The following is a 121896-nucleotide window of genomic DNA, read 5'->3' on the forward strand; positions in this document are numbered from 1 at the left end:
CAGACAGACGGATGCTGCTGGCGGATTTAAAGGGGCCGTGCAGTGATCCTCATGGGGTGAGTGGGCTTTTTGCTTTGTTCAGAGGGTTCAAGAAAGAAGGCAAGATGAAGAATGGCTCTGTTCAAGGGGCATAAAGACATGCAGTGTCATGTCGTCACACTGACAATGATGCCTTCAGTGCAGCATGTAGTAGTAATTCATGGAGGAACATATTCATGCATTTGCACGTGCAAAACCTCCTTTTGTGAGAGAAAAGTGAGTTTGTGGAAAACTAAAAAAGGCCAATCCTAAACTTTCCGTTTTATCTTTTAAAATGAGAAGCATTTAAATTACATACTTGTTTGTTTCTTGTCCAATCTGGGAATAGGCTCCAGGCTGCGAAGGATAAGCAGGCTGATGAGTGTGCATCATCCCGCGCTGGCTGTGCTGTCGTCCCTTCAGCGGTTACTGCAACAGCTGCTTCAGCAAAGTTGTGATGATTGTTTAGGTGTAAGTCAGCCTGACACCAAATAGTCATCAGTGCTGAGCTGACGTCCACGCGCAGTCGCCCTGCTGGACGCTGCCGATGTCGTCGGCTCGTCATAATGTTTGATTTGATGACTTATTTGCGCTCCTGCTCACCACCTCCAAACCAACACGGCAAAGTTTAAACACTATATTCATCTACCGTTTTCATACAGCCAGGAGATTTGACAAGACAATCCATCAATCCATCCTCCATCCACCCATCTATTCTCTTCTGCTTTTCTGCTTTGTGGGTCACAGGAGTTTCTGGAGCATATCACAGCTTGCTATAGGAGAGAGGTAGGGTCGCCATCGCATCGCGGGGCCACATAGAGACGGACAACCATTCACTCACACACAAATAAACTACGGGCAATTTGGAATAATCAATTCACCTGAATTGAATGTTATTGGAGGCGGGAGGGAACCGGAGAAAACCCAGGCGGACACGGGGATAACGTACAAATTCCACACAGACAGGATTCGAACCCGGTACCTTCTTGCTAACCACAGCACTAACCACTGCACCACCATGCAGCTCAAAACAATTATCAAAAATTCAAATAATTACACAAAGTGTTAATGTGACATGTAAAGGTACTACTGACTAGTATGTTTAGTGATCAAAATATCCCAAACTAATTTTATTCATATTAATATTAAAGAAATTTTTAGTTGGCAGAATTCTGTTCAGGGTGTTTTGATACTTTCTTAAGATGTAGAAGTGTAAACAAAGATGGCAAAATGTTGTGAGATGCACAGGTGCATCTTGCTTCAGATTATTAATGCATTTCTTAATTTATATGATAGATGCAACACACACTGTTTACCTCAGCATTCTTTTCAACTCGTATCCGATTTCCTGCAACCTGGCAGATGCAAATCACTATCATCAACTTCCACTTTTGAGAAAAATGCACAGCGCTTAACTTGTGTGCGATGCGAGGGCATTAGTGCCAGACATGGGTTGATGTGAGGGCATTAGTGCCAGACGTGGGTTGATGTGAGGGCATTAGTGGCAGACGTGGGCCGTTTCATGCCTAACAGCACTACCTATTTGCCCATTGCCCCTCATCTGAAGCTTATCTTCTGTTTGCTATGTAATTCACTCTTTATGCAGGATGTATTTAAGCAGCATTTGTCATGCTGACAAACATACCTGTGTTCATTTGCACTTTACAGAGAGCCATGGCCGCCAACAAGGTACATATACTCTGTAACTGATACAAGTAAAAGATTTACTTCATTTAACCTCTTGCCTACAGTTGACTCTACTAAAACACACACGCACACACACACACACACACACAATCCTGTGTTCGTCACATGTGGGGACATAACATTAACAGCAATTTCCTGGAGACGTAACTTTTACATAATTACTACTTTCTACTCTCTCTTAACTAAGCTGTGAACAAGCCTGATCATTGAGTGATTTATGGCGCCCATGGGGGGGGGTCCTCATAATGCCAGTAATACAAGTAGACACACACAAAAACACACATAACTAAAGGTGTCAGAAATTATCACAAGCACCGCCCATGAACCCAATGAAGCCAATAGGGAACAGATGTGTGGGCGAGCAAAGGGCTGCTCTTATCTTGCTATTTATTTAGCAGAGATACCTGCAGATCTGCTTTCTGACTGGTCCGATGACAACAGGCAGAGAGACTCTGGAGCGAGGAGGAGAGAGCTCGACAGGCAGAGGATCAGGCGGGACCGTAGTCGCTGCTCGTGAGTATTCATTCCTGACTGAACTGGGTTCCGACCATTTACATTTCTACACAATGTCCACTGATGCATTTAAAGAAGGCTTTTTTTTTCACCTGAAAAAGTGTGTGAATATTATTACAATACATTATATATGTCAGGTAGAATTTAGAAATTAGATTAGAAATTAGAAATTCTTGTAGGGCATTACATTTATAAACGTTATTATTTTTGACAGTGCAAAATAATTTACATCACATGATAAAAGAAGGGGGGGTGGGGTTACAGAATGCAAATCTTTAATCAGTTCAATCAATTGTTTTTCGTGCTGATCTGAGTTGACGTCATTTAATCCTCAACAGAGGGCCGCACAAAGAACCGGGTTAGTGAGTTTTTAAGGTCACCGTGGTGGCTCTCTTTTAAAATCACCACGGTAACCTGTCATTATTCCTTTACATACATACTCCGAGCAAAAGGATATACTATGAAAGCACCGCTGTTTAAGAGTGTTATCAGTCAAAATGATATGATTACGGCGGAGCAGTGCAAACTATGTTATGCTGTTGAAGTTGTAGCACCATTTAATCCATACATAAAAAGAGTGACGAAGGCACAGAGACTATATTGTAGAGGATAGTTTACACAAAATATAAGCTGTAGATCATAATCATTTCACACATCCATCATCATGAGACATTGCTAGAATGGGTTATTATATACTGTAACATTGAGTTTCCGGTTAATGTGGGGATCTCTCAGGTAAAAAACAGATTTAGAAAACATATAGATTTGTTATACCGTAGTTCCTTTAAATGTACAGTTCCATGAAAGGCTCAGTTACTGTCCTATAATCTAAAACTGACTAGATGTTCTTCATCCTCTTGATTTACCCGTCTGTAAAAGCTGCTAACACTTCAGGAAGTAGGAACATACCGGTGTTGCTACGGTGGCGGAAGCTGATAACGTGTCATTTAAAGTGTTTTATGCTGGTGCTGAAAGCAAATAACCCTTTTAGAAAGGTTGACCACAATTCATTCATGAGCATCAGGGATGTCATGGAGGTCGACTGTAAGAGAATTGAGATAATAGATAGCACGGAAATATTATTACAGGATACAAAACTGAGGTAGTTTAGCTCAAGAAGAAGAAGGGTCAGGGTCATGTATCATCGTGACGCTGGAATCAGCTAAAGCTGTTTGATTTATGCGTTTCATAGTAATCCATTCAACATACATTCTGTATGTTCCCATATGCAGAGTCTCATCACTATTCTTGACAAATTTAGCATTATTTTTATTTTTTATTTTCCAGTTCCAAGATTGATTCCGTGAGGAGGGTCGTCATGGGCTTTCTTGATGATCCTAAATGAACGTTTTCTTTCACTCCTCTCCCTCTTGCATGCTTTTATAAGTGACATTTTCCTTACTTGGCCTCAATCTACGTATCAGACCACAACACTCCAACAGCCAATCAGGCGGCTGCACAGTGAAGAGTGTCAAACCATTAAACAGCAGTTCAGGTCAAAAGCTGACTCAGATATGAAATGAAAGAGAGAAATATCTGAAGCATTTAGTGAATAATATTTTCTATGATTGGGCATCTGCCTTTGTCTTGCACATCAAGCTGCACATCATTACACGTCTCTCAGAAGAGGACCGAAGCTGACATTAGCACTGTTGCTACAAAGTAAGAGTAATAAGCAAATTCCCAGAATTCTTTGCCTCAACAAAAATATGTCAAGTGACCTACAGTAACGAGAAGACCCGTCGTCTTATCTACTGCCTGAAGCAATCTCACTGACTCCTCTCTTCATTTTCCCTTGCCGATTATCTGCAGGCGCGCAAAAGACCGCATCACCTGAGCCACGCCCGTCTTACTCCTTAAGACGATGGAGGAGGCTGCCAACGTCATGGAAACCGCAGCAAACGCGCTCCCTCTCTTGGAACGGCGGGTTCGCCAGCGACAGCCCGCAGTTTCAGTCCTCAAATCCAGGCTGAAGCGAGGCGTGACCTGCTCTGCGCCCAGAATCCAGTCCACCCTGACGGGGTTCTTCCCTGTGGTGCGCTGGCTGCCTAAATACAAGCTCAGAGAGTATATCTGCGGGGATGTGATGTCAGGAATGATTGTTGGCATCATCTTGATACCGCAGGCCATCGCATACTGCTTGCTAGCGGGAGTGGAGCCCATCTACGGGTTATACACCTCATTTTACGCCAACATTATCTATTTCCTCATGGGGACGTCCAGACACGTTTCTGTGGGGATCTTCAGCCTCATGAGCCTCATGGTTGGGCAGGTAATTACATGCTGATCGTGCAGTTTGAAAGGCCGTGGAATAAAAATATAAATAATTAGATCAATCGTTTTTCTTTGGTGTGAGTTCATGAACAGATTTGACTTTTCTGCAGGTGGTATTCAAGGAGTTGTTCCAGGCAGGGTTTGATCTCAATGAGGACTCTTCGTCATACGGCCCTGATGTGTTCAATGCCTCACTGGGTTCAAACCTCACTGCTGGTAAAGTCCACACTGTGGAGTTAATGGGTCTGCAGTGTGGGAAGGAATGCTACGCCATCAGCGTCGCTTCGGCCCTTACGTTCCTGGCTGGGATCTATCAGGTAATGAAATGCATTCATCCATCCTTCAAGCAGGTCACAGATGTAGCCGGTGCCTATCTCAGCGGGTACACCCTGGATGTGTCGCCAGCACATTGCGAGGCCACACATAGACACACACACACATACACACATACACACTCACACCTACGGTCAGTTTAGAGTATAGATTGCATGTTTTGGGAGCTGGGAGGAAGCCTTAGAACCTGCAGAAGATCCACGCGGACACGGGGAGAACATAGAAACTCTGAACCCACTACCTTCTTGCTGTTGTATTGTTTTTCTTCCTCTGCATAAATACGGTCACAATCAAATATATCATTTAAGTTTTGCAATATTTAATTAAATAAGAGATTAAAACGTTGAATTCTCATCCATCTGCACCCTGGCCCCTCCTCTTCCTCCTCTGCTCCGCCTCCTGCCAGGTCTTGATGGCCGTGTTCCGGCTGGGCTTCGTCTCGGTGTACCTCTCGGCTCCCATGCTGGATGGATTTGCGACTGGAGCCTCTTTCACCATCCTGACTGTCCAAGCTAAATACTTGCTGGGTCTAAAAATCCCTCGTCACCAGGGCTACGGCACAGTTCCTGTCACCTGGATAAACATCTTCGCCAACATCCATAAGGCCAACCCCTGTGACCTCATCACGAGCGCCATCTGCATCTGTGTGTTAGGTGAGGTGAACTATTCTGCCTCTGATTTAATGTCTGACACTGAGGAAGGCATCCAAGTACTGTTTGTACATGTATGATTAAACTCTGATGACGTTTGTTTCTGTAATATAGACTACATTCAACGAGTAATCATAATGATTTATAATATCTACCGCTGTAAATGTAAAATATGACAATAACGTAGAGTTGTTTGTTATAGTGGCAGGGAAAGAGATCCAGGAGCGCTACAAGGACCGTCTAAAGATTCCTCTGCCCACTGAGCTGGTAGTTGTTGCCGGGGCTACGCTGGCCAGTCATTTTGGGGAACTTAACAGGCGTTACAGCTCCAGTGTCTCTGGTCACATCCCCACAGGGTTCATTCCTCCCCAGGTGCCCAGCTTGGATCTGATACCACGGTTGGCGCTGGATGCCATTCCTCTGGCAGTTATTAGGTAATGTGGAACATATTTATCCATCCATCCATCTTCTTCCGCTTTGCGGGTCACAGGAGTTACTGGAAGCTATCCCAGCTGGCTGCACGGGTTAGGGTTAGGGTTAGAGGTGGGGGGGTACACCTCGGATGCGTCGTCGGCGCATCGCGGGGCCACACAGAGACAGACAACCATTCACGCACACACTCGCACACCGCGGACAATTTTGAGTAATCAATTCACCTAAATTACATGTTTTTCGAGGAAGCCGGAAAACCCAGAGAAAACCACGGGGAGAACATACAAACTCCACACAGATAGGATTCTTACCCGGTTCCTTCTTGCTGTGAGGCGACAGCGCTAACCACTACGCCAATGTGCCTCACGCATTAAATCCATTTTACACACAAAAGAAGTGATCATGCCTCTGAAAGGTCGTGCCATCCCGTCAATCACGTCTGTGGGATGCATACGAGGGTGTGCAGAAAGAAGAACAGTCTCTGTCTCTTAATATTTAGGGACAGACAAAAAATAGACAATTTCTTTAAATATTCCAAATGATCCAACCATATAATTATTATTATTTATTTTTTTGTCTCATAGCTTTGCCTTCACGGTGTCACTGTCTGAGATGTTTGCCAAGAAAAATGGCTACACGGTTCGTCCGAACCAGGAGATGCTGGCCATCGGCTTCTGTAACATCATCCCATCCTTCTTCCACTGTTTCACTACCAGTGCAGCTTTGGCCAAAACCATGGTTAGGGACTCAACAGGCTGCCAGACGCAGGTGAAGTTTAGGATTTTGTAGTGACTGGGTCATCGCTCGGATGGATTATTTCTTTGAACCATTAGTAGGATATTTTCCTCAAGAGGCATTCTTGAATTTTCTCTGGCTATAGATACTTTGTTTTAGGCTTTATGCAGTGGACATATGAGGCCTTCACAAGCATTCTGTACTTACAAAGCCTTTTAAAATGTTCTCACCACCGGTATTTGCATGGAAATTATGAAAGTACAAATAGGTTTGTGCTTCTGTGAAGTCTGTAAATAGTTTTTAGGAATATACCTGAAGTATTGGGGCCATGTATAAAACTTGTGTATTAGTCTCAAATATCTTTTATTTTCTTTCTAAGTCTCAGTGTCTCTCCATTCTCCTTCTCTTCCATCAGGTATCAAGTGTGATCAGTGCCCTGGTTGTCCTTCTTGTCCTCCTCTTCTTTGCACCTTTGTTCTACCACCTCCAGAAATGTGTCCTTGCCTGCATCATCATTGTGAGTCTTCGGGGGGCTCTGAGGAAGTTCAAGGATGTCCCGGCCAAGTGGCGCACCAGCCAGAATGATGCCGTAGTGTGGCTGGTCGCTATGTCAGCCACGGCCCTGATCAGTGTGGAGATGGGACTCTTGGTGGGAATAGTTTTTTCCATGGCCTGCATCATCTTTCAGACCCAGAACCCGCGGGTGAGTGAAGCTGATGCAAACTACTCAAGTTTTACAATGAGAAAAAGAAAAAGAAATTATTTACGAAGGTTGAATCTGAAGACTTCGTTTGCTCTACTCCCCATAACTCTTTTATTCTGATGTATGATTTTTAGGTCTCTCTCCTGGGCCGGGCCAAAGACACGGCTCTTTATGAGGACATGGAGGAGTACAATAACCTCGTGCCACCCCCCCGTGTTAAGGTCTTCCGCTTCCAGTCTCCTCTGTACTACGCCAATAAGGACTCGTTCCTAAAGTCCCTCTACAAATCCGTTGGAGTTGAACCTTTCTTGGAGATGACCAAGAGGAAAAAGGCAGAAAAGAAGGCCAAACAAATGTCCTTGAAACAGACCAAGGCCAATGGGGATAAAAACAATGGGGAGGTTGTCATAAGACTTGTTGAAAGAAAATTGGACTTTGACACCATAGTCTTTGATTGTTCTGCCATCCCCTTCATAGACTCAACGGGCACGGCCACATTTAAAGTGCTGGTCAAGGACTATGAACAGATCAACGTAGGGGTGCTACTTGCCCACTGCAACACCTCTGTCATTGATACCCTGCGAAAGGGGCAATTCTTTGGGGTAAATGATATCGAAATGAGCCACCTGCTGTTTCATACAGTTCACAGTGCAGTTCTTCACGCAAACAGCAGTTTTGCAGCAGCGGAAAGTCGGCCAGAAGACTCTGAGGTTTAGAGTAGCTGGAAGGAGACGGGACGGAGGAAACACTGCTGCTTCCATTTCAGCATCTCCTTTCCTCAGGAAGCCTGAAAGTGGACTTGGGTATGTAATCCAACATTTATACTGCAATACTGCAACAAGTAGTTTCAATGTGGCCTTGGAGGAAGCCTTGTGAGAAGCGTGAGGATACCAACAGGATCCTGTTGGGTAACTCTTAAGTAATCTAATGAATGAATGTTGAAACAACTGCGCCACTTCAATCATTATATGCCCAAAGAAAATTCCAAAATGCAGTCGCACTGTTGGAAAGATAAAAAGTATAAATAACGAAAATATGAACATTTTCATTTGTTACAGCCTGTTTCAAAACAGGCTGTAATGGTTTGTTGACTCTGTTGTTATATTTGTTTCCCTTTTAATTTCTGCTTAATTATTGTATGATTCTTCTTAAATTACTTTCATTAGAAACGTTTTTGTCTGGATGGACTGGAGCTACTGGTGGAGCTACTTCACAGATTCATCATGCCGGTTTCTTTCATTTACTTTGCAGCTGTACTTTTTCATCTATCCGTGTCCTGAATAATTTCCTGGCTGGACACAGGTAGCAAAAGGAAAGGGAATTGGCAGCAGGAAAGACAAAGATCAAATTTAAGGATTTTGTACTCGAATGAAAATCAGAAATAAGTCACTGATTCTGTGTCTGAATGGTTTTTCTGTTTTTCTTACCTCAGAATGTGGTCAAATGAACAAAACGCTAACTTGCATTCAATCTGTACTTGCAAGACTGTTTAGTGCTTTATGTTGATTATTTTAAATGCTTTCTATTTTGCAGGTTTATATGCATGTTAGAGGTCACAAGCAACTTCCAGGTTAGTTTATATTCAGTTACTGATTAATGTTTCTTGTTGTGTCACTGCAAAGCAACTTTAGTTTTATATCACCCCAAGCCATCGGCCAATGTCCATCGTGTCCTTACCCCAAGAGGCCAGAGTTCAGGCGTGAAGATCACTATCAGTGTTATTTTTGCTGATGCACCGACTCTCACCCTGGAACACAAAATGATTTATAGACCAGTTAATCTCTTCTTGACTCAAAAAAGAAGCAAGCGCTCATGCCAGATTAGGAAACTAGGGTATTAGCACTCCAATAATATAATCTGTGAACGTAACTCAGACCTCCTCTCAGGTTCTGGACGAAAACAAGGTTATTGTGAAATGTATATTTTTAAAGGGACGTAATGGCAGCGGGTGATGCCTCATATTTCATCAAAATGGTTCACTACCCCATGTTTCAAAAATTAAAGGATTTCTATAACTTGCATAATTAGAGAAGATTTAGCCTTTGTTAAAACTGTGTATTTGTTGAGGTTGTATTCATCCTGTTTTCGTGTTCATGTGAGCATGATCATCTCCATGTATCGATTTAACTCAGAACCTGATTGGTGGTGACGTCACATTGTGAGAAAAGTCTCTTTGACTTTTGTATTTCAGTGGACATTCAACACTACACAAGCTGCCTTATTGTTCAACACTTGAATAAACAGATATGTTTTTAGTGAAGCGCCTTTTTAATTGTGTCTGAATTCTTGCTGTTAATGACACATGTTTATTATACAAGGGAATGTCTGTCCATTCATCTTCTTGAAGGCGAGATAACAGCAATCGTCTCATCTTCAGCTACATATCCGGATCTTTCTGTATCAGAGCCGACAGGCGTGTGCAGCAACTCTAATGACAGGCTGGCTAACAGATCCAGCGGCTACCTTTAATATTTTTGTCTTCCTGCAGCTGCTGAATCAAGTAAGGCTTGTGTTGACTGGCCGAGAACAGAACCACATGTAACCGGATGATTGGGGTTAATTGGGCAGGCAGGTGTGGGAGGGAACACCTGTGGCCCGTTTACCACTGATTGGGGGGGCGGCGTATATAGGTGCTTCCCCTCCCTCGTTCCGGTGTCCTCATTTTGTGTTTTCCCCGTCTCGAAGGCAGGTTGGCCGTACAGACTGTCACTGCCGTGTCTCTCCTTTTCTTTTGTTAGTTTTGTTTTTAGAGTGTAAATAAATGTTTTGAATTCCTAATGCCGTGCTGGTCATCACGGTGAGCGGGCCTGTCCTGTTGGCGACCGTCGATTAGCCCCGTATTCACCAAGTCACATTTTGGCGTTGTCGGCTTTGGCAACAATCGTTTGGCCCCATTTGCCCAACGTCACACACAGAATAACTTTATATGAATTAAAATGAAATCCCATAAATGAGTCCCAACATCCATCCCAAATTATACAGTGTCAGCTTCAGTTGAGCCCTTCCTTATTGTAAGGAATAATTACACACGTACTCAACTTTGTTGCTTCTGAAATGTCCTTTTAACCCCAGCAAAAATTAAATTCAAGCAAACTGCAAGTGTTTTATGAGACATACATATTTATTACTGGATGAGGTGATCCAGAGATGGTATATCATTGTCTAACACTTTATTATCATCAGTAGTAAGTCTCGATTACAGCACTGCTAACAGGCAGGAATAATAATAAAAAAAAAAGATAATTACATTTTTGTGGAGACTGGCAGCACTTGTGCAGTAAAGTTATACGCAGGATTTGAGGATGGATGATGTGTACATATTTGATTTTGACCGGGTGAGCCATGAGGAACTTTGTGTTGAACAAGCGTGCTGAGATGAATCACTTGATCAACAAGAAAAGCAGCCACTCTGCTCGATTCTCCTGGATAGTAAACTTGAGTAGGCAGAAATGCTGCCCTTTAGTGCTCACATATATGAACAGCAGAAGATAAGTACCGGTACATGAAATAGATCTTCCATCTGCTCTGAACAAGCTTAAGAAATAACTGCATAATTACAACAATTATGAACTTCGTGCGGAGTAATTCAGAGAAGAAAAAAGAACGATCGCTTATTTTGCAGCCTTCTTTATTCATTCAAAATATTTAAAAAATATATTTTCACATAGGCACTGAAATAAATATTGTACATCTTGTAGGTCGTTGGTAGTGCTTTATCATATAAATACTCAAGATACCACAAAGACGCGAGGAAAGCAAACACAAGAGTTCATTCTTTAAAGATCAGGCAATATTGGATGGTTCAGCTCATTTTCAAAGACAAAAACATGCATTCAAAAAAGGCAAAATATAGAGAGCATCTGTCCACAATCCACAATACATGCAGTAAACCTCAAAGAAAACAGTTTGTAATGTCATTATTCAACCGTCTGCGTCTGTGAAATCTATCCCTTCACCTTCAGTCCATTACATTCATCCGAGAGCATGTTGTTGTTGTGACTGGGATGAACCTCATATAAACACACGATTGTTTAATTATACTTGAGCAATGAAAAGAAGAAGCTGATCGAGGAAGATATTGATCAACGGTGTTTCTCCGGGATCAAGCCGAACACGATCGTCTTTCCCAGTGCAGCTCTCGCACACGCTCGCCTTGATCGCCATGAACACACACAAAAAAGACACAAATCCGGCACATGCACTGCAGCCGGAATGGTGCTTTCACATTTCTTCAGCTTGATTGTTCAGACTCTTTATTTGTTCTCAAGTTGTAACTACCCGAGTTGTTTCTCCCACATTTCAAATTAGCCCCCCCCCCCAACTATTACATAGTCTAATTTTACAGGCGCTGAAATACAGAACAACATTTCAGACAAAAAAACAAACATTGTAACGTCAGTCTGTTTTGCTTGATTCCAAACACTCTTTTTTACAGTTTTAATACTATAACAAAAAACATTCTCCGTTATGTAACGTGATCACAGATTTAACGCGTGAAAACCGGATTCTGTTTTAAAAAAAACCTGCTTGAATTCCTGTTTCCTGCATTGACCTTAATAGTGGTTCGTAGCTTTTCATAGAGATTTATCGAGATAGAGAATTTGAGATTTATGGTGGTTCTCAAATACTCGTAGCTGCTAAATACTGCTAAGTGACAGTTGACTTGGAGGATACTGGATGTTTCCAGCTGGCAAATGTACAAGTAATGTGCAGCTCACTGAAGGCTAACTGCTAGTATCGGTAGCTAAACGCGTAGGCAGCAACTTTATTAGCATTCGGAGAGACCCGACATCTATGAACAATCAGAAGTCTGCAGCCGATGGCCTTCCTGTGGTTTGATCACTTAGCTGCTGCTCCGGGTTGGGCAGGCCTCGCTGTGTCTGAACTGCATGATGTGCACGGCCGTCTGGTGCCACCAGTAAAACATCACCACCACCAGTACGTGCCACACCTGGTGACTGGCGCCCAAGTAATTCATCTGCCCTGTGAGAGGAGAGGGTGGATATCGATAGGCGTTCTTCACGAGGCGGGACGACGAACATGAAGAACAAGAGGGAAGATTTTCATTCGCATATAATCACAGTATATGACGGAAAGGAATCCAGCAAGGCTCCTGACACGGGATGTTTCTTCAAATTCAAAACTTCAAACTAGAACCAGCCTACATGAAAATGTCGCCAAGATGATTCTGATCTGCATTATTATTCAGATATAGTTTAAATTGCAGCAAAGCGCTGAAGCTTAAAGACAAACCGGCCTCGGCCTGCTGCTAAACAAACCCTGGCGACTTTGTTACCTTGCTGCGTAAAACAGCGACTTCAGTTACTGATTTCTTGTGGCTGGTTTAGCACCAAACGTCCGCACGGACAAAGAAGAAAGACTCACCAGGGAAACAGCGTTCGGGGATTTTGGTGACGTAGAAGAGGAAGGCAGACCCAGCAATCAGGTACATCACTATGAGACGAGGCAGGAAGATCTGCAGGGACAAAAAGAAAAGGTCCGTAGCAGCCACCATTACGCAGCCAGAAGAACATCATGAATAAAGCAGCAAAACAAAAGTCTCACGTTGTGAGTTTACAGAAGCTGCATTTCCTCACCTGGATGATTTGGGAGGTGTACCCTCCATTCAGCCAGACCCAGTGACAAGCAGGGATCACGCTGATGCCAGTCACGCCACAGAAGATGGTTATCCGTATGCATCGCCAGCCGTTGCTGAGGTAGCGTGGGTGGATCTGAGTGCAGAAGACGGCCAGGATCAGAGACAGAACCGTCAGCAGGTAGACCTGCTGCCAAAACTGCAATCAACAGATACAGTGGAGTCAGAGATGGAAGCGCCTTTGGGAATCTTAAGGGGGGGGGGGGGGGTCTTATCTGCGTCGCGAGACAAACAGCGTCACCTCGAGTCTTCACACTTACCGTATCACAGTAGAACGCGTAGAAGATCCCCGGCACGTAGCACCCCAGGATGCCGACAGAGATTCCTGCGTAGTCCAACGCGAGCCAGCGACGAGACGTCCGCTCTGATCGGTGGCAGGAGAAGAGGTGGTAGCCCGCAGAACACAGCATGCACACCTGGGACACAGACACGGGCTCCTCAGAAGCATTCAGACTCGGACCTGCATTAGCATCACTGTAGTTCTCTACAAACACACTGTGCCCCCCCCCCCACCCACCTTCACATCTACACAACGGCTGGTCGGAAATGTGAACTTACATGAATCAACTTTGTTCAACCTTTCAAATACGGTATTCTGTAACACAGGACACTCGTAAGATGTTTATCTAACACAAACGCTGATGTTAAATGTAGTTACAGCTAGAGAGCAGGAAAATAGACTTTAAGATCTAATCAAGATCAAATTCTGGAGGAGAGACCAAATCCTGAATCACAGCAACGCCCTTGTTTGAGCAGCGTCTTCATTTAGGTTAGGTTAGGTATTTTATTTATTTCAGGCAATGACATAAGCAAACAAAACAAAACAAAACAAACAGTGCCACATCGCACGGGCCACATTTAAACAATAAATAATATGTCACAGTAACTTGCCAACCCAGCCAAGCGAATCTTACCTGGAAGCAGAAGAGTCCGATAGCGTAGATGACGTAGTCCTCTCTGTTAGCCCCAGCGGCTGGTAGGCTGGTGGAGAGGTCACTGAACGCCAGAGAGAGGAAGAGCAAGAAGCCCAGAAGATGGCTCCAGATATTCACCGTCTCATTGGACAGCATAAAAATACTGCAGCAGAAAACAGACCAAAGATGTACTCGTGTAAATAAACAAGCGTGTCGAAATGTGCTTTAACGTGATGTAACGCAATGTTAAGCCTGAATAATCAGGATTGATTGATTCTCCTACCTCCTCAGGCAGAGTTGGGAGGGCAGGTGAGCCCTGTAGCCGTCGGTGATGTAGGGGTTCTCCCTGAGGAAGAGGGGGATTTGTTCGTAGGTGTACAGCCTTATCCTCTGGGGTATCAGCACTGGCCAGTGCTGGAGGCCGCCCAGCTCCATGTAGTGGGCCGTCCTCAGCAGCTTCTGGGGCATCTTCAGCATCGCCTTGGGGGGGGGGCCCTCGCTGCTCCCTTTGGTGCAAGACAAAGTGGGGATGTAAAGGCTGCAACAGATCCAGAGACCACCGGGAATGGTAACTGGACCCGTTTCAACGCAGCTCGGACCCATGAGGTCACCGGTAAATCTCGTTTTGATGAATGTCAAAGGCCTGAAAACCGAAGACGAAGTCTGTCTGCCATTGTCTATGAACAGAGGATGCGTATAGCTAGCGTTAAGGGACGGCGGCTCCATCTTTACACTGATTAGTTCATCATCTTAAACTGATCCTCACCGCGATGTTACGCGTTTCATCATTCGGCGAGATATTAAATAGTTTGTAGACATACCGGCACCTTCTATCTCTTTGTCAGACCGCTTTATTATTTTTATCTAGACCAGCTAACAATGCTAACCTTCGCTGATGAACTGAATGGGGGGAAAAACAATAACAAGCTAACCTTCAGTCCCAGTCAGGCATCAAATGACGGCTTTTATCCAGCTCAGCCATATCGACTTATCGCACCTGCTACCGGGCTAGCAATGCGCTAAGAATAAATAAATAAATCACATTTTATTGTTTAAAAAAAGACACATTTCCATTCCGAAACCGCAAAAAGCAGAAGAGCGGCCGGTTTCTTCTTTTGTGTGTTTGGTAGTAAAAGATGTCACGGCGCGGCACTACCGCCACCAGCTGGTCAAAGGGAAGCACTACACCCAGAAACCATTTACAGAGCTGATCTTGTCAATTAAATATTATTAGAAGCAGAAACGTTTTATTGCCAAATACATATTTACACAATCAATGAATTTGCCTTGTTTCTCTATTACTTGTATGAACGATGCCATAAATGTAAACACTGGTATAAAACACCTTCAAAACAAAAGATGATTTACCACGAAGGATTTAAAAAAAATAATGTACAGTGGTTTGAGGAATTGTAATTTTTTTTAAATATATCTGTAAAAATGCATGTTCTGTTTGGGACAGTTTCTCTTTATGATCAAAGGTTCTGGCTGTAACCAGCTATACCCTCCACTGATAATGGATCTGCCAGATTTCTGTAACCATAAAACTCAAACGAATCCTTTGAGGCTTCTCAGAAGAAGTTCTGCAAAACGATGTGAATGTTTTCCTGCGGTGTAAATCTGTGCTAAACGTAAATGTCAGTCACTGGGAGGAAACAGGAATACACAAACCTCCTGTGTTAGCTCTCTGAAGGGACAAACTAAAGTCATTGTGTGTTTTTGTGTGTGTGTAGATTTATATAAAGCTTACAAACTATATGTGATGAAGTTCTGCTCCCCCCCTCCTAAACCTCTCAGGGGGGGGAACGCTTAGATTTGTTAGGTAATAACGGGAAAATAATTTTTGAGTCAGGATAAATTTTTTTTGGTCATTTTATTTTAAGTTGTGATTATAGTTCAGGAGAGACATTTTCCATTTGACACCAGAGAAGCCCGTTCTCCTGCTTTAGCCAGAGCTTTCTGGTGTTTACAAGTTGACATGTTTCGGAGGTTAAAGAAGTCATTTTGGAACACGCGCTTTGAAGAATCTTCTGTACCACTTCTTCTTCTTCTGTGGCTTCTGTTCCAGGACGGGGCTCTGGAGATCTTCCATGTTGGTTTTGTCTGTGTGCTCCAGCTCTTCATTTTCTGAATGAGGCCCCTGCTCCTTCACACAGTTCTCCTTGTTCTCCTGCAGAAGATCAGCTTCATTGCAGGCTGAGGATCTCTCCTTCTCCTTGAGGTTAAGCTCGGGTGTGGCGGCCACCTCTTTCTCCTGCAGGTCCTCCTGCTCCTTCCCCGGCTGAACGCTTGTCTCTTGGAGAGGAGACGACGTCTGCTCCTGGAGAGGAGACGACTCCACTTGCTGACTTCTGGATGCCTCCATCTCTTGTATCAGGGAGTTCCTCTCCTCCTGGAGTTGCTGCCACAGATGATGCGATGCCATCAGATCAGCTTTTAAGGCATCAATCTCTGCGCTGGATGCCTGACGTTGGGCTTGATGTTCGGCCTTCATTCTTTCCAGAACTGCAACCCACTCATTGTGCCTCTTCCAGTAAGCGGTGTGCAGATAGTGAAGGGCTGCCCTGTCGTGATGCAGCTGCTGCTCCAGCAGCTCCTTATATGAATGCACCTCCGCCAGCTGGTTCCTGAGGTCATCGCAGTCGGACGATGGAGCATTCTGCTGCATCTCACAGAGGGCTGTGACCTGATCCTCCAGAAACTGGACTTGATCCGTTTGGCTGGCCTGTTTAGCTTCAGCCAGCTCGGCTTTGAGGCGCCGAATCTCTTTTTTCTGGAGCTCCTTCTCCGTGCTCCATGGGTGGCAATCTTTTTTTACCTGAAGCTTCTCGAGGAAACACGCCAGCAGCTTCTTGTTCAGTTGGATGCTGTAGCTCCCCACAAGTTTACTCTCGGAGAGAATCACAGAGTCGTCGCGCAGCTCACGTCGAAGAAGTTTCTCGGTGACTTGCATCGTCTTCCTATGTCTCAACCCGAGGAAGAACAACAGCATCTCCTCCGTCATCTCAACCTTGACCCTGTCCATCAGAGGGGACATTTGGGAACTGCGTTCAGTCATCATCTCTGTCAGAAGCTTCCACTCTCAGCAAATGTCTGGACCTCATACTAGGGCTGAATTTATAGCGTACATGAAAGGAATGTCACAACTGCCTTCATGGCTTTGATCTTGCCACCTTCAAAGCACACACACACACACACACCTGAGTGTGTGTGTGATCTCTTTTCACTTTTCTGGATATCGTAACATGCTTTTGCTGCGAACTTCCTTGAAATATTCTGATGCCTGAATTTGTCCCACTTCCAAAGTTTCACTCTTGTCTCCATCGCTTCCTGTCTTTTTCTCATATACTGTAATATGCGCCGGTCGCTCATCCAAGTTTTTCACTACAATAGTGTCGAAGTATGATATTCAGTATCTTCCTGACTGCCTGTTATTACATACACACTGTGTGCGTGTGTGCGCTTGCCTGCATTTGTGCGTGTTATCTTCTCGAGGGTGTCTCTATATGTCACCGTTTGGGCACCTCTCATTATCATTCAGTAGAGCGACTGTTAAACTGCCATCGGCTCCTATAATGCAGCGGTGCTGAATGTTTCATGGGCTGTAACTTTATTTGATATTTATAATAAAAGGATATATAGTCTGTTTCATGTCGGACAGTAAATATCTGCATTGTCTGGTGAAGTTTATGCCCTCTGTTGGGTCTAAAACTCTTTTAATGCCACATTTGACTGGACTATTTCTTGTTTTACAATAAATATATACAGTACAGTATATATATTCTGTCCCTCAGTGGTTAATTTGTTTGCAGAGCGGGTGCAGTTATTTATTTTCCCACAAGAGGTCAATGTTGTCCAGTTTCTGGGCTCTTCGCTCGTTGTTTATACGCTGCACTGCCCCTAGTGGCGACTAACCGTCGGCAGCAGGGAACGTTATAAGACACGTTACACACCTCTCTCTGTACATCGTTGGGAAAGCTTTATCCATCATAATCTGTAGGTTTCACAAGTGCATTCGTTTTGATGTGTTATTCTACTTTTATGTAACTTTTAGTAAGTTTTATGGCAAGAGAAAGTAAAACGTTTTTGTAATAGTTTGCTTATTACCAAGCCAGGGTGGGTTGTTAAATAGCTCTTACATTCTCTATATTGAATTAACATCTCAAACACTCAAAAAAGAGCAGGTTTAAGTTCGCCAGAACCTTTTAAGTCCACCCCTCTTGCTTTTGGTAACAGCTCACCCTTGTTACAGTATAAATTCTTGTTCCTTTCATAAATTAGACTTGCGACTACACCCTAAACAATTTCATGTGTTGCAGTTTTAAAGGAGGAATTGACTGAGGGCCTGTGCACTCTGGTATGAAGAAACATACAAACTCTCATCTGAAGTTGATAAAGAGCATCTGGGGATCGCGCCTCTCGTTCCCAAGTCCCTTCAGTTGGAAGGAAACGAGACCAAGTCCTACATGCGGCATGAAGACAAACGAGGTTCTGTGAATTTAGGCATTCACCTGCAGGTTCCTTTCATTTCCACTTCAACCTTTAAGGTTGAGAAAAGAGTTTAAGTCCACATTGTCTTACACAGTTGTAAAAGCTAATAAGATTGATCAGCCTTTGCAAGACAACTGGTGAAAATGGCGCGTCTCGATCAGGTTTTTGCTCATCTTTCACCAAACTTCTGTAATTCATTGATTCATTCTTCTTTTATCCCCACTTGTAGTTTTTATAAACATACATGTTGTTTACATGTACAAGAAAAAGGAGTACAAACAGTAAAAAGTGGAGGGAACATGCAACAAGGGTGTTTGTCTTCAAGAAAAGTGCTCCACCCAAAGTGGAGACCAGCAATGACATAATCCATAACATTGAAACGTGTAATCTCCGTCTGGCGCTTAACCTGAGACCGAGGAGCTGCCAGTTGTCGACTCATCGTCTTTGGTATGTTACGTTTTGATTTGTTCAATGTTCTGACTTCATCATACTTGAAAGTTAAAATGATGGGAAGCAGTCAGTCCAATGTATCCAAGCCAACACGCCGCTATAATGTTTGTATTGATCATGTAGATTACCAATACGGTTTGGGTCATGAGCGTGTCCCAAAGGACACGGTCTGATGTCGACAAGACACGCTTGGAAGAATCACAATCAGTGTTTTATCACAAGTCCACTCTTCCGTCTGTTGTCTTTGTTTGTCTGCCGAGGCAAAGGAGCCGAGCTCACGTTTGTGAAGTCACATTTTGGATCAGACTCATGCAAGGCAGCAAATCACTCCGACATACTGAGGGCATTGTGTTAGAATGTTCACTGCTTTCCATCTGTAATAAATGTACAGAAACATGAGGTTTGAGGGGGTTTGAGGGGGGGGGGAGGGGACACAAAACAGCAGAGATGCAGTACAGTATTGTGAAAGTGACTTTTGATTTAGTGAGATACGTAAAATTGCAGATGCTTGGTTGATTTGCTTATTGATTGTAAATAAAACTGTCATGAAACACTTTTCAAATTCTAAAGTGGAGGAAAAAATATATGTAAAGCATTTAAGAGAAGAGACGTCTCCTTTATTTCCAACGTGAATATTGTCCACGATGTTTATATTAATGTTAATATTATATTAATATATTAATGACTCATCAGTCTGACATTCTTTGTCACTTGTCGTGCCAGCTGTTGAATTGAAGGTCAAATCAGACACAATAGCTACAAGGAAGTGTGATGCTGCTTTCAAAATAAAAGCATAAGAAAACCAAAGGAATGAATTTGCCCACTCTGTTTCATTTTAATAAATACAATATTTGATGTACATTGTACATGTATTTTAATCTATGTAAACCTGAAAATATAGGCATTGATATACAGTATATATACATGTTTTATTATGTAACTTAATTTACATAAAACCCAATCAAATAAAATCTATAAAAGACACCTTATTGATCCAGAAAGAAACTGGCAGTCTTGAAATAAATTATATATAGAACATTATATTCAAATCTATTGTGTCCAAACTGCATAAATAGCTGTCCTAATTTCATATTTCAAACGGTGGGTGTCTTTCCATTGCGTGCAAGTGGACTGATAAACGTCAAATGATCATATTTATTTACTTATTATATTATATATGATAATAACAATGAATTGTAGAGTACTTACTTCTCTACGTCTTCAATTAATGTCAAGTTACCATTACATAATAAAAAGTAGCCCATATAAGAACAAAGGAAGTATAATAATGGATGATTGATTATTGTTTTGATTGACTCTATTGACATTAGTACCAGCGCAGTAATATCAGTATCGATCTCTAGTTTAGATTGAAGGCATCTGAGGGATGCTGCGTTCCGTTGTGACCGTTTGTGCAGCAGCTGTTTATTTCGGTGCTGTCAGATCCCCGCATGCGGCGGACCTCCGCCCCGCAGACGAGCGGCGTGTGATCGGCCTGATGCTGCGCGCCGGTGAAGGAGCTGACCCGCAGCTGCTGATATGAAACGCACGGATTATGGATCGGATATCGATCTGTTGTGCAATCTTACTTTTTCTCCGAGTTTGTGTGAATTCGACTTTGCGCGACGGCGACGACGCGTCCTGTGATGGAGCGTTTGATATCTACTTCGTCTTGGACCGGTGAGTGAATGCGGTGCCAACAAGGACGCGCTCCCTTTATTTAATATTCGGGACTCTGTTCTTTCCAAGTATGGCTGCGTTTAGTTGTTCATGTCTCTCTTCTGCTTCGACCTATTCTATCCAGAAAGTTCCCTTAAATAGAGCGTGTGTGTAAATGTGAACAAAGTCCTGAAAAAACAAACAAACAATCAAACAAACCTGTTCTGTATTTATTTACCCTCATATCTAGAAGATACATCTGGATCTATCTCAGGATAACATAAGAGATAAAAAAAAAAAAAAATAGATATTTCTACAAAATGTGTACATTTCTATTTGGAAATCATGTGTATTCTTTGCAAAGTATTTGCATGAATTTCATCAAAAATTCACACAAAAAAATGTCAATGATTAAATTTAGCCCGACAGCTTAATGAATGGGGTTTGTGTATCGGTACTCTAGATACTCCATTTTTGTTCCTGCAGGTCAGGCAGCGTGTCCGGACAATGGCATGAGATCTATGGATTTGTGGAGCAGCTCACCAACAGGTTTGTCAGGTAAATAAAGCATCTGGGTAGTTTTAAATGATACAAGGGCCACATTTTGTTTCATGTCCTCATGAATTTCGGGGGTATCAATACTATAAATTACACTTTAAAATATAAAAAGCTATGGATGATTCAAAACCTTATCGAGAGTGTAACAGTAAAAAGGACAGTCATATAGAATGTGAACTAGAGCAATAGAAATTAAACCAAAGGGGAAAAAAAGACTATTATATACTTAAAAAAGTCTTTAAATCACAGTACAAATAATAGTCAGGAATAGAAAAGTGGGGCATGTCTATTATGGGCTGCAGACAGCATGGAAAGCCACCGACTGTTTCAGAAGCCCTCTGGTAATTGGGTGTGTGTGAACGTGTGATATCTTTGGGTTTAATAGTGTGTTACTAAATATAACAGCAAAACACTCAGCCAGATGTTGAAGTTGTTGCCCCCCCCCCCCCCCCCCTTCATGGTGGGGGAGAAGCGCCATTGGAAGTGTTATGATGCTTTTTGTTGAATGAAGTTTGAAACCCACTCTTTCAAAGACACAAAATATACTTTTGGCTGTTGTGAGGACTTCTACAGCCAGAGCTGTCCTGCACGTGTTTGTGTTTCAGTCCCAGGATGAGGGTGTCCTACATCGTCTTCTCGGGCAGGGCCGTGGTAATTCTGCCTCTAACCGGAGACAGGTACCGTCGTCACATGCAAAACATTCCCTTCTTTCACTTTACTTAACCGTCTCCCCACGCCTTGGCCCCCCCCCCCACTGGAAAACAACACCATGCAACATAATTAAATCAGCTTTGTGGTCTTGCCTTGCAGGTCTGAGATAGATGAGGGACTGAAGAAGCTGAACCAAATCAAACCTGCCGGTGAAACGTACATGCACGAAGGCATGAAAGCGGTGGGTTTCGGCTCCACCCCCCCCTCACTCTGAACTTCACACATGAGCTGTGATTGTAGGACATTTTTTTAAAGACCTATTCTTAAACATTCAAACAACCTGTGTATGAGATGCTCTCATTTATTTCAAGCAGCACCACTGAGATCAGTGTGAAGTTTCTTTTTATTTTCACGGTTAAAAATGTCCCCTGAGTCCATTAAACCTTTTTTTTTTCAGGTCTCTGATCAGATGAAGGCACAAACCTCCCCGTCATCCACCATCATCATCGTTCTGACTGACGGCAAACTGGAGATCTACCCTTATGAGCTGAGTGTACAGGAGGTATACCCCCCCCCCACACACACACACACACCTACTGCTATCAGTGACAATAATGTGATGAGAAGCAGGATGAAGAATGATCAGCATCCCACCTCCTTTTCTCCGTTCCTTTCCCAGCTCTCAGTTTCTGATTTTCTTTACCGCATGTTGATTTTGGCATCAAGATGTCACCACTTGAAAAAAGTAAAAGCACGTGTCTCACTTGAAACTTTTTATTGTGATATAAATTAGAAGCAAAGAAGAACTGTGATGATAAACTACAAGGGATGGGACGTGGCCGACCTGGCCTGTTATTCAGGGCCTCGTTTCAGTGGAAGCAGCGCTTGAATCGGGACTTTGTGTTGTGTTTCCCAGGCTGACAAGGCCAGAGGGTTCGGAGCCAGAGTGTACTGTGTCGGGGTCATGGACTTTGACCACAAACAGGTAGAACAGCTCTCTCTCTCTCTCTCTCTCTTTACTTTCCCTCACTGGCCTGTGAGAAAGAACCTTTCTGTGGCTGATAAAGCTTGTTGTGTGAAAGCGAAGCTTGTGTCTGTGTGAGCGTGTCGTGGTCAGTCCTCAGCCGGAAGCTGCTCTCGGCCCGGATTGATCACCTTGATCTCATTGTTTAGTCAGTTTTCAAACAGAACCTCCTAAAGACAAAATAACAGGAAGCTGCCAGGGATTTGGTATTTATTTATTTATTAATGGACTGTGTTGCAATTTGAATGTAAAAAAAACAACAATATGATTTGTTTCCTCTCATTTCCTGGGAGAGATTTGACTCCGTCCTTTTCATGTACTACGTTATTGAAAAGCGATGACAAAACTGCATTTGTCCGCAAAGCTGCTTTTCGTGCCAAACAGAAATGACCGCAAAAGTCTTTTACTGACATTATTATTTGAGAATCTTTGTGCGATGTTTGCATCAACACGGCGATGTACGAGCTCTCATCCAATCAACATCAAGTCAAGTTCATTTGAATAAAATATACATTGTGCTAATTAAAACTGTAAACATAATATAACTAGAAAACGACAATCAGAGATTGCAGACCCTCGCCTCCCAAAGACTCTTCGATCTTGTGAGACAGTAAACAGGGCTTCCGGATCAGAGGGGCCAAACCTGCTCTAGCTTGCTGCTCCGGAATGTACTACAAGACTCCTTCTGGACTCTTTTTCCCATCATGCCATTCGTGTCCCTCCCTCTTAAAGTGGCAGTTTACAGCAGAGGCACAATTCCAGATGTAAAAATAATTCTAGAATCTGGATCCAGATCCGGATCAACCATTCTCGGGGAGGACCGAGCCACGGACAGAACCTTGCTTGTGTAAAATTTTCAAGTCGATTGGGTTCCTAGTTTTTGATTTATGCGCTCGGACAGACAAACAGACAAACAGACAAACATACAAACGGACCCAATTGCAATACCCTCGCCTCCTCTTCGGCGAGGGTAATAACAATATGAATAGATACATGAATAAATCCTCTGTGCTGTCCCTGATCACAACATGACATCGTGACTGCATTTATCTACATAATAATTATTGATATCAGAACCATTTAAAAGCATGAAATGAGCAGGGGAGGCTTCAGCAGTCAGCGGATGCGTGCGGTCTGCTGGAGGAGACAGTGATTGCATTACTCTATAACGAGATGATGCTGGATAAGCTTCCTGTTCTCCCATCCAGAGCTGTTTGCCTGCCTAAACTGAAGCGCTGACCTGGAACCAGCAGAGAAACTGAAATAGGAGTTAGACTGTGATCGATAAATGACTTTCATTTCCCAGCTTGCTGAAATTGCTGATGGCACAGACCAAGTCTTTCCGGTGCTGTCGGGGTTCCACGCCCTCAAAGACATCGTCGGCTCGGTGAGGTCCCGTCACACATTTCAAGTCACAGAGCCTGCCGGTCAGCTGCGTGAGAACACACTCACCACCTGAGCTGTTGTCTGCGCTTGTGCACAGATCCTGAAGCAGTCCTGCAAAGACTTCTTCACAATAGAGCCATCGAGTGTTTGTGTAAATGGTGAGTTAGTCAGGATCTGGATCTAGTCCGATAGTAGTAAAGCGTCAAAGGGGTATTACAATGAATAATGCAGTGGAAAAACAATTCCAGGTAGTCGTCGACTTACAACCTGTGCGACTCGCTGACTGCTCGCTGACCGCACTAAGCTGCTTTATTTCCGAGGAAATGGTCTTTTTCCACTCCGATATTTTCCGTATCATGACGCAGCATAATACACTTACAGTAATTTAACATGGGGCGATTTATGACCGAGTCGTTATATGACAAAACCCTCAGAACCAAATGTCTCCCTAAGTCAACGACCCCCCCTTTACAGGTGCTGTATTATTATTTTTTTAGCCGAACTAGCTAAAGTAGTAGATTGGATTGAAATGCACTTGGCTTTCTGTTTGTCACTAAAACTAAATGCAGCTTTGTGACCAAGAAATGTGTCTGATGTTTCCCAGAGTCTTTCAATGTGGTGCTGAAGGGCAGCGGCTTCAGCGGATCCAGGAGGACAGAAAACATCATCTGCTTCCTGACTGTCAATCAGAAGACATATGGTCAGTACCGAGATCCCACCTGAGACACACACACACACGCACACACACACCAGTCAGCAGAAACACAACTGACTGTTTGATGCTAATGCTAAGGATGCATCTGTTTTGCCCTCATTATGTCCATGGGGTCACATAAGGTCACAGTTTGTCTCAGAGTGACTTCATTTATGAAGTCAAATGTGATACTGTGTGCTGCAACTGGAAGTCAGAGTCGTGACACTGGCAGCTTTTCATTTTCTTCCTCTGCAGAACAAAGGCCTCCATTATGTGGCGAGGAGAGCGATCTGTCTCTCATCTCATTAGTCCTTTAAAAAAAGGGAGCGGGTGTCCCTGAGAGGACACGAATGTGCAACTGTCCCACTGACTTCCTCGTCTTTCCAGCCATTCTGCTAGAACGTCCCTGATTCTTTCTTCTACTGCTCCATTGTTTCTAAGTTTTATTTGAAAATTTCTTAAGAAGGACTGATGCCCCCCCCCCCAAAAAAAAAAAATCAGATCATTTATTTCAAAATGTGAAAAGAACTCGGAGGACGCAGACCTCCGCCAAGCAGCTCACTCCCCTCAATAATTGGATTTACATCATCCACATGTTGATCTGGATCATCATCAGAAGCTTCTAAATTGTTCTTGGTGTCTTTATACACCAACCATGAAAAGTAAAAGTGAATCAGAGTTGATGTGTATTTTTAAAAGAATTTTTGATCCATAAATGGGTTTTAAAGTTAAAATGTAATATATATTTTTCCTGACCTCATTCTGGGTCAGATCCAGAAGACATTTTTCATGATAGTGCATATCAGACCCCTTTATGACTGTAATTTTTGTTGAGTGAATTGAATGCATATTTTATAAGATTTATTTAAAAAAAAAATGAAAAGCCTCCATTATGGGAAAAGATGGATTATTATTATTTTTTCTTTTTCCAGATGGGCAATTGGATTGCTCTCAAAATTTAATGGAATCTAGGTTATGCAAAGATTCATATTCAAAAACTTTTTAATTAACATCCATCCAGCAATTTTTTTGCAATCCTGCGAATAAACAAATGGAGGTAATAATGGTTTCTGCTTGGAGCAAGCAAAGCAAAGCGCTGTTTATTCTTAAAAATATTTCAACACTTTCTCCTGTTTAAGATTACACGGTGCAATGCTCGGACTACATGCCTCTCTGTAATTCATTTCCCTCCGTCGTTTCTGCTGAGTACACAAAGAAACATTTACTGTTTGATGCGTTTACTGAATCACGTGTGACTCCGTCCGGTGTTTATCGGCAGAAAAGGTCTCAAAGTGTCCATGTCTCTGTTTCTCCTTAGACCAGAGGCCAATAGTAGTAAAAGACGGCCATCTGCTTTGCCCAGCTCCTGTGCTGCAAGAGGTCGGCCAGTAAGTCAGGACGCACACACACACACACACGTATATAACGCGGTGGGGGGGAAATCAGCAAGCATTATATTAAAAGGATGTATGCACAGTTCCTATAAAATAGAAACCCTTTGATGGGGGTGACTGGTAGAGTGTGTGTGTGTGTGTGTGTGTGATGGTGCAGCATTCCGTCGTAGCTACTGACGCAACAAACAGAAACAGGACTTTGTTCATCCGCAGCTGACAAACCAGACGCGTGTTTGAACACTAAAAATAGTGAGCGACTCCCTCCTGCCAGTCACATGGGAGCGCCCTGCCCCTTCTGTCCTTGTTTTTCTCCATCGAGTTTCCTTGTTGTGCAAAAACTCCAGAGATTTAATGATCAAGGCTGCGAGTTTGTTGAAAAGGCCGCTCCGTGCCACAGCAAGGCTTTTTCCTCTCGCTGTTTACTAAACACTGACATAAGAAGGGCATTTCTGAAAAGCAATTTGGGACTAGAATATTTTAAAGCGTCAGCACTTGGGCATTTGTTTGGCGCCCAGGAGAGCGAGAGTCGAACCTGAGGCGTGTGTGGTAACGTTTCACGAAGCTGGTGATCACAACGCTTGTTTTCAGTCATCTGGAAGGAATTCTACCTTTAAGTAAAATAAAACGGTTACTTTATATCTGCTGATGTTTCGACATTCCTGCTTTTATTTGATCGGAACGCACGACTCTCGAGATTCTTCACGTGTGGAACAGAGAGAATAACCAGAGTGTGTTTGCAGCTCAAAGTCTCGGATGAGCTGAAGCCAAACGGACCAAAATATCTCTCTGGCATTTAGAGTGTGAGCCAACGCTGATTTATCTTCACTTCCAACAGCTCTCTCTCTCTCTCTCTCTCTCTCTAACTCTATCTGTTGCCCTTTCCATCACACCTCACCTTCTCTGTAAGGACAAAGATGCAGCAATCTTACTTGAGTTTAATTTTGGATCTGAAAAAGGTTTTTACTGCAAACTATTAATAAGGCAAACAAGAAATGATAAAATAAACAAAATATGTACGGCAAAGACTCCCTTTTTCAACAAGGTAATTTCTTGGAACTGGAAGGTCACGAGGAAAACTGATAAGGTTACCAAGGAGCATGATCCCGAGGCAGGGATTCTCAAACTCGGCAGTTGATTGGCCCAAAAATAACAATTGGAGATAAACTTTAGTTTAAGCCAACGTCTGTGTTGTTTTCCACAATTCCTGTTACTTCACTCTAAAAGTCCCTTATTTAATCAGAGATTATTTTTTTTTAATCTTCTTCTTCAAAATGCTTTCAATCAGAACTTTGAACACGTCAGAATGAGAGAGAGAGATGGATATATTTATATATAGTCATTATATTTAGTAAATAGCCTCATAAATGTAACAAGTCCAAAAGTGGTGCTACAATCTTTAGCTGCCATAACAACGTGCAAAGCGGGTTGCAACCAATCATAGCAGTTCATTGTATTCACCGACGCCCGTGCTGCTGTGGCGCGGCAGCGAGACAGGCCGGATTGTGTGTCGACACTGTAAACACAGTTTCACAGGCATTCACTGCTTCACTATTATTACAGCGAATATCAAATGCAGCTGCTGAAAGGTGTGCGGGAGCCGCGTCTTCCTCCGCTGAGGAGATTGGTTTTCGTGATTCTGTCAAATCATTGCAGGTCAGTTGAAGTGCTGGTGAGCCTCAACAATGGGCAGTCCTACATCTCCAGTCCCGTCACCATCTCGGCTACGACATGTGTGGGTAGACTCATGTCGTGAACGAGTGGGCAGAAGGTGTGTGGTGTCATTTGTGTAGCTGAGCAGCCTGTGTTTACTGCAGGCCGATGGGACCTGGGTGTTCTGGTTGCTGCTGGCTCTGTTGCTGCTACTGGCTTTGGCTTTGCTCTGGTGGTTCTGGCCTCTCTGCTGCACTGTGGTGAGTTTAATGTCTGTGGGACAAACCGTAATTCGACAGCGTTGTTGCCCACAGGGGAGGATTTGTTTATTATGCATTAAATGCTCTTTCCTCCAGGTGATCAGAGACCCACCTCCCTCCCGCCCACCTCCCCCACCTCCTCCCATTGTGAGTAGATTTTTAAATGAAATGATATTGAGCATTTGAACTTTGGTGCATGAGACCAGCGCCTACTGGCTGTTATTTGCACCGCACCACTTGAGCATTGACCTCTGCTCTCAGTAGAGGTCAATGCTCCAAAAACGTGTCCCAGGGCATTAGGAATCCTCTTCAGCACGCATTGGCGGTTGCTGATTGCCTCGCCTCCAAACAGAATGGCACTTTGTGTCAGCTCTGTTGGGAGGTTTTTGTTTCCCCTTTGTATAGCTGTGAATTTGCAGAGTTTGGAATGTTACTTCAGTTTATTTTTGCTGTTTTCAAGGACCCAGAGGAAGACCCTCTGCCCAGACACAGGTGGCCCACAGTGGATGCTTCCTATTATGGAGGCAGAGGTCCTGGAGGAATCAAACGCATGGAGGTAAATAGAAATACAGAAGAAAAAAACAGTATTGTGTAAAGTATCGTTGTTTTACACCCCGATGACAAAGGACATTTCATGATGTAACAAACACACAAAGCAGTGTGACGTTAACTCATGGTTTGGGTGGTTCGTAGGTGCGCTGGGGCCAGAAAGGCTGCACGGAGGAGGGGGCACGTCTCGAGAAAACCAAAGATGCTGTTGTTACCATGCCGGAGGAAGTGGAGGAGCCAATCGTACCACGACCCCCATCCCGACCTCCCCCGGTCTACAACCCCCCGTCACAATCCAAATGGTACACTCCTATTAAGGTGAGAAAATCCTCATTGCTGTTCACTTTGCCTTTGGTTCAATGCGTGAAGCTGTCCACTCCTGAGCAGGTTTGCGTATTAATCGGTATTTTAATGCTTAAATGTTCTTCCCTGTGTGTATTTTGTGTATTGGATTAACCTATAGGGGCGTTTTGATGCATTGCTGGCATTACTGAGGAGACAGTACGACAGAGTGGCAATCATGAGACCGACATCTCAAGACCAGGTAGGAAACATCTGCAATAATCCCCCCTAAAAAAACACTCCTGCTATACAACAGGATGATCACAGCGAGCCTAGCAAAGCATGGCTAACGTGAAGACCAGCAGACAAGTGTCCTGGTTAGATATTGTAGGGGTGAGGAGGGAATGTGGACAGGCAGAAAAGAGAGCCATCTACTGGACAAAAGGAGAATCGGACCGAATTTGCTTCAGGATGTTCATGGAAGACGGGCCAAAGGTTGACTGATCCTGCTGCTTATACAAGTTAGATATTTTCATAGTTATTTTTTTCGTCTGTCTGCAATCACCAAGGAATAAAAGATTGTACCTTCTTCTCACTGGATAATGTGAATAGGAAATGGGTCCTGCCACTCCTCTTAGCAGTAATTTAACTATAAAGAAAATAATACGGCCCAAAGTACCTCCTGAAATCATTTACCAGCCAGACTAATGACAGTCGCATCCATTCAGCATGAACGTCCTTGAAGCCTTTCTGTAACTAAGTCACAATGATGGAGCCGAGTTGTACTTAAAGGGCAATTTTGCATAAATTCATCAATACCTAATATTTCATTGGCCCAAAGTGTTTTAAGGAAAGATGTTTATAACGATACAAAATATCAACATAGACACATTAGCTTGATGTTTTAGCAGATAATAGATTAACACATTGCCTGAATTGTCTTATGTATTTTCTTTTGTCTCCAGGGCCGGTGCATTAACTTCACCAGAGTTCAGAGTCGCTGACGCTGGAATACGAGGATCAACGCTTTTCATTTTGTTCCACAGTTTTTCCGAAGGTAACCGTTGAGGCTGAATGTGCTTTGTAAATAAATGTTGAGCTATTTTGGGGGTTTTGTCATTGCACCGATGGGTGTCTAACCTGTTAATGGTTTGTCTTTGTGCTCTTTCAAAGCCAAACCAGAGAAAAGAATATTCAGTTATGCCGTTTATTTGAAAGAAAAAATATAAATCTCTTTTCACAAAGACCTTCAGTACAAGTACGTCGACACAAATGATACACAAAATAGTTTGAAAATAGCATATATGGGAAAACATTTACTTAGCAGGTCACACCACGCTCACGAGACGACACCACAGATGAGATGAGGAGTGAGATGAAGATCCTGTTTGTGTTGCAGCTGTACATTTATACGTCAGTTTGCTATGCATTCACTCCCAGAAAATGTTTTTATCAAACACAAACTGTGTAAGAATATAGCTTGCCGATGCAGAGCGAGCCAACCAGCAACAAGCTCGAGGTGAAACTTCAGAAAAAGCACATAAAGAAGGAACATTTTTACCTTCTGATGCAAAAATACGACTTAATACTGAATAAAAAAACAAACACCTTGACGAGTCACCGAACCCAATAATGCGATACTCAAAACCCACTCAAGTGCATTTGATTCAACTTGCATGATTAGCACAATTTTTGCATCACAAATCTCAGTAAAGATGTTCAGAACAGCATGACTGATAAAAGCATCGTCTAAAACGATGTGTTCCGGATGCACTGAGCTGTATTTAAGCGACCAAAAAGCCTCAAATGACCAGGAAATAGATGGAAAATGTGCAAACAGAGCAAATGGATTGGATGTAGAGCATTTGCTGTAAAGATGTAGAACTCATGCACTTAACAAAAACATCAATGCAGACGGAGCTTCGGACCGCAGCTGTCCACGATAGCCACCGCTTCTCCTCTCTCGGTGGTTTCTGACCGAACCCATTAGAAAGGCAGTGCTAATGTTGCAACATGATCAATCAGGTGCACATAGTGTCTCTTTTGGAGACAGAACCAGCCCTTCGTATCTCTTGGTGCAAGTCCTTCTATAACGTGATGCCGTTGCCGCCACGACGGAGCTCCACCGGAGGTAAACACGCCGTCCATGAGTGTTCGGCAGCCCAGTGAAATCCTCTAAGTGCCTGGGACGAAGCTGACGTTGATCCAAATGAGCAGTCCAAGCTGTGGTGAGGTTCAAATATCCCCCCATTAAGGCTTAGCTTAGGCTGAGGGCTGTGATAATAGCTCCAGCGCTGAGGTCCTTTGGCACAGGCCGAATCTCATTAAGGATTGTTGCGCTTTTATCTGATTTATGAATCATTCATTGTCCTTGAGCGCTCGAAGCCCACGCATTCTGATTCGTTCTTCTGTTCATCTGTGAGAATATCAGCCCAGATGCGCTTTCTGGCCTTAAAATGGTGTAATTAAGAGTCTAAATACGTGTCGGTGAGATAACGTTGAGGGAGTTGTAGCTGCAGACACCCAATTCATTTACAGTCTGAACGGGAGGTTGCAGATCGGTCTCCCTTAGGAGCGATTCTCTCGGTGCAGGAGGGAAGATCTGGAAAAATCAAAACATAGGGAGTCTTCACTTATTTATTCTGAACTACAGCTGAGGTGGATTGTTGTTCATGCGTGCGCCTACCTAAGAGACCTTCGGCTGTCTTTCTCCATGTTGTTCTCGGGACCTTCGCTCTCATACGAGGCCAGATGCAGCTCTGCAGGCAAACAGAACGGGAAACCTGAATTTCATTTGCTCTCTCATTTGTGTGCGGCACTTGTGCCATTCATATGCATGACTGTATTAGACGATCAAATACAGACCATCTTCACTGAAGACAGGCGTGGTAACGAGGTACTGGAGAATGCGGCGGTCTCTGTCAAAAGGACAAATCACCTGGCGCCAAACCAGGAACTCGCTCACCTGCTTCGCGAGCTCCCACAGTTTCTGTGGAGACACGGCACGAACAGATTTTATGACAACAGCCTAATTAGATGTGCCAATAAGCAAAAAGACTAACAGAGAATGAGTAAATTAGAGGGACATGGGGGAGACGTAATACTCTCTATGACCACATGGGGGGTTGGGCGGGTCAGTACAGTCTCTTTTCATAGCTTCATCTGCTGCGGTTTAAGTGATGCGACGACACAGTCGATTCATTCAAACACAGAATCTGTCATTTTAAAATAAATCTCTTCAGCCGAGGACCGACCTCAAAGTTGATGTGTCCGTTGGACAGCCTGCTGGCGCACCCTTCATTCAGGAAGTAGATGTCCTTAATGAGGAGGCTGAAGAAAGGAATCACAATCTGGAGGAAAGACATTTGATTCAATTCATGGCCTGTATCCGAGACGGCTGCAAGAGGGCTGTGCGCTCGCTCACCTTCTCCTGGCTGCTGTGTGCCGTCTCTGACCTCTGGGTGGCGCCCCGGAGCGCCGTGCGGTAGTTGCTGAAGTTACTGGACGGGTCCATCTGATGCTGAGAGACAATCACGCAGAGCAGACATGCGTCAAACATCAACGCGCGCGGGTCAATTGCAGCGTAGAATCTAACAGCTTTTAGGGGGACAGAAATGGAGATGGTCATCGCGACTCTCTCCGGATCACCCCCTTCTACCTACGTTGCACATATTAAGTGTCTTGGTAATTTATTGTCATTTATTGTCATTCATTGTCATTTTGCATCTGTTGTGTAAAATTAGTTTTATTTTTCGAATGTTATTTTGCATTAATTGAGTAAAATTGAGTAATTTAATATTGGTTTTATTTTTATTTGTATTACGAAAATTGTATTGTTAAATGTCGATGATTTATGTACTAAGGACTTTCAACGGAAACAAGACCGCAAGGGCTTTTTTGAAATGCTCTTCTTAGACAGGATGTTTGACTGTACTTGTACTGTAATACATGCTACTGTGTGACTGTACTTGTACCCTAACATTCTATCTAATAAATATATTCATCATCATCATCATCACAGGAAGTGCTGCAGACTGCAGTTTTCTCACCTCTAGAATTTCAAACTTGTCAGTGTTGACTTTGCTCCAGGTTTTCTTCAGCCTGGCGACCGGACTCATGTTCATCCCAGCTGAAATACACAGAAGTTATTATTATCAGATCTACGATAAAGAGCAGGAGATGCTGCTTAGGCCCTCCAATGTCTCTGTTTATACTTCCTTAAGCATGAGCTTAAACGCGAGCTTAAGTGTGATTTATTCACGTCATTCAGCTTACTGGCTATTAAATGAAGAAACCTGAATGAAAATTGAACTACATCTGCTTTAAAAAGTAATGGATGAACTGGTTAAACTATATGTTGTAAGCAGAATCAAAAACATTTAGCCAGCGGAGTTCTTTTTCTATGACACGTTTAAGAACAGTGGGAAATGTGAGCTGCTTTAATGTCTGCTTGACGAAAAGTGGATTTCCTTGATACTCACTGATGATGGCCATGAGGGAGTTGAAGTTGCCAATGTTGAAACACTCCTGAGCCACATCAATGAAGAACTCTATGATCCGCGCTCGGTGCTTCTTCTTCACGGGCTGTAATGACAGAACACAACAGGAAGTAAATGAAAGGATCTTTAATCACTTGAATGCATGCCAGATTTGTACTTGATTTACTTTAGTAAACACATAGTTCAAGCAGAAACCGAGTACTGTTCATGCTTGCAGGATATTTCTGGATGTCCTTGACAATGCGCTGCTTTATTTTCATTTGAAACTTTGAACGGTGAAACTAAAACCTGCCAGTGAACAAAGGCCCTGCTGTGTGCAAATAGTTCCGGGTTCCTGAATTGCCCTTTTATTAGTTCTTTAAACACAACGTACCATACAGATCTCAGTGGCCACCAGGTAGCTCAGTCTGTTGAACCAGTTGACGTAGGCCTCCAGGTTACTGGTTTTACGCTTCCGGAAAAACCCCTAAAAAAATCAAATGGGGGGTGGCGGTCAGAACACATGCAAGTCTGAATGAAAAGGACATTTAGAGCGTTTGTGACACTTTTTCATCAGATTTCTGTCTGTATTTTAACTGCTTTAATGGAAAAAGTGTCAAATGCACACAGAGGAAGCAAGAACTGAATCCAACTTCAGTTTTATTTTGAGCTTTGCTGTGATGATGTAATCCCAGAGATGCACGGCCCCATTAAAACGTTTACACAACACCTGCAGCCCACTCCACTCCGGTTTTACCCCCCCCCCCCACACACACACACACACACTTCAGGATCCTTTACACTGACTCAACCGCTCTTTTACACAAAGCGGATCTTATATAATTGCCGCAGCTCCTGCGAGGGCAAAGATACAGCGCGGCCTCACGGAGCGGCTGAATGCTTTCTCTCAACAGGGATGATTTCATACGGTCCTTTAAGATGAGTCACAGGACCCCCGGGGGGGGGGGGGGGGGGGGTAGCTCTTCAGAGAAACAGAACAGAGCTACACAGATTCTACCAGGGATGTTTCATGTGGTTTCTAAAGCTAAAGCTAAATAGCTGAAACGAAAAGAAGAGTCCACAAATCACACTGGAAATAGACCCAAAGTAAAGACATGACATCAAAACGATGACGTCCTGCATGTCCGAAAAGACTCTAAAGTTCTTACCTTATGGTTCTCCAACGGATCCTTCATGGCAAACGTCTGGATGAACTCTTCAGGACCGATGAAACTCAATCTGTCCTGAAAGCAGAAAAGACAGACAAAACTATGAGGACAACGAAAGGGAGATCAATAAAATAAAGGGTCTTGAACCAAAGAACCAACGAACGAGAATAAAAAACAGCAAAGGTATGACAACAAGACTGGAGGCGATGATGGAAGCGGTTTCGGAAGGAGCGCTCCAACGGCAATAAAGTTTTACTGCAAAAGAAAAAACTGGCAGCTCGATAACAAACTAAAAATAATTTCTCTTTATGTAAAACTATGCTATAAATAACGCTTCTTTAAGCACTCCCAAAACCAAGTTACAGCAAAACATGCAAACGGGTTTATAGCTAAACAATAAAAAGAGCGACAATCGTAAAGAAGAACAGATTCGCACTTTAACGTTTTCATTAAACCCCTAAAACAGACATTTTTAACAGCAGCTTTTACACCATCAAACATTTTAACCTCCCTAAAACCAGCAACAGGCGGCTGCACGTGTGACATATTAAGGCTCAACGCCTCACCAGCTCAATGTGTGTGAGCTGCTGTGCTAGGATGAACGGGTCGTCGCACGCGCTCATGACATCACTTCGCTGACCAGAGGCCTGCTTGGTTTTCAGGGAGGCGGGCCGCTCCATCGCCGCGGTGCTGAGCGCGGCGACCGCCTCCTCGTACTGGCCGAGAGCAGAGAGGCGTTTGATGAGCCGCTGAGTCATCTGCTGCATGGCTCGCCAGGAGAACTGGAAACACGACATTTAGATTCCTCTCATTAACCATCTCAGATCTACAGACGCACCTTCACTCGGGTTTTAAAATAGGAACCTCACCTCATCCCCCCGGGCCACATGGTGCGTCATGTCCTTGAGACAGCGCATCATCCTCTCGTCCCTGAAGTCATACGGAAACGTCTCCGTCCACTCTGTCAGCAGCTGCACCAGTTTAGGCGCCACCTCACGGAAACGGATCTGGAGAAGCACGATTGTAGCGTTGATTTATAACGTCTGCACTGAGACGAAAACCCGTCAGAACCTTTTCGTGTCCCAATCAGCACGAGAGAAGTGGAAGCGGTTTCCCTTCCAACGCGGTCTGTGTTTTCAGAACGAAAACTGAAACTATTCCCTCAAACGTTCCAGAGGTCGACGTGTGTCTTCAAAGCCAATAAAAAAAAAAAATCTCCAGACATTTTTAATTTATATTGCATGAAATAATTCAGTTAATTAACACAACTGTGGACATACTGTACCGTTCCCTCTCCTATAAATACCAGTCATGATCTGAATTTTCTTTTTTATTAATTCTTAAAAATTCTATTTAAACATGTTCCAGACAATAATATTGTTACGGTGTTAAATAAATCCTCCTTGTTGTTCAACTGTTTCTCATTCCTGATATTCCCAGACACGTCCTGATTATCATTAACTGCTTTTCCTAATATCAGCCAATGAAAACCTGCGTCACTCAACCGCTAATGGAGATGACCAATCATTCCTGTGTGTTTGCATACGGTCTTGCGGTCTTACCTTATCCAGCAGGACGTCTCCAGACCGCTGCTGCTCCACACACAGGTGGCAAACCGTGGTCATGAGCTCAAACGGGTGCAGGAAGAGGCGGGAACTCAGCAGGAAGGTGAACACGTATGACCTCTGAGAGGGCGGAGAGAGAACTTGCATAACGCTGCCGAACATTAACGACACGTTTAATGTAGATTATTGCTGCTTACATCGGGGTAATAGTCGACTGTGGGAACCAGGTGCTGGATCAATGCCTCGAGAGAAGCGGAAACCAAGCTGTTGTCATGGTAACACATCTCCCCATAGCTAGCGGTGATGGTGTGTCCATAAAATCGGCCTTTGGCTGTAACAGAATTGTTACGACATGACGGCTCGCTGCTGCTGCTGCTGCTGCTGTGGCGGAGCGCCCGTCCGGGACAGGAAGTGGAGTGCTGGCGTGGGCTGTGCGGCTGCGGCGTGGAGTACGGGTTCTCCGACACCGTGCAGCTGCTGTGGCGGTGATGCTCCTTCGCAGTCGCAGATGAGACGGAGGAGCTGCGGCAGGAGCTCTGAGGCTGCGGGACGTCGTAGGGGTTTTCTGTGGGGGAGTAGCAGTCATGGTAGATGTCCTCCTTCACGGGCTTGGGGCCGGGGCCGGCGCCGGCGCCGTTGCGGTACGGGCTGTGAGGTTGAGGACGGTTGTTGTTGTTGGTGTACGAGTTGAACTTTCCAGCATACGGGGTTGTGGGAGGCATGATGAGCTGCAGAAAAGAGACAAGGAAGTCGGTCGTACGGATCAAATGGAAATTGATTGATTGGATCCTTTTTATTGAATCATGATAAAGTTATTTCACCGCAGATATGAAAATAAACTAAATTACATAATGAAGGCTTGTCGATCAATCAAAACCGGCCTCTTGTCCTGTTTATTACAGAATGTACAGTTGTTTTATCTAAGAGATAAGAAGTCTTTATTTGCTGGGGACGCACGCCCAATGCTCTCTTTTCCCTCTACGTCCTGCCATATTAAAAAATGCCCGATCAATAAATAAATAAACTCTTGGGACGCACGATAACTGATCATTGCTATTGTTCGTGTTCCTATTTGAGAAATGAAAGGTATGGAAAGCCAAAATAAGTGCAGACAACTTTATATATGTCTCCATTCACCATGAATCAGTTCCTTCCAGACACAAAGCTGACGTGTTTATATCCCTTTATTCTCCATCCAAAATGTATTTCATTTATCCAGCAGTTAGCTGAGCTTAGCTGTCTGAATCAATATGTCAGTCGCTGATCTTTATAATGTGGCTGTGGACTGAGTGAAACAAACAGACGACTTCAGATCGCCTCCTCCCTCCCTGGGAATATAACTTTAGCTACGCTCAGATGTTGTGAAAATATCAGTTTGAGTAACTTGATCTCGCAAAGCAAAGACTTAAGACGTGTCTGCAAAAGTAATTATACTTAATGGCATAATTTCACCCCTCCTCTGGTTTGACTTTGAACTGTTGAAAGATAGCTCCTTGTGTAATTCACTTTCCCTAAAATGTTATTTGATGGTTTAGCAATAAATAAGCTTTGAAGCAGAGGTTTCTTTGTTCCTGCTTTATGTTTTCACATTCCTCAAACTAATTTCTGGCACCAAGGCTGCGGAAAAAAAAAAATTCTATATTGTTGTAATGTTGTAGATGTTTTGATTGAAGGAAGGTAAGCTGATCCCAGATCACCGCTGAGGCGCGCTCTAACTCGGGAGCCATCTTTATCCTGCTCTAAGGAAGCACATGGCAGCGTAAATCACACATAACCCACGCGGTTACATCGACACGGGCACAAAGACACAACCCTGCGGGACTCCAGCAGTCTTTTGTTTGTCCGTCGCAGTGCCGACGGAGGTGTGTCTGCCTGAGCCAACATCTTACACACACACACACACACATGCACACACCCTTGTCCACCGTGGCGCCTAGCCCCATGCCGATATAATCCAAACACACACATGTCACACATAAACAAACCACAGCGCCTGGACGGTTGCCAGTGTCGGCCGGTCCAGTGCCAGCCCCTCTCCTGAACGCCGTGATCTGTGCCTGCTGTTTTCCTTCTAACTCGGTTAAAGGATTACGGTAGCTTTACCTTCCTAAAGTTACTAAGTGTAATCTGGGACAGCGTGGCTCTGTGCTCGAGTTGAGGTAGGAATCTAGAGCGAGGTAAAATAATCCTGAAAGGTTCCCAAACTCAAATGGAAACAGGTCAAAAATGCAAAACTAAAGTCGCTTTTTCCCAGACTGCCTTCCTCCCAAAGTTAACTCCTCGGATTCGTCTGCGGCTTCCGTGCTGCAGCGCTGAAATGATAGGTTGGACACTCCACGGTCGATTTAATGATGATGTTGGGAGTGTAATTTCAGATTGGAAGCATTGTTGAAATTCTCTTGTTTGTAAACGTTCATAATTGCAGCCTTACGGAAGGGCTTTGGTATGATAATAAAAACAGAAACGTACAGCTCTGGAAGAACGTTGCACTGCAAAAACCCACTAATATGCAGTTTCATGAACGCACGGTTTGTTTCTCCACTTAGGAAGAAGCGTATTCCCCCTTTAACTGGCATCGCTTGTGAGAACAGACCAATGGCTCCAATCCTGGTTCATCAACATGTTAAAAATGCAGGCAAAATGTAAACTTTTCCAATTTTCCAAAGTGGTTAAAAGAGTCAATATCAAAATGATTTGTGTGGACGGACGGACGGACGGCTTCTGACTGCATGAAAACGGAAACGAGTTTCATTAAAGCTGCTGCTGGTCCTCGTCCATCAGGCCGGGACCCTCCGTCTTTTCCTTTTTTGTTTGTTCCAATCTTTCAACCTTTGGACATTTTTTCTAAATCGCATAATGCGGGTTTAAAAAGCTGCACCCAGCTCTGTTGAGGCCAGTTATAACAACTGGGGGCGGGGGGGGGGGGGGGGGTGTAATGCGAGGGAGGTCTTCAACAATAGATGTATTATCTATCCTGTCATGGATTTAACAGCCTCAGTAAGACCCCCCAGGAAGAGATCACAGCAGATTGGACACACACACACACACACAGCAGCTTTCACACACTCGGCTTCCACCGCTGGTCCGACTGACGCCCTTGCCTCTGTGGGGCCGGGATCCTTTTCACATCACTCAAACCAGGAAAGCGCTCGTCTGAGCTGTGAAGTATTGTTACGCCTCGACAGGCCTCGTCTGAAGCGCCGAGTGGAGCCAAAGTAAAGGAGCGCATTGAAGCTCGCGTATTGACACAGTCAGATAAAGCTGCACGCGATACCAGGGCTTCAAGGTCAAGCACTCATTTAGTGGAAGGAATATATGCACAGCACAGAGCAGGCTGCAAAGCATAGCCATAGGAGCATGGCTTGTCTTGTCCAAGCACTCTGCAGACCAACTCGCTCGGTCCAGATTGTAGGTCTTCAAGACCGAGTTACAGAAACAGCGATGAGACAAACTAGTAGGAAGACGAGAATTCATATTTGCAAACTCAAAAAGGAGGACAAGCGGCCCAGAAATGAACCCAATATTTGTGTCTATTGAATGTTGACGTTGGAGCGACAGCATCTCAAGTCAATGTAAAGAAATCTGAAGCGGTCCAAACAACCGATTCATCCGCCATGATCGGATTAGGTCATCAATTCCACTGAAACGCCATCAGCGGTGTAAAGTTCACTGTGTAGCTTGACGCAAGTTGAAAACACGGTGAGAGAGAAACGCCCAGAAAGCGGAGCGGTAAAATAATTAACCATGCAAAGCTCGCCTTGTCCAACTTTGCACTTTGACAGTAATTAGGTGTCGTACTTAAGGGAGTGTGAACGAAGGGTGTTAGTCAGAGAGGAGACGCTCCATCAGCCCCCCCCGCCCCCCCCCCTGCAATAAAAGAGGTTGAAAGTCCAGGCCGCGCTCACGGCGCTTACTATCGGTTGTGTCAAAGCCGCACAATAAAACGCTTTGTGGACAAGAGTCCAATCTAAACATCCTGTGGGAAGACGTCACCACATATCACACGAAAGAACAAGGACAGCCAGAGGACAGATTCGTTAGTTAGATCATTAGTTAGATCATTAGTTAGTTGGTTAGATCATTAGTTAGATGGTTAGATTATTAGTTTGCTAGTTAGATCGGTAGGTAGAGCATTAGTTAGTTGGTTAGATCATTAGTTCACTAGTTAGATCATTAGTTAGTTGGTTAGATCATTAGTTAGTTAGATTATTAGTTCGCTAGTTAGATCATTAGTTAAAGCATTAGTTGGTTGGTTAGATTATTAGTTCGCTAGTTAGATCATTAGTTAAAGCATTAGTTGGTTGGTTAGATTATTAGTTCGCTAGTTAGATCATTAGTTAGAGCATTAGTTAGTTGGTTAGAGCATTAGTTAGTTGGTTAGAACATTAGTTAGTTGGTTAGATCATTAGTTCGTTGGTTAGATTATTAGTTCGTTTTTTTGACATGACAAGCTCATGCAGGCCAAAACGATGATCTGTGACTCTTCAGGTAACGAAGGTGATGTGAACTCACAGTTGTCACGAAATGGCAGCTACCTGCAGCATCACCTTACAATGATCACTGCCGAACGTCTTTCTCGTCCTTCGGTTGGATCGTCAGCAGGATTATGAAGAAGAAGAAAAAAGGTGCTGAGCGGATTTCAAGCGAGACAGACGTGCAGGATTGTTTCGACCTTGGTCCGGCGCCATTCTAGTTCATTACCGGGAAATGTTGGGGCTTCACAAGCAGGAACGAGGAAACAAATCTGCCTCGAACTAAAACAACGCATCGCCATTTAGACTGTTCGGGTTATTTTTCAAGGAAGTTCCAGAGCATGAAACTTGAGTTAGTTTCCCTTCAAACTATATTCTTTGGCTCATGAGACTGGAAATCTAAACAATTTAGGGAAATGGACCATTTTATCAAGCAAATGTTTTCTCAATGGACATTTCTGTCGCTTCCTCTACAAGTTCTGTTTCCATTCACACAAGCAGCGGGTCTGGATGGGATTCCCATGTCCAGGCAGAAGGACCTGCGTGAACTAGATCAGATAGAGAGGCAAGCGGAGCCGCGCTCGGACTGGCCGAGGAGATTACAGAACGTCACCGAAACACTCCGGGTCCTGTTCTTCATCTTTCTGTTCTCACACCGCATTCGAGCACGAGTTTGTGTGTGTAGCCTGCACACACACACACACACACACACACACATGCACAAGCGTTGCCTCAGTCACCCACACACACCTGTCCCCTGTATGAGCTGATAGGCTAGTACGGCATTAACCCAGAGTCAGAAAGGATAGAGACACATTATCTCTCTCACACTCACACTCACACTCACACGCACACACACACACACACACACACACACACACACCACTGCCTCTCCACGCAGCAGGATTATTTTAAAGTTGAGCAACAATTGGATTTAATCTGCCTAATGTCGCTTCAGAAAACCATTCGTTGCTAATCCCTTTTATTCTGGGCTGTTTCAGGTAATCTTGCAAAGTAAAGCAGATTTGTGGCGTTCATTTCAGCAGATTGGGACTCCGTTGTTTTTTACATATAGAATAATGTGGGGAATGAAGCCCTTTGAAGTATGCTTGGCCAGAAGAACACACTTTCTCTCAGTCTTTTTTGTTTTCTCTACGGGACACACACACACACACACACACACACACACAATCTGTTAGTCTCTCTCCAAACCACAGTGCCTGGTCCACATTATGTGCTCCTGTCTGAGTCATAACACAGTAAAAGTAAAAGCCCTGCTGAGTAACCCCCCCCCCCCCCACCGAACCATCAGCCTATTAATAAACTCACATGGGTGAGAAACAAAAACAACAACAACAACAACAAATGCATCCAGGAGGAGGAACATAGGAGCTGGGACGGATACTGTTAACCTTGTTTTAATCTAACAGTGTGTTTTAGCTTAACATGGATTTACGAGAATAATACATTTAATTAATTTACATTATAGTAATTACCAGCAGCCTATAAGAATTAGTTGGTATTAAAAAAAAAGGAGTGACATAACGCCTTTGAATAAATAACTTTGTGTAGATGAAGCCTCATTGCATAAAGAATAAAGTTTAAATTAAAAAATAAAATAAACGCTCCATCTACAACTTACCTCTTTAGGGATGCAGCTCAATGCCAGAAAGTAATTTCTCTCACCGACCGAAGCTCTTGGGAAAGAAACGAAGCTATTCCGAACTATTTGTATTCTCCGCTCCGGTTGGAGACGCGCACGGACACCGGGACAGGTCTTTTACGCGCCGCGTCCCCTTTTCATTGTGTCTCTGCTCCAGATAAGTCCATTTGAGCGAGCAGCAAAGTAACGAGACTCAAAAGATAGGCGTATTCAAATGACTTCCACGGAGCCGGCAAAACTGGCCAATCGCTGCACGGGGGCGGGAACCTCCTGGGGGGGGTGAGGACCAATCGCAACGAATGTGTCAAGGAATCGAAATCTTTGGAGATTCTGATTGGCTGGCATGTCGCTGAGCTCCGCCCGTTCAGCCGCAGTGAAAAGCAGCGAGTGTTTTTGTTGGAGCGCTGAAGTATGGAAGGTGTAAGGTTTCCTGAGGAATGTGAGCGTGTGTGCGGCTCAGAAATCAACAGTTTGTAAAAGTATGCTTGTGAGCTGCGTACGCTTTCCTTGGTGGCGACAACGTTGTATTCTATTCTAACCAAATACAAATTGGATGGATGAAATGTTTAAATTCCCTCCAATATAATTAATTATTATCCGTGAACATTTTGTTGCTTCAAAGCTTAAATTGATAATTAATTAGCATAGTGGCTTGGAACAAACTTAAAAAACATCCTAAATGTTTTATATAAGCCTTAAATGTATTTCATTTTCCTGCATAAGGTTGCTATAGACATGTTAAAAACAATTTTACAGACATGCATTTGCATTTCAGATACATGTTTTTCCTCATTTGACCATTTATGTGTTATATAATAAAGTTAAAGATACATGGACGTAGTGAGGGAGGACCTGAGAGTGGCTGGTGTTGGGGAGGACGATGCAAAGGACAGGGTGAAGTGGAGAAAGTTGATTTGCTGTGGCGACCCGCTCACGGGACAAGCCGGAAGAAGAAGAATGAAAGGTTTCCATTAAGTACTGAGGAAAATATCCAACTTTTTGTAGCTGCTATATGCTCCACTATAGTCACCAGTGTGTTACTCACGTTTTTTCTGGCTCTTATGCAACAGGACCAAAGAGCATTTAGCGGGATTTTCTCAGCTTTTAGGCTTAAATCAAGTGCCTGTTGCCATTGAAACTAACTTTGGAGCAGTGCCCCCCCCTCCTTCCAGAAAATGTCATATTGAATGGAGGACCATAAGACAAAAACCTTTCAAAAGAGTGATCCTGTGCTTTTAATTTCTGTTGAAGGATCCTTGACATGAATTAGTTTTGGAGCCACGAGATAGCTAAACGAATGAACTGGAAATGAATGCGCCATCAAGCTGGGGAGAGGGTGACTACTCCCACTGGGGGGGGGGGGGGGGGGCTTCTTCAAGAGGTGTCTTTTCATGTGTGATGGATGATTATGAATATAAAACATTGCAAAATTGAATTCCAAACTGAAAAGGCAGCAGGGAAAATCAGAAAAAGAAGCGGACGACCCGTCTTATTGCTGGGGGTGAATGGGGATCCATAACAAATGCTGACTGTCAATCATTTCAAGACACTGCTAATTGATATCAACACATATTTGCTTTCTATCTCAGTTATGGCACAAATTGTGCAACTGAAGTTGAGTTATTTTCATCTGCTAGTGCAGCTCAAAGCAGGATTAACTGATTAAAGCGTTTGTGGCGGCGTCCAAATCTCTTTTATAAAGTGTTTATTGTGCAACATTCCTCTTATGCACCGTGTTTGTGAGTGGAACATGCTTTCAAAGCACATTCGTATTTCTATCAGACTGCTCAGGTAATTACTTTAGCCAGGCCCACAAGCTCATATGTGTATAAATGTATGTTGCTCAACCATTTAATTCTACCTGTCTGAGTAAATCTATAAACAGTTATTGACTCCCAGCTGTTTGTGTGCACTACTCAACATAGTATTAAAGGCAACATGGTCATTTCCAGGATTATCTTTTTCTTCTTCTTCTTTTTTTGCATGAATTAACTCCTGCAAGCCCAAACGGTTGGAGAAATTGCGCAACACTTAACATTTAAGTGATCCTTAAATTGATGACAATAATCTATGATAATGAGGAGATGATCGAAATTTAGATTTTCGTGTGACAGTAGGAATACGCCTAAAAAAAAGAATCCCTCGTGAGATGCGAGTCTGTTTATCTTTTTAGGCACCGGCAGGATTAAATATTCAGAGTCAACATTGTACTTGAACTTTGTGAATAGTACACAACGGCACTCATCTCTTTATCCACATGTGAAGAATATACTCTAAATATATATACTGTGCTTTTTCAAACTGTCTAATTTTGTCTGAATTGTGATAATTAAAGCGAGGTGGAGTTCGTATCATGCCCACCCCCTCAACTCCCACCGCACTGCTACCACTCAGCTCAGAACAGTTCAGTCCTTTTCACTGTGTCAACATCAAATTATAAAAACGCATCATTATGTACACACAATACCGGCAGGACCTGAAGATGTGGGCGGCGTGTTTCTTTTTTTTCGTTTTCACATCACTGACGCCTCTTGTGTTCTGACACATCAGCGTTTGAGCGAGAATAGCTGATCTCTGAGTCTTTCAAGCTGCAAGGTTCTACTCATTTCAATAACACAACTCCTACACAAGCCGCACAAGTGCACAGCCCCGAAGCTGGCTCATGCGTGGATCACAAATGTGTGCAACACAAAGTACGCCCATGCATGCACACCCACACTTGCACACGCATCTCCTTCCGGTGCCACTTGGCCGTGGTGATGCTCCGGCGGCGGGCGACGGCCCTCATGAGATTTGGCTCTTTTTTTTATTTTTAAATGGTTGCAGGAATATTTCCTGTCTGAGTGGCTTTTGGAGTTAAGTATGTCAATGTAAGTTACTCGTATTTGTTGTATGGACATTTAACTCAATTCGTATCGCTATCATAATTTGAATGCTTGTCACATGTTCTCTTCATAATATCACCTGTGATTAGTGAATAATTTTGAATATTTCAACTTACATCAAACACAGTAACCTCTTTGGAAGAGCCAGGAATTAAAATGGTTCCAGAACCATAACAAAGCCAAGAATTCACTGTTATTTTAATATGGTTTAAATGACCTAATGGTCTGATAACAAGACTAATAATAAGTATATTATCACATTGATATCATTATTAGATTACAGTAGAAGTTATTCACAAAAAGCTCAATGTCAGTAATGGTGGATTTTTCTGGATCTAGATCCATAGTCTTTGAAGATACAACAAATCCGTTTTCCCACTACTAATTCCACAGTGTCTTGGTAAAGGCCAGCTAAAAGAGAGCCTCCTTGGCCGAGGTAATAATGTAGTAGCCGGAGGGGGACATCAAACCGAGGTCACATGCTTTCAGAGGCTGAATGGGTTCGGTGGTCTAATTGAGTTTGGAATGTTTACTGCCTCTGATCTGCTCACATTGTCACGCAAGTAAATGGTCAAATCATCATGAAGAGCTAAACTGCACGCCTGTATAAGTACACAGAACCATGCGTGTTAAGTATAAATAGCACTTTGTTTCAACGGTTCTGTATTCATGGACCACCAGAGAACCTCGGCCACACTGCTTAGACGGAAATAGAGGCCAAGACACGCCATTATTTATTTTGCATAATTCTCTGAAGCCAAGACTGAGAGAATTATCAAGAAGTTTTTGTGAAAGACGATTCCATCCGGTTGTAAATTCACTGGACATACTCGGAAAAAAGCAAGGACCAGTTGTACAAATCAAATATTTTCTTCCTACTCTGCCATCCTCTCATCTGAACATCATCTCTTTCAGCTCGTTGTTTTCCAGTCAGCAATTTTACCATTTACTTTTCTCTCACGATACATTCAAAGGTTCAATTTTGGGTCGTCTACACAGATGTTATTAACAAAGAGAGGCATATAGAAGTCGATCTCAAACAGAAGATCATTTTTGCAGATGAACTTAAAATCGTTAGTTGGCCAGAAACAATGTTAACTGAATCCTAATTTTATGCAACTGAGTCCAGAAAGGTTTGATATACCATCTTAGAGATTGATATGTCGGTACTGTGTTCACCCCACTTTAGCATGAAATAAATGACTGCTATTCTGCGCTTATTAACAACATTTGTAAAAAGTTTGTTGACTCAGTGACATTGAATCTCAGTTATTTCCTACCTATTTTTAAACTTTAGATCAATAGCTGTCATGGACTCATATTTAGTTTTTTGCTTCCGTTTTATTCTTAGCCTGGGCGTGGCTGCGAGGGAGCCAACGAGGCACACCTGTTGCTCATTCTCCTCCTCAGGTCCCGCCCTGGCACCAGATTATGCTTTCATCATGTTTCCATCCACCCTTTCTTGCTTCCGTGTCAGCTTTTGCCAGCTCTCTCGTGGCCATGTGTTTAAGGTAGCTCTGGTTTAGGTTTTGTTTGGCGGCGTCTTTTTGTTCTATTCTACGGCACCTGCCCGCCTGCTAATTAAATTAGTTGTATTATCGTTTTATAGGCGGCTGTGTATTTTGGGTTTGGTTATTTCTGGACGCCAGCCAGTCCCAGCTTTAAAAGACTGTCGTGATGAAAGCTATAAACCCCCCCTGCCCCACCACCCATTATTCCTCATACCCTCTCCTCCCCCACTTCTCGGGTTCTTCTCGCGCGCCCCCCACCCTTCCCCGAACAGTAATGATCTCACCCAGCTGTCACTGTTTAACCCCACCCACACTCACTCCAGCACTGTGGTCTGTTGCTGCTGCTGATGCTGCTTGACATCATTTGTTTTCCTCGTCTTGTCACAGTTTCCCTAAAATCCAAAACACTCCACGAGTCAGAACTTTTTGAACCAACGTTTTTACATTTTGGCTTAACTCGTTGGAATGATCAAACAGCGTGAGCCGAACGGGGACCCCACAAAGCAGATACCGAGACTCGGGAATGTATTCGATCAATAATTCAAGGGGCAGGCATCCAAAAACAATGATAACAACAAATACTCTGGAGGAAAAAAATAAATGAAAAAGATATTGGTTATTCCATGGTGGCTGAAGATTTGAAGATGAAATAATTTAGCTACATATTAGCATCAACCTTCTACAAATCCAGACATGCTTTGGCTGTCCTGTTAATTGTATGTTCCCAAGCATGAAGGATCTGAAATGAAAGGCAAGCAGGAAGACGTTTCAGGTTGAGGGGAACTGGAGGGAGACGAGAGGAAGACGGGTGACTCACATGCTTCCAGTAAGGCCCCCCCCCTCCGACCCTGCCTGGAGAACGATTCTGTTTTTGTTTTTTTTACTATTTTGGAGACGTTTTATTTATGAGTGTTGTAGACATACAAAAGATCCTCAGACAGATATTCCACTTATGTTAGATGAGTCAGCAGACCATAGATCAGTTTTAAAGATACTTGGGCTCCTCGGAAACGCGAGTGCAGCACTCACATTTATGTTTTGAACTTCTATGCTTTGAATTTCCTTTCATCATCCCTCGTCCTGCGAACAGAAATCACACTGTTGTCTTTTCATTCATGCTCGCAGTGTTTCCTCCAACCACCGATGCTGCTCTGCCGTTGCTTTGAGCCGATCAGTCTTTCTGTTCTGATGGCGCCTCATTTAGACCCCCATGGCAACGGTAGCTATGCAGAAACAGGAACTGCTGAAGAGATGCTACCCAGTGAGTCAGGTTGGTGCACAGCTGATCAGTCGATGCGTGCCAACCGTTTAAGAATGAAATGACGCTGCTCCTTGTTTTTGGTGAAACAAGAGAGAAATTGCAGGTGTTACATAATTGATGGCTGAAATGTGAACGTCAGTCGCCATCCGTGTGTGAGTTCTCCTGCTGTTCACGAACGACGTGAACGAATGAGGAGCGATCGCACCAGGCCAAACGCCCTGCAGTTCATCCGATGTGAACAGTTATTGCTTTACCCTGAATCGTGTCTTTTGTAGACTTGGTTCGGTTCATGTTTTCACTCCTTCAGCAGTCCATAAGGCGGAGGACTGGCGCCGTCGCCGTCACGACAACAGGACGAAATCAAGGATCCGATTGGTGCCATTGTGTCTGGAGTGAGAATCAACTTTCCACTTGATTCTAGCTGCTTGAGAATAACCTTTAAAGAAGAATGGGATTTTGAGGAAGACGTTGGCTCTTATCCCTCATATTCTTTTGACCCCTCCATCTCTTCTCTGCGGGATTATAGTGACGGACGGTTGATGGTGACGGATGCGTGTCGGGTATCAGGCCCGTTTCCTGCCTGTGCCCTCAGTTTCCATGTCAAGCACACAGATATCCTCCGAGGCTGGGAGCTGCACGCACACATGTTTGTATTACAAGCCATGCACCGACCTACATCTGCTTTACATAACACAAGCCAGACTTGAACAAACTATTTGGAGGTCAGACATCAGACACCTCTGGACGTACGTTTAAAATGACTGCAGTCATATCGCAGCGCAGTGGGATTATGATAAGTACCTGTAAAAGGACATCAGGCAGCTGAACCCTTTGACCGAACCCTCTGCAGACTAAATGTTCTGCCAAAAGCTACATCCTTTCTTCCAATGAATCCCTACAAAACATGTGAAACCCTGCACAGAAAATTCCAGACGAAACCTCAGTAGTGCACTGATGGCCAACTGTTAAGTAACATACACATGGAGTGTGTTTCGTTGCTCAAGAACACGGGGATTCTGCTCTGTGATGTAACATGCTTATTTTTGCTATGTAGGTCTTGCCTTAAGACATATATATTTTGAGACGTGAGTGCTATTCTGTGAGGGAAATAAAGTGCAAAGAAAAAAAGCAAACGCTTTCATTTTATTCTGGGATTCACTTTTGGGATTATTCACTATCGCTGTCTCTCACACCATTTCTTTGCCAAGTGGTTGCTGAAAAGCACTTCTTCAGAAACGTGCACAATCCTACGTAGGTGGGCTCCGCTACGAAGACAAGTGTTTTGTTTTAGACGATATCCTCGGCTCGGAGCGTGCAGCGAGCCAGGCTGCCTGTTACTTCACATTAAAGGAAAACATCATGAACAAAGTGGTACGGCATTCTCTTAAACCGACTTCATTCCAAGCCAGTCCTGTCACAGCGATCAATAAATCTATCAGTCAAGTTCAATTCCTTTCTATCCTCGTCCTCTTCCAAATTTCTATCAAAAAAACAAAGCTATGCACAAATGCACCTCCCTACCTCCCTACTGCACAGGGAATGCAGTAACTTGTTGTCCAACTACTCCTTAATACTCGTGTCCACTTGTAACGTGAATGTCTGACCACGGTTCCTAGTTTACGCAACAGTTCACATTCCCCCTCACTCCTCCTCGATCCCAATCATCCTTCCTCTCAGTCAGGATCCTATTTACTGTCTAATTAAAACCGACGACCCACGAAAAAGTAAATATTTAAAAGGAGCCAGTGTCTCTTTTTAAAGACACAGCGTAGGCCCTGCTTTCAGTTCCATATCTGTGTGACGCGCCGCATCCCGATCCTGCCAATGAAGCGTTAATCCCAGTATAACGCTGAGGTGGGATGTGAGCTGCCCACACTAAAAAACAAAAGTGAGGTTACATCTGGGAGGGAGCGTAGTCTGTGAGCGTTTTGATTTACGTCTGTGATTTCACTGTAGCGCTGGTGGTTTTACTGTAAACCGCTCCTACAGCATCTGCAGATGTGGCACCGGATTTAGTTTAGGGAATGCGTGTGTACTGAGAGTGTACATTGTGTGTGTGTGTGTGTGTGTGTGTGTGTGTGTGTGTGTGTGGAGGCATTCTGCCTTTCTAGTTTTAAATCTATCTCCAATCAGTCACTGGGACTTTTTTTTTTTTACAGAAGGATTGAAAATGGAACAATTTTAAATCCTTCTGTAACCAACCAAATTATTACTTATTATTATTAATTATTATTATTATTACTCTCTCCCAAGCAAACAGTTTATCTCAGAGGTCTGCAAAGAATGTTTTATGTTGAATGTTTTCTACAATAAATGCTTGAACTAAAGCTAAAGAATCGCCAGTTTGATGATCCCCTCTGCTGCGGAACAAAACGATGTCTTGTCTTGCACTCGCTGAGAGATTATCCATCTGTCTAGTTTACCATTAGCATGAAAGATGCTTATATTGATTACAGACAAGAAGTCATGTAAAAACCACAATAAAAATGGGAACTTTGCCTCTGTTATTCAGAGATTGTTTATATAATTAAGGCGACCCCAGACAGGACTAGCCAAAGGAGAAAGAAGAACGAGGATGATTTCATTCGTTATCGAGATGTCTTTAATGTCCTTTCATGTATGCGATGTAAACCTGAATGCCATTGGATTCCAAAAGTAGCCGTTCTCTTATTTTGCATTTCCAAGTAAGTCATGGGAGTCAGATGGAATGATTGAACTTTACATCAGCGTGACCCAGAGATCTTACGCTTCCACAAAGAGTTGCAGCTGCTCGCATTCCTTCCAGTCTTCTACATAATAAGACGCATTTAACATCTATTTTTATCCCAGTGTCCGCATGCAATCAGTCAACAACAAAGGAGCGGAATGCCGAGGAATCTGAAGGCATCCTGGATTTTTCCATCCATTTGGTCAAGGATCAGTGGAAAAACAAAACTTGTTTTCACGCGTGTTGTTGTGCATCTGAGCGACTCAGCGGCCAGTCAAGCAGCTGAAAATGTTTATGGTGGTCTTTAGGCGCAGGTGCACCGCGGAACCCCCCCCCCGGGGGGAAGGAAATGGGTGGGAGGTGTTTAAATGTGACACAAACAGGAAACAAGCTTTGTGTGCCCTCCTGCACAAGAAGGGTTTATTCCAAACTTTTCTCTTGCACAAGCCGTTTTGTGGGGGCTTATATCTAACCCAGCGGGCGGCGCCAGGGGCTTTACACAACAGGGACAGACATTAACCCACTGAATTCACCTCCGGTGTTCTGCCAGCAGTATGTAGGGTCTGTATGTGCAGGGAGGAGGGTGTGTTTCCCTTTAGTGTGTCAGTGGGGTGGCCTTCTGTGTGGGAACAGGTCCTACCCCTGGACAGGAAAGGCATTGGGAACAACATGAGCGTTGGGGAAGAGGGAGGGAGATGGGCCGAGAGAGGCGGGGGCGGGGGGGGTGGTCTTTCATGGAAACGAAAGAACAATCATTTTTCATCCCCTCAACAAAACCCCTCCCTCTGTCCTCACCCTGCTCGCCCCCACCCCAACAAATGAGAAGTGTCCCTCCTCAACAATAAGTGCACTGCAGCTTGACACAACAACAAATAGTGCGTCACTAACGGGTTACGCTAGACATTCCTCCCTGTCTGCTTTTTCTCTCTCATGGTTTCCATGTATTACCGCCACTTTGTCCCGGATGTGTTTGTTTAGGGAGGGGGGGGGGGGGGGTCGTCTGTGTGTTTGGCTCGTACTTTTCCCCAAACGGTTGTGTTCCTCTGCAGATTTGAGCACAATTTGCCATGAATAGGGTCCCGTAAAAAAGAACTTTTTAAACCGGTGTCAAGAAAATCTCGTGTACTCGTAATCAATCAATTATTCTGCTGCTGATTGAAATGTTTTCAAGTTATCTTCACCACATTGAGACTCATGGATTCCGATTAATATGATTAGAATCTGCCCTGCAAGCAGCTCGGCGACTGAGGGGTGGGAAGAGTTGTTTTTCCAGAGTGAAGCGCTAGTCCAACTTCTCCCGTAGGAGTGATTCATTCCTGTGGCCACGGAGACAGAGACAGACAGAGGGGATTGAACGCAACAGTAATGAAAGTGGAAGTGATGCAAACTCATGTTACAACATTACATAGCCACTGACTTGAATATATATATATATATATACATCAATACGACGAGATAATGAGATAAGTATTGTTATTTTGTTGAGACTAAAGTTTAGAGAAATGAAGAGAATCTCATCACAACAGAAAAGTCAGCATCAGAAGTCAAACGGACCTCCCTGCCGCACACATTCTATCACTGTGTGGTCATCTGTAACTAAAGTAAACTCTGTGGTTCTGTCAATAGTGATGTCAAAACATAAAACGCCTCTGCATATTTGTTATTCTAGAAGGAGATGGACCAATATTTTTTTAGGGCTACTGATATGAGCTCCAAGCTTTAAAGAGCAAGAAAAGTGAATTCCTGGCAAGAAAAGTGGAGCCAGAGCCAGTAGCAGTGAGTCTGAGACACTGAGACGGCACAGACATATTTCACATTCAAACTGAGACAAATGTCCTCCAGTAATGTGAACGAGTTCACGTTAACAGATGTGAAAGGATGATAAATCTGGATGTTCTCCAGTGGAAGCAGACGTGTGTAGAATGGAGCTCAGTGGAGCCAGTAGCTCCACAATAGCCACAATAATCCCTCATAATCCAATTCATTCCAATTATTGACCTAATTTAACAAGATTAATTAAACAGATTAAATTTAATTGATAAAATGCTGAAGATAGAAACAAAACCTATTCACCAGCATTGGTAGCAAATGCATACTTTCAGAAGGTCAAATAAATTCCAGGATGTCGTTCCTCTTTATTAGTAAAAAGTACTAAATACAGATAAATCAAATCCGACTTGGGGACTTTCTGTGAGGAGTTTGCATGTTCTCCCCGTGTCTGGGTTCTCTCCGGGTTCTCCGTCTTCCTGCCACCCCAAAAACATGCTGCTTAGCCTTAGGTGAATTGGTTACACTAAATTGTCCGTGAGTTTGTCTGTCTCTGTGTGGCCCTGCAATGAACTGGCGGCTTGTCCAGGGTGTGCCCGGCCTCTTGCCCGCAGACTGCTGGGATCGGCTCCAGCAGATCCCAGATTCCAGTATGAAGCGGTTGAGGGAATTAAATGAAAAATGAAAGGGATGCGTTTCAGCTCCAACAACAACAACAAAATGCTTCTAGTGGTAGGACTCTCAAGAGTGTGGCTTTCATGAACAAACAATAGTCGATTCAGATGTAGGTCAATGAAGGGCCAGGTGGCAGTCTGACCTCCTGAGCTCAGTCTGCCTTGCATGGCTCTCAATGCCGACCTCCTAATTAGTTCCACTTTACAACTGGCTCTTTACTATATAACTGCGACTGCCTGTCTTTGCTGCGTCACTACTGTTGTTTTTAAAGATAAAGATAGCGCAGAGTTGTCACACTGGTTTTACTCGTCCAGCTGGGGATGAAGGAATCTTTTGAATCCAGTGGAGCTGCATTTTTAAGACCTTAGAACATGAAGCTGTGTCATAGTTGTACAAGCGACCATTGTGGAACAGAATGTGCAGCAGTAATTTTCATGTACATTTATTTTATCTGACAATTAGAATTAATTGGTTGTGGCAAGGAAATACTTAGTACTGGGAGTAAATATGTTCTCATCTGGCATTTGATTTATAATTATTTTTCCAAATATGTTTTACATATTAAATATTATGATGTTGTGTCATTTTGTTGTTTCCCCCCCCCCAGACATCAAATAACTCGACGCAGAAATCAATTCTGGAGGGAAAGCCGTGAGCTGAGAAATCGATATCGCCAAAGATAATCACGTCGGAAAAGGAACACACAGACCAGATATGAACTTTGGGCAAAGCACATGATATCAAAGGAAGATCACAAACAAGTGTGCCATCTGTTTCGAGGGCTCGCTGGTGAGAAAATAGAGTTGCACCAGCTGACTGGGCGCGAAGCTGTGGCCGCATGCTGCACGTTAAGCCCACGCCATCTATCACATGCAGGAGGGCTGTGCTACTCTACATGCATTCAACGATGACATTGTGAACCTTGTTTGCGATCTGTTGCTCGCATGTCTCGTTGCTGTGACTAAGGCGGGACCCGTGACTCGGACGATGTTTTTGGTTGGAAGTCTTTAACGACGTTAAATCAGCTGCAGGGTTTAGCGGTTTGTCAGTGAGTCAGTACCAGGCTCAGCTGCTGGCAGCCATTGTATTCGGGGACTGACCTTTGTCACAGTGATGAAGAGGAAGGGACTGAAATGAGAACAAAACAATCCTGTGACAGCGTGATATCGTGTCAGGGAGCTGTGTGGCTGCGTATGCATGCATGCATGGGTGTGTTCATGTGTGTGTGTGTATGCACTTGAATGCATGTGTATTTACCGAGTGTGTCGATGTGCTTGCACGTTTTATCAAGTTTGTGCTCAAAGTGTTAATTAAAATCCAAACATGTAATCCAAACAAAGACTAAGACGTGATTTCCTGCTCTCATGAGGAAATGTATTTTTGTGAACTGAGCATTAACATAAAGCACCGAGGGCCTTGAGACGTGAACAAGCTTCATTTCTTTCCACAGGTTGTTCCCATTCATTTCTTCCCATCCTTCCTTCCGTGCTTGTTTTCCTTCCCGTCACTCTTCAAATGCTGCCCGACTTTGTTTTCTCAGCGTGACCCCTCTTTTATCTGTTGGTGAGGAGAGTAAGACTTTACTTATGAGACAACTGAGCCGGCGTCTTCTGAAAATACTGCTTGTTTCAGTGTTCCAGTAATGTGTACTTTAAAATCCAGATTGTAACTTTAAGAAATATCTTAATCAATACAGAGCTCTAGAAATGATCCTAAGTCTGGTAACTTACACCATGCTCATATATGATGATATTATATCGTCGCAGAGCCAGGTGGAACGGTGGTGTACTGGTTAGCGCTGTCGCCCCACAGCGGGAAGGTGCTGGGTTCAGGTCCTATCTTTGCAGAGTTTGTATGTTGTCTTTGTGTCGGCATGTTTTTTTCTCCAGGTTCCTCCCACCTCCAAAAACATAAATAATTTAGAGTCTAAATTGTCCGTAGGTGTGCGTGTTTGTCCATCTCTGTGTTCCCCGCCTCTCGCCCACAGCAAGCTGGGATTGGAGAGCTCCCGTGACCCGCAAAGCGGAAAAGCAGCTGTCGAAGAAAATGGGGTAGCTGCTCATGTGTAATTATATTTGTCTTTGTGGTCCTCTGGTACTGAGCAAGAGGCATGACTCCAGGGCAGAGTTTGTTCCCCTTCAGATTGAGCCAAATTGCTTTCATCAAGTAAAACAAACTGTATCAGGACACACTGTCAAATATTTCTGGAAATCAATCATTTCTAATCAGCAGTGTCTGTATTGGCTCCTCTCTTCATATTCACACACCGCTACTAAGTTTACTGATATATACACGTATTATATAAAATGTGTGTACTAATAGCGCATGATTTGAGACACAGGCTTAAAGACACGTATCTGTGTCACTGCTCATTTATTTTCTTTTCTACGACGTGTTCATTTTGAACTTCTTATTTCATGTCACATTTTTCCTCACTTTATTTTTGTGATCATTCTCACTTCTTATTGTGTCATCTTTTTTTTTTTTTTTTTTTTACCGCAAGTGAGCTAAATAAATCATATGACTCAAAGTGAGTCACTCCTCAGTCCCTGCCTTCCACACGCGCACACACACCTCCACGCACACACACACACACACACGCCTACACACACACACGCACACACACCAGCACAAAGACTATAAACTGCCCCCAAGCAAAGGTGGCAGCTGGTCCCAGCATCACATTGCATCTTGTAGAGAAATATCAAGTATCGTAAAAGAGCCCCTTAACATTTGAGGAGGTGCCTCTGGTGATGGAACACACACACACACACACATGCACACACACACACACACATTTAATATAGTCTAACATTCTGTTGATTTATATATATTTTTGGTTTCACATTTGTTGTCAGGCCTCCTACTGTTGAAGAGGACTTTAGAGTGGACCAGATGAAGCCATTATCTTTTTTTTAATGCTCTTACGAATCGATCTCTGAGATTTGTTGCTGATTAAAAACAAGCTGCCTGCGCTAGAAAGTTGTCTCGTTACTCGGTTAGTATACTGGGGAAGTAAAACAGTCAGACATTTAATCATAAGGACGTTAACAAAAGACAAAGATATAAAAATACTCAAACAGAATGAGGGTTAACGTTTCCGGCTGTCTAGAATGTTACTCTGATACTTGTAACATTACACCTCAGAGTAGTTTCATATCGACAAAGCTTTTAGATCGGTAGACGCATACGCCCATGACGACCCATTTATGCATCCAAGGAACTTCTGCCAGTGTTCCAATCAAGGTTACGGTTAATGTGGATCAATAAGACGATCTGTAAGGATGCGAGCGGCCTGATCGTGCTGCGACTGCTGCCCTCATTGATACGTTGATCCGTTTTAAAGAATGACACTCATGATCTTCAATCAGGAAGGCTAAATGCTAGCATGTTTGGGCTGCAGTTTGTTTCTCACACCATTCTGTTATTCACACCTCACACACATGCTCAGTCTTCATTTCGCGCTGGAGACATCAATATTGAGTCATCAGCTGGTGCACATCTAGTGGACAAAACAGCAACGCACCTTAGCTGTCTTCATTGGCCTTGTTGTTCATGCATGCATCTGTTTTGTGTGTTCTCCGCCTCCCCTTAATCACCCAGTCTTCACTGATTCAGCATGGTTCAGCAGAGTCATCAGCCACCGCCACCGCCACGAGTCTTTCTGACAGACTGACTGTCACATCATCTGATGTGATAAACGTCATTTTTACTTGAAAATGAACTGCTGGCCCAGTTTGAAAATGAAAACAGATGCATTTGAAACTATTTACACATTTGTCTTGTTTGTTTGCTACTAAGATGTTAATAGATTTGTAGCGAACGCCTCACGAAGAGCGGCCCAGACACGAGTATACAGGCATTAAAAGATGCGCCGACATGTTGTTGGAAGGATGGGAAAACATTCTCATCCCTTATATTTCGAAAGGGAAGCAGGCTTGGCTTTGGTTGGTGACGCGGTAAGAAGCAGAGACCTTTTAGGCTTGTCCATTCAGCTGTGGAGTGTTTTTTTTGTTGTTGTTGTTATTTTAGCTGCCGCTGGGGTGAAATTGGCTCCAATCCTCCATCTCTTCCTGGTCTATCCCTTATCCTCAGCCAGATGGTTCCTGTTCGCTACCTGCCTGCAACAGAATCCAAGAGGGCACTGACAAGCAAAGCCAAGAGATGGCTTCAAATATATATATTTTTTTTGACTGATGCAATACAAATGGGGCAGTGGGAAATTGGTGATTGTTAGCAACAGAAACAGATCAGCCATTACTTTGAAAAATAAAGAATTCAAATTTCCACTTGGGGAACATGAGCAACAAGTTATATCCCTAATAGTTTGAATGTTATTTTAAAAAACTTAATTGCTCGAGCAATTCAACTTTAGCTGCAAACAGCCATGTACACGATAACCCGTATTTACATCACAATGAGTTGTGATGCATGCAAGTAATCAATGCCTTGCATGTGAACTCATTTTAGGCATTCTCTTTAGTTTAGACTGAGACTTTGAATGAAACACTCGAAAGACTTTTACAACTGGAAAGGACAAGACGGCAATCCCCTCGGCGTGGGATCGCGGCTCATTAAAACGCTGCACCCTTCTCGTCGCGAGGAGGGACCCGTCACCCGCTGAACTGTGACCCATTTTGGGTGTGATTTCACCGCTTAAGAAACCAGTCTGCACTGCAGTTATTCAACATGCTGGGAACTAAACCTAAGCTCAGCGTTCCTCTCGTGTTCAGAGCAAGCCGTTTGACTCAGCGGCTGAATAAAAGCCTTTATGTGTCCATTCGACAGTTTAATGAACCAAACTCTCACAAGCTGTAATGAAGCAGCACATTTGTGTGTGTGTGCGTGTGTGTGTGTGTGTGTGTGGAGGTGGGAGGTTAAAGGGTGGGAGGGCCTCCGGATGCAGACCAGGGAGTGTGTTGTTAGTTTGAACAATCACACCTAAATCTCCACGTCACCTCAATCAGCCACGGGACGTTTCCCTCCGATAACCTCTGCTTCCTTTTTATTTCCTCTCTCTCTCTCTCTCTCTCTCTCTGTTTCCTCTTCCGCTGTCTCTTAATGTTTTCTGTCAGCACCTCTACTGATTGATTAATTTCAGTGGACGCCTTACTGGGAAATTATATTACTTTAGCCACAACATGAGTATGTTTTAAATGGTGGATGTTTTTTTAAAAATAATAACTTAAAATCCATACTGTTTAATCCAGATTTAAATGTCAGCTATGGTGCGATGTCGTGCTAGAGTCATTGGAAGGAGATCTGCTGCATCTCGTTACAGTCATTGTAAACATTGTCTGTCCAAAACAAACCTTTTTTTCCTTTCTCATTGGGGGTGTAGAACACAGATTTCAATCCATCGTCTGCACCCACGCACCTTATGAAGAGCTGTACCAGTTTACAATAGGTGACTGTTAAGGTTCATCCGTTGGCAGGTCAACTGTATGTCAGGAAATATCAGCTTTAATCATTAATTTTCACACATTTAGCTGTTCAGTTTTACTCAATGTGAAGCTACTCATTATAGAAAGACAATGATTACAGGGTTTTCAACAGTTGGCGGCTCAAGCAGGAGGATTGTTTTTTTTTACAATCCATGATAAACCCATTTTATATATATCAAACAAATCCTTAATATTATTTTAGAGTCAGTTTATAGTAATTAAACAGGAACAATATTTCACTTGTGATCTTTTTCTTCAGGTTTTAGCTCGGTAACATTTGAAGGTATGTCAAAATTGACACCATAAATGAATCAGCACTGTTTTAATTAAGGTTTCAGTGTAGCTGTACTTCTGTAGCATGATTGTTTGTTGTGTCAAAGTAATACATTTACTCTTTAATTCTGGAACAACAATCCAATTCCATGCAGTCTGATGTGTGGTAGATTTATGGGGTGTCTTTTTTTATACTATAGTAATTTCTTGTCAACAAACAAAAAGTAAAAAAAAAAACAGGTTTGTCATCACTGTGCAGGAAGAAATGATGTCATCGTGAAGCCAACTGTATCTTCAATGATCACATAAGACATTTAAGGTTTGATTTAACTAACCTGCTCGTTTATGAACGAACCTTTCCCTTTTTTTTCCTATTCTCCTCTGTCTCCCTTTGTTTTAGGACACCTCCCCCCAGTGTTCATATTCGGCACTGAGCACATCAGCAGCCAATGTGCGTGTCAGAGTGAGGCGCTCCTCCTCGCTGCTTTGGTTCGCAGGTACTTCTACCCAAGTGGGTAGAGGCTTTAATCTGTCAGGGACGTCGTGCAATGGTGGTTGATTGAAAGTGACAGGCCCAAACACAGATGAGTCGCAAAGACAATGCCTGACTGACAATGGGACGTTTTGTGGCTCGTTGTTTTCTGCTCCTGCTGATTTCAACAGGACACGTTTGTGGAGGTAAGACAAGGGACATGAGAGAGACGCAAAAGTTATAACTCTTAAAATATATGTCAGGGAAGATGGTTATGATGAAAAATGTATCACCTTTAAAGCATGTAAACATATATATATATTTACATATTAGTGTAGTTTTCACATTCATGAACAATGAAATTATCCTGAATCCCATCGGGGTTTTAGTGAAAGAATGCAGGACATGATGACAATCGTGTAAAAGCAATGTATTTGTATACACCTTTAATTAAATTGAACGTTGGTGAACATTATTATGTTTGTTTTCTTCTAGTGGCATAATTTTCTTCTAAAAACAAGAAAAGCAGAATTTATCTTTATCTTTACCAAGCAGTAATATTATTTATGGTACACACACGCACACACACACACCACAGTTCTGTAAACCGTTCACTCAACGCCACCTCAGAGCTGTCATCTAAAATACCCACAAACATCACCATCGAATAGAGGATAACAGTCATGTCTCACGTCTTTACACCTGCTGATGTTAGCACATTGAAGATCTGCACACACCTTCTGGGTCTGTCTGTGACTGGAGGGAGATTAACAATAATCCAATGTTCAGCGGTATCATAGAAGAAGATTAGGAATAGATGGACAGACATGGGATGCATTGACAACAGGCTTATAGGCTTTATGAAGAGAGTCACGCTGGGCCAGCCTGCTGACAGAGCCTTTATGATAAATTATCATTTTTACCGGCACAGATGCAAAGTCATTTGAAGAATGTGAAATGATAAGATGTTATGAGAACTGAGATTAGTACTGTATGACGAAGTGGAAACAAAGCGAGAATGAAAATAAGGAATTCAGAAGTGCGAATTTGGTTAGTGCGAACAGTAACCAAAAAAAAACAAAAAAACCCTCCTCGTCTGAATTTCTTTACTAATCATTTAATTTTAAAAGTTAATCAGCAGTTTTTGTCATCTCATCAATGGCTTTCATCTCCTGCAAGAAAAGGCAACATTTAGAGACTGAAAACATATAAGTATAAGGTAAAATGTTATTTTCTATTAGTGTAATCTGATTACACTTTAGAATTTGTCACCAATCTAATCATTAAATATGTTAGCTTCTATTTTCTCTCTCTAATTCCAGTCAGATCTCTTTATTGGCTTTGCCCCCCAGTGATGACCTTATTCGAGAAAGTGTGTGGCACTAAATGTCCAATCTGGGCCATTAGTCGAGGCTAATTAGCATCGGAGCACATCGGGGTGACCCCCTCCCGAATGCATTAGTTGTCATTAATTGAATTTGGTTTGCAGGTGTAAAGTGCAGAGTCGACACCCCAATGACAAGCCAGTCAATACAGACAAATGGGAGGAGCATCGATCAGAAAAGCGTCAAACCCATACAATTAATAAAATCTCTCTCTGTATATCTTTTTCAATGTCGTAGTGTCCTTCTACGGGGACGGACACATCCATCTGCGCACCAACGAATCCTCCATCCAGACGTTGCTCCACGTTCGCTTTCAAACCTCCAGTCCAGCAGGGCTGCTGTTTTTGGCAGCTGGAGGCAGAGACTTCGTACTGCTGGAGCTGATCTCTGGGTGCTTACAGGTCAACAAAATGTTGTTTATTATAGTTTTTAAAAAATACTAATTTGCATATGCACTATGTTAGGGTTTTAGGAGATCAACCATGTTTCTCGTGCTTGCTCCATGCGTTGAATGAAGACATTTCCTGCTTTGTCATCTTTTCAGTCCAGAAGGTGGGGTTTTGCCCCGGCCAATCTTACACCCCTGTTTCATGTGACGTCACTAATGAGACGTTCATTAAAATCAGTGATAGGAGTACAAAAATAAACGTACTGTAGGGTCAGCATGTAAATGGACTGCACTTATATAGCGCTTTTCCCACCTTTGTGGTGCTCAGAGCACTTTACATGAGGCCTCACATTCACCCATTCACACGCCAGTGGGCGGCTGCTGTCATGCAAGGTGCTGCCTACTGGGAGCAATTTAGGGTTCAGTGCCTTGCCCAAGGACACTTCAGAGCTGGGATTTGAACCACCGATTTGCTGATCACTGGACGGCCCACTCTACCAACTGAGCCACAGCCGCCCCGCCGTGACGTAATCATGTTGTGGTGTTCCATTTAGTATGGAAATTCCCTACAACTATGTGTGGAAGTAAAACAAGCAATCGGAACTCCCTCAAAATGAGAAGATTGCTCCATATATCACGGCATGCGCTGAGTAAAACCGCGGACATGCAGTTTAGTGTCACATTGACTCGCAGAGGAAAACCCAACAAGCCCCTGGCACTACTTGCTTCATTTCCGAACAAGTTAGTTCATGATCCTAGTTAAGAGAGAAGCCCGCAGCGATATTTGTTATTCTCCCTTGATTCTCAGATCCTGTCACATGATCACTGCCGCTGAACGTTTTGTCTTATGGATTAAAGATCGTGTTTTGACGTAGAACAAAATATTTCAAATACTGTACTTTAATTTCATGTGCTATCCATCCTTTCCTCTCTTCCTGCCCTTGCCGCCCCCCTTCGCCCCCCTCAGGTGCGTCTGGACCTGGGCTCAGGCGAGCGTTTGCTTCATTCAGAGAAGGGCGTCGACCTCAGCGACCTGGCATGGCATTCCGTGGTGCTGGCCCACAACCGTCATCACGTCACCATGACCGTGGACCAAAACGCTCACGCCAGTGTCCTCATGCCGGGACCAGATGTGGAGCTCCGCGTTGAGCACGGACTTTTTGTCGGTGGGGCATCAGGAATGAACCACCCACGCCTCTCAAATATCTCCAGTGGGTTTAGAGGTTGCATGGATGAAGTTGTGTTCAATGGACACAACCTGCTGTCCAGCTTGAAACCTCATTCTGGATATAAGGTCACCGGTGGGCTTTCTCTGGGATGTAGCGCCCAGTTTTCTGCCACAGAAGAAGATCCTGTGAGTTTCTTCAGCTCTAAATCCTTTATCTCTCTCCCGCCGTGGGAAGTGTCACAGGAGGGCGTGTTCCAATGTGAATTGCATCCTTCGCCGCTGGAGGACGACGGCGTGATTCTGTACGGCTTCGCCAAACGAGGAGGATTTGTAGCAGTCGAAATTAGAGATGGTCACCTGGTTGCGACAGTGGGGGGTAGAGAGGGAGGTCGGGCTGAGGTGCGCTCTCTGACTCGTGTCCACAGCAACGCCACCTGGTACCCCATCCGGCTACACCTGCTGCCACACGCCATCCAGCTGACGGTGGATGAGGAGTCGGTTAGAGCCAACCTGAGCCTGGAGCTCCAGGGCATCCGGCTCAATGGTCCCCTCTTCCTCGGGGGAATGGACGAAGAAGCCCGAACAGATGCGAGGCAAGCTGGGTTCATGTCTGTTGAGTCCGGGGGGCAACTGGCCGGCAGAGGAAGCTCCTTTAGAGGTTGCCTCCGGGAAATGAGGGTGAACTCTCAAAGAATGGGCCTTGAGCATGCTGCCGTCACCAAGGATGTCAGAGTGGGCTGTAGATCCGGGCGAGCTCCCGCTGCACAGACTGCTTATCTGCCTGATGTCAAAAGCACAACGCCGAGTAGCAACGACAGGAAGAAGCCTAACTTCCTGTTTCTGAGAACGTTGGAGGTCGCAGAGGGAGGCCAGGCAGCTCTGGAACCAAAACACATGAGGGTAGGGTTGATTGTCTCCCGCCCCCTGCTTAGGTTTCTCTTATATAGCTATTTACAGGTTCAGAAATGTGAGTTCAAATAAGCTGATTTGAAGGAACTTTCATAAGATAGCACCAATATTTAAGTCACTTCCTGATTACGCGTCTTTCCAGGTAAAGCTAGATTTCCGTAAACTGGGTGTACATCCGTCCCAGTTGATGTTCCGCATTGAAGGGCAGCCTGTCCACGGCCAGCTTCGGCTTGACCTCACGCCGGGTTCTGACGGGATGCTTGGCGAGGGGCAGAGGAGGACCATCTTCATCGGAGCAGAGGAGGTCGACCGAACTTTCAGCATGCTGGATCTGTGGCAGGGCCGGGTGACGTACGTCCACAGTGGGTCAGAGTCCCTGCAGGATTTCTTCACGTTCTCAGTGTTCTCCAGCAGTAAGAAAGAGCTGCCTGCATTTCTGAGGGACAAGCGCCTGCACCGATTTGACATCAGCGTCAGTCCTGTTAACGACGCGCCGGCGCTCAGCCTGCCAGAGGGGAACCTTTTCACGGTGGTGGAGAAGTTCAGACGACGGGTAGGAACAGCGGAATGCCCGAAAGGTTTGTAAATTCAATGGCAGCAAGGAATGATCATTATAAACGCGTTGTTCCCAGCTGAACACAGATGTGCTGAGAGTGTGGGATCCGGACAGCAGTCCAGCAGAGCTGGCGTTCCGCTGCCTGGGGAACCTCAGCTCTGATGTCGGATACCTCGAGCACCAGGATGACCCTGGGAGGTTCGTGCTTCGGAACGCGTCTCAAATCGTGCTTCAACCAACCGTAGAGGTCTAGTGGAGACATTTCTATATCTGTGTGTATAATATATGATTTATTTAAGAACAAGGGACAAGAAGAGGAAAAAGATAAATCAAAAGTGTTAAAATAATGCAGTCTCCTTTCAGATAGAGATAATATTTAAAATCAGATGATTTGTTACTGTTGGTTCCAAGTCGCCCCAGACTACAAGACTCCCTTTACAAGGGACACTGAGTTTAACGGGAACACGTGTATCTTTCAGGACCATAGACTTGTTCTCCCTGAATGATCTGGAGAATGGGAAGATCAGTTTTGTCCACACTGGTGTCCCTACCTCCCGGATGGCATTCCGGGTCAGTGATGGGCTGAAAGTAAGTTAAGTAATCCCTTTTGTAAGTAATCCATAAAATGTAGCATAAAGAAATGTTGATCTGTGTGTGGAATAAAGTCAACTGGACTCGCCGATCAATCAGAACCGAAGAAGCCTTTGGCTGAGCATTGATATGCCTTTAATTAAGCTTTTCCCACAAGCCCAGCTGACTTTAGTGATATTGGAGTTTTTAGATCACCAGCAGCTCTCGAGATTGGAAATGCTAGTCAAATCAGGTTAAGATAATTTAATTTACGCAGCCTGACTTACAGTTCAATGCATTTTTAGAATGGGAAGGTCTACTCTAGACCACGGGTGGGCACAATGTTTGACTCGCGGGTCACAATGGGTTCTAAAATTTGACAGAGGGGCCGGGCCAGGAACAGATGGATGGAGTGTTTACGTGAACTAATATAAATGGCATGTAAAAGTCATTATGTGAAATGATTTGGCCTTTTCCAGGTAATATTACAGGGGGGGGGGGGGGATGGAATTTCATTGTGTGTTTGCAGTGTAAAAAGTGTAAAACATTTAATGACAATAAAAAGCTAATCTTAATTAGTTTGATGACCTCGTCTTGAATTCTTACCGTCTTTTAATCAGGGCTGCTCTAAAAGTTCTAAATGAATTTGAAGTTAACTAAATGTTTTGAAGGGGTAGGTTATTACCCGCGGATCAATCTATTAAATGATGCTGATGATCTGAATTTTGGTCTTATCCTCGTCTCCTATCCTCACTTCTTCCCTTTCCTTGTTTCTCCTCCTAAGCTAAGCAACACAGTCGTTCTGAGGATCGTGGCCGTGCCACTCCAACACAAACTGGTGAATAACACGGGGCTGGACATAAACCAAGGCGGGACGTCCGCCATCACTACCGCTAACCTTGCGGTCCAAGTTAATGTGGCAGATCGGGAAGTGGAAATCCTCTATGATGTCACGGAGCTGACACAGTACGGCGAGCTCCAGCGGCTGCACTCGAGCGGCGACTGGAAACCAACGACATCCTTCACTCAGAGGCTTCTAGAGCAGGAACGGATCAGATACGTCAGCACGCATCTGGGCCTTCAGACCCAGAACAGCGCGACTGACTGCTTCAAGTGTAAAATCAGCATCGGCGCTCTGGCTTCGGACGAGGTTGTCTTCCGCATTGTGGTGCGCTGGATCCACTTCAAGGTGACACGGAGCAAGATGGAGGTCAACAGTGCTCGAAGTACCGCCGTCTCTCCCAATGACCTCCGCGTGATTTCAAAGGGTGTTAAACTGGACCAGAGCGACCTGTTCTTCAGAATTCTGACGGCGCCGAAGAAAGGGAGGCTCTTTCTCGACAACAAACCTCTACAAAAGCACTCGACCTTCAGCCAGCAGGACGTCACAGACGGCTCGGTGAGGTACGAGCTTCTCAACAGGCTCCCCGACGACGCCCGGGACACTTTCAGCTTCCAGGTGTTTTCCACGCACGCAAACTCAACGGCTTACAACTTCAGAATCAACATCAAAACGGAATCGTCCCCCGTCAGCGTCGTCAACAAAGGACTGTCAGTCCTGGAAGGCGGGCGTAAAGTTATCAACAAAGACATCCTGTTCGCTCATACGGCGAGTAACCGGGAGGTCCGCTACAGCCTTACCGGGAGCCCGAAGCACGGGCAGATGAGGAGGATCAATAATTCCAACTCAATGTCCATCGACGATAACGTCGTGACGTTCACAAATCAGGACATCATCGAGGAGAGGATCGTGTACATCCATGATGATAGCGAGACCAAGCGGGATTTTTTTACTTTTCAGATTACGGTTTTCAAACCCCACAAACGAGCGAGCCAGAAGGAGGATAAAAACGCCACTGGACATGTCTTTAACATCTCTGTGCAGCTTGTCAATGATCAGAGACCCGTCCGGGTCGTTGATAAAGTTTTCCACGTGGCCCGTGACGGACAAAGATTGGTGACTTTGAACGACCTCTGTTTCCGGGACGATGATGCTGATTTTGAGGACGACTGGTTGGTGTACACGCGGAGGGGGATTCCCATGGGAGAACTGGTGCTGGCCAGTGACACCAGTCACAAGATGTATGAGTTCACTCAGCGGGACCTTGAGCAGGTCGGTGCCGTTAATCTGAGACATTTCTGCACATCCAAACCATTAGAATATTTATTTAGGTATTTAGTTAGGATGATTTCAGATTTCATATATTTAAGTGTCATAATTTAAATGAGCCAGCAAAACTCATCAAGACTAATTGTTACAAGTGACCATGCACGGATTCAGAGCAAATTATGTCCTGTAATCCAAAGGAATAATAATCCATGAACATTCAGGGATTAGATGATTAATGATGTCATCAGCTGCTTTTGAGATGTTCAGTTGTACTGGAGTTAAAAAGAGCAAAATTATGCAACACTGGTTTTTTTTTGCTCCTTTCAGAAAAAGGTGTTGTTTGTCCACAGAGGAGTGAGTTTTGGGCGTTTTGTGCTTTTTGTATCAGATGGGAAGCATTATGTGTCCACGCTGCTGGAGGTGAGTCTTCACATGTTAAATACCGGTAGATGGTTTTAATGTTACTGATATTTTACTGTAAATGGGTCAGTTTCCAGTGGCAAATTTTTAAACAAGATAAATCTTAAAAGAGTTTCAAAAGTAAAAATCAATCAAAAAATCAATCAAGCATTATTCCTAGTAAGAAATATATAATGAAATAAATTAGCATTGTTTGCTCACTGCTGCGGTTAAATGCAATGTGCAGGTGGTGGCTCAGGATCCTTACCTCCAACCTGAGAACAACACCGGCCTCAAGGTCCAGCGGGGTGGGCTCACGGCACTGACCTCTGCCAACCTCAGCGTCTCCAGCAACCTTGACGTCCGAGACCCACAGGAAGTGACATACGAGGTCTTCGTTCCACCCAAACATGGCACACTCTGCTTTAAGGATGGCGATCGAGAGACCGTAACAAAAGCAGAAGCAATTTCAGAATTCACCCAGCAAGACTTGCTGTCGGGGCACCTGGTCTACCAGCACGGCGGTAGCCACGAGTCGACGGACGGCTTCAATGTGACGGCACGAGTGAGGCAGGATGGCCCGGAGAGGGAGCGAGGCAGGAGGGCGGCACATCGGGACATCGGAGTCCTGGTAAAAGTCTACCTGGAAAGTCACCGGAGGCCACCGACGCTGAAAAATAAGCATCCAGTGGTCGTAGCTGAGGGGCGGAATGTCTCCGTCAGCAGGGGGCACTTGGAGGTAAAGCAGCCGCGTCAGTGTGATCACTGTTGAACAACTCGAACATCGAGCACGTGTTTAGTGCAGCAAAGAAATTACCTTATTATTGTTGTTGTTTATATAATTGTTGTGTTTTTTTTTACATGCAGGATTCCTCATCTCGTGAATTGCACATGTTCAACTCAAAATAATGAAGCATGTACCAGTAAACATATTATTGACTCATGTTTGCATTTTGTCAACAGGTGGTTCATGAGGACAACCTTCCATCGGAGATCCTTTTCATGGTCCGGCGCCCCCCCACTGTGGGGTTCCTTCAGAGGCTTCCCCCCGGAGAGCAGCAGCGCTCCTATCAAGTACAAGCAAACAATCTATCTTTGTTAGGATTAAAGCTGATCAAAGTAACACATCTGGATTTAGTTTAGACTCTTTAATGCTGCTAATGTTAACAAATGTGGTTCATTTATTGATAGATACTCAAAACCATCTAAAGTTATAGGGATGCAGAGGCGCTAAAGATTTAATGTCCCTTTAGTTTTCCCTTTTCGCATTTTGATTTTGAAATCAAACCAATACGAGTTGCTGTTTCTCATCCTGAAACAATATCCAGCATATATTTTATGCCACTTTCCAAGATGATCCAAAATAAGAGCAATCCAGCTCTTTGTTTTGTGTTATTCCTCACAGGGCATCACTGAGCGGTCAACAAGATCCTTTACTCAGCAGGACATAAACCAGAAAATGATTATCTACCATCAGGATGCTGCAGGAAGCACCAATGACTCTCTCCTGTTGGAGGCAACCAATGGGGTCACAACGGTTGGACCGATAAGGCTGGACATTGATATCATCCCCAACTTGCTGCCTCTACAGGTACGGAATGCAAACCGGTCAACAATCAGTAGGTATTTATTATCTGGGATTATAATCTGATGATTGATTTTGTCAGGTGTCTGATTTGACCCTTGATGAGGGGTCTTCCCTACCGCTGACCTCTGACATCATCAAAGTCACCAATCACCACTTCACAGAGATGGACTTCCTGTACCAGGTCGTCGTTGCTCCTCGGCACGGACACTTGGAGCACAGCCGTATCCCGGGGATGCCCATCACTGCTTTCACACACACTGAGGTCTGATTGAGCACATAAATATATAAAAAATATAGATAGTAAATCACATTAAATGATTATTGAACCCTCATTTCAACTCAAATTTAGTTCTGCATTGTCTTATTAGATGTAGGCCATGTAAAAAACAGAACAACATCTATTACCTGCGTGCGTTTTCACGTCTTTGTATCTGTATCCAGGTGGAACGCGAGTACGTCTCCTACATCCACGACGGCAGCGACACTCGGAGAGACGGCTTCACCGTCGTGGCCAATCAGACGGAACTCGGGAAGCACAGTCTGCCCTGCGCCGTGCACGTCATTGTTATACCTGTCAATGATGAGATTCCTGTTGTCGTGGCCAACAAGGGCCTGAAGGTGGGGGGGGGGTGATGGGGGGGGGGTGATGATGCACACAAAAAGTGTCTCGTGTAGGTGTGTGTTATGTAAATGTGTGTGTGGGATTATTTTCACTCTGGGTCAATCGTTGTCATTTTATACAGGCACAGCAGTGGACAACTATATTTGTAAATATTGTTTTCCCATCTAAAGTTTCAGCCTTCCTGTCCTCTCAGGTGTGGGCGGACTCGGTGACAGACATCACCACAAAGGAGCTCAGTGCCGAGGACGCAGACACGCTGCCCGAGGGGCTGGAGTTCGTCATCACGCCACCCAGCAACGGTCACCTGGCACTGAAGAGCGCCCCCTCCAGGCCCATCCTCAACTTCACCCAGTATCACCTGCAAACTGCTCAGCTGGTGTTCCTGCACAGCGGTGAGCATGTTCAACTATCAGTGTATCTATTTATTAGAACGAATAAGAATAAGATAACTAACCGCTGTTGTTGTTGTTGTTGTTTTTTTGGGGGGGGGGGGCTTAGGTGCTTTGTCAGGTGGCTTTCATTTCCAGGTGAACGACGGCGTGAACTTTGCCCCTCGCCAGATCTTCAGCACAACCGCCTCCTCTCTGGTGCTCACCTTGAAGAGGAATCAGCCTTTGGAGGTCTACCCAGGTGGGGTTTTACTAAAAAGGTGTGAGACTGGAGCGAACGTTTCCCAATCTCTGGTGTGAACGTTTCTTCAGACGGCTCTTCAGCTTCGTTGGAGACTTCCTCGACAGCCATTCATGTGACTCGCCACACGCCTGACTGCTCTCGCTCACGCTGCGTCTTTTTAAGGCTCTGCGACAGTAATCTCCGATCAGCAGCTTCAGGCGGTGACCAACGGCGGCGGCGACGCCAACAGAAGCCGCTCTGTGCTGTTTGCAGTGACCGCGCCTCCGAATCTCGGACGTCTGATCCGACGTTTGCCCGACAACTCCACGCAAACCGTTTCCACATTCACACAAAGCATGGTAGGAGTGTTGGTGTGTATTTGTGTGTTGTTGTTGTTGAAAATGCTTGCTTGCTTGGCTGAAATGAGATCCTTTGAAATCTCAGGTGAATGACGGCGTCATCTTTTACGATCAGACGAGGCCGGGGTCAGTGGGATGGTCGGCTGCAGACTCTTTCTCCTTCACCGTTTCCTCCCCTCCTGCTTTTCTTCCTCCACACACCTTCGTCATCGCAATCTCCTACCAGGCCGACAGACATCACGACGATGACCGACGTAAAACCCGACTGCTGAACAATGCAGGTACTGGGTGATCGAAAATATTCTGCATTCATTTCACTTTTCCTGTCATTGTGGAATTGGTCAGGTCTCCATTACCTTGGTTATCTGTACATTTACATCGTTTGTTTTTACCTCCTTCCAAGGAGGTTGCTTTTCTATCATGAATCACTATCATGAAAAATGTCTTCTGGATCTGATCCAGATTGAGGTCAGGAAATAAAATATAATTAATGGATTCAAAAAATCTGTTAAAAATACACATCGACTCTGTTGGTTGGTGTATAAAGATACCAAGAACCATCTAGAACCTTTTGGTGATGATCCAGATCACCGTGTGGATGAGCAGGATGAGCTTGGTTGCGTATTTTACACTTCCGTGTGCCGTTCAGGTGCCGTGGTCGCCGAGGGAGGCAAGGTGACGATTGACGGCTCTAAGCTCGATGCCTCCAATCTCCTTGGGCAAATTCTAGAGCCCCACCGGAAAGAGCACCGCGTCCTTTACCGCGTGATCGCCCCGCCCCGACACGGCACTCTGTCCATACAAGGGCACAACCTCACCAGGTGTTTGACTCGGTAGATAAAATCACAACGAATATTAATTAACTTCATTGCTCCAATAGTGGCAACGCTATAATACTTTAAAAAAAATGAAATGATTAACGATGAAGGCCTTTCAATTAACTTGTACGTCTGTCTTTTCTCAGAAATCACCCTGAATTCTCTCAGGTCACATTAAACAAGTTTGGAATCACATACATCCACGACGACTCGGAGACGAGGAGCGACAGCTTCACCTTCCGGGCCTGGGTGGCTCCTTCGCATCTCGACTCCTCTTCCTCCTTCTCCTCCGTGTCTGGCTTTTCCTCTGATTCCTCTTCCTCATTTCCCCCTCTGTATTCGGCCTCGCCGTCCTCCCTTTCATCATTAGGCGTGGCCTCTCTTCGGCGTGCAAAGGAAGGCCTGTTGGTGACGGAGACGTTCAACATCACGGTGGCGCCGGTCAATGACCAGCCACCGCTCATCGGGAGCAGAGCCCCAAGCGTGAAGGTCGTGGTCGGGGAGAGAGTTGTGCTTGGACCGGACAATCTGCAGGTTGAGACAGCCATGACATTTAAAATGATCTCATCAGATCAGATCCCGCTGATCTTCATCATAGAAGCCAAAATATATTCCTCCAATGCATCAAAATTCACAGTCAGAGTAACAACAGACTATTTATTCTACATTAATCTTAAAAACAACAAGTTTGTATTGTTAAACATTACATGCTAATGTGTTCATCCTGCTGTCATACATAATCCATCCTGCTGTCAACCCACATGTCCAGGTAGAGGATCAGGACACGCCTCCGGAGGAGCTGCACTACCTCGTGATCAGTAAACCCACTAACGGCTACCTGACGCTGGGGGAACGGCCAGAACCGGTGACCTCCTTCACCCAGTACGACGTCAACCACGGCCGGCTGCACTTCATACAGCAGGTGACCGTGGTTTTAAACGGCGTCCACGTGGAGGATGATAAGCATGCAATGACAGGAATGTTCAAATCCCAGAAATCCAGGAATTTGAATTCAGGGTTTTATTCCTTCTATGTGGAGACATTAAAGAATTAAAAGAACTCACAGCATTAGCTCTTAGATTTATTGTGTTTTTGGGGCCGTTTATCTGTGTGTTAGCAACATAACTCAAAACGTTACGATCTTGATGAAATGTTCAGGAAATGTTGGGAACGTTGCCAGAAACAGATAATCAAATATTTGCTGAATATCCAGAAGAGATCCTGGATTCTGGGTCACTTGGACATTTTTGTTAACATTGCAGTCAATGGCGCTTCAAAAGTCATTCCTTAATATCTCGGTTGATTATTGATCGATGTTTATAGATTTTGACACCGTTGTGTAGGCGGGGGGTGGGGGTGGGGGTCTATCTCCCCATTAGAGACAGAGATTTCTAACAAGTCGTCTTAAAGTTAATTCCACATCGGAGCAAGTCAGCGGATTTGTTCTGTCTTTAATACCTGAGGAGACAGATCCAGGTGGATTCTGGGTAAATGCTCTTTTCTATGTTCTGGAAATCAACTATCTTGATAGATGCAAATTTTACTGTGTTTGCATCCTTTCTCATTCATTTTTTACTCTGTTTCTCTTCTGTTAATATTTATAATATATTTAATGTATATATTATATTTTCTCTTTGCTGTCCTCTCTGTCAGGGTGAGCCCTCGGCAGGTGTTTTTTACTTCAACGTAACCGATGGTCACCATCGTCCACTCTACAAACTGTTTAGTTTGGAGGTGATAAAGCCCACTGTCTCCATGGTGAACAACACCGGGCTGTCATTGGCCCAAGGCAGGACCGCCGTTGTCCTGACAACCGATCACTTTGCTGCTCAAACAAATGGCGTCAGCCCGGCCAACATCACCTACACGGTCACCGCACACCCTCGCCACGGACGCATTGCAATGAATGACCTGGAGGTCACGACGTTCCGCCACCAGGACCTGCAGTCGGGCCGTGTTGTCTACCACATGACTGATCTTAGCGAATCAGAAGACAGCTTCCAAGTCTCAGTGTCGGCCTCCTCCCCGGGCGTCGACTACGAAAATGTAGCGGCGCAGACGGTGACGGTAACCGTCCGGCCTCTGGTCTACCTGAGGGAGCCGGTCAGAGTCCCCAGTGGTATCGCTGTCAAGCTGGGGAAGGCCATGATCGACGCCTCGGAGCTGGCCAGGGTCAGCCGAGCCAACCCGGTCTTTGAGGTTCTGTCCCCGCCGAAACACGGAAAGCTGGTGAAGGTAAAGATGTTCCCTATCAGCATCTATTAGAGGTCAAAGGGACTCATCAGTCCGGAACACAATAGTTCAATAATCAATAATATAAACTTATATATATATTAGGTTGTTTTCCTCTTTTACAGGGAGCCATTGTTTTACATTCAAATACAGTAAAAACAATAATTCAGTATAATACAGTGGAAAAATCCCTTAATCCGAGGCTTAAGCGTTTCCATCTTAAAACTTACCAGCTGCTCATTTTTCCTGAATGGAAAACATTGCTTTCCTTCTTGGCACTTTACACACATTTCGTTGCCGCTCCTTCCTCTGCAGGCAAAGGAAGAACTCAACGGCAGAAGATATAATTATTCTGTGTTTGCATGTGTGCAGATGACCTCTGACCCGAACAGAGCATCGGAGCTCCTGAAGTCTTTCACGTTCAGAGATGTGGTGCAGGGCCGGGTCGCCATCGAGGAGATTCTCGGTGACGATGACAACCGACCTCGTGATAACACATCTGCAGCGAGAACAGGTCGAGGTCATGCCCCCGCCACGCCGCTCAATGATTCGTTCGTCTTCTTATTGAGGGCTGGAAATGTCCAGCCAGCGAAGGGCGAGCTTCACTTCACCATCCTCCCCCACCACCAGATGCATCATGGTCCCGGCGGCGCAAGTAAAGCAGCTGGCGTTAGTCAGGAACACGAAACCACCCATCTGCTGGCGCAAAACGTTACCGCTGCAGGAGCGGGAGGAAGAGGAGTCAGAAGAGGGGGATCCACGACGGACAGCAGGGCCGGGGTGGGTTTGCCCCCCCATATATTGACGCATAAGAATCCCAACAGGACACAGCACAAGACGAGGCCTCACAGCCGCTGGGGGAACCGCACACGCAGCGGGAGTCATGGAGGAAGAGCAGGCAGCGGCGTGGAGCGAGCCGGAGGGGCTCCCAGTCATTCCACGCAACCCCGCGATCCTTCCGGTTCAGACAAACACAGTCCGGCGACTCCTCCCGACTCCCACCCGGTTCATGTCGAGGTCCTCCCTCGCCCGGCCTCGGACCCGCTCCTCATCATCCTGCCGCTGCTAGCCTGTTTGCTCCTCATCATAATCCTCATAGTTTTAATCCTCGTGTTCCGACACCGCCAGGAGAAGCAAGCCCGGCTGCAGCTCCTCCAGCAGCTGGCCAGAGTGGCGCCGCCCACCGAGGAGAGCCCCGACCTGGGCCGTGCGGAGCGGAGCGCGGCCATGCCCTCTGTGGTTGTCACCCCGCTGGGCCCGAGAAGCTGCCCAAGCTCACCCAGGGTGGCAATTAGTCCTAGGAGGAGAAGTCTGGCACCAGGGACGACGTTCTGGGGGCCGTTTGAAGCTGATGGGGCAGGTGGGTGCGGGAGCAGTGGAGGAAGAGATAAGACGGCTTGGAGTCGTGCCGTTTTCACTGCGGGAGTCAAGACATCTCCTCGATCCAGATCTCTTGCTCGTAAAGACGGCCAGTTCTGGGTTTAATGGACGTCTTGTAAGGAAAACGGTGCCTTAGAGGTGTATGTTTGGACTGACAGGTATAAATGGCGTGCAGGACCTCTAAGGCACATCAGACGGATGAAGTATTTCAAAAGAGGACAGAAATATGGACAGTTGTTAAATAATAGTTATTTTTTAAGTAGAAAATGCATGAATGCCATTATATTTAGGTTCTTGAACGGACCCCCAAGGAAAGCTTTGTCACGTGTAGTGGAAGGAAATGTGAAACAAAGACAGTTTTAAGATATCTTTGATCGGCTGATTATGGTCAGAATCCATTGAAGAAGGAAACGTGGAGGACAGAAGAGGAGGCTGGTCTAAATAATGAAGAGGCTTCAGCTGCAGCAACCTGACCTGCGGTCCATGAAGGGCGGTGTCGGCTCTCCAGACGGCGCTGATGCTGCCTCAGAAAAACGGAAGTCCTCATTGTGTTATGTAAAGTAAATGTAAGTAAATGTCGATGTGTTAATGATGAATAACCAGAAACACGTCAGATTGTTTCAGAATCAGGACATGAGCTTTTTCTTTGCTTTCACAAGCAGTGCTAATATTTCTGTGCGACAACTTTAAAGCAAGAACATTTTGAAAATAAGTATACTAAGTATTGTATTTAACAACACATAAACTAAAGACAAATTAAAGGTCAAATTAAGCTGTAAATTATATTTAAGGAAACGTTACAGACGTACGATTCAAATAGATTCATTGTAAAGATTCCATCATACTGTCTGTTAAGAAGTTGTTTTATTAAAATAATTGTTCTAGCCCGGTGTCAACAAACAGATCTATGAACATATTTTTGGACACTTATTGTTTAAAATGTGAAATACATCAAAAAATGTATCAAAAAAAGACGGTATCATTGAGCCAACTTAAGAATGGGGTTTAGACATACACAATTATAAGATTTCTCAGTTTAAAAAAAATAAAAATAGTCATAATCCACCAGAAGAATTTGAAATATGCTATAATGAGATAAATCGTCACACAGTGGCTTCAAATCTAGGTGACCTGCGTTCGAAGGTTTAACGCCAGGAAGCATCCATCAACCTTAAATGTCTGCCCCCTCTCAGACTGCCCACACGAAGGCAAAGCAAACAGACGGTAGAAAACCGGATAACTGTGGAGCTGCTTCCGGCAACAAGCAGGGAATCCATTAAAGAAATACACCTCGTCAATATTTGTCTTGTCAGGCAATGCGGCAGAAATGTGAGCTGTGTGAAATGTCCGGCATTAGGAGTTCAAATTCCAGGCTGTAACAACAATCCATGCTGATTGAACGGTGACTACCCCCCCCCCCCCCCCCCGCCCTCGCCTACTGCCAAAACACAATACTGAAGAGGTGATTCAAGTAGAAACAGACACAAACCCATCCATCCATTTTCTTGTAGAGGAGACAATCGTCTCGTCTACAGCCGCTTTATCCGCCTCGCGGGTCCCGGGAGTTGCTGGAGCCCATCCCGTGTCCAGGTGGGGAACACCCTGGACACGTCGCCAGCAAATCGCTGGCACACAATCAAATCAAACAATCAAACCCACTCACGCCTACTGACAATTTGGGGTAATGAATTCACCGAAATGGTATGACTTTTGGAGAACTTCCAAACTCCTCACGGACGGGATTTGAACCCGGTACCACCGTGCCACAGTCCTGTATTTATATAACGAAATCAGTTTTAACTTCAGTCTGTGCTCCAGATGGGGGGGGGGGGGGGGGGGGGGGGTCGCTGTAAAGTGCCGGCGCACTGGGAAGCTCACGTGACTCCAAAGGCGGGAATGGAGAGGAAGTCTGGATTTATTCAGAGCAGCTGTTTTTCATATCGCTGCAGTCCTGCTGCGTTGCAGGATGTTTGCAGGGAGCCATGTTTACTGGTGCATTCACCAGAGCCCTGTTTACTGGTGCATTCACCAGAGCCATGTTTACTGGTGCATTCACCAGAGCCATGTTTACTGGTGCATTCACCAGAGCCATGTTTACTGGTGCATTCACCAGAGCCAGGTTTACTGGTGCATTCACCAGAGCCATGTTTACTGGTGCATTCACCAGAGCCAGGTTTACTGGTGCATTCACCAGAGCCAGGTTTACTGGTGCATTCACCAGAGCCATGTTTACTGGTGCATTCACCAGAGCCAGGTTTACTGGTGCATTCACCAGAGCCAGGTTTACTGGTGCATTCACCAGAGCCATGTTTACTGGTGCATTCACCAGAGCCCTGTTTACTGGTGCATTCACCAGAGCCCTGTTTACTGGTGCATTCACCAGAGCCAGGTTTACTGGTGCATTCACCAGAGCCATGTTTACTGGTGCATTCACCAGAGCCATGTTTACTGGTGCATTCACCAGAGCCCTGTTTACTGGTGCATTCACCAGAGCCATGTTTACTGGTGCATTCACCAGAGCCAGGTTTACTGGTGCATTCACCAGAGCCATGTTTACTGGTGCATTCACCAGAGCCATGTTTACTGGTGCATTCACCAGAGCCATGTTTACTGGTGCATTCACCAGAGCCAGGTTTACTGGTGCATTCACCAGAGCCCTGTTTACTGGTGCATTCACCAGAGCCCTGTTTACTGGTGCATTCACCAGAGCCATGTTTACTGGTGCATTCACCAGAGCCAGGTTTACTGGTGCATTCACCAGAGCCATCCAGATCGTCCGGGGAGCCGTCAGTCTGCCGTCCCATATTTTAAATACGGTGGTTTATTTCTTACACCACGCCCAGGATCCACCACATCAAATATCTTTCTCCCACAAACCACATTAAGAAGTTCACCATTAACAGCCGGCGGGGGGGGGGATGTCATTAAGTCCAACTTCTCGGTTTTCTCCTCCTCGTCCTACTGGACATCGTCATATCTCTGGAGGGCGTCCTCCAGCTTTGCGGTGATCTTTTGGAAGAAGCTGATCTGGTGGCGGAGGTGATGCTGCATCTGCGAGCGGAAGTCTCGCACGCGCGTCCGGTGGAAGTGCTGGATCTCGGCCAGCGTGGCGCAGGATATGATGTTGCAGCGGTCGTGGAGCTCGCCTTCCTTCTTGGGACAGTCTTTCACCTTGGTAAGAGCACCTGGGAAAACGATGGGGGGGGGGGGGGGGGAGACGAGCAATTCAAATGGGAGCGAGGCTGCAAATCAAAATGAGACCGAAAGGCACGAGCCTTAAATTTGTGAGTCTATCCTGGTCTGTTGGGGTAATAAGAAGCTAAAGACATAAGACATAAGACAACAACGGCCACTAAGGGGACCGGAAGCGCTTTACTGTGTTGCCGCCATGTTGGTAACATCGGAGCGGCTGCATGTTCATGTTCTCAAAGTCAAAGTGAACTCTCGTGCTGTTGGCTTTCCTTTCCGTCTCCGTGGCTCTCGTGTAAAACGCCACCCTCCCCTCTTCCTCTTCTTATGCCTCCTCCTTTCTACCAAGTGAGTGAGAAGGAAAGAGGAGGGGGGGGGGGGCTAATCCTGAGACTTTGCATTCCTGCAGTCCCGGGACAACACAGCAGAGCAGGCCCAGGAATGTCTCCTCATTCAAATCAGATGCAGCCTTCGGACCTGACGGACAGAACCGGCCGCTCCGTGCCGATTTGTAGGTCATCCCCACCTTAAGACCTGTAGATGCTTCCCTGGTTTGTCTCCTTTGGTGACTTCCTGTCACCGCGCTGTGAGTTCGTTGCGATACTAAACATGACTGGAAGCCGCGTGCCGAATGCAGATTTCTCAAATATTTGCACTAGTGTGAACACGTCCCATCAGCTGCCTCTCCCTGGGGATTATTCACAATCCTGCGTGTGATAAAGTGACTACACTGGTCGTCGGCTTGGTGGAGACGCGTTCTGGCAGCCGTGACGGATTGTAGCCCCGGCTTTTATCTCAGACTGATGATCTCAACGACTCCCTTTGTATAATTCATAAACGTAAAAAAAAAAAAAAAGCATCATGCAAGCAGGAGGAAATGTCTGATTTCAATTTGGCTGGTGGAAAGTCAGCCCTGATGTTAACGTTCGTTTGTGGGCGTGTTTCCCTCCCGGACATTAAACTCATATGTTTAGTTTTGAGAGTTAAGATGAGTTTAAATAGTTTAGGTTAAGGTTGGTCAAGTTCCCTCTGATCCATGACCCATTGGATGTCATCCGATTTCAAATTAGAAAAACACCATTAGAGCACAGACCTCCACCAAGCACCTCAGTCCCCCCCCCCATTTGAGGAACAAATGTTGAAGCTCCATTAACTGCAATGCTACTGAAGATTTCAACGGGATCCAGAATCCAGGATCTCTTCTGGATCATCGCCAAAATGTAATCGTCTGTTTCTGGTTAACGTTCCCAACATTCCCAGATCATTTCATTGTTTTCCAGCGCGGCAGAGGAAAGGGTGCAAAACGACGCACGTCTCCGAGCCTGCTGGGATTCAGAGTGCGTTTCTAGAGTTACGCGCTGCGATCGCACGGAGAGAACAGCGCCTCTGGGTTTTGGCAAACGTCAGGACGTTTGTGTGCCAGGAGCGACTCCCTCCTCCCAACCTGCACGGAACTCACAAGCCAACTCCTCTGCAACTCCTTTGTGCACGTCTGTGTTTTTTCCAGGGCGCAAATGCAGGCTCTCGCAGTACCAAGAGCGTTACAATGGCCTGGCCGTGGGTTTCGGCTTTCAGCCCAGACTGACGCAGCATTTCGGTAACTGGGAACAGATGTTTGAATCCGGGGCCCGCTGCATTGTTGCGCCCTTTTTTTTTTTTTGCAGCCGTGATGAATTGGGGGGGGGGGGAAAGCTGCAGCCCTCAAGGGGCCTCTGGAAACAGAATGCTTTTCTAACGCAAACAAAAATGAAAGAGCTGTTTGTGTCAGAGGAGATTACGCCGCCTGCGAGAGTGGAAACGGAGAGAAAGACCTTGCGCTGTTACGAATTCCTCTTTCTCCACCCTGCGGAGGCCTCACTTCCTGCCAGCACTTCAAGCCCCCCCCCCCCCTCCGACCTCTAACCTTCCTGTGAGGAGATGTATGCCAGATCCTAAATTTGGGACAGTTCTTGGTGGGGGGTAAGTAATCACCGACGTTGGTTTGTTTGTCTGACTGTTAGCAAGATAACTCAAAATGTTACAGAAAAATCTTGATGACATTTTCAGAAAATGTCGGGATTAAGGATTAAGGGTTACAGATGATTAAATGTTGCTGATGATCAAGGAGAGATTTTAATTTCCATTAACATTGCAGTCAATGGAGCTTCAAGATGTGTTCCTCAATATCTCGGTTGATTATTGACCGATGATGTAAGATGGAGACCGCTATCTTCCCACCGAATTTCCGGATGGGATCCAGATTGAGGATACTTTCGTCATACAAACAAAACTGGATTTTCCCTTTATTGATAATGGAGGCTTTAAAAAAACAAAATATATCTTGCAAAATATGCATTGAATTCACTCACCAAAAATCCCAGTCATAAAGGGGCCTGATGCATTATGGTGCCAAATGTCTTTGGACTCTGATCCAGAATGAGGTCAGGAAAAAAAGATGACATTTTATCAATGAAGCTCCATTTATGGTGTATAAAGATAAGAACAATCGAGAACCTTTTGATGATGATCCAGATCAGCATGTGGACGGTGTAAATCCAATTAAGAGGGGAATGAGCTGCTTGGGGGAGGTCTGCGCTCTCAGTTGGTGCTTTTATCATTGCTCTCTGTATCACTGAACGGGAGGTCTGACATTTACGATCCACACCTAAAGACCTAAACTCTTCCATAGATGAACACACACACACACACGCACACACACACTCTGTCCCACCTTTTTGCACGTGGACGATGTCGGGGAAATTGGCCAGGTGTCCTCTGTACAGGTCCAGCAGGTCAGAAATGGGATCCAAGTCTTGGCGTGGCTGCTCGGCAAAGTACTCTCCTATGGCCTCGTAGGCCTCGCCGGAGCTGGTGATGGCTTTGTTCAGGCTCACCGAGTAGGCCTGCTGGTCCAACTCGAATGCCTGCGCCAAGAGTTTGAAGGCCTGGCCCACTTTCTGGTACTCCTTCTTGAAGCCCGTCACTTGTTTGCGGGCAAACTCATTGATGGTCGTGTTGACGACCACGCTGTACTCGTCCATCCGCTTGGTGAAGGTCTTGAAGCCCTCGATCTTGCTCTCCACCTCCTGGAGGTCCAGGGGAACGGCAGGTGTGCTACGTGAAATAATAGAAGAGGACGAAGAAGAAGAAGAAAAGATGTACGACTTTCTTTTGTACGACTTGCGTTCGGCTCAATTCAAGCGCTGCACCCGACATGTTGCACGAACGTGCGAGGGCAGCATGCGCCTCGACACCTCTCGTCTCAGGCACTCCTTACGATGAAAGATTTCAGTTACCACACATGGAAACTGATAACGGCGTCTCTCTAAAGGGCGAATAAGTCCTGTGCATTCCTGATATTTACACCTTTGATGTGCCTGGAACGCGTCATATTTAATGACAGGCTACATAATTAGTCCCGATAAGCGCTGCGAATCCAAACGTGGACTCAGCGGACTTGACTCGCGATGTGCAATGACGCGTTTGCCTTCCTCGTGTCCGGTCTGAGGGAGGCGGGACTTCAGGGATATATATACTGCTAAGAGACATGTCAAAAGACCTCAATAAAAAAAAAACTAGAATAGCAATCGGAGAGGACAGACCTCCACCGAGCACCTCAGTCCCCCTTTTGCTGTGATTTACACCAATAATCATTGTCCTCCATTTATTTCAGCCCCAAATTCAACCTCCTACCTGATTGTCAGGAAGAAATTGGCTCCGACCAGCTCATCCCTCTCTGCCTTCCTCTTGCCCTGCTTCCAGGATTTCTCGTCGACCCCACATGTCAGGAAATGCTGGAAAACATCACAACGTGCCAGCACGGGGTGGGTCGTCATGTGGTTCATCCACCAGATCAACCCCTTCCTCCGCTTGGAGATGAAGTCCTCCTCGAAGCGGCCGGTGGCCTGCTTCTCCGGCAGGTGGGGCACCGAGATGACCGGGAAACGCTCCACAAGCCGGCCGTACAGCCAGTCAAAGTGCTTGTACCTGCGGGGAAGACGGAAGGTGAGTCGGGGGTGGAGGGCTTGCGGGGAGATGGAAAGTGAGATGGGGCAAGTTTTGAAATGACAAATCTGCTGACAGAATGAAGGTGAGAAGTTCGAGCAGGAGTTTTTAGAAAGAAAGGGGGAGATTCCTGAGGACTATTTTTGGCATTCTGCACGAAAGATTGCCGGAACAGGATATTTCAAGAAAGTGGGGGCTGGACAGTCCGGTCAGGATGCCAGGGAGGAAGAGCAGGGACAGCAGGAGGAAGACGGCGTACCTGCGGTTGACCTGTACGTCGGTATGCGTCGGAGTCAGCCCGTAGGACATGTAGCTCTTCATGCCTTTGAACTTGGTTTGCTTGGTGGGGTCATCGATGGTGCAGGTGAACGGATACGGGTCCTCCTGCCACTCGGGGCCGTGCTTCCCCATCACCACGCAGATCCGGTCGCCGTCCTTCACCAAAGCAGACGCCTCCCCGAGCAGGAAGGCCTCCCCTCCGGACTTGACAAAGGTGGAGAACCTGTTGAGGTTCCTCCCCACCGTCGCCGAGCTCTTGGCCTGCTGCCGGTGCTGATGCTGCCGGCCGCTCTGACGGCGCGCCGGCAGGGACGAGGTCACCGGGTGCACGGGGGGGACGCTGCCCAGGCCCTGGGGCACATTGGCGGCGGGAGAACCGTCGTCCCAGTCGTCGTCCCAGTCGTCATCGCTGCCTTGACTGGTGTGGAAGCTTCCTCCGCCGCTGCCGGCACCGACTCCCCGTTGAGACCGGGTGTCCGAGGAGGCGCTGCTGGAGGCGTGGCCTTTGTTTTTGCCTGTGGAAAAGCCATTGTTGCTGGCGCTGGAGGTGATGTGGTCCTTTATGATCTCCACGTAGGAGGCAGGGAAGAGGCCTGCCTCCCCCCTGCTGTTCTCCCCCTCCAGCCAGCCGTCCTGCTCCTCCTCGCTGAGCAGAGTCACCAGCTCGTTCTCCGCTATGGAGATCTCCCCCGGGTTTTCTGAGTGGAAGTCGTACAGCACTCTGGCCGTCAACGCCATGATGTTATTTAAACCTCGATCGCTTCAGACCCTTTTTTTTTTTCCGTCTCCACGTCACTGCAAAGTTGCCCCAAAAAATTTCCTCCCTCTTCCTCTTTTCTTATTCCCTTGAAATGTCCCTGGAGCACGTAAACGGGGGGGTCAAGCTTGTATAGAAAAAGAACCAGAAAACACAGCCGCGTATCCGACACCCACCTCCTCTCTGCGGGTTCAAGTAACATTTGTTTCCATGCAGAACTTAATCCAAGTCGGGGAACGCAAAGGAACGCACCGTCGGAGAGGGGATGTCTCTCAGGTGAGTTACCTGCCGGAGTTTAAAGCGGAGACGCACAGATCAGAGACGGGGGGGGGGGGGAAAGCCGCTTCTCTTCCACCTCCTCTCCCCGATGCGCTCCGGTCTGAACACGTAGGAGACTGGCTGAGTAACGGAGGGCGGAGCGAGGAGCGCGTTCAGTGAAGTCTCTGAAGTCACGCGTGGAAAAAACCCGCAGTCTGAAGCTCCATCGGAACAGCGTCATGTAAATCATCGAATTATGTAGAGTTCATTCATTTATCATGATGACGATTATTATTATTATTGTTATCATTATCATTATTATGTTATTATTATTATTATTATTATTTTATCATGTTATTAGTAATAGTAGTAGTAGTATAATTATCAGTATATTATAATAATTATTATATAATAATTATTTTATTATTAGTATTTTTATTAGTATTTTATCATTATTATTATTATTATGACCTCCGCAATAGAGGTTGTGTTTTTGCGCAGCGTTTATCTGTTTTTCTAACTGTTAGTAACATCACTCAAAACGCGGATCTTGATTACATTTTGAGGAAATGTTGGGAATGTGAACAGGAACAGATTATTACATTTTGGTGATGATCCAGAAGACATTCTGGATTCCGAATCAGTTTGACATTTTCAATAACATTGCAGTAAATGGACCTTCAAATATATGTTCCTCAATATCTCAGTTAATTATTTATTATTATTGTTTATGGACTTTGACACAGTCATGTAGGGCGGGGAACTCGATCTCACCACTGAATTTCAATCGGATCGGATCCAGATTGCGGATATTATCCAGATTTTTAAAAAAACCCAAAAGGATTTGTTCTATCTGTCTTTAATACCTGAGGAAACAGATCCAGTTGAAATCGCCTATCGATAATATAATATAATATAATATACTATACTATACTATACTTACTATACTATACTATACTATACTATACTATACTATTCTATAATATCTCTATAATAATATACTATATAAAATAAAATAAAATATAATATAATATAATATAATATAATAATTACATTATATTATATTCATGAATTAATGAATTGATCACTTGCTGTTACAACACAGGGACCACTAGAGGTCACTGTTACACTCCAAGGTGGAAGGAGACAGCATTCGTCCTCCTGTCCAGGTGGTGGCAGTAATGCGGCATTCACGGTTTATTCTAGCGACGTTAGACCTTCCAGACAAAGAATGCATTTATTTTCATAAACAAACGCTGTTGCTCCGCATCTGTAATGAAATCAATGATATCGAAGCAGAGCTAATTAGCGTGACAAGCAAGATGGACGCACCTTTGTGAAGTAATGAACGTGGACGACGTGAATACGTGAAACGAGACTGGACTAAATACAGCACTTCAAAATAAAAAGGTAAACATGAGTATTGTTTTGTTGTGTTTATTCCTGGCGAGCCGGGAGTTGCTCGCAGGGTTTAGCTGTTATGTCGTCGTCATGCTAAGAGCTGTTTCTGTGATATGATTTGATGTCTTTGATGATGATGATGAATATATTTATGAGATAGAATGTTAGAGTACAGTCACACAGTAGCATGTATTACAGTACAAGTACAGTCACACAGTAGCATGTATTACAGTACAAGTACAGTCACACAGTAGCATGTATTACAGTACAAATAAAGTCAAACATCCTGTCTAAGAGGAGCATTTCAAAAAAGCCCTTGCGGTCTTGTTTCCGTTGAAAGTCCTTCGTACATAAATCATCGACATTTAACAATACAAATAAAACTAATATTAAATGACTAACTTGATGCAAAATAACAATACATTAAAAAGACACATAGTATGTACAACGTTTTTCTCTGTCATGCATGACTGAATCCCTTTTTTTAGATGTGTTTTATACTTTGGCTTGAACAAAATAAGACGTTTTAAGGTCAGCCTTGGTACGTCATAACTTACTGTCGCTGCCCCAACGTGTTGCTCTGCAGCTTTGTTTGGTTTTGACTCCATCCCGTTTGAAAATGTAAAGACGATCAAGCGATTTCTTAAATGATTATGATTATTCGTCCTGCTTTAAATGAATTTCTTCGCGTAGATCTGAGCCTTGTGATGTGTGTTTTTTTTTGTAAACACCTTTGCTGCGTTTGTGCTGATCTCATTTGTTTTCAGAGAAGAGTTTAAAATGAAGCCATTTTTGTACTACTCCCACCCTTTTGCAGAGGCTGCAGATCCTCTCGTCTCTCTCTCCCCCCCCCCCCCCCCCCCGGGGCTCCATCATGTCCAGCCTGCTTCAGACCGACTCTGACAGCCTGAGTAATCTCGTCCGCTGGGCTCACAGCCACGGAACCATCTGCAGCCTCATCCCCAGCCTGCAGCGCCTCACCCGTGGCTCCGATGGGACCGTGCTGACACCCGGACCTAGTTCCCGTAGCAACAGCAGCAGCATACCTGTGGCGGTGTGGAGTTGTGGAGCTGGGCATGCCTACCACTGGCCCCTCGGTGACCATGGCGACGGCTCCAGAGGCTTAGCCAATGCCAGTCAGGAGAGGTTTGTTGGCGGGCGTCCTGCTAATAAGGTAGAAAATATTTGTGTTCAGGTAGAACTTTAGCTCTTTGAAAAGACACCGAGACGCTCTCCTAAACTAGTTCCAGTAATTTAATCCCTTTTATAGTGTCGTGTTACAGACATATTAAAATGTTAATCTCTCCTACCACTGACTCGATAAAAGGATTTCTTTCAACAGCGTCACGTAGTCCATCCAGCGCAGGATTATTTTAAACACATCCTGTGTGTGGAGATCACGTCATTACCAGCAATGCTGAGTCAGGCGATCTGACCTTTTAAGGCTCAAGAATGAAGTTATTTTTGTTTGAAATGAAAAATCGGTTTTACAGTCACAGAAATGGTGTCAATTTGGTAGCAGTTTTGGAAGTGCTCAAATGCCTGTCTCCTAAAGTGGGCCTCTATACACGCTTAGCATGGACGATCTGGAGTGGACTGATTACCTTGTAAGAGACACTTTTAACTAAACAATCATCTACTTTGATGCAGCAGAGATCCCAACTTCATCCTGCTTTAGCCTAGCACAGGTGCAGGAGCGGATCCTACAAGTCCCACGTTGATCCTTGTGCCCCAGTTTGGAACGCAAGCTGTTTGAACCCCGCTGGCACCGTTACGGTTATGCCCTCTGCCTGCTTTCTTATCTTCCAGGGAACTGTGAGGACACCATGTGACCTCTCTTGTAGCGCATCAGAGGCAGAGGAGTTCAGTAGCCGCCTGTTCGACATCGCTCGATGCGATTCGTCGACTACGGACGACGACGGTGACTACGAGCCCCGCCCGTGCAGGAAAAGGCGCAGGGCGGCAGCAGGAGTGTTTTCTGGGAAGAAGATCAAGCAGGAAACGCCTTCAGGAGACGCTGACCCTTCCTTGAAGGCAGCTCAGGCCGGGCCAGCGGCGACGGAGACCGGCGCCGTGTCGCACGCTGCTCTGACGTTGAGCGCACGCTCTCAAATCGCACTTTCACTGTTCGCCGGCACGGCCCTCGCACCCAGCCCCCAGGCTCCGCGGTGCGAGGGACTCGCGGACCCAGAGATGGAGCTGCTGGGAGGAGCAGGCAGCTGCACGACGGGGACCGCAGAGCAGTCTGAGAGATGCAGCTCCGCCACAGAGACTACCGAGAGGACCGCAGGTACGGTTCAGGTGCGACGCGCGGAGAGATGTGCACCATTTTGAACGATTCATTGTGTCGCATCGAATAAAGCTCGCCGTCTTCGTGAAGCTGCGGGGGGGCAGAGCGAGCTGGAGGGGCTACAAGCGCTGCTGCTTGCAGAGCGCGGCCGCAACCAGCAGATGGCAGAGATCGTCTCCGGTCTGAAGCAGGACAAAGAGCTGCTGCAGCACGAAATCACCAAGAAGGCTGAGCTCATCTGCGACTTCCTGCAGGACAAGCTGCAGCCGGGTACCGTCTGATATCAAAATCAAAATCAATCAAAATACAACTCGCAACTCGTCACGCTAAATAAAATAAAATCTATTTTCCTCACATCTTCTATGCTAAATTTCTTAATAGAAATATAACGTGTAAGGAAAGTATTCATCGCCCACAATGCTAACATTAACAAATGAACAAAGTTCTGAATCCTCTGCTTCGTCTGATCAACTTCCAAAAGGGTTTATCTTTCAACAGTTTAATGAAGGCCTGTCGTGTAGTTTTTATTTCAGTCTTAATAGAATAGGCCGACTGAAATCCACAAAGATACTTCATATTTGTTTCTCCTCTAGATGTTAATTAAACCCGAGTCATCTTTTGGTCTCTTTCCTCGTTCTAGAGAAAAGGTTGCATCGCTTCTCCAATCAGATGGAGCCGGGAGGTTCTCAGGCGGCGTCTCCTGAGGACGTGGCAGGCTTTGATTCCCCAACGATGTTTGACTCATTCGAGGAGATGGAGCTTCACCCCCCGGAGCACCACCGGCCCCCGAGGAGCAAGAGGAGCAGAGATGGAGAAAGCCCCCGGGTCAGGAGTAAGGACATGACGCAAAGGAAGACGCACCCGCACCGGGACTGATGCCGGTCTTACTGCGTTTCCTGTTTGTGTCCCCTCCAGTGAAAAACGTGGTCGGCGTGATAGCGCGCTACGTAGCCGCCCTGAAGGAGTTCCGCCGCAGTGTTTCCATGAAGGTAGCCTTCGACCGGGTGGGCGTGGACCGCAACACCATCTCCCGCACGGCAGCCATAGCCGAGCTCAGCATGGCCGCCCCGGAGCTGTTTCAGGCTCTGGCGCCTTGGAACGAGAAGGAGGAGACGCTGGCGCACTACGCCCACCGCTGCCGGCAGGCGATGGACGACAGCATTAAGGCCAAGATCAAAACGATGAAGGCAAAGGGAGAACTGCTGCCCATTGTGTCGAAGTGACGGCTCAGAGGCCGCGTGCGCGTGAAGATGGAGCACGGATATCTTCTGATGATCATTCCATTCTGGTCACATGGCTGCTGCTGTGGATGTAGAAATAATTCACATTCCCTGGTGACCCCCCCCCCCCCCCCTGTATGATTGTGAAACATTTGTGCAATGTTGTGACTATTGAAAGAAAAAGTAGTGTTTTTGTTTTTCGTGACCCTCAGATACTGTTTTCCAGTATTTCATGAAATAAAAATATACACGACTTGTTTTATATTTGACTCCAGTTATTACCGTTTTTTAATAACGACGCTTCTGGGGCACTCGAGATTTACAAGAATTTATTCTGAGAACAGAGAGAACATATCAAAGAGGGGAAGGCGTCCCCTTCATGCTCCGTGGATCGGCATAGATAACCCGATTCAGACAACTAAGATAAAACATCTCATTATGAGGCTCTCAAAACAGAGATTTGTTCTAATTAATGCTGAAAAAGACGAGAACCTACTATGGTGTGAACGTGGCCATATTCCATGCATTTAGGGCTTCTGCTCCCCTTTTTTTTACATTTGCAAGAAAAAATATTAAACACACGACTGATGGCAAAAACATTATCGCCTCAATATGGACACATATCCAAAAGAAATGTGGAAAAACTGGACGCAATGCCCAAAAAAACTTAAAGCCACGCGACGCATTCTCTGAAAGGCAGCAGCAGAATTACCCTCTTCTGATTTGAATTGGTTTTCAGAGCCCAGATGACCCCGACAGGATGTTTCAAAGGTATCTGGGATCTTATCCAAAGAGTTCCTAAAGTTGTGGCTCGGCGAATTAGCGTGAACAAAATGAAAGCTTGGCTCTCCGCAGATCGTACGACACAACACGTCACTGTTTGTCCGTCACGGAGGAAACGGAGACGTCCTTTCAGAGCTTTTGTCTCGTGGCTGAAGTGAAGAGGTCAAGAATCCGGCTCCAGGCGTGGAAGAACGGGGAGGATGAGGTTCCCAAACGAGGAGTCCTGAGTGATGAAGAATCCCGACGAGTGTGTGTGCGCATGCTGCAAGAGGAGACACGCATCGTTGAATGAAATGGAACTCATCCTTTAACGGTACTCCGTTGTGTACTTTGCGTAAATCAGAGCAGCGTCCGTGTTCCTTACCTGCAGGGCAGCTTTCTGCTGAGCGGCGATGTGCTGCTGTTCTGCATTGTCTCTGAACTCCTTCATGTTTGGCCTGGACAGCGAGATACTAAAAGAACGAGACAATAAGGGGTTAAAGAAGATATATCTACAGATATATAACATGCAGTTTGAGGCTAAATGATCCAACCACCACTGCATTTGAGGCTGACAGGCAAAGCACGCGGCAACAGTAGGAAGTTTCCGGATGTCAATTCTCTGATCGTTTGTGTTTGGTGGAAACAACAACAACAACAACAACAACACTACTTGACATATTTGTTGCGTCGTTCCCCTCTACGTCCTCCGTGCACCGTCCCCTACCTGGCTCCAGGTGTGTTTATGGAATGATTCTGCAGCAGCCTCCTCCTCTCCTTCTCCAGCTCAGCCAGGATCGCCACCCGCGCCTTGTTGGGGAAGGCTGAACGGAAAGAGAGAAAGAAAAAACAGGACAACGAGGAAAGAAGAGAACGTTTAAAGTGGTCGCCAGAAAATAAAGGTGCAGAATAAAATGCTAAAGGGACACACGGAAGTCAGCAGTTATTGTGTTTTTAAATTACAGCAAACATGTTTTTATTACATTGGGGAATACGACGTAAAATTCTACATTTAAAAATGTACAAATATTGCGTTTTACAGAATAAAATTTCGTTTTTAAATAGCTAAATCTTAAGACTCACTGCTACAGAAGCTACATTAGCTTGTTAGCATTGACTATTGCCCCACAGAGCTCAGGGGGTCCAGGGTTCGCCGGGCCGCCCCTGGAGCCCGGACTGGCCGCACTAAATGGACTTATGGAACATAATTACCTTGTCCTGGAGGATTAGTCGCCATGACGTTACACACGATGACTGTCCGAAATGGTTCAAACAGAAACTCTGTGGCAGGGAACAGACCCGCCACCATTAGCCTCAGGAGCCACCGGCGATGGGCGGAATGAGGGAGGTCTCACTCTGTTCATAATTCCGGTTGGGCGCCACACGGACGAGCGCAGCGATACGAAAGCTAGCGATGATTTTTTTAAATATATAATATGCCTTAAAATAATTAAATGGACGAGTATTTATTATTTGTAGTCGTTGTGTTATAAATGTGTAGGAAGTCAAAATCAAGACCGGTACCTCAATAATGAAGTAATTTGACCAGAAACTTAACACATTGTCATCAAATTATAATAGCGTACAAAATTAATTTCGAGATGATTATCGACATGGGTGATCCATATGTTCCCCCCTATCGAATGACTGCTTTTAATGATCAATATATCTGAGCACGAACGCTTATTTTGGTTTAGCAACTGAATGATAATATAATATTACTTGCTCTTCACCAGGTATTTAAAATACAGCAGTTCAGCGATTAAGAATTATTAATATGCTTTGCTGTAAAATGATACTACAGTGAAGTTTTTATGTTCAGTGTATCGATGCAAGCTATTGATATCAATATTGATGGTAAACGAGAACAGGGTTTGTATTTTCATTATAGGGTTACCCATTGTCCTAATTGACGATCTTTGGATCCTCATTGCGCTGCACGGTCTAATTGTTTCATTCGCTGCCTGTGTCACGTGACCCATAATGTTTACTTCCGGGTTCATGTTGTTTCACATCCGGAACTAAGAGTAAAAGTCAGCTGACATTGGACGAACCAGCGGGTGTTGTGCTCAGTTTGATGAGCCACCGAACGGTGAAAAACAGCCTTCTTTACCCGACGCGGAGCCACCGGGAGCCGGGCGGCCATTCCCACCGATACACGGTCACGTCTTCCGGCTTCCTCCAGGATGAGCGCCGGCGCTCCGAAAGGCCTGGCCAGCTCGGGGCAGAAGCCCATAGCGGAGATCCTCCACCCGCTGTCCGCCGCCGAGGAGCCGCTCTCAGGAGCCAAGGTACGCCCAGAGCAGACGGCGAGTCTACCGAGCTCGGTTAACCGAACCGCAACTTACTCTACCGGGTTATTCAGCGCGGCACCGCGATCAGTGCTAAAAACCGCCGAGTGAGAATGGAGGCACGCCGCTGTCGGTGAATGCAGTTTCTGATCAATTAAAGGTTCAAAGATCAAGCAACAAAAGTATTGATTTTTTATTTAAAGTGTAAACAACTATGCAAGTTTCTTTTTTTTTTTTTTTTTACACGTTTCTTTGAGAATTGTGTACAATTTTCATAGATTCATAGAGTTTTCATTTCATATTGTCTGTTTTGCAGACTTTTGCTAATCTGATAAAGCAAACATGAAATTGTGTTTATACATATATTTCTAGACTTAGTCTCACCAGAACAACTTTTACTATATGAAGGAACATTAACTCGTGTCTGTAAGTAGAGGATGACGTCAATTGACCTTTGTCTATACAGATTTTTTCACCATGACAACAGCAAAGGTATTATTAGTGAGATATTGGTCATTTACAGTGAGTGGCTTCAGTTTCAAGCTCCTGCCATCATGGAAACTGTCTCACTTTCTTGCTGTAAAAGAACAGAATTTTATACGTGGCCACTCGATCTGTTAGCGCCATAAAGGGCGCCGCTTCAGCTCCGTCCAGCGATGGAATGAAGCGGAGCTGCCTCTCTGGGTAATATTCATGGTCCTGTTTATTAACAGTGCTGTAAAGATGAAACAGTGCAATAATCTGAGCTGTGATTAACAGCCTCATGGAGGACACAGAGCACTTACAGCAGCTGTGTGTGTGTGTGTGTGTGTGGGGGGGGGGAGGAGAGACACACTGATTGTATTGGAAACTTGCACACATGCTCGTGGAGTCCTGCCTGTATTTCCCCGACCTTCCGGTTTCACTTCGGGCTAAATGCATCTTTACCGTTGGGCTGGTTGCTGTTCCTGTGAACGGCGTCTTCAGCATTCGCTCTAAATGTGCTGTGTTTTGTTAAACTACGGCTAAAAGGTGGTTCTTTTGATCCGCATGATGGACTCTTTGCACATTTTCACCCGTCGGTTGCCTTTCTGGTAGCTTTTTCTAATCCTTTTTTTTTTGCTGTGTTTGGATAATTTTGTTGTCTCCACTTGTTTCTGTTGAAATCACTGAACGTACGTGCGCAGACGGCGGCGGAAGAGCTTCATGTGTGACACGTCTAGAAACACGTTTGTTTGTTGCTTTGTCTGCAGGATTAGGCAGAAAAACTGCTGAACTCATTTCCACCCAATGCAGAATGTTTTTATTTAGACTCTCCGTTTGACAGATGCTCCGCCTCTCTCTCCCCTCGTCCCCTCGTCCAATGAGAGCGACGGGCAGCGCGAGACGATCGGGGGGGGGGCGCGTTCGGTGCAACAACGGGCCCGTTCACAGAGAAACCGCTGCTGCAGCTTCAGCATCGATCTATCAGCTCTTTGTTTGCAGCTTTACCCCCCCCCCCCCCCTCCCACGCCATCTGCATCTTATATGTCCATTGTCTCTGTCCACGCAGGAAGCAGGGCTGACCAATGGCACGCCGGTTGAGATGTCCAGCCCCTCCTCCACGTCCTCGCGGTTCAACAGGCTGCAGCTGGACGACGATCTCGACCCCGACCTCTTCGCCGCCACAGAAACCCGCGACCTGTTTGTCACAGTTGACGACCCAAAGAAGCACGTCTCCACCATGGAGACCTTCATCACCTACAGAGTCTCATCCAAGGTCTGCCATTGGCTGCTGTCAGGTTTAGCATGGTTGTTGTTGAGCATGTTTTAGACGACCTGATTACTTGTACTGTATTTAATATAGTCCCTGTCTCTCCTCTGGACATGTCCAAACCATCAAAGTCTGTCCTCTCTGACCTCGTCTCCAGAACGTCTAACCTTCACTGTCCCTCTTATTGTCTCATCCTATCCAACCTGGACACTCCCAAGGAGAACCTCAGCATCTTCATCTCCTCCACTTAAGCTCCGCCTCCTGTCTTTTCCTCTCCATCCTCTACTGAAAGGAGGAGTCCAATTAGAGCTGCGCTGTGTGATGACTTCACACAGAGGCCCCAGACAAACATCACAGCCCAGCATGAACGCGACGTGTTAACTTAGAGAATTGGGTGGAGGTATTTACACTGTAATGTCAGAGAGGAAGTTAGCGAGCGCATCGCCGTCGGCTTTATTTGAAGGTCCGTGAAACCTTTATTTCAGCATGAAATTCTCACTGAGGTTAAAAATCTGCAGCAAACAGACAGAATAAAATAAGTCATAAATCATAAAAACGTCTGTTTCAGTCAAGATATCTACAGCCAGGATCTATGCAAGTTACGATGAATAAAAACAACTTCTAATTCTATATATAGAATATATAAAGTAAACTTTAAACATGTAATTTGAAGTAATGATATATAATAAATTCAAAAATAAAATTATTGTAAACATTTTTTTTTTTTACAGATATTTAAAAGATATTTTTAAATACACCCCCCCCTCCCCACCCATTGCAACATTTTTTTTAATGATTTTCAAATGAAGGCTCCGGGTGGGCTCTAGTTAGTCACCGTGTCCCCCTCAGGTCACACAGCAGGTGCTCCTGTTTGTGCTTTTTTTTTTTGTCCAGACGACACGCGTGGAGTTCGACCTGCCTGAGTACTGTGTGAGGCGCCGCTACCAGGACTTCGACTGGCTGCGGATCAAGTTGGAGGACAGCCAACCCACCCACCTCGTCCCCGTAGGTCGAATGAGCCGCGATGCAGCCCACGTTCTGTCCTCCCGTCCATTTAGAGACGCTTACTCCACACGGTGCTCTCCTCCTCGCCCGTCTCTTATTCTTTTTTTTGATCTCCAGCCATTGCCGGAGAAGTTTGTGATGAAGGGCGTGGTCGATCGCTTTTCGGAGGAGTTTGTGGAGACGAGGATGAAAGCTCTGGACAAGTTCCTGAAGCGAATCGCAGACCACCCTGTCCTGTCCTTCAACCCCCACCTCAACGCTTTCCTCACTGCCAAAGTAAGACAGGGCGGATGTAGAGCCTCGTCCTTTGTGTAATAATGCAAATGAAACGGTTTAATCATGCGAGCTACTAATTTAGCCCGTAAACAGTCGAGACACAACTGGAATGAGGTCATCGGAGCAGAAAAACGAGGAGAGACAAGAATGGGGGCGTGGGGGGGGGGGGGGCGGGGACAAACATCAAATGAAGCACAAATCAAAGCATGAAATGTGATGAAACACTGCAGTAAATAAAACACCAGGAGTAGCGGAGGGCTTTAGCACGTCACAAACGGGATTTGATGATCGCGGCTGTTTTGTGATTCGGCTGCTTGTTGCTGTGTCTCCAGGACCTGAACAAGCGCCAGGGTCTGGCTCTGCTGACCAAGGTGGGCGAATCTGTGAAGCACGTTGCCGGGGGCTACAAGCTGCGAGCGCGGCCGGCCGAGTTCAGCGCCATGGGGGAATACCTGGACACTTTCAGCCAGAAGCTGGGAACCATCGACCGCATCAGTCAGAGGATCATCAAAGAGCAGTCAGGTATCAGACCACGAGATCCGTCCATCCGTCCATCCATCCATCCATCCATCCATCCAACCAACCTACAGTCTTAGCAGGCACGTCCAGACTACATTCTGGATCAGATCCAGAAGACATTTTTCATGATAGTCCATATTGGCTGTAATATTTGGTGATTGAATTTAATGCATATTTTGAAAAATCCTGATCGCAACAGTATCCGCAATCCCGGATCAAATTCTGTGGCACGGTAGCGGCCCCCACCCTACATGACTGTGTCAAATGCCATAAATGACAATCAATAATCAATCGAGATATTGAACAAATTTTGAAGCTCTATTGACTGCGATGTTAACAAAAATGGCAAAGCAATCCATAATCCAGGATCTCTTCTGGATCATCATCAATCATCTGTTCCTGATAACATTCCCAGCATTTCCTGAAAATGTCATCGAGATCCATCCGTAACGTTTTGAGTTATGTTGCTAACAAACAAACAAACAAACCAATGCTGGCAAAAAAAACATCGCCTCCTTGTCGGAGGTAAATAGTACTGTAATGGTGCGTTTCTACGCCCTCTCTCAGCTGACCTCCACTGCGCTTGTGATCCGCTGGTGACATGTCATGCGTTGGTTTACCCGGCGCTGGCTCGAGGGGTTGATCTTTGGGCTGTGGGAGGTGATAGACGGCAGGCTTCACGTGACAGCCGATCTTGTTATTGTCTCTCGTCTTCCTGTCACCACCTGCTCGAGGCTCTCGGTTGAAATCCAAGACCTGTACAATTGAGAAGTCCTTCGTTCACCTTCACCAGAGTACCTGACGGAGCTGCGAGAGTACGGGACCGTGTACTCCGACTGGGCGGTGTCGGAGGAGGAGCTGCAGCACCCCCTAGAGGGCGTGGCCGGCTGCGTGACGACGCGCTGCAGAGGGCTGGAGGACCAGAGCGAACGCATGACCCAGGACTTCCTGCCCGTTCTCAGAGAGTACACGCTCTACATAGAGTCCATGAAGGCGAGTTCCTTTAGGCTCGACGCGCTCCTCACAGCCCTGGTGATGCTTTAATGACAGACGTTTCCATCCTCTCATATTGGAGCGGAGCTGGATAGTTGTTCGGCTGACATCGAGTGTGAATAGAAAGACAGTTTCTATTTGACCCTCCTGGGTGTGTTCTGTGTCCGCAGTCGTGCAGCTGTTTAGTTGTCTCTCTCAGGCGGACGATGTTTTCTGGTTGATTGCAGAATGTTTTGAGGAAACGCGATCAGAGCCAGGCGGAGTACGAGGGTCGGTTAGATGCAGCCGTGTTGCACAAACAGGAGGAGAGAACGCCAGTAAGCCGCCGGCTCCTTCCTCTCCTTTCAATGTGAACTTTCTCTTACCCAGTAAAATTGTGCCGTTTGCGTCTGGAGTTCACTGGACAGATGTCTTTCCCTCCCTAAAGTGTCCCCTGCTGTCCATAAAGCACACGGTGGGACATTTAGTGCTGTAATCGTACTTTCATAATGTACCACATTATAGAGTTTCCAAAAGCTTGGTTTTGATATTGTGGTTATTTTCTTTTACAGTAACTATTTAGCAAATTCTATTTTCACATAAGAATCTTAGCTTTAGAAATAAAACATGTAGATCTAAAAAAAAAAAGAATGGATGAAATGTGAAGATTTAGAAATACATTTAGATCTAGAAAGAAGAACATGTCGTTCTCATACACAATGAAGTAGTTCGATGTATTTTGTGAACACAACAGAGTAATTTTACAAAAGAGTATTATGAGGATTTGAGATTAAAACCCCCTCCCCTGTGCTTGTAGTTCTGTAGCCCTTTATTATGTCCCATGAAGGCCCCTGTAGCTGTAGTTTCCTCTGTCAACGTAGATTCCAGCGGAGGTGGAGAAATGCCAGGATAAGGTGGAGTGCTTCAACGCAGACCTGAAAGCAGACTGGGAGCGCTGGCAAAGCAACAAGAGGCAAGACTTCAGAAACCTTCTGACGGGCGTGGCCGACAAAAACATCAGCAACTACGAAGAGGTACACAAGAAAACCGATTGGAATACTATAAATAAATATGCATTCACATGTTTTAGTAACAATGGAGCAATGTTCGTACGTGCATGTGTGAAACCGAGATATTTAAATGAAGCCCCATCTCTGCAGTGCCAATCAGCCTGGGAGTCGCTCATAACTGTCCTCCAGGACAAACAGACTGAGGACAAAGAGAGCGAGACGAACTGAAACGACTCGTCCTCGTGCCTTTGCCCTCCTCTCTGTGTCGCACGCCCTCGCACGCCAAGCGTTTCACCACCGCCGGACTCGGTTCTCAGGTGAGACGGCTTCATGGACGGCAGTCGTCTCCCTCCCGGAGGTCTGGCGCGCAAAGGAGGTAATGAAAGTTGCATTCAAGGACAGCTGGGAAAGAGGAGAGACAAGCTACGTACAGACATTTTCTTTTTTCTTTTTTTCATTGTTCTTATCGACTTTTTCTACTTCAGATTTTCAATGATCAATATGTTGCCAATACTTTTTGTGTTTAATAACTATAATCGCAGAGTTTCTGTCTGCTCTCTTCATGCTCACATTTAAGTGTGAAGAACGACTTTGAGAGAAGAGCGTCACTAAGAATAATTTTTCCTGTCGCTGTAAACCACCAGAACACTGCTGAGGAACAACGCCGCCAAATGCAGCACATTTTCCACTCATGAAGTCGGATGCTTGTCGTCACTGGTTTTCTGTTTTCCCTGTTATTAACATCAACTTGAGCTTCGTGACATCAGAGCTTCGTGACATCAGAGCTTCGTGACACGGCGTTTACGTGGGCGGAGAGAAGCAGGAGGCGCAGCGGAGGCGGACCAAACCACATGTTGCTGTCTTGGTTGAATGTTTTCCATCAAGGAAGTTTCCTTTTGATCGGAGCAGAATGAATATATATATATGTTTTTTATTCTTGCTCCATAGAGGTAAACATGATGTAGTTCGATGGCAGCGTAGCAGCGCCACCTGGTGGTCAAAAGGCTGAGGTTTTATATTAATTTGAAACTGGTGGTATTTTCTCTCTGTATATTTATTTGTGCACAGATGGAACTGACTTGCGATTCTAATGGTACGCTGTCAATTATTCCATTTAAACAAATCAAAACTGAATTATTATTGTTATAATTTTCGAGTCAAATGTAAATTCGGCAGGCCGCTGCTTCGGGGATTTAAAGGGCAGACTGCTATTAAACATCTCTGCAAATCAGAATTGCACTTTTCATGAACTGCATGACCTCCGTTTGATTTCACGTTTGCATCGATCTTAGTGATGCGGCTGATGTGGCCGTTAACTTAAACCGTTTCTGCTAGAAGTCTGACCTCGGCTGAAGCTGCTTCATTTAGCAGGTTCTGATTTTGAATCAGTTCGATGAATTTAACCGAGAGCGTTCCCTCGAACGTCGTGGGTCATTTGAAAAGCATTTTTTTGTGTTCCCTCAGCCATCATGGAAGCTCTTTTTCTTTTGACCTGAAGTGATTCTCATGAGAGTCCATTTTTAAAGATGCAAATCTTTATAGTTATTCGGGTGTTGCAGTTTCACAAACTGGGGGGGGGGGGGACTTTGTTATTCCATCAATATAAAAAAAAAGACTTCTGAGTTTCTTCTGCATCATTTCTCTTATTAACAGGATTTTCAGAATAAGGTACTTGTTTCACCTTAAGTTAAGATGTGGACAGTTTTTACTTGTCTTTTGCAGTCCACTTGTCTTTGACTGTGTATTTCAGGCTGCCGCCACATTTCGGAGCTTCCGCTCAGTGTAGCTGCTGTTAGACGGCGAGGAGAGGAAGTGATTGTTGCTGCTTCGCAAACTGACATTGGTACTTCTTCATTTTATTTGCCCCTCATGTTTTTCCTCTGAAACCTCAAAAGCACAAAGCAGCTACTGTTTCTTCTAACGAACTGATGCCGGCGAGGTGGAGCGTTTTTTTTCACATGTTCATTTTAAGTGCAGCCGCATGTCGCCGTGGATTCACCGTTGCAGTTGCAGCAGACTCGACGCTAAATGACTGCGTTTGTACCTAAACATTAAAATCCGGCAACAAGTTAGAGGAGTTTTGTAGCGTTTCCACTGCTATGCTGTCTGTATAATAAGATTTGAACCTGTGCATAGCCCATAATAAATCCCAGAAACCCTCGCTGTGCTTTATGTTTCCGGCACAGATGGCCTTTATGGGTTATTAACTCCTTTCACTTCCAGCAGTGTGCAGGAGACATCGGTGTCGGTCCAGTGGAAGCTCCATCAATGCTTCGATCAAGTTTACTTTTTAGATCTGACATTTACCCATTGTCTTTACAATTTTATTAATTTTTTGCATTTCAACCACTAAAAAAAGTAACTAGTAGTAACTAAAGTATATTTTGAAGTTTTAAAAAGATGTGTTAGGACTTTGAATACACTTCCCTGTTCTATTTATTGGATTGTGTAATTATCCCTGTAGATGTACAATATCTACACAGGACACGTTAAAACACATCAGCTAATTTGTAATTTACATGTATTTTATATAAAATTGTAAACATCAAACATACCGACGATTCATAGTGTAACATTCTGCAGGAAATCAGACTCTCCTGAAGGGTCTACAGTTTCAATATCAAGGAGTGAGATTAAAAGCATCATTTCAACTTTCAGTTCCCTCCTTGCACCACATCGCTGCGTCGCTGCTGGTGGTGACGTCACATCCATTATTCTCCTTGAATCCTTTCATACTCACGCCTTTGAGGAGATCTACAGCCGAAGATACTGGAGGGAGGAGAGAGGAAATGATCAGCTGTGTTTGTTAGAGAGATCTGAACAAGCATGAAAGATAGTTAGACAGGTGATGAGAGATAAGTGTGTGTGTGCTTTAAACTTAAACTTGTAAACTTACAGGTGCTGGTCATATAATTTATTATATTTAGATAATTTATTTCAGTAATGCCATTCAAAAAGTGAAACTTGTATCATATTAATTCATTACACACAGACTGATGTATTTCAAATGTTTATATTCCTTTTCATTTTGATTATTATAACTGACAACTGATGAAAATACGAAATTCAGTATCTCAGAAAATGTGAATAATTTATCCTATAATTTAACACTGAACCTAAAAATATATTGAAACAGTCAACGTGGCTAAGCTAATATTACAGACTATGATCAGAATGATCAGAAGGCTAAACAGTTTTCCCATTGGCAGATTCTGAGGTTTTTGCATCTCCATCATCCAGCAAGCCCCCCCCTTACCTGATGGGGATCATCGCCAGGACTGTAATGGTGGCAGAGAGAGTGAAGACGACTCCTGGGAACCAGCTCAGGGTTTTCTGGTAGATCTTAGTGAAAGCAGGAATGTATGCCAGACCGGCAAACTTCAGAGACACCTGGAGGGAGGTGAGAGTGATGCCTGATGGGAAGAAGGACAGAAACGGCAACATAAGTAATGATCAGACGTCAACATGGAGGTCTAGCTCGTCTTTCCCATCAGTAACAAGCAAAGCAAAAATAATAATAATTGTATCACAAATAAATGCAAAGCTAATAGCAGGTTTGTTGCGGAAGACACAATTGATGAAGTCAGAAAAATTGTGAAGCAAACTTTTGCTTCAGACACACGACACATCTCATGTCGATAAACAAACCAAAGTGTGACAATATCAAATAGCCGGCCGGCAGGAAGGAGGCCAAGGCCGCGAGCGATGGTGTTTGCATTGCAGTGACTTCTCAAACAGACACCGCCTCAAGGCAAACACAATGCGGAAATACCCTGAGAATTAACTACTTCTCTGATCATGAAGCATTTTGGGTGTGTTGATGTGAAAGAGGAAGGAAAAGAGTCTGAAACGAGCCATGACAGGCTCTGAACTTCACAAACCAGTCCAGCTTTATGACTTCTGTCAGAGTGAACATCGTTTCTTCTTCAAAGTTAAAATTCAACTAAATCAGTATCAGATCAGATAGGATTGACTGGATGACCGGTCCATGACCTTCGACTACGACTCGGCATCGACGTCAACCTGTAATTCCTTTTCTGTAACTTCCGCTTGTACGGAAGCTTATTGCATTCACTGAAGAAAAAAAAAATTCAAGCTTATTGCATTCACTGAAGAAAAAAAAAATTCGGTTTTCCTGAATTTATGAATTAATGAGATAAATCCTTTCTTTCCTGTTTTTAGAGGTATTTTTTTCCGTTTTTCTGAAATAATGAGATAAATTAATGCTAAATATATTTTTTTATGTTATTAGAGGTAATTCTTTCTGTTTTTAGAGGTAATATTTTTCTGTTTTTAGAGGTAATTTTTTTTCCAGTTTTTAGTGGTAATTATTTTTCGGTTTTTAGAGCAAATATTTTCTTTTCTGTTTTTAGTGGTAATATTTTTCTGTTTTTAGAGGTAATCATTTTTCGGTTTTTAGAGCAAATTTTTTCTTTTCTGTTTTTAGTGGTAATTATTTTTCGGTTTTTAGAGCAAATATTTTCTTTTCTGTTTTTAGTGGTAATATTTTTCGGTTTTTAGAGGTAATCATTTTTCGGTTTTTAGAGCAAATTTTTTCTTTTCTGTTTTTAGTGGTAATTTTTTCCGGTTTTTAGAGGTAATCTTTTTCGGTTTTTAGAGGTAATTTTTTCAGTTTTTCTGAAATGTTGAAATAATTCTGTAGGCCTATTTATTTTAGGTCTAGTAATGGCTGCCGTAGATCTTGCTTGTTCTATTCGCTTTTATTTTCATCTTGGTTTAAGACACTGAGAAATACTCTGCTGTCTGAGTAACCTTGAAGGGATTGTTCTCAGTTTATCGACTTTGCGTAGGCACCTCAAGTCTATGCGGTTGTTCAGAAGAAAGTGCCATTCTGATTTGCTGGATACTGCGCTATTTCTTCAGGAACAGATGGATCAACATGGCATGCTCCATGGATATAAGATGATGCACCAGAAATGCCTTCAACATGGCTTTGTTGTTACTCAGGAAACAATTAGGCATTTGTGTTCACCTGCTACACTGCTCAAAATATCCAATCTGTGGGCAAACGAGGGCGAAGGCTGCAAGCAGCATCGACATGCTTCTTCGGAAAATAGGGCTTGAAGTTATCTCATAAATTCAGGAAAACCGAAACTTTTTTTTTTTCTTTAAGTTATCTCATAAATTCAGGAAAACCGAAACTTTTTTTTTTTCTTTAAGTTATCTCATAAATTCAGGAAAACCGAAACTTTTTTTTTTTTCTTTAAGTTATCTCATAAATTCAGGAAAACCGAAACTTTTTTTTTTTCTTGAAGTTATCTCATAAATTCAGGAAAACCGAAACGTTTTTTTTTTTCTTGAAGTTATCTCATAAATTCAGGAAAACCGAATTTTTTTTTTCTTCAGTGAATGCAATAAGCTTCCGTACCCCTTCCGTACGCTTGTGTTTACACAGACATGTTTTATTTGGGAGATGTTGAGATTTTTTTTTTCCTCCATTGCAGTACACTCAATGGAAGTGAATCAAATTAGATTTGTGGTAGTTGCAATGAGCGACATACATCTCTAGCAAAGTTCCATTTAGCCTGAATGACTCACAGAGCTCGGGTATATTGTTCTCTCAAAATTGTTTTTACAGAAGAAATGCATTTTTACTATTCCAATGCAGCCATGTTATAACAACTTCAATGTTGTTATAAGTCAGATTTCTCCCCCCCCCCCCCCATGTTTTACTATGATTTACAATCTTATCTGTAGTGCTTTTGCACCTGTGCACGCGCACACACACACACACTGGTTACTCACCACATGATGCTGCTGGAACCTGCTGTGATAGCAGAGATCTGATCGTGGGCATCGGAATGAGGGCAAACATGTTGAGAGAACGAGCTGCAGAGAAATGAACACTGAATTTAGGGTTGGGCATCTTTACGAATACTTTAAATCATTGACTGAAAGTACCCAGTACCAAGTAGTATCGAAACCTCATTGGGTAATCAATACCCACGTTCCATTTATTTTTCCTGGGAATTAATGGAAGACAAATAACTGTGACGTTAGAATGTGCAGGTTGGCTCCGTGACTGCCAAAGGTCCATTGTGTTGATCTTTGAAATGTTCATTCAGGTGAAGAATAAACGACTACTCTTTGATCCGTCTGCTACTTTATATTTTTCTTTCCAGTCATAGATTTATTCGTTTATTTATTTTCCCTTTTGGAACCAGAAACACCAAACCAATCTACGACTTTGTAATCTGGTCTTCCACTTCTAAACTGTACCATATGTCTGACAAAATTAAAATTTGAATTACAAAAATAAATAAATAATAAAAGCGGCATTATAAGGTAAAGAAAACACAACTATTCTTTGTGTTAATGGGAGCGCAATTATAAAACTGTCTCACATAAAAAATACACCAGACAATCCTTAAGTTGTGTCTTCCTTCTCAAATCTCTGAATAACATAACAATAAGTGAAAAACGGGCATCGAGAGAAGAACAAAATGTGTCTTCTCTTCACTTTAAGTTCTTTATTTTGGATCCTACATTTCTACAACGTGAGCTGCTAATCCACCGCAAACCTGTTGCAAGGTGTGTGTGTGTGTGTGTGTGTGTGTGTGTGTGTGTGTGTGTGTGTGCGTGCGTACACTGGACATCTGGCAAACCAAAAATGATACGGAAGCTGAGAGAAGGTTTACTCTTGGGGGGACTAAACCTGACACGTCTGTCTCTTAGTCGCCAGCAACCATAACAACGAGTTGATGCAGCAAACAGAAGAGGCCTGCGCCTCGGACTTGAGATGCTCAGTCTTACCGAGGTAGAACATGTAGGTCTCTGTAACGAAGGACATGAAGAAAATTCCTGATGCAAACGACACCATGCCGATCATTATGAGGACACTTTCGCTGACACAACGACGAAACACAACCACACCCAGGAAGCTGGTGATGAAAATCATGCAACCTGCTGCCATTCCATAACCCACCTGGAGAAGAAGTAGGAAAATCACATTTAAAGTGAGGCTAATTAAATAAATTATGCCCTTAATCGTGACTCTTTACCACATGGAATGTTCCAATCAGGTCTTTTTGAACAACCAACGTTTCCTGTTTTTTTTTTTTTTTGTCAGTGCTCTAATTCTTTTGACCTCGGTGTACCCATCAGGTGGGCGTGGCCTTTTATGTATAGAACATGTAGGTCAGAATCAATATTAAGGTCTTCCATTTTGATTTCTGAACTTGAATAATCACTGAATCATCTTCCACGCTTCAAAATAAATGATTGTAAAACCCAAAGGCCCGTAGAGAGCAACACGTCACCTGGGCGGCGTTCCAGCTGAGAGGCGCCTTCATCACAAACACAGAGAGTATTTCCATGGCTCCGCCCACTGCAGTGACGTACAAGGCGGCGGCGGTAAACAGCAGAGCCATGTTCACCTTGTTCATCCCAGCGGGAGCTTCCGTCGCAGGATCACTGGAGACCTGAGAAAGGATTTGGCAGTCCTCCTCTGGCTCCTGATTGGTTACTTGTTTCACCTTGAATTAAGATGTGGAAAGAACAAGTAACACATGCCAGCGTTTTAATATACCGCTCGTATTAATGTTGCTGTTCCTGTCAAGAGCTCTGGGTGCTCACCACTAGAACAAATAGAAGCACTACAACATATTAAAAGCGCTACAACAAATTAAAAAACAATACAACATTAAGGTAAGCAATACAACATTAAGGTGCGCAATATAACATTAAGGTGAGCAATACAACATTAAGGTGAGCAATTCATAAGCAATACAACCTAATGTTGTAGCGATTACCTTAATGTTATATTGCTTACCTTAATGTTGTGTTGCTCACCTTAATGTTGAATTGCTTACCTTAATGTTGTAGCGCTTACCTTAAAGGAGACATATTATGAAGAACTCACTTTTCCCATCTTTCTACACTATTTTCGTGGTTTTGGGTCACTACCAACCCCCAAAACAGCTAAATAAAACATCAAATTAATCCTGTATAGTTTGCGTAGTTCTGTAATCAGCACAAGATGTGCGTGCACAGTGCACATGCATGCACATTAATTGCGTGCACGCAGCTACCTGCAATGGACTTTGTGTCAGTTCCGTTTTCAGAGGCTTTTCTGACAGAGCTGTTTCAGACAGACAATAGGGATGCTGTCCTGCAGCATCTGTTTGCTATTTTGACAAAAACCTTTACAGATATTTCATATAAGTGTCTGGGAACTGCAATACCTTGTGGAAAAAGAGTATAATATGTGATCTTTAATGTTGTAGCGCTTACCTTCAGGGCCACCGTACAAATCTGACATATATTTGCAGCCTTAGTACAGACAGAACTAGAAAAGTATTCAGAGAGTGCAGACCTCTGCCAAGCATCTCACTCCCCTATATTGTGATTTACACCAAAAATGATTTATTTTATTTATATTTTTTGATTCCTTAACCATGAAAACAAATTTTTAGCAAATCATTATTAATTAATATCATTATTAGTTTAGAAGTTAAAAACAAAAAACACACTTTCAATAATGGCGGTTTAATCTGGATCTAGATCCAGAGCTTTTGAAGAAACAACAAATCAGTTTGTCCACTACTAATTCCACAGTGTCTTAGTAAAGGCAGCAAAAACAGAACCCCCTTTGTGGAGGTAATGGCAAAACGAAATCGTTTTGTTGTGCAAATTTACCCTGATTTCACCTGGATCTGTCTCCTCAGTCAGACAGACAGACAAATAAACGCCAGCAAAAACATATCCCTGCATGGCGGAGGTAAAAATAGAATGGAATAGAATATATTTCAGTCATTTCCCAAACACTCACTGACCTGCAGCAGAAGGGCAGAGTGGAGGAAACACAGCAGGTTCATCAGTGTGCCCAAAGACAGCAGCAAGGTTCCCTTCCCCAAATTGGAGTTGTCCAACTGGAACAGATGACCGGACACCAGGCTGCCCACCAGACCTGTGATCCCATACAGCAGCTCCACCCTCATCAGCACCTGAGTGGGAAAAGAACACACATCACCAGCTCGTCTCTACAAAGAAATCTTTCTATTGCTTCACCTGCGTGACGCACAGTCGGACAGAAACAATGTCATTAATCAACAAAGTAAATTGTAATTTAGTTAATAGATGAGATTACACTTTAATGCATCACTGACCTTGGATCGGTCGGCTGGCGTGGAGCCGAGAGAAGCCAGCGTCATCACGCCGGACCAGAAGGCGGCAAAGCCGCCGGACAACCCGAAGAGAGCCGCCGCGCCGAACATCACCTCCAGCGGGAGACGGAACAGAACCACCAGGAGCAGGATGACCCTGGACATCAGGTACCCACCCAGGGATACCACGATGGGGACCCTCCTCCAGCCGCGGTCTCCTATCTTAGCCAGGAACAGCGACGGGAGGATCCCAGTCAGTAGGATGATGAGATTGTAGATCATGTAGAAGTCCGACATGGCTTTCTGCTGGCTCTCCTCTCTGGAGAGGTCGGCATCGGGGTAGGTGGCGTTGGCAGACCGGTCCTTGACCACCATCACAAGGGTGGTGTCAAAGAAACTGCTGCCCAGCTGCTCCAGCACGAGAATCGGTTCTATACGGCGGAGAGCCGTGAAGACCGCCTCGCACCGGCTCGGACAGACCATGATCCGGCTTCTGAAGAATTACGACAATCAAAAGGAGACAGATTCAAATGAAAGAAGTCAAAGGACGATCCGTCTTCATTCCCGACACTCACTTGTGTCTGAGTTTGAAAGTAAAACCAGTCGCAGCCAAACTCCACCTCCTCCTCCCCGTGCGTCTGAGCGCAGGGAGTGATCTGAGCCAAACGCATCCACTCAGCCGGATGCAGTTTTTACCTTCAGATGTTCAGCGTTCAAATCATTTGACAATGTAAATCTTTTGGTGTACAAGCAAAGAGGAAAGCTCACCACAGATACAATAATTTATTTAATATAAATACATATAAATTAATTGTATTTAATGAAAAAAAAAAAAAAAACAGGCACCAGATGTTAAGCCTTTTAAACTCTGATATATAATTATATGTGTTTTCAGATACCCTTCAGTAATGTCAAAGTGCAATATCTGCAAATAATGCCTAACTGAGAAAAGAGGGAAAAAAGGCTTTTGAGTTTTCATTTTATTAAGAACATGCATGAGTGAATGTAAAAACAGAAAATGTCTAACAACTGAATTAAAACATCATACAATATATATGCACCATTAATGTCCAGCTTTTCCTTCACTCTGCAGGTTCAGATGTCATCAGGAGGCGGTTCCTGCTGCTTGTTCTCGAGCCAGCAGCTCCTGAATCCGTCATTCAGCAGTTTCCCAACTGGAAACTTTTAATGAATACGGCCTCTTTTCTTCCTTCCTCTAAATCAGGGGCTTTACACTTTGTGATTTTTATGTCTGACACATCATTATGCTGAAATCACACTGGGTGTATTGTTGTATTTGTGACGACAGCTGCTTCAAAGAAACCTTTCATTGGCTGACGTTCTGTTAAACTGCTTTGTGATACTTTCATGTAATTATCCCTGTAGATGTACAATATCTACACAGAACACGTTAAACACATCAGCTAATTTGTAATTCACATTTTTTGATATAAAATTGTAAACATCAAACATACCGACGATTCATATTGTAACAGTCTGTAGGAAATCAGACTCTCCTGAAGGGTCTACAGTTTCAATATCAAGGAGTGAGATTGAAAGCGTCGTTTCAACTTTCAGTTCCCTCCTTGCACCACATCGCTGCGTCGCTGCTGGTGGTGACGTCACATCCATTATTCTCCTTGAATCCTGTCATACTCACGCCTTTGAGGAGATCTACAGCCGAAGATACTGGAGGGAGGAGAGAGGAAAAGATAGTTAGACAAGTGTTGAGAGATGGGGCCTGGAATGAGAGTTAAGTGTGTACACTGGCAATTATTCTCTACAAGCAAAAACAAGTTAGACAACCCTTCCAGCCATTCATTTTCTTGTAGAAGAGACGATCAAAAAGAGATTTAATCAGAATGCATAATCTAAAAACAATGCCAGGTCAGAGGATAGGCCAGACAACTGGCTCTTCTAGAGTTGCTGGAGCCAATCCCTGTTATGGTCGTGCTGTCTGACATTGTATATTTGTCTGTGTTGCTGTGTCTCCTCTCTCACTAATGTGCTGTTCCTTTAATTTAGGACAAACTGGCTGAACCAAACGAGGCACATTCCAGCTCGTCACCAGCTCCCTACTTATACCTTGTTCACCCGCTGCTAAATTATGCTTTTGCCGTCGTACAGGTAAGCCTTGTGTGACGTGTCTGAGTTCCTGATTCCCAGTTCTTCTTCCGGCCTCTGTTTAGTGACGTCAGTCTGTTCTCTGCTACAAAGGACTTTTGTTTGGCTGACTCTGAGTTTTTCCTTTTGTTTGTGACGCCAGCCCATCTCCCGTGATTTCTTTGATTTTTTTTAGGTTCTACCAACTGTCAGCTCTACTGCTCGGTTCAGACTCCGAAGCCTGGTCTTTTTAAAGTATTTTAAATCTATAATAAAAGACCTGGAGATGCACACTGTACTAAGCTAAGCTCACTGAGTCCTTGCTCAAATGCATACAAAAAAAGTGATTATCTAATGTTATTGGAAAAAAGGAGCAAAGAATATATATTTTTAAAATGCTGAACATTGTGTAACTGGAAATTAGGCTCATAGAAAATTAAAACCTTAAAATACTTTTCCTAAATGTGAAAATTTCCCATTAATTTTGTTCATCAGATTTTGTTTTAATCGCATTTTATGTATTTAAAAAATATTAAGAGTGCAGGCAACATGAACCTGCCCTCACCCTACCTGATGGGGATCATCGCCAGGACTGTAATGGTGGCAGAGAGAGTGAAGATGAATCCTGGGAACCAGCTCAGGGTTTTCTGGTAGATCTTAGTGAAAGCAGGAATGTATGCCAGACCGGCAAACCTCAGAGACACCTGGAGGGAGGTGAGAGTGATGCCTGATGGGAAGAAGGAGTAAGGATCAGACGTCAACCTCGTCTTTCCCATCTAACAAGCAAAGCAAGAAAACAAAATGCAGCGCAGAGGACAAAGTTGTCGAGGCGAACGCTGTTGTCTGGCTTTCAAGGAAGAGGTGAGACAGGATTTGGGTGGGGAAGAGAGGCTTCCAGAAGACTGGAATACAGCAGCTAGGGTGATCAGGGCGATAGGTAGGCGAGTACTGGGTGTGTCTTCTGGAGAAATATAAGGAGACCTGGTGGTGGAACCAGGAAGTGCAGAAGTGTATAAAGAAAAATAGGTTAGCTAAGAAGAAGTGGGACACTGAGGGGACAGAAGAGAGTAAACCGCAGTGGAGGGAGATGAGACGCAAGGCAAAGGTAGAGGTGGCAAAGGTCAAACGGAGGGCATATGATGACCTGTATGCCAGGTTGGATAGTAAAGAGGGAGAGAAGGATCAGTACAGGCTGGCAGGACAGAGAGACAGAGATGGGAAGGATGTTCAGCATGTTGGAGTGATTAAGGATTGAGATGGGAAGGTGTTGACAGAGGCCAGTAGTGTGCTAGGAAGATGGAAGAATTATTTTGAGGAACTAATGAATGGGGAAAATGAGAGAGAACAAAGGGGAGTAGAGGCACCTGTTGTGGACAAGGAAGTGACAAAGATTAGCACAACTGAAGTTGGAATGGCAATGAGGAGGATGAAGAATGGGAAGGCAGTTGGACCAGAGACATACCTGTGGAGGTGTGGAAGTGTCTAGGAGAGGTAGCTGTAGAGTTTTTAACGGGGTTGTTTAATACAATCCTAGAGGGGAAGAAGATGCCAGATGAATGGAGGAGTGTGCTGGTGGCCATTTTTAAGAAGAAGGGAGACATACAGAGTACTAGAAACTATAGGGCGATAAAGTTAATGAGTCATACGACGAAGTTATGGGAAAAAGTAGTTTAGGTTAGACTAAGGACAGAAGTAAGTATTCATGAGCTGCAGTATGGCTTTATGCTGAGGACGAGTACCGCAGACACAATGTTTGTGTTGAGGCTAGCAATGTAGAAGTACAGGTAAGGTCAGAAGGAGCTGCCTTGTGTCTTTGTAGATCTAGAGAACGCCTATGACAGGATGCCTAGAGAGGAACGGTGGTACTGCACGAGGAAGTCTGGAGTGGCAGAGAAGTATGTCATAGTAGTTCAGGACATGTATGACAGTTGTACGACAGCAATGAAGTGTGTTGTAGGAGTAACAGGGGAGTTTAGTGCAGAGGTGGGATGCACCAGGGATCAGCTCTGAGACCATTTTTGTTCGCCATGGTGATGGATAGACTAAGAGATGAAGTGAGACAGGAAGCTCACCTAATAAATAGTTTTTTCTCAAAATTGTTTTTACAGAAAATAAAATCTTGAGAGAAAATGTTTGTATTTGTATTGTACTCTGAGTATTCCAACGCAGCTTTCTTGACAACAACTTCAGTGTACTCCTCAGATATCTCGTTTTTTCCGCCCAATGTTTAACTATTTAATTGACTTACCGGTAGTGCTTTTGCACCTGTGCCGCGCACACACGCACACACACACACACACACACACAAACACACACACAGGTTACTCACCACATGACGATGCTGGAACCTGCTGTGAGAGCAGAGATCTTATTGTGGCCATCGGAATGAGAGCAAACATGTTAAGAGAACGAGCTGCAGAGAAATAAAAATTGATTAATTTATGGTTGGGCATCTTTACGATGTACCCGGTACCAAGTAGTATCGAAACCTCATTGGGTAATCAATACCCACATTCCATTTCTTTTGCCTGATAATTAACAGAAGACAAATAACTGTGAAGTCAGAATGTGAAAGTTGGCTCCGTGACTGCCAAAGGTCCATTGTGTTGGATTTGTGGCTTGTTCCACAGAGGAGAATCTGTTCTCTCGTTAGATATAAAAAAATGAAAGGTTCTGCTGAATTAGCAGGAATACAATTTGAAAGTGAAGAGTGGAAATATCTGCGGATGAAACAGAATCATATGAGATTATGTTGACAAGAATAGGGGGCCAGGGACCCGCGGTTCTAGGATGTTGGGATCGGTTCATGGCCGACCTGACCTCTCCCTATATGTCGATTTTAAACGTTTTGTTGAACGGCCTACGTACAGTTGGTGTTTTTTTCTACTGCTATTTGTATTTTATATTGTACCTGTAATTTATTGTTATTTTGCATCAATTGAGTAATTTAATATTGGTTTTATTTTTATAGGTATTGTTAAATGTCGATGATTTATGTACTAAGGACTTTCAACGGAAACAAGACAGCAAGGGCTTTTTTGAAATGCTCCACTTAGACAGGATGTTTGACTGTATTTGTACTGTAATACATTCTACTGTGTGACTGTACTTGTACCCTAACATTCTAGATAATAAATATATTCATCATCATCATCACCTAAGCACCATACTGAGCAGCACTCCTAATCTCATTGTATATCCACTATGCAATGACAGTAAAGGCTTTCTATTCTATTCTGTGGCTTTATGCTGAGGTAGAGTACCACAGATGCAATGGACCGGGCCAGGTACAGATGGATGTACTCATTCATACATTCAAATGACATGTAAAAGCCATTGCATGAAAGGATTTGGCCTTTTAGAGGTAGCATTACATGGAAAAGCTAAAAAAGAATTAGGTTTAATTGTAATAACATTTAATATAATGATATATTTTGGACAAGTTCGACGGGTCGGATTAAAAAGCCCAATGGGGGCCGTATATGGCCCACAGGCCTTAGTTTGCCAATGCCTGCTCTTGGGGGAACTGAACCTGAAGATTTCCGGAAGGGCCTGTTGAACCATAAGGACACACGTGAAAGACAGAAAATAAGACACGTCTGTCTCTTAGTCGCCAGCAACCATAACAACGAGTTGATGCAGCAAACAGAAGAGGCCTGCGCCTCGGACTTGAGATGCTCAGTCTTACCGAGGTAGAACATGTAGGTCTCTGTAACGAAGGACATGAAGAAAATTCCTGAGGCAAACGACACCATGCCGATCATTATGAGGACACTTTCGCTGACACAACGACGAAACACAACCACACCCAGGAAGCTGGTGATGAAAATCATGCAACCTGCTGCCTTTTCATAACCCACCTGGAGAAGAAGTAGGAAAATCACATTTAAAGTGAGGCTAATTAAATAAATTATGCCCTTAATCGTGACTCTTTACCACATGGAATGTTCCAATCAGGTCTTTTTGAACAACCAACATTTCCTGTTTTTTACTAAAAAATCGTTTTGTCAGTGCTCTAATTTGTTTGACCTCGGTGTACCCTACAGGTGGGCGTGGCCTTTGATGTATAGAACATTTATGTCAGAATCAATATTACGGTCTTACACTTTGATTTCTGAACTTGACAAAATTGGGATTATGATCTTGCAAATAAATTAATTGCAAACAAATATATTGGGCTCAATTAATGTTTCACAGAATAATCTTTCACGCTTCAAAATAAATGATTGTAAAACCCAAAGGCCTGAAGAGAGCAACACGTCACCTGGGCGGCGGTCCAGCTGAGAGGCGCCTTCATCACAAACACAGAGAGTATTTCCATGGCTCCGCCCACTGCAGTGACGTACAAGGCGGCGGCGGTAAACAGCAGAGCCATGTTCACCTTGTTCATCCCAGCGGGAGCTTCCGTTGTGGCGTCACTGGATTCCTGAGAAAGGATTTGGCAGTCCTCCTCTGGCTCCTGATTGGTTACTTGTTTCACCTTGAATTAAGATGTGGAAAGAACAATGAACACCTGTCAGCATTTTAATATACCGCTTGAAATAATGTTGCTGTTCCTGTCAAGAGCCCTGGGTGCTCTGAGTTCACATCATGTCACATTGGAATCCAGTCAGACTTGATGAGAACAACTTCTACCTCACTACTCCTAAATTACTGAAGCTTCACCTGGACCCAGCCTGAGAAATGTTATATCTATTGATGTAATTATATTAACAACTATTTATACAAAACTATTCTCTTAAATAACACACAATTAAACTGTTCTGGTCATCCATCATCATCATCCTCGTGGTAGATGTTTTCTGTCCGAATGAAAGGCTTAAAGTACATGGTAGATTTATAGTGTTAAATTTATTTTATTTATACATTTTAGATTCCTTAACCATGAAAACAAACCTTTCGCAATTGGATTCACGTTTATATCATTATTAGTTTAGAAGTTATTGACAAAAAGCTCAGTAAAAAGCTGAAAAAAGCTTTCAGTAATGGTGGTTTCTTCTGGATTCTAGATCCAGAGCTTTCGAAGAAACAACAAATCCGTTTGTCCACTACTAATTCCACAGCGTCTTGGTAAAGGCAGCAAAAACAGAACCTCCTTTCTGGAGGTAATGAGAGAGAGATTATTGAAAGGGTCCAAAAACGAAATAGTTTTACCCTGATTTCACCTGGATCTGTCTCCTCGGGTATTAAAGATAGAACAAATCCCTTGACTTGCTCCGATGTGAAATTAACTCAGCTATGAGAAAATGCTTGTTAGAAAGCTCTGTCTCTTAAAGTAAGTGTACAGCAGGCTGAAATGCAAGTGGACCGACATTTTTAGAAAAATCTCGATAATATCCGATCCAGATGAAATTCGTTGGTAAGATAGCGATCCCCACCCCACATGACTGTTTCATTAATTCCATAAACATCGGTCAATATTCAACCAAGATATTGAGGAACTCATTTTGAAGTTCCATTTACTGAAATGTTAACAAAAATCTCAAATTGATCCAGAATCCAGGATTTCTTCTGGATCATCACCAACATTTTTCATACATTCCTGGTCAAATTACCAATATGTATTATTGAAAATGTCATCACGATACATCTGTAACTTTTTGAGTTCTGTGGCTAAGACAGACAGACAGACAGAGAAACGCCAGCAGAAACATATCCCTGCATGGCGGAGGTAAAAATAGAATGGAATAGAATATATTTCAGTCATTTCCCAAACACTCACTGACCTGCAGCAGAAGGGCAGAGTGGAGGAAACACAGCAGGTTCATCAGTGTGCCCAAAGACAGCAGCAAGGTTCCCTTCCCCAAATTGGAGTTGTCCAACTGGAACAGATGACCGGACACCAGGCTGCCCACCAGACCTGTGATCCCATACAGCAGCTCCACCCTCATCAGCACCTGAGTGGGAAAAGAACACACATCACCAGCTCGTCTCTACAAAGAAATCTTTCTATTGCTTCACCTGCGTGACGCACAGTCGGACAGAAACAATGTCATTAATCAACAAAGTAAATTGTAATTTAGTCACTGCAATGATAGCATTAATAGATAAGATTACACTTTAATGCATCACCAGATAACTGACCTTGGATCTGTCGGCTGGCGTGGAGCCGAGAGAAGCCAGCGTCATCACGCCGGACCAGAAGGCGGCAAAGCCGCCGGACAACCCGAAGAGAGCCGCCGCGCCGAACATCACCTCCAGCGGGAGACGGAACAGAACCACCAGGAGCAGGATGACCGTGGACATCAGGGACCCACCCAGGGATACCACGATGGGGACCCTCCTCCAGCCCCGGTCTCCTATCTTAGCCAGGAGCAGCGACGGGAGGATCCCAGTCAGTAGGAAGATGAGTTTGTAGATCATGTAGAAGTCCGACATGGCTTTCTGCTGGCTCTCCTCTCTGGAGAGGTCGGCATCGGGGTAGGTGGCGTTGGCAGACCGGTCCTTGACCACCATCAGAAGGGCGGTGTCAAAGAAATGTCTGCCCAGCAGCTCCAGAACCATACTCGGTTCTATACGGCGGAGAGCCGTGAAGACCGCCTCGCACCGGCTCGGACAGATCATGATCTGACTTCTGAAGAATTACGACAATCAAAAGGAGACAGATTAAAATGAAAGAAGTCAAAGGACGATCCGTCTTCATTCCCGACACTCACTTGTGTCTGAGTTTGAACGTAAAATCAGTCGCAGCCAAACTCCACCTCCTCCTCCCGGTGCATCTTAGCGCAGGGAGTGATCTGAGCCAAACGCGTGTCTCTCTCTCTCCTAACTGAAAGGAGAGCAGTAACGACATTCCCCAGCAGCCTGCAGGAGAGCCCAAGGGCCCGGGGCCGCCAGCTAGACCTGCTGGAGATGATGAGCAAAAACATGCTTGAAAAACGTTGTGGATTTTGTGGACTGCAGGTAAACCGATTCTTTATAATAAGTCAATATGATTGATTAATAAACCAAGAGCAACAAGACGACCTGAAATATTAGCAGATGAGATCCACTCACAGCTGGATGCAGTTTTTCAACTGTACCTTCAGATGTCCAGTGTTCAAATCATTTGAAAAGAGTGACAATGTACATCTTTTGGTGTACGTTCAATAATAATAGTATAATTTAAAATGTGTGCATTTATATTAAATTATTTTTTTTGTGCAAAATTAAAGTGAATGTTGTTATACAGTACATTACATTCACTTAATTTCCTTCAGCCTTCAACTTGACAACTCATCTCTGTAAATGAAATATGATTATTTTTATTAAGACTCATACCAACAGAAATTAAATGTCGGCATAACATGTATCTAATTGACAGCAATACACGTGTGTGTACTTTGCAAAGTCTTAACGCATGAACGTTTGCACAACCTTTTAATTCATGGGATAAAATAATAATGCTGGATGCATCATATTCGCTTCAAATCCAATACCAGTTAACACAAAGAATGACAAGATGCATAATGAGATTTGTTGTCATCATGGTGGAAAGAAATGCATGGATGACTTCGAAAAAAAATGTCTGAGACCAGAAATAAAATTTCATACAAGCTGTATGTCAAAACATGCACCACAAAATACCATAAAGTGCACCTTTATTGATTATTCTGTGTAACACAATATTAGAAAACTATTTACGAGATATAAGAGGTATAATTCAATACCAATTTCGAGCCAAAATTTGGGTTTTCCATTATGTAGCTGTTGTTCTCTCTCCCTGCCTGGAGGGGGTGCTATCACCTTGTTCTGTGCTCTTCTTGAGTTATGGCAAGAAGCAGAGGAACAGGAAACTGATGGCACCTCCTTTGAAGGTCCCAAATTATACCCTTTTCCACAAGTTAATGCAGTTCCCAGACAAATATCTGTGACGGTCTTTGGTCAAAATAGCAAACAGATGCTGCAGGACAGCGCCCCCTCTTGTCTGTCTCAAACAGCTCTCTCAGTACGGTAGCAAAATGGGGAGACTCAGTTCACACATACACACGCACACAAACACACACACACACTGCTTTATTTTACCGTCATCTTGTCACACCAAGACAAATATCTTCCAGATCTGAACTAACAGAGCGTGTGTAGTTTCAGCTCGAGGGAGGGAGGAGTTCCCAAGCCAGCCGAGAGCCACAGTCTTCCCTGTGGTCTCCTACCGGCGGGACGTGCCCTGAACACCTCTCCAGGGAGGCGTCCTAAATAGATGCCCGAGCCTCCTCATCTGACTCCTCAATGCGGAGGAGCAGCGGCTCGACTCCGAGCTCCTCCCGGATGACCGAGCCTCTCACCCGATCTCTAAGGGAGAGCTCAGCCACCCTACGGAGGAAGCTCATTTCAGCAGCTTGTATCCGTGACCTTGTTCTGTCGGTCACTACCCAAAGCTCGTGACCACAGGTGAGGGTAGGAACAAGGGTCGACCGGTAAATGGAGAGCCATGACGGATCTGTGTCTAGTCCGCCTGTCTATCTCCCACTCCATAAAGCGTCTCGCTCACAGTGTTTACCACACACCAAAATATTTTTGCCAATTTTTGGGCAGCACGCACGCATGTGTACATTTGCCCCTTGTGATGTCAGAAGGGCCGTGATTTATTACAGACCTACACAAACTACGAGGGATTGACTGGCTGGTTTATTAAACTGTTTTGGGGTTGATAATGACCCAAACCCACCATATTAGTAATGTTGAAACATGGGAAAAGTGACTTTTTCATAATATGGGAACTTCAAAACAGCATCTGCGGATTCCAGGAGTGACTCCTGCCTCCAAACTGACCTTTTTATTTGTGTTATTAAATAAGATTAGATAATTGCATTAGTAAAACTCTTAATTTGTAGGCTATATTCTCTATACCTTTTTTGAAAATATATATTGTAAGTCATTACAAGGTTTCGGCTGGGGTGGGAATAACCGTTATCTCTTTTTTTCTTTTCTTCTGTTCGGTGTAGTTCAGTTCTAATCTCAAATTTTCTTCCTATCAATACTGACCAGTTAAGGAATCCATGATTCAGCAGTTTCACAACAGGAAGCTTGTTTAAATGTGCACAGTCAGTCTTTTTAATTCCTTCCGCTCCATAAGGGGGTTCACACGATGGAATATTCATGTCTCACATTGTCACTGACTGAAGCTGCAGTTTTCTCCACCGGCAGATGCCGACTGTTTGTTTCTTTGTCGATGCACAGTGTAAGCTTTTATAATTTAGGACTTTGGTAAGGCAAAGAGAAAAACCTGCTGACTGTCTGCCAAATCCTGTAGGAAATCCTCCGTTCCTGAAAACTCTGTAGTTTCAAGATTATAGGGAGTGGAGCCACACTTGTTTTTTCCGATGTCATCGCAGTTCCCTCCTTGCAAAAGCCAAAATCACTGCTTGTGCTGGTTTCATTTTCCTCGAATCTCCTCATTCACATGCTTCTGAGGTGATCTACAGCCGACGATACTGGAGAGAGGGGAGAGGAAATGTTCTGATTCTGTCATTAACTCATAGTTTAAATAGGACAAACACAGTATAGACAGTAGATGGGATTCAGACACCCTGAAGGAGTTTTCAAATGGTACAGAGAATATTTGCGTTCTTTTTAGTTTTCACTAAATGAAGTTTTAATAGGTTGCTGATGCGTCTGAAGTTTTATAACCAACCTTTGGCTATAGCTATGCTGCTGTAACTGGGCAATTTCCCTGATGTGGGATTAATAAAGTTTTCTCTTATTTTAAAACTCAGTTTATCCAAGATGTGTCCAAATGTGTCCTTAAAACAATAACTAAATGTTGTGGCGATCTGAACCGAATAGAGCATGAAACAACCAGTTTGATCCATTGTTGATTGATAAATAAAGAGTTCCATCGAGTAGATCGGGAATGGATCAATATTTATTACCAATAACATGATTGTACTGCCCTCACCCTACCTGATGGGGATCATCGCCAGGACTGTAATGGTGGCAGAGAGAGTGAAGATGAATCCTGGGAACCAGCTCAGGGTTTTCTGGTAGATCTTAGTGAAAGCAGGAATGTATGCCAGACCGGCAAACTTCAGTGACACCTGGAGGGAGGTGAGAGTGATGCCTGATGGGAACAAGGACAGGAAGATCAGAAGACCATACTCCTTTTATTTCAACCAATCACCGACATCTGTTATAGCTCTGTTGAAAGCAACAGTTGCAATTGGAGAATTAGGAACACCATGCATATTATAACTATAACTATATATATACAGTAGTACATAAAGTATATAACCACGGGATATGCTGCAAATAGTCCAACAACAATACAACACTGGTATGAAATAATGAAGTTAGGTGTATCAGGTATGGGAGGGCTTTGTTAAATAAACTAATTTAAAGTTTGACATGATTCTTATTACGGCACAGTGGCGTAGCGATTAGCGCTGTCGCCTCACAGCAAGAAGGTACCGGATTCAAATCCCATCTGTGCGGCGTTTGTATGTTCTCCCCGCGTCTGCGTGGGCTTCCTCCGGTTTCCGCCTACATCCAAAAACATGCAATTTAGGTGAATTGATCACTCCAAATTGTCTGTAGGTGTGAGTGTGTGCGTGAGAAGTTGACTGTCCATGCGTGCCCCCCCCCCCCCCAAAATGCAGGTTTTTGCCAATGTGTGTTAACCAGCACCTGTCGCTAGCCAATGCAAGCCAATACCAGGGAGACCTGAGCAGAGCATGACGGCGTCCTGTATGGGACATCTTTGTTCTTTTTCTTTCAGTGAGCTGTTCAGGCTGGAACGGGTCAGAAAAGGCAGCCGTAGACTCACCACACGCCGATGCTGGAACCTGCTGCGAGAGCAGAGACCGGATTGTGGGCAACGGGATGAGAGAAAACATGTTGAGAGAGCGAGCTGCGGAGAAGCAAACACGCTTTATTTATTTATTTATTTATTTATTGAAGTGTTTTTTTACAAGCTGTCATTATACGAAACAAGAATGACCATTTTGTTTCCATCCGCCACATTTGGTTTAAAACAAGCCTCATTCAGTGCAATGAACTGGCGGCTTGTCCAGGATGTCTGCATTTGCTGCTGTGCGGACCTGATAGTCGGGTTGGGTATCTGGACGAAGACCTCATCAAATGAAATAAAACCTCTCCAGTGGATCAATACTCACATTCGCTTCACTTTTGCCCATATACAGGAAAAATAAACTTCTGTGATTCTGCTCGCAATTGATTAACATAAAAACTCATTGATTTTCATGCGTATCGGTTGATGGCTTTGATGCTCCGACGTGGAATTGGCTCAGCTATAAAAAGCTAGCTCTAGACCGAAACGCAAGTGTCCCCTATTTTTAGAAAGATCTCGATAATATCCACAATCCAGATCCAATGCAGTTGAAATTCTCTGGTGAGACAGAGTTCCCCACCCGACATGACTGTGTCAAATTTCACAAACATCAGCCAATAATCAACCGAGATATTGAGGAACAGATTTTGAAGCAGCATTTACTGAAATGTTAGCAAATACGTCAAAGTGAAAGAATTCAGGCTCTCTTCTGGATCGTCACCAAAATGTAATTATCTTTTCCTGGTGACAGGCCCATTTTCAAGTTCCATTTGTAACTTTTTCAGTTATGTTGCTACCAGTCAGACAAACAGACAGACAGACAGACAGACAGGCAAAAACATAACTTCTTTGGCGGAGGTAAAAATGGAGGGCAAAGCAATACGCATTTATTTTTAGGGAGGATTAAAATGTTCATTGGTCACGATCATCACAAACTGTGCCTCAGGCTTACCGAGGTAGAACATGTAGGTCGATGTTACGAAGGACATGAAGAAAATTCCTGAGGCAAACGACACCATTCCGATCAGGATGATCACGATTTCACTGACGCAGCGACGAAACACAACGACACCCAGGAAACTGGTGAAGAATATCACAGAGCCTGCTGCAGTTCCATAACCCAACTGGAGGAGGAAGAAGTCAGTCAAATTAAAAGTGACACAGAAGGAATATACGATAATATAAATATGTACGACCACAGTTCCAAAAAAAAGAAGAAAAAAACACGTCGGAACATAATGTCAAATGTTACTAAAGCAGAACTCAATGATTTTTAAATTGCGGTGTTTTGATGGATTATGTGAATGAACCTGAGGACTGGTCCAATCAGGTCTTTTTACACATACATCAGTCTTTGCTTTCTCCTGTCCTAATTTTGGAATTAAATTCAGAATGATGACGTATTTAGAAGAAGGATAATAATTGTAGGACTTAGATTTGTTGCCTATGGGTTGTTTGCAATTTAATTGAATGTCAAAAAAGATTTGGACATTTTTCACATTCTGTTTCATTGTTTGACAGAATGTATTTAAAAAAAATGGAATTAGGATTGCAGATTATAAACACAAAATGACACACAGAGAGAGTAACACGTCACCTCAGTGGCATTCCAGTTGAGTGGCTCCTTCATCACAAATATGGGCAGCAATTCGACGGCGCCATCCCGTCCAGATTCATACAACATGGTTGCGGCAAAAAGCAGAACCATGTTTACCTTATTCATTCCGGGGGGAGCCTCCCCCTGGACGCTCCTGGAGGCATTGGACAAGGTTTGGCATTCCTCCTCTGAGTCTTGTTTGAGTAATTTCACCTTGAAAGTGTATATACAGTATGTATAATACAGTGTATTATTGCTGTCTGCCAATCATTATTTTAATATATTTGATGATGATTTCACGGTAGACAGTGGATTTTACACCGTGTAATATTCCCCCCACAGTGACTGACTGACCTGCAGCAGGACTACAACGTGAATGAAACAGAACACGAACATCAGGGCGCTCACAGCGAGCTGGACAGTCCCACGTCCCAAACTGGAGCTGCACAACAGGAACAGATGACCGGACACCAGGTTGGCTGCTACTTCCACTAACCCATACAGCAGCTCCACCCTCATCATCACCTGGTGGGACACGGACACACATCATGACCTCATCTCTTAAAAATAAATCTAGTTTATATTTTGTCACCGATATTGGAGAGAAACGTCGACGTTCTTTGTTTCAGACCAAAATACCAAAATCTGTCGTGGAGGCAAACTGATGAAAAAGTTAAAGAAATCATTGGAAAAGTTATAAAAGCACTCAAAGAGCGCAGACCTCCGCCAAGCAGCTCGTTCCCCTCGCGGTTGGATCTACACCGTCCACATGTTGATCTGGATCATCATCAACAGGATCTAAATTGTTCTTGTTATCTTTATACAGCAACCATGAAAAGTAAAAGTGACTCAGAGTTGATTGCCAGTTAACCTGGTTAGCTATGAGACGTTCCACAATCACAATGATTATGCCGCATTGGACATTTAATTTCCCCAAAACAGTGAAATTGATCACTTTCAACATTTGATGTCATATTTGTGCTATTTCAAAAGAAGTATGAAGTTTCAATGTTTTTCCAATCCGGCTTCTATTTAGATTTTACACAGGATGTTTGTTTTTTAAACAGCACCCAAACCTTTTTGTTTTTTTCACATTTTAATTTAGTCACACATAGTCGGACAAAAATAACAACATTATCCGATGTATCAAAGTCAAACTCAGCATTGCAATGAACAAACGACGTTATAATGTTGTCATTTCAATTATAAAATTATAAAATTACTACAAACCTTAATGCATCACCAGATAACTGACCTTGGATCGGTCGTCCGCCGTGGAGCCGAGAGAAATCAGCGTCATCACGCCGGACCAGAAGGCGCAGAAGCCGCCGGACAACCCGAAGAGAGCCGCCGCGCCGAACATCACCTCCATCGGGAGGTTGAACAGAACCACCAGGAGCAGCGTGAGACTGCACTGGAAGTACCCGAACAGGGGCACCACGATGGGGGCTTTCCTCCAGCCGCGGTCTCCCATCTTGGCCAGGAGCACCGCAGGCAGGATCGGAGCCACCTGGAGGATGAGGTAGTAGATCATGTAGAAGTCCGATATGAACTTCTGCTGGCTCTCCTCCGTGGGTTGGGACGCATTGGGATACGATGCGTTCACGGACCGGTCCTTGACCACCATCCGCAGGGCGGCGTAGAAGAAAGTTACGCCCAGCTGCTCCAGCAGGAGAAGCGGCTCTATGCGCCGGAGCACCGTGAAGACCGCCAGACACGACACGACCATGATCCGACTTTTTTTTTTTTTTTTTTTTTATGACAGCGGATTAATCAAAAGCAGAACTAATGTGAAGAATTATAGAAGTGGAAAAAAAATAAAAATAAGTTAACTTATTCTGATTAAACAACGCGTCGTGTTTTCTCCAGAGTAATTTGTGTCAGTGTCGGCCACGCTCTTCTTCCTCTTCTTTTTCCCGTTTTCTTTATTTCTTCCCCCA

At 44.3% G+C, this 121896-nt stretch overlaps 12 protein-coding genes across 13 annotated transcripts; 5 read left to right on the forward strand and 7 right to left on the reverse strand.

The window, feature by feature from the left end:
* The first annotated feature begins 4102 nt into the window (after positions 1-4102).
* Positions 4103-8081, forward strand: slc26a1 (solute carrier family 26 member 1). Its single transcript, XM_068752945.1, has 7 exons — positions 4103-4510; positions 4623-4829; positions 5252-5498; positions 5698-5929; positions 6512-6695; positions 7078-7365; positions 7500-8081. Exons 1-7 carry the CDS (start codon positions 4103-4105, stop codon positions 8079-8081), a joined length of 2148 nt encoding a protein of 715 aa, XP_068609046.1.
* Positions 8082-12208: 4127 nt separating this feature from the next.
* LOC137908710 (progestin and adipoQ receptor family member 3-like) lies at positions 12209-14412 on the reverse strand. The gene is made up of 6 exons (XM_068753132.1): positions 14219-14412; positions 13936-14098; positions 13282-13437; positions 12963-13160; positions 12751-12841; positions 12209-12348 (listed from the first exon to the last, which is right to left on the reverse strand). Exons 1-6 carry the CDS (start codon positions 14410-14412, stop codon positions 12209-12211), a joined length of 942 nt encoding a protein of 313 aa, XP_068609233.1.
* Positions 14413-20344: 5932 nt separating this feature from the next.
* On the forward strand, positions 20345-30083 carry LOC137908464 (anthrax toxin receptor 2-like). Its single transcript, XM_068752870.1, has 17 exons — positions 20345-20556; positions 21022-21093; positions 21699-21770; positions 21904-21985; positions 22202-22306; positions 22661-22729; positions 24075-24155; positions 24252-24312; positions 24759-24854; positions 26167-26236; positions 27896-27974; positions 28057-28152; positions 28249-28299; positions 28613-28708; positions 28846-29019; positions 29165-29245; positions 29949-30083. Exons 1-17 carry the CDS (start codon positions 20432-20434, stop codon positions 29985-29987), a joined length of 1449 nt encoding a protein of 482 aa, XP_068608971.1. The 5' UTR covers positions 20345-20431; the 3' UTR covers positions 29988-30083.
* A 93-nt stretch (positions 30084-30176) lies between these two features.
* Positions 30177-42466, reverse strand: LOC137908238 (ras-GEF domain-containing family member 1B-B-like). 2 transcript variants are annotated; one of them, XM_068752613.1, is made up of 14 exons: positions 42310-42466; positions 36393-36923; positions 36193-36315; positions 35500-35637; positions 35197-35412; positions 34631-34705; positions 33856-33948; positions 33465-33567; positions 33033-33112; positions 32408-32503; positions 32238-32333; positions 31849-31972; positions 31670-31742; positions 30177-31585 (listed from the first exon to the last, which is right to left on the reverse strand). In XM_068752613.1, exons 2-14 carry the CDS (start codon positions 36915-36917, stop codon positions 31552-31554), a joined length of 1776 nt encoding a protein of 591 aa, XP_068608714.1. In that variant the 5' UTR covers positions 36918-36923; positions 42310-42466; the 3' UTR covers positions 30177-31551. The 2 variants fall into 2 exon arrangements, with proteins under 2 accessions (XP_068608714.1, XP_068608715.1); XM_068752614.1 differs by lacking the exon at positions 42310-42466 and having other exon boundaries at positions 36393-36520; positions 36860-36917.
* Positions 42467-59467: 17001 nt separating this feature from the next.
* Positions 59468-74526, forward strand: LOC137908818 (chondroitin sulfate proteoglycan 4-like). The gene is made up of 22 exons (XM_068753240.1): positions 59468-59531; positions 60948-61111; positions 62066-63166; positions 63318-63728; positions 63808-63929; positions 64211-64319; positions 65086-66414; positions 66739-66831; positions 67058-67549; positions 67774-67884; positions 68216-68401; positions 68478-68660; positions 68840-69016; positions 69214-69412; positions 69519-69650; positions 69816-69991; positions 70077-70272; positions 70641-70812; positions 70956-71343; positions 71579-71731; positions 72463-73044; positions 73414-74526. The coding sequence occupies exons 1-22, from the start codon at positions 59468-59470 to the stop codon at positions 74524-74526; spliced, it is 7653 nt and encodes a 2550-aa protein (XP_068609341.1).
* Positions 74527-77137: 2611 nt separating this feature from the next.
* On the reverse strand, positions 77138-82611 carry LOC137908521 (sorting nexin-18-like). The gene is made up of 4 exons (XM_068752932.1): positions 81854-82611; positions 81283-81576; positions 80321-80703; positions 77138-77606 (listed from the first exon to the last, which is right to left on the reverse strand). Exons 1-4 carry the CDS (start codon positions 82609-82611, stop codon positions 77380-77382), a joined length of 1662 nt encoding a protein of 553 aa, XP_068609033.1. The 3' UTR covers positions 77138-77379.
* A 3716-nt stretch (positions 82612-86327) lies between these two features.
* LOC137908554 (coiled-coil domain-containing protein 106-like) lies at positions 86328-88046 on the forward strand. The gene is made up of 4 exons (XM_068752965.1): positions 86328-86590; positions 86670-86849; positions 87220-87411; positions 87495-88046. Exons 1-4 carry the CDS (start codon positions 86542-86544, stop codon positions 87800-87802), a joined length of 729 nt encoding a protein of 242 aa, XP_068609066.1. The 5' UTR covers positions 86328-86541; the 3' UTR covers positions 87803-88046.
* A 31-nt stretch (positions 88047-88077) lies between these two features.
* inip (ints3 and nabp interacting protein) lies at positions 88078-89884 on the reverse strand. The gene is made up of 4 exons (XM_068752966.1): positions 89774-89884; positions 89289-89385; positions 88947-89034; positions 88078-88844 (listed from the first exon to the last, which is right to left on the reverse strand). Exons 1-4 carry the CDS (start codon positions 89868-89870, stop codon positions 88746-88748), a joined length of 381 nt encoding a protein of 126 aa, XP_068609067.1. The 5' UTR covers positions 89871-89884; the 3' UTR covers positions 88078-88745.
* Positions 89885-90612: 728 nt separating this feature from the next.
* On the forward strand, positions 90613-97912 carry snx30 (sorting nexin family member 30). The gene is made up of 9 exons (XM_068752937.1): positions 90613-90888; positions 92384-92590; positions 93479-93589; positions 93707-93865; positions 94198-94387; positions 95178-95377; positions 95605-95694; positions 96238-96390; positions 96517-97912. The coding sequence occupies exons 1-9, from the start codon at positions 90748-90750 to the stop codon at positions 96592-96594; spliced, it is 1329 nt and encodes a 442-aa protein (XP_068609038.1). The 5' UTR covers positions 90613-90747; the 3' UTR covers positions 96595-97912.
* Positions 97913-97970: 58 nt separating this feature from the next.
* On the reverse strand, positions 97971-106052 carry LOC137908553 (solute carrier family 46 member 2-like). Its single transcript, XM_068752964.1, has 7 exons — positions 105495-106052; positions 105162-105332; positions 103647-103862; positions 103141-103312; positions 102133-102216; positions 99623-99779; positions 97971-99135 (listed from the first exon to the last, which is right to left on the reverse strand). Exons 1-7 carry the CDS (start codon positions 105972-105974, stop codon positions 99078-99080), a joined length of 1338 nt encoding a protein of 445 aa, XP_068609065.1. The 5' UTR covers positions 105975-106052; the 3' UTR covers positions 97971-99077.
* A 1070-nt stretch (positions 106053-107122) lies between these two features.
* LOC137908853 (solute carrier family 46 member 2-like) lies at positions 107123-114158 on the reverse strand. The gene is made up of 7 exons (XM_068753274.1): positions 113679-114158; positions 113321-113491; positions 111859-112074; positions 111283-111454; positions 109924-110007; positions 108165-108321; positions 107123-107180 (listed from the first exon to the last, which is right to left on the reverse strand). The coding sequence occupies exons 1-7, from the start codon at positions 114156-114158 to the stop codon at positions 107123-107125; spliced, it is 1338 nt and encodes a 445-aa protein (XP_068609375.1).
* Positions 114159-116949: 2791 nt separating this feature from the next.
* On the reverse strand, positions 116950-121685 carry LOC137908885 (solute carrier family 46 member 2-like). Its single transcript, XM_068753309.1, has 7 exons — positions 121212-121685; positions 120311-120481; positions 119957-120169; positions 119312-119483; positions 118336-118419; positions 117477-117633; positions 116950-117007 (listed from the first exon to the last, which is right to left on the reverse strand). The coding sequence occupies exons 1-7, from the start codon at positions 121683-121685 to the stop codon at positions 116950-116952; spliced, it is 1329 nt and encodes a 442-aa protein (XP_068609410.1).
* Between the last annotated feature and the right edge of the window lie 211 nt (positions 121686-121896).

Source organism: Brachionichthys hirsutus, chromosome 19 (assembly GCF_040956055.1).
Source record: "Brachionichthys hirsutus isolate HB-005 chromosome 19, CSIRO-AGI_Bhir_v1, whole genome shotgun sequence".
Lineage (NCBI taxonomy): Eukaryota > Metazoa > Chordata > Actinopteri > Lophiiformes > Brachionichthyidae > Brachionichthys > Brachionichthys hirsutus.

Bases quoted from the DNA above. Each gene is read 5' to 3' on its own strand.
- inip (XM_068752966.1), bottom strand. From the start codon at position 89,870: ATGGTGGCGGGTCTGTTCCCTGCCACAGAGTTTCTGTTTGAACCATTT. The intron at 89,386-89,773 runs GTAATTATGTTC...CTTTCCGTTCAG, and splicing joins GACTAATCCTCCAGGACAAG to CCTTCCCCAACAAGGCGCGG. The intron at 89,035-89,288 runs GTAGGGGACGGT...TCGTTCTTTTAG, and splicing joins ATAAACACACCTGGAGCCAG to TATCTCGCTGTCCAGGCCAA.
- LOC137908521 (XM_068752932.1), bottom strand. From the start codon at position 82,611: ATGGCGTTGACGGCCAGAGTGCTGTACGACTTCCACTCAGAAAACCCG. The intron at 81,577-81,853 runs GTACGCCGTCTT...TCTTCCCCGCAG, and splicing joins GACGTACAGGTCAACCGCAG to GTACAAGCACTTTGACTGGC. The intron at 77,607-80,320 runs GTGGGACAGAGT...TCGTTTTCCCAG, and splicing joins CATCGTCCACGTGCAAAAAG to GTGCTCTTACCAAGGTGAAA.
- LOC137908885 (XM_068753309.1), bottom strand. From the start codon at position 121,685: ATGGTCGTGTCGTGTCTGGCGGTCTTCACGGTGCTCCGGCGCATAGAG. The intron at 117,634-118,335 runs GTGAGTCTACGG...TGTTCCCATCAG, and splicing joins GGTTCCAGCATCGGCGTGTG to GCATCACTCTCACCTCCCTC. The intron at 117,008-117,476 runs GTAGGGTGAGGG...CCCTCTCTCCAG, and splicing joins CTGGCGATGATCCCCATCAG to TATCGTCGGCTGTAGATCAC.
- LOC137908818 (XM_068753240.1), top strand. From the start codon at position 59,468: ATGGGACGTTTTGTGGCTCGTTGTTTTCTGCTCCTGCTGATTTCAACA. The intron at 69,017-69,213 runs GTGGGGGGGGGG...CTGTCCTCTCAG, and splicing joins TGGCCAACAAGGGCCTGAAG to GTGTGGGCGGACTCGGTGAC. The intron at 71,732-72,462 runs GTGACCGTGGTT...CCTCTCTGTCAG, and splicing joins GGCTGCACTTCATACAGCAG to GGTGAGCCCTCGGCAGGTGT.
- LOC137908553 (XM_068752964.1), bottom strand. From the start codon at position 105,974: ATGGTCTGTCCGAGCCGGTGCGAGGCGGTCTTCACGGCTCTCCGCCGT. The intron at 105,333-105,494 runs GTCAGTGATGCA...TTTCCCACTCAG, and splicing joins CGCCAGCCGACCGATCCAAG to GTGCTGATGAGGGTGGAGCT. The intron at 103,863-105,161 runs GTCAGTGAGTGT...TCTTAATTCAAG, and splicing joins ACTCTGCCCTTCTGCTGCAG to GTGAAACAAGTAACCAATCA.
- LOC137908853 (XM_068753274.1), bottom strand. From the start codon at position 114,158: ATGATCTGTCCGAGCCGGTGCGAGGCGGTCTTCACGGCTCTCCGCCGT. The intron at 112,075-113,320 runs GTCAGTGAGTGT...TCTTAATTCAAG, and splicing joins ACTCTGCCCTTCTGCTGCAG to GTGAAACAAGTAACCAATCA. The intron at 111,455-111,858 runs GTGACGTGTTGC...CTTCTTCTCCAG, and splicing joins TCAGCTGGACCGCCGCCCAG to GTGGGTTATGAAAAGGCAGC.
- LOC137908464 (XM_068752870.1), top strand. From the start codon at position 20,432: ATGGATCGGATATCGATCTGTTGTGCAATCTTACTTTTTCTCCGAGTT. The intron at 22,307-22,660 runs GTATACCCCCCC...TGTGTTTCCCAG, and splicing joins ATGAGCTGAGTGTACAGGAG to GCTGACAAGGCCAGAGGGTT. The intron at 28,709-28,845 runs GTAAATAGAAAT...GGTGGTTCGTAG, and splicing joins GAGGAATCAAACGCATGGAG to GTGCGCTGGGGCCAGAAAGG.
- snx30 (XM_068752937.1), top strand. From the start codon at position 90,748: ATGAGCGCCGGCGCTCCGAAAGGCCTGGCCAGCTCGGGGCAGAAGCCC. The intron at 94,388-95,177 runs GTATCAGACCAC...CACCTTCACCAG, and splicing joins GATCATCAAAGAGCAGTCAG to AGTACCTGACGGAGCTGCGA. The intron at 96,391-96,516 runs GTACACAAGAAA...CCATCTCTGCAG, and splicing joins ACATCAGCAACTACGAAGAG to TGCCAATCAGCCTGGGAGTC.
- slc26a1 (XM_068752945.1), top strand. From the start codon at position 4,103: ATGGAGGAGGCTGCCAACGTCATGGAAACCGCAGCAAACGCGCTCCCT. The intron at 6,696-7,077 runs GTGAAGTTTAGG...CTCTTCCATCAG, and splicing joins CAACAGGCTGCCAGACGCAG to GTATCAAGTGTGATCAGTGC. The intron at 7,366-7,499 runs GTGAGTGAAGCT...TATGATTTTTAG, and splicing joins TTCAGACCCAGAACCCGCGG to GTCTCTCTCCTGGGCCGGGC.
- LOC137908710 (XM_068753132.1), bottom strand. From the start codon at position 14,412: ATGCTGAAGATGCCCCAGAAGCTGCTGAGGACGGCCCACTACATGGAG. The intron at 12,842-12,962 runs GTGAGGAAATGC...TTGTCCCTGCAG, and splicing joins ACACCTCCCAAATCATCCAG to ATCTTCCTGCCTCGTCTCAT. The intron at 12,349-12,750 runs GTGAGTCTTTCT...CTCCTCTCACAG, and splicing joins CCCCGAACGCTGTTTCCCTG to GGCAGATGAATTACTTGGGC.
- LOC137908554 (XM_068752965.1), top strand. From the start codon at position 86,542: ATGCAGCTCCGCCACAGAGACTACCGAGAGGACCGCAGGTACGGTTCA. The intron at 86,591-86,669 runs GTGCGACGCGCG...GTCTTCGTGAAG, and splicing joins GGACCGCAGGTACGGTTCAG to CTGCGGGGGGGCAGAGCGAG. The intron at 86,850-87,219 runs GTACCGTCTGAT...TCCTCGTTCTAG, and splicing joins GCAGGACAAGCTGCAGCCGG to AGAAAAGGTTGCATCGCTTC.
- LOC137908238 (XM_068752613.1), bottom strand. From the start codon at position 36,917: ATGCCTCCCACAACCCCGTATGCTGGAAAGTTCAACTCGTACACCAAC. The intron at 33,568-33,855 runs GTACGTTGTGTT...CTGTCATTACAG, and splicing joins TGGCCACTGAGATCTGTATG to CCCGTGAAGAAGAAGCACCG. The intron at 31,586-31,669 runs GTAGGCGCACGC...TGATTTTTCCAG, and splicing joins GACAGCCGAAGGTCTCTTAG to ATCTTCCCTCCTGCACCGAG.